Genomic DNA, 121,896 nt, shown 5'->3' with positions numbered 1-121,896 from the left:
CCTGACGTGGACCGATAGGAGGTGGACAGGGGTCGGGCAGGATGAGAAGACACCTGGCCACGTGGGTGCTCTGACATAGTCTCTCTGTTCCATGACAATGGTCTCCAGAACAGTCTGGGAACACTGACTCCTCCACTCTGAACACAGCGGCCAGTGAGGAGCAGAACAGGATTTGGACCACGGGCCGCAGCAGGTCTCTATGAATCATGCAGGACGTCCTTGCAAGGACGCCTGAGGGGAAGGTCTGCAGGGCCCAGCTTAAAAGAACAGGTCTGTGCTTCTCTGAAATCACCAATGAAAATACGCAACTGCAGAAATGCTCCACATTAAAAGCTTTTATTTTGAAAAATAAAATACAAAAGTCATTAAGTTGTAAATGTATACGGTAATTTCCCAACTTCTCAGAAACAATACAATGAATTACTTAAATAATTAAGATATTTAATATTATCCACATCAATACATTTAAACAGGCACAAGTGTTCTACGAAACATTGGACCAAGTACAGACAACCTATCCCAAAATGAAACTGCCCATTTTGCTTACAGAATACCATTTTTAAACCCTCCCCTTGAAAACGAAGTTTGGAATCTGTTAAGAAAAGATGAGGACAAGAGTAGGGCTAACTGAGGGCACTGTCCCCTGGCTCCTTATCCACAGGAGCGGACACCTGCCCTTGGCAGGAGGGGCTGGAGTGCACAGGAGACGGCCGGCCGCCTGGGCTCCGCTGGGCTCCGCAGCTCCCTGGGGCAGACAGACAGAGCATTAGGACTCCCGGGCTCCCTGCCTCCTGCCTCCATCCCTGCTCGGGGCAGGCACTGCAGGACTGCCCCGCGCACCTGCAAGTGACTTCTGTGCAAAGTGCAGAGGCAGCCCTACCCTGGGCACGGCTCAGTGAAGCCACTGAGGGCACCGCATCCAGGGTGCAGCAGTCACCTTGATACCTTGGCCATCTGAACAGGTGCACACTGAGACCCTGCAGAGAAAGTGCCAGAGAGCACGTGCCACACCGAGATGTAGAGGGACCCAAGAAACCAGGGACGGGCATGTCCCAGGATGCGCGGCAGCCCCCAGCTTCCCTGAGGGCTGGGCACCCACAGGCTCAGTCAGCAGGCCAGGGTGGAACACTGCCCTGGGCGCCCCAGGGCAGGGTCAACAGGCAACGCCTTCTCTCATGGACCAGCCAGTGGGTCAAGGAGGCCCCTGTGCATCAGCAGGGCTGGGGTACCACCTGCGGATGCTGAGGCCACCTGGGTGAACAAAATCATCCAGGATGCAGGACAGTGGTTGGACATGCAAGTCTGTATGCAAGGGGGCATGCAAAGGGTGTGCAGAGGACACGGTAGGGACACGCAGCATCTGCACCTTGGAAAAAAGGCAACTGTGATTCTAAAACCTATTAACTCAGTGACACAGCAGCGCTCCATAAATATAACGAACCACAAAGATCTCCCACTCAATCTCTCTTACTTAACTTCAGTTTTCTCATCTACAACAACAGGAATAACACGGGGTAGGAAAGACAGTGGAATGAGAAGAACATCATTACCCAAAGTACAAGTATGAAGACACGGATGGTGTGACTCTACTTTGTGTACCACCAGAGACATGAACAATTGTGCTCTATGTGTGTACTATGAATTGTAATGCATTCTGCTGTCATATATAACAAATTAAAATTAAAAAATAAGAAAACAGGAATAATAACATTTACCTGCCAGAATGCTTTGAGAACTGAAAGAATATATATATATAACTATATATTATGTGAACATAATTAATAGATAACTAAAAACAGAGTGCACTTGTGGGCTTATGCCTGGTTTGAAGAATGCACTCAGTACATGGTTATTACATAAAGTAAAAATAAAAGCAAAAATCAGGCCAGGTGCAGTGGTGCATGTCTGTAATCCCAGCAACTCAGGAGGCTGAGGGAGGAGGATTGTAAATTCAAAGCCAGCCTCAGCAACTTAGCTAAGGCACTTAGCAACTCAGTAAGACCTTGCTCTTATCAAATATAGAAAAAGGGCTGGGGATGTGGCTCAGTGGTTAAGTGCCCTGGGTTCAATATGCAGCACCAAAACCCAACTAACCAAACAGAAATTCAGCAAGCAAACTAAAGAAAAAAAATCATGACCATGTGTTTAGAGACGCTGTCTGGGCTCCAAATGACCTGGGGTGTGAGCACTTGGGAGCAGTTCTGCCAGGAGACCTGGGTTCAGAACCAGCTTCACCACAATCGACCTGAGGATGCACATGCACCCAGTCCCCAGGGGACTGGGAAGGCGTGCTGGCCACTCAACACTCAGCCCTTACAAGCCATCTCAGACAGCATGATACACTAAGTAGAGCAAGGGCCAGGCACAGTGGCCCGCGCCTGCAATCCCAGCTACAGGGGAGGCTGGGGAGGAGGATTGCCAGCCTCAGCAACTTAGCAGTAAGATCCTGTCTCAAATAAATAAATAAATAAATGTGTAAGGGCAATCTTGAAAAACCAAACAGAAGAAAGAAAAAAAATCTCATACACACATACTCGTCCAAGTCCAGCAGAAAGAGCAAGCAGCAGGGGCAGTGGGGAGAGCCTGGTGACAAGTCAAGAGAAGATGCTCTTTAGCTCTGGGCTCCCTCTTGCTCCATGAGATGACCTAATATCTTGCTCCCTCTGAGATCAGTTTCCTCATCAGCAAAAGGTGAGTGGGCTTGTCTGTCTACAGGTTTTCTCCATAGTCATGATGTCAGACCCCTTCATCACCAAGGTAACACCTAACTCTATTTGTGTGTCCCTGAAGATGTGAGGGTGTTAAGTGCTACCAGTGACCTCTTTATCTTACAGGTGGCACTCTTTGTTTTTTTGTTTTTTTGGTGGTGCTGGGATTGAACCCAGGGCCTCATGCATGCTGGGCAAGCACTCTTACCACTGAGCTGTATCTTCAGCCCTTTGTTTTACAGATGAAGAAACTAGGACATAGTGAGGTTAAGTAATTTGCTCAATGCCACACAAGTGACCGAGGAAGGATTCCAACCCAGGCACCTGACTCCAAAGCTGTGCTCTCCACCTGGTGATGTGGCCTTCTGCGACAGTCCAGGGGGACACCCCAGAACCCAGGAGTGAAGCCCAATCCTCACCTCGAGGTGTGAAGGAGGTTCCAGGCCCTGCTACTCCATAGGCTCCGTCTGTTGAGGGAAGAAAAGATGCTTTAAAGTCCTTGAAGTTGGCTGGCCCAGTGTGTCTGTTCCACTGAGACATCGGGCAGGGTCTGCAAGCTCTGAGCCCAGACTTCCCAATAAACACAGTCTACAGCTGCTGTACAACGAAGCCTCTGACTGGCTTCCCGGGTTCCAGAGAGGGAGATTGAACCCTTGATGTCTCCCAAGTGAAGTTTATGTGTGAGCTGAACCACATTAACCACAGGGCTCTGACATGGCTGCAAGTCTTTTGCCCAATTTTTAAAAACCTTTTTATATTGATTTGTAGTAATTATCTATATTCTACAAGTGAGTCCTTTGTTTCAAACATTTTTCCTGCTTAAGACTTATTATTCTTCATGATTTTTAATAAGTACATATTCTCAGAACAGTTCAAATTAACAGTTCAAATTGTCCATCTTTAAATAATCAGTGCTTTAAAAAAAAAAACAACAACAACAACAAAAAAAAAAAAAAAACACTTTTCAGTTGTAGGTGGACACAATACTTTTATTTATTTACTTTTATGTGGTGCTGAGGATGGCACCCAGGGCCTTGCACGGGCAAGGTGAGTGCTCCACCGCTGAGCCACAGCCCCAGACCCATGATCAGTGCTTTTAGGACTTGTTTAAGAAGCCTTTTCCTCTGAAGGTCATGAAGATATTCTCCTGCGTGGTCTTCTAACAACCTCATTATTCTGTCTTTCCCAGTTAGGTCTACAATCTACTGCAAATGACTTTCATGTGCCATGGGCCAGGGCTGTCCCCTTAGTTTCAGTCTCAATTCCCTTTTCTGCGTCCTCCACATTCAACCAAACCAGCCTTGGACCTGACGTCCCTTCAAGACTGCCTCTTGGACCGTTCTCTGGCTTGGATGACTGCAGCTTCTGTGTGAGAGTCCACTTATGACCCACCCAGATTTCTGGGACGGTCAGGCCCACAGCCTTGCACACCTCTATCTGTAAGTTGATCAAAGTTTTTTCAGATAAATCAGGAGTCTCTTGGGAAGATCTTTCTTTTTCCTCAAATGCCTAAGGATGAATTCCAATTTCTCATGTAGTATAGATACCCAGTAAACATCTGCTGAGTAAATGAAATGACTGGATTGATGAATTTCATTAAATATACGAGATTAGGATCTGGGATTATGGGTCAGTGTCACAGCACTTGCCTAGCACGTGTGAGGCACTGGATTTGACCCTTAGCACCACATAAATAAACAAAATACAGTTGTTGTGTCCGTGCACAACTAAAAATATTTTTTTTTAAAATATGCCTTGAAAGAACTCTGAAATTCTCAAGCAACAGGTATCAGGGATTGGTGGCTGTCCTGTGACCTCTCTGGTGTGAGTCGGGCCTTTCTCAGTGGGCAGCCGTCTGCTCCAGGCTTACTTCATGCACACCTCACAAGTCTGCGTGTGGTGGCATCTAGAAGAGCCTGGAACTGAGTTCAGGGCTGAGTCTCACCCCGACCAAGAAGCTGAGCACTGACAGCAGCATCGGGAGATGGCAGGTGGCCGCTGCCCTCCAGCAGTGGCCCTTGTTCCTTCCAACCCCTGCCTGTGGTGACTGGGGAGCCCAGAGGAGCTACTCCTGGCCCGTCAGCCATCATGCTCCCTGTTCCCCGTGTATCAGGAAGCCATGGTGGAAAGCAAGTGGGTGTGAAGTTATCAGGAACAACTCTGGTTTGAAAGGAAAAGTTAACAAGCTTCATACTCTGGCCACTCTTCCTGAGGGCTAACGGCTGGGTCCTGTAGGTGCTAAGCGAGGAAACCGGAGGGCCATGGGGGGAGTGTAGTGAGAACAGAGAGGGTGGCCTGCACTCTGCTTATCTGAAGCAGGGCAGACTCACCACAGCACCCTCCTACTAGGTGGGAAACACTATGTGGCCTTGGTTTCAGCTATCAATAGGAATTTCCCTAGTTTTGGAAGCTACTGAGCTCCTTGAAATCAAGATTGTTAAAACTGCCAGGCACTGATGCCAATCCTCCTACCACCAGCACATATCATGATCTCTTTCCTATTTTTCTCTTTTGTTTTCCTAATTTTGACTTTTTAAATTTCAGGATGTCTTTAGAAAGATTAGTTTGATGCAAGATCCCATCTCTTATACAGCAGGAGGAAGCAGATACAGTGTACAGTACCTGGGGTTTTTCCTTCAGAAAGTCAGGTAGCTGGAATTCTCCTTTGTAGACCTGAGAAAACAGAGCACGTGAGAGTTGAAGGAAGCCACCCTGGCCCATCCCCTCAGGAGGCTGAAGGAAGCCACTCTGGCCCATCCCCTCAGGAGTCTGCAGCACTGACTGTCTTCCCTCTTGGAGGGTTCAGAGCAGCCACAGGGTAGGACCATGGCCAAGCTGCTCCAGGGCTGCCTCAGTGCCCCTGGTGGGCTGGCTGGGCAGGCTCAGCATCCAAGCTTCCAGACACACCAGCTGAGAGGCAGCAGGCCCCAGCAAGGCTCACAGGACCCACCTGCTTAGGAATAAGCTTTTCCTTGCAACTCTGGGGATAATCCAACTTTATGTTCCTCAGTTTACACATTATTCCCACCATGATATGAACACTGAATGATTCTTAAAAGTGATATATACTTTAATTTCATAAAAACTCATTCTAATCAATAAGTATTTTCAATATATAAAAATGTTTCTAGCACAACAAATAGCTAAAAAGTAATTTTAAAAAACACTACCATTCACAATAGCCTCAACCCTGCCCTAGGGTTGAACATAATAATAGATGTGTAAGACCTTTATTTTTTTTTTATATTTATTTATTTATTTTTTAGTTATCGGCGGGCACAACATCTTTGTTTGTATGTGGTGCTGAGGATCGAACCCTGGCCGCACGCATGCCAGGCGAGCGCGCTACCGCTTGAGCCACATCCCCAGCCCCTGTGTAAGACCTTTATATAGCAAACTGTAAAACACTGAGAGAAACTAAAGAGCTACTCAAGTGGCAGGGCACACACTTTCAGGGACAGGAAGGTTCCAACAGTAGTGACATTCACGCCTTCAGTTATTTCCAGGTAGATTCTAGCATGTTTTTTCTTTGAGGGGAAAGAGACATGTTTTTTCTTTGAGACTTCAAGCAGGCAGTGAAAGTCACTGGAAGTGTACAGGCCCCAAGTAGTCAAGGACATCTTAAAGGAAGGACAAAGCAGGAGGGCTTATGGCAACAGATGCCAAGACTTAGTACTCAGCCATGCCCAGGTCACATAAGTCACCCACGCAAGCTAAGCTCACTGAATAGCCATGACCACCGCAGTTAGGTGCGAAGCAGAACCGGGAGCCGGGAGGCCCCTTGTGCAGAGCCGGCGATATGCAAGGGGTGCTGCTGCCACAGTGGTGCCTACAGCCACAGGCAGCAGCACAGACAGGACTGCTGCTGGGCCACCAAGGGTTCAGGCAACTTGGTTGCCTTCTGAATTTAGTTACTAAAGTGCAACATACATGCAGGAAAGTGTACCTTCACCTCCCCTCCAGTGACTGTAATCCACGCAGCCTCACAGGCCGTGCACCTCAGGATGTAGAAAGCCCCCACCCTTGAAGGCCTCCCTCCCCCCGCCCCCCACGAGATCTTCAGGCTGGCTGCACGTGTGGGTTTCAGAAGTAAGGCTTCAACGGAGGGATGAAAAAAAATGTTAAGTCACAAATACAAACAAATCCAAAAGGGGCCACGGAAGCTATCAACTAAAAGCTCAATTAAAAAGTAAGCAGGAGGGGGCTGAGGTTGTGGCTCAGCGGTAGAGCACTCCTCTAGCATGTGCGAGGCCCTGGGTTCAATCCTCAGCACCACATAAAAATAAGTAAGTGAAATAAAGGTATTGTGTCCATCTACAACTAAAAAATAAATATTAAAAAAAGAAAAAAGTAAGCAGGAGGGCTGGAACTGTGGCTCGGCGGTAGTGCACTTGCCTGGCATGTGCGAGGCACTGGGTTTGATTCTCAGCACCACATATAAATAAATAAAATAAAGATCTATCAACAACTAAGGAAAAAAATTAAGCGAGAATGGGCTGGAGTTGTGGCTCAGTGTAGAGCACTTACTGAGCATGTGTGAGATCCTGGGTTTGATCCTCAACACTGCATATAAATAAATAAAAGATTCATTGACAACTAAAAAAGTATATATATAAAAATTTTTAAAAAAGTGGCAATGGCTGGAGCATTATGTTAAGTGAAATAAGTTGAACTCAGAAAGTCAAGGGTGGCACAGAGTTTTCTCTCCTAGGTGGAAGCTAGAGAGGAAAAAGGAAAAACAAAGAACAGGGAATCTCGTGAAAACAGAAGGGAGACCAGTAGGAAAGGGGAACAGGATAGGAGCACTGGGGAGCGAAACTGGCCAAATCACATGGCCACATGTACATGTATGTGTGCCAATGCATGCCAGTGACCCCAGCATTATGCAGAATTATAAATAAAAATGTATGAATTTTTTTAAAGGGGAAGATGCCTGAGGTTTTCTCCTTTCAGCATCACGTAGGGAACAAAGGCTGACACTGGAGAAAGCCCTTTCCTCTGACCAAGAGCTCCTCCCTAGTGCAGGAAGGCAGCGGCCACTCTGCTTGCAGAGCAAAGCCAGGTATGGATTTCCCTGGGGAAAAGAACATGCCTTGGACATTCTGCTCCCACCAGCCCTCAGAGTGCTCTGCTGAAGGCAGGAGGCCAGGGATGCAGACCCCCCCCCCAGGGGCCCACAGTGGGCAGCAGCAGCACGGTCACTGGAGAGCCCCTTGTGTAGCTGCACTCTCACCTGTGGGGCGTGCTACTGCCACAATTCCTCCCTGTACACCCAGCTTGTGGTGGTGTCTGGCTGGAGCTGACAGCTGCCTCCTGTGGCTATATTACATTAATAGGCTCCTGGGTCCAACCTCCAGCTCTGTAGCACAGCAGTGCCCTGTAGACTCCCACATCTAGCTCTGCAGCACAGCAGCGCCCCAAGACTTCAACCTCCAGCTCTGCAGAAGAGCAGCACCCCCTAGATTCCCACCTCCAGCTCTGCAGCACAGAAGCATCTCTAAGACTTAGTTTTATTATTTAGAGCAATTTTCTATTTACAGAAAAATTGAGTACAAAGCAGAGTCCTGATATATTTCCCGCCCTTTCCCCACTTTCCCTATTTTTAACATCTTATGCTACTGCAGTATATTTGTTACAATTAATGGAGCAGTGTGGAAATAATGTTATCAACTAAAGCCCACAGTTTACAACAGGGCTTGCTGTTTATGTTGCCCTACATCTATCTCATCATTTGTTTTTTGTTTGGTACTGGGGACTGAACCCTGAGAGCACTTAACCACTGATCTTTTTACTATTTCCCTAGTTTTGCCCTTTCCAGAGTGTCACAGAGTTGGATTTAGATAGTGTGTAGCTTTTCAGATTGCCTTCTTTCCCTTAGCACTATGCATCTGAAGTTCTTGTCTTTTTGTGACTTGACAGCTCTCTTCCTTCCTGAATACTATTCCAAGCATCTGGATGTACCACTGTTTGAAAAATTTTTATTTATATTTATTTAGTTATAGATGAACATACAATATCTTTATTTATTTTTATGTGGTGCTGAGGATCAAACCCAGTGCTCACACATGCAAGGCAAGTGCTTTACCACTGAGCCCCAGCCCCAGCCCCCACTGTTTGATCATCGATTCCCTGCTTCCAAGCTTTGGTAATTATGAATGAAGCTGTCATAAGCTTCTGTGCCTAGGTTTCATGTGAACATGTGCTTTCAGCTCCTTGGGGTCAACACCAAGGAGTGTGACTGCTGGATCACATGATAAGAGTATTTAGTTTTGCAAGAAACTACCATGTTCACTTCCAAGAGGCTGTACCACTTGCATTCCAGGAGCAACCAACAGTGAGTCCGTCTGCTGCCACATCCAGTGGTACCTGGCACTGCAGCAAGTGCTCTGGATCTGGACCATGTTAACTGGTAGTGGTGCCTCAGGATTGCTTAGTCTGCAATTCCCTATCCGTGTGTGCCCAGCAGACTGTTGTGTGCTTAGCTTCCATCTGGGCATCTCTGGCAGAACTCCTTCTCAGATCTTCTGGTTGTTGTTTAATGGGGCTGTCTTATTATCTCTTGAGGTGTTATTATTATTATTATTATTGTATTGGTAGATGGACACAATGCCTTTGTTTATCTTTATGTAGTGCTAAGAATTGAACCCAGTGCCTCACACGTGCTAGGTGAGTGCTCTCCCACGGAGCCCCAGCCCTAACTATCTCTGAGCCTCAAGAGCTCTGTGTGTATTTTAGATGACAGGCCTTTATCACTGGTGTACTTGCAAAATTGCTTCTCAGTCTGCAGTTTGTCCTTTCATTCTCTTCATCTTGTTTGCTTTTTCTGAAATTAACAAAGATTCTTTAACTTTCATCTATTAGTATGATCATAGTTTAAAATCTATATTTAAAATGAGTTTCTTGTAAACAACATATAAATGGGTTTTGAGTTTTAATCCACCCTGACAGTCTATCTACTGGTGAGTTTAGGCCATTCACTTTTTCAGTGGATGACTATCTTATCATATTTATAATTATTTTCCATTGGTGACTTTTTCTTTCTTCTTCTCTTTTACTGTCTTCTTCAGTTTTACTGGAGCGTTTCATGATTTCATTTTCTCTCCTCGTTAAGCATATTAAGTATGCTGCTCTTCAAAAAATTCTGAGTCTCTGTCCTTGAGTTTGCAATACATATTTTTTTTTTTTAATTTTTTTTAGACGTTGATGGACCTTTATTTTGTTCATTTACTTATATGTGGTGCTGAGAATTGAACCCAGGGCCTCACACATGCTAGGCAAATGCTCTACCACTGAGCCACAACTCCAGCCCTGCAATACATATTTACAACTCATCTTTGTCCATTTCCAAATGACACTGCACTGCCTGCGGGTGGTGAGATCTTCTCACTGCCCAGCACTCCCTGCGCTCACAATACTGCTATCACTCACTCACTGATTCATGAGCTACAATCACCAAATATATGGCTGCTACTACAGTTCTGAATAAGCTGTTGTCTGTCAGATAGCTAAGAAATTTACTCTCATTCCTTCACTAGAGCTCTTCCTCTGTTTAGGTAGCTCTGGTTTCTTACCTACATTACCTTCCTCCTCTCTAAGGAACTTCTTGTGACATGTCTCTCAAGGAGATCTATTAGTGATGACATCCCTCCATTATTCGCCTAAGCAAGCCCTTCTTCAGTTATGAAAGATAACTTTGCTGGATACTGAATTTTGGGTTGATGGATTTTTTGCTTTAGGACTTCAGCTATTTCACCCCATTGCTCTCTCTCTTTTTTAAAAAATATTTATTTTATTTTTACGTGGTGCTGAGAATTGAACCCAGTGCCTCACACATGCTAGGCGAGCGCGCTACCACTTGAGCCACATCCCTAGCCACTCTCTCTTCCTTTTTTTATTTTTTAGGTGGACACAATATCTTTTATTTTTATGTGGTGCTGAGGATCAAACCCAGTGCCTCATGCATGCTAGGCAAACGCTCTACCACTGAGCCACAACCCCAGCCCCCCCCCCCACTTCTCTTTTTGCTTGCATGTATTCTGTGAACTTCTCCTCCTCCTCCTCCTTTTGTTTTTTAAACTTCTAGGTTCTTTCAAGATTGTCTTTCTTTTCTTTCTTTTTTTTTTTTTTGTACTAGGGCTTGAACCCAGAGGTGCTTTACCACTGAGCTACAACCCCAGCCCTATTTATTTTTGAGTCACAGTCTTGCTAAGTTGCTTAGCACCTCACTAAGTTTCTGAGGCTGGCCTCTGACTTGTGATCCTCCCACCTCAGGTTTTTGAGTCACTGGGATTATAGGTGTGCACAGTTGTCTTTGATTGTCTGCAGTTTTTCATATGATATGCTGAGGTCTAAAAATTTTTGGTTATCCTGTTTGGCATCCTCTAAACTATAGGATCTGTGGTTTGATGTCTATCATTAATTTTGGAACTAGGCTGTATTTACTCTACTGAAGGTATCAAATGCTAAAATTTTCTTTAGTGTGCCTGCTTTGTAGCTCTGTTGTTTCAGAGTTTCCCTAGAGACTCCTCCTTAAACTAGGGTGTAGAAATTGCAGGTCTGTCAGCGACTTATTGTTATTATGAGAGCCTGATGGGTGTGCTGTATAATATGTGGGGTGGAGGAGTGTTCTATAACGTGGGATTATAGCACAGGTCTCTTAATGACTCTCTGGCTGGGCCGTGACCTTCACCAGGGCTGCCTGGGCTCCCTACCGCCTCCTCGGGTGAGACAGGAAGGCTCGAGGGGGCTGGAGTTGAGTGTCTATGTCCCTCAGGTCCACTAGGCTCTGATAAAGCCCAAGCCCAGCCTATGGAAGGACCCACCCTCAGGGCAGTCCACTGTTGAGGAGTGCTCTGAGCTTATATCAAAATGTCCACTTTCCCCATCTCCCTGTCAGAAGCACTAGGAGACATTTTCCCAGATCTTTACTCAAAGAAGATGAGGGTCTCCTACAAGTAATTTGTGATTCTCAATATACACCTTTCCCTTGAATTTTGGGGCAGCAGTTTGACCTGTGGCCTCAATTCTGAGTGATATAAGACCTGATTTTCAGTTTGTAAAACTTTTTTTCTCTTTATCCTAGTATTCTACAATTTCATGTGCCTTGAATCTGGGCTTATTTTCTTCTCTCAGTGGTACTGAAGATGTCTGTCCTTTCTTCTTTTCTTTCTTTCTTCTTTTTTTTTTTTGTGTGTGTGGTCCTGGGGATCAGATAATCAGGGTCTCACATATACTAAGCAAGTGCTCGCTGGGCCACTATCCAAGCCCCATGGCCTTCTTTCATTACTTTGATAATTTCTTGCCCACCATTTTTCTGAAACTCTAGTCAGTCAAACAATGGACCATCTGAATTAAGTTTCTAAAAATTCTTACCCTTTCTAAGTCATCTCTTCATCTTTTTTATTCCACTGTCTAGGCAACTGCTCTACCATAAGCTATTTTTGTGGTATCTTCTAAGACATTTCCTCAACTTTATTTTTCCAATTATTTTACTAATTTTAATTTAGCACTCATATTTTTAGTTTCCCAGTTTTTTGGTTCTGTGTTTTTATTTATTTATTTATTTAAATTTCAATTTTTTTGGTGGTGCCGGGGATGGAACCCAGGGCCTTGTGCATATGGGGCAAGCACTCTACTAACTGAGCTATACCCCCAGCCCCGGATCTCTATTTTTTTTTTTGAAAGTAACATCTTGTTCAGTTAAAGTTTTCTTTTGCTCATGCACTCTGTGCTTCCTCTGAGGGCCTCTCTCTCCCCAGGGTGCTCTACTAAGTCTGGAGATCTAGGCTGTGAGGCGCTCAAGCTCACTGGAGCCTACATTTGAGGGAGGGTCGAGTCTATGGCAGGGGTGCTTCATGAGCTGGTGTTTTGCTCAGGATTCTGAGTACCCTGTGGCAGTTCTTTTCTTTGGGGTCATCAAGCCCCCAGAGAAGGTGCCTTATTTCCCATCTGCAGGAGGTGGTTGCAGGTAGGAAGCTTGGTGCCAGCATTCTGGAGCTGGGCAGACACACAGAGCTGGAGGGTGGCAGCTAAGGTGAAGTAGCACCTTGGCTTTCATTCTGGACGCGTACCTCTGTGCATGGTGTTCTGTCGGTCCCCTCCTCTGTATGGTGTGTTGGGGTGCTTGGGTGAGATTTTATTCCCGTGCAAACTTTTGACTCTTCCTACTTTTAGTATCAGACCTCCTCTCTCTCCCCACCAATTTGTAATGCCTGGTGCTTCTAATTCCTGAGAATCTGTGGGGTTGAGGATGAACTGGATTACTTCTTACCTCTTTGCTTGCATGTATCCCCCACCCCATTTTCTTCCAGGTATTTAAGTCTGGCTATCTTCCACTCTGCTAAGTCATTTAACACTCCTACAATAGCTTTCTATTTCCATAGGTCAAGCTGAACAAGGAGGAGTGCTACAGTAATACTCAGTTTTCGGGAACTGTGTTGTTAGTGTACTCAAACAGTACGTCCAGTCTCTGAGGTCCAGGCAAGTGATCTGTGGATGGGGTTCAAGGGTCTGCAGAGGCTGGAGACCACCATACACAGCACTGCTAAGTGGAAGAACACATTGCTCCTAGGAAAGAAATTCCATGTCATGTGAGAGAAAGGACCAGTAAGTAAGGCACATAATTCTCATGATGTTTAGCTTTACTGTTAATTATATGTAAGAGAGGGGAGCTGGTGAAGTGAACTAGGGTTTTTATGTCCCCTTTCTCTGCTCCAAGCGCTCCTATTCTGTGAGTCTGAAGGAATTTCTCTAAGCCTGAATATCCCAGGAACTGCTTTCCTCTTTCTACTCTTTCCTCTTTCTACCAACAGAACACCGTGCACAGAGGTACGCCTCCAGAATGAAAGCCAGGGTGCTACTTCACCTTAGCTGCCACCTTCCAGCTCTGTGTGTCTGCCCAGCTCTCTAGAAGGGCTCCCAGTCTTCTATATAATGAGTTACAGAGGTTACCACAATTCCGTCAATTATCTTGCAGAGCAACACACATAAGAATTAAAATAAATGCATAAAAATATGAGCTCCACATATCTGACACTGATCTTTAGCTTTTACTTTTGCCAATGACAGTAACTTCCACATAACAGGATTTGGCTGGCAACAGATCACTGCCAAAGAAATGACTCAAACAACAAAGTGAGCAGTGTTCCTGTTTGGGGCCTGTGGGCTGAAATCAGGGGTAATTAACTGTACTGAAGGATGGTCTTCAGCTGAAGATGACTTCAGTTCAGAGCTGAAAACCCAAGAGGACGTTTTGCACACTGAGATCCCGTCTTTGGCATCCGTGGCTCTGTGCGTCCAGTGTCTGTGTCCACACAACTAGGGCATGGCAAGGTGGTGCTCCCTCTAGGATGCGGCCACCCCAGGTGGGAAGCCAGCAGCAGAGCCTGCACAGCCTCCAGCTGACATCCACAGGCAGCGAGGACTCGAAGCAGGCTGACGGCACTAGTGTGCTGCACTGCTGATCCCTGAGACACTGCAGCTGCACCAAGGGCCCTGAGCCAGGCGGCCAGCAGAGCTGTGCCTGGACTCCTGGTCACGAAAACTGTGAAGTGACACATCTGTGGTTCTGAGGTGGTCTGCTGTGCTCCAGCAATCAGACAGGGACCTCCAGGTGTCAGGAAGGCAGTCACAGGACAAAGGCAGAGCTAAGGGAGGACTCTGGGGGCAGTGGGTGGCAGCTGGGCTTAAGGAGAACACTGGGACATCTGACTAGAAACTGGGGTGGGGGTCCTTGTCAAGCAGCAGCTCATACTCCAACCACTCTACCTGTGTACACTGGTAAGACGTCAAAGCCTGGCTCACAAAGCAGCTGGCCAGGCCAGGGAGGTTTCCCTGTCATGTGCTGAGGGTGACTTCCCCTAATATGCACAGTGAATGGCAAGAGGAGAAAGGGAGGCCAACAGAGGAGACCAGAGGGAGGGAAATGAGCCAGGCGGTGGAGGCTCAGAACACCCAGGGCCCCTCACAGTGCTGGTGGAGCAGCGAGGCAGTACCCTGTGCCACGTCTGCTGCCTCCTCAGTGCGCTTCCCACATGTGGCCTTGTGGCCTCTCCATGCACCAAGTGACAGGATCATGGCATGTCTCAGATTCCTCGTTCCTGGTGGGGAGTGCTCTGCCAGGCAAGCAAACAGGTCCCACCCAAGGATGAGGAGGTGGGATGTGCAGGCCACTGTGCGGCCCACCACATGCAAGCAGCAGGCAGCAACAGCATGCCTAGACCCCTGCAGCTCATCAACGGTGACTCGGGCAAGCGAAGGGCACACGCGTCTTTAGATCTTAATGGAGCGGGTGACTGGGGGCTTCCCACAGTCTCAGAGACAGAAGTGCAAAAGGACCCTGACACTGCAACTGTCCAGGAACTAAAACATAGCAGTACGACACAAGGCAACACCAGACACCTCCTGTGGGCACTAGGGAGCAACAAGCCAATGGGCCACGCTACAGCAACAATACAGCGGGATCAGGAGAGGTGTGTGCCCCCTGTGCCACGCATCAGTTCCTCATGTGAAAACACGGAGAAGTCGGGAGATCAAAGCTCAGCACATAGACGCTGCCCACGCAAGGCTCACGAGGGGTGGCCTACAGGACACACTGTTTGTGCGTGGGGTGGACTAAGTGGACTCAGGCTGCAGCTCACTGTGTAAGAGGCAGGAATTGGATTAGTTGTAATTCTTGGTTCCTGGCACACTTTCATCCTAACTCCATGCATAGCCTGCTGTTATTTATTTAGTAATATAATTCATTATTTTTAGTAATGTAATGAACATTCCCCCTTGAGGAATTACACTTGCTAGTTTCACAAGCACAGAAAACATGCAACTGCAGCCAGATATTCTAATGCAGGAAGGGATCCAGAGTTTGAAATTTATATCTTTAATCCCTCCAGGCTCTTGTGGCCACTACAGGCTCATGATCTCCAAAACACACATACTGTAAAACAGCTGATAGCATGCTTGTTTACATATTCTAATTTTTCTGGAATTATTTTGGCACCTTTGCAAATCTCAGACTTGGCCCTGAGAAGTGCAACAGTCTCATCCTGTTTGGAAACAATAGGATAAATGTTGTTAATACTTCTTATATCAAGAAGAAAACAAATTATCAGCCCTAAAGCATACGATTCTTTTTTTAAAAAATATTTTTTTAGTAGTCAATGTACCTTTATTATTATTTTTTATTTATATGTGGTGCTGAGAACCGAACCTAGTGCCTCACACATGCTAGGCAAACGCTCTACCACTGAGCTACAACCCCAGCCCTCAGAAGCATAAGATTCTACTCCAAAACATTTTAAAGAAAAAGAAATGTTTCAGTGTGATGACTTTTGGGTGAAGTTGGACAAAATGGCCTGAAATGTGAATTTAACTGGAAATCTACAGCAACTGCAAAACATAAACCTCTCCTTACTGCAGAAAGCAGTATACACTACAGGAAATACAGCATTGAGACTTGGATTTTCTAGGGAAGTCTGGGCATTAGACATATCTAGACACTTCTGAAAAGAAGACATATGAACGGCAACACAGAAACACATACAAAACCGCTCAACATCACTAGCTACCAGGGAAGCTCAAATCAAAACTACCCACACGGCCTCTCCAGAAGGAAGCAACAAGGCTGGGCAAGGGTGTGCAGAAGTGGGCACCCTGCTTGCTGCTGGTGGGAATGTCGCTTTGGAGCACCATTATGGAGAGACATGGAGAGCCCTCAAAGACCGAAGCTTCTGGGCTCCAGGCGAGCTAAGCAAGGCTCTCCTCGGAGCCGCCACTTGACGCAGCACGACTGGGTGCACACCCAGAGGAAAGAGAACCCGCCCGCCTTCACTGCAGCACCCCCCCCCCCCCCAAGAGGCACTGTTGAGCTGCGAGGACGAAACCCGGCTGCGGTCCTGAGTGGAAGAAGGTGGCACAGAGAGGCAAGGACTGAGTGGTCAGGCCCACATCCCCACACTGACGAGAGCCATCGTATGGATGCTCTTGTGGGTCTCCTTTAACCTGCTTCACAGCAGAAAACTTATTACAAGGGCTGGGGCTGGGCTCAGTGGTAGAGCGCTTGCCTAGAACGTGAGAGGCCCTGGGTTTGATCCTCAGCATCACATAAAAATAAATAAGTGAAATAAAGGTTTTGTGTCCATCTACAACTAAAAAATAAATATTAAAAAAAGAAAGAAAACTTGTTACAGCGTGGCTTGAGTCTGTGTTCTGCCCAGCCTCCCTGTGTCCTGATGGGCCTGGCACACTCACCTCTGGAGCTGCCTGCGGGACCTTGCCCACATCTGTGCTTGGGCCTGCACCTGCACAGGGCTCTCACCTTCGTTCCACCACCGCTGCTGCCACCCTGCTGGTCGTCCTCAAGGACCCCACTCAGGCAGTTCTCTCATTTTTTGTTTGATTTTCACTGAATTTGTCTATTCTTCCTCAGCATCTTGTTATGGGTCAGATTCAAAATCTAGGTTTCTGTTTTTTGTTGTTGTTTTAGATATTTCCATAATCAAGAAATATCAAGGGGGGGTGGTTCTCCCCCACCCCATACTGGGGATTGAACTCAGGGGCACTCACCACTGAGCCACACCCCCAGCCCTATTTTATTTAGAGATAGGGTCTCACTGAGTTGCTTAGTGCCTCACTATTGCTGAGGCTGGCTTTGAACTCACGATCCTCCTGTCTCAGCCTCCCAAGCCACTGTGATTATAGGCATGCATCACTGTACCCAGCAAGAAAATGGTTCTTACTCCAGCATTTAAAAACTGAATCCAGATAACTTTTTCTAATTTTAGGTGATTTTAATGAAGGTATAACATATAAAGGAAAATGTGGAAACCATAGATGAATGAGCAATGAAATTTTATAGACTGAAGACAGATGAAGAAACAGAAACTAGCCACGCGTCTCTATCTGGCCTTGATGTGACAAGGCCTCTGCATGTTGCAGACACAGAACCAGAAGCTAGAGGAGGCTGTGGTGGAGAGGAGGCTGAGGTGGAGGGGTTGCTGGAGCCCAGGATTTTTGAGCCCAGCCTGGGCAGCATGGTTAGGGGATGTCTCAACAAGTAAACTGGCAGCACAGTGGACAGACCTCTCTCTCCAGTCACTGGTGCTTTCCTCATGAAAACAAGCCAGGTCTGCACTTCCTGGGCACCAAAAGAAGGCACTGTGCTTCTGTGACTACCCATCCAATGCCCAGAGCCCTGCAGTGACCATCCTGACAGACGAGAGCACTGTGGTATAAGATGTCCCACACCAAACTTCACAGGATGCTGCAGAAGCACTGGCATCTGCTTTTGAAATAAAGCGAAACACAGGAGAGGAAGAGAACTGTCATGCCGGGAGAGTACCCAGCTCTGTGGTGGCTGTTTGAAGGGGCATCAAATGTTAAGACAATGGAATGTGATTTTCTCTAACTACAACCACTAGAATACAAAGCTTGTCACGTCTGAGTGCACAAATAAAAGAAACGAGAAACTAAAGGTAAATCATACCTCAAATCCAGTGGTAGTTGGAACAGTCCTACCATGGCACAGGAACCCAACTGAGACAACAGAGCCAAAAAGGCACCTACCTTGGGGCTGAGCTGTGGCTCAGTGGCAGAATGCTTGCCTAGCACATATGAGGCCCTGGGTTCGATCCTCAGTACCACATGAAAATAAATAAATAAAATAAAGGTATTGTGTCTAACTACAACTAAAAAAATAAATATTAAAAAAAGGGGGACCAGGCTGGGGATGTGGCTCAAGCGGTAACGCGCTCGCCTGGTACACGTGGGGCGCTAGGTTCGATCCTCCGCACCACATAAAAATAAAGATGTTGTGTCCACCGAAAACTGAAAAATAAATATTAAAAAAACTCTCTCTCTCTTAAAAAAAAAAGAAAAAAAAAGGGGGGGGACCTATCAGGAGCCCACTGAGACGTGTCACATCCATGGCCAGGGTGGAGCTGGGAACCAGGACTTGAAAGTGAGACCCCTCTTGACACCTGGTTCTCTTCTTTTGAGGGGCTGGTTTTACTTGAGGAACAGAATGCCTAGTTAAAGTAGCTCAAAAACACAGGAAGTCTAGAGAGGAGGTGGAGGTCAGGCTGAAGCTAGGTTCAAGGCCCTTGATTTCTGTTTTCTTCTTTCGTCATCTCCAGTGTATTACAAAGTGGCTGCAACAGGGCCAGTTCAATGTCTTTTCATAGCAATGTTCAGAAGCAGGAAAAAATGGGTAAACTTTCTTCATACAATTGCTAACAAACACCTCCTCACATAAACATGGCCAGAAGAAACTGGTCCATGGGCATCTGTCTGCAGGGAGTCCTAGGAAATGCAGCTGATGTTTGAGCTTCCTTCCTCTCACACCTGCTGTGCCTCACGCCCTGGGGCCCTGGCCAGGGGGACAATGCTTCTTCTCTTCATTTCACTTCTGAAACCCAGGAAAGGGTCCCAAGACCAGTCTGGGAGGACTCTTAGAGGGCAGGGTCACTGTGCTGGATGAATGACAACTCCCACCACCACCTCTGTCCAAGGCTGGCATGAATCCCCTCCCCACACAATGCCAGGAGGGGTTTCTCACTGAAAGAGACCCATGTGAGATGGCAATGGCAGAAATCAGGCCACTGCTCTTGGAGGACCAAGGCAAATAGCAGCTTCCCCACGGCCAAAAACGAATGAGTTGATCTGGTGGAATGGAGAAGTGGAAAATGGGTGTTGGGCTGACTCAGTGGTAGAGAGCTTGCCAAGCAGGCCCTGGGTTTGATCCCCAGCATCACGAAAACAAGTAACTAACTAAATAAGTAAAAGTGGTCAGTGGAACAAGAGCAGTTCATGGTAAACGAGGCAAAACAGCTTCTTAATTTATTACGTGCAGTCACATGCCCACAAAAGACAGGCTGTGAGTAAACAAGTAACAGCACTGGAAGCGCACAGTGGAAACAGCAGGAAAGAACCCAGGGCTGTGGCCTTGCTTCTGTGTGTCCTGCAGAACAGGGAAAAGAAGTGGGGACTGCACAGTTTCAACCGCTACCTCAGGTCGGAGACGCGGTACCAGGAAGCTTCTAGGAATGCCCTGAACAGACCCCTATAGCATACAGCCACTGGATCAAGAGTTCTGAAAAATAAGCCCAAAGTGTGATCCTACAGGTGGTTCAATACAACACTAATGGAATTCACAGCCATGCAGCCTCTCATATTAAATTAAGCTCAAGATCTCGAGTCTTTAAATTTTGCTGAAAAAAAAAAATTTTTTTTTGCTGAGAATTTTGCACCAGCGAAACCTAGTGCGCTGCTTGGGGTTTTGGAAACAACAGATAGCTCATTCACCAAGCGGTCCTAAGAGTGACTTTCTGAGAAGGTTCAGAACAAGAGGAGATTATGCAAGCGATCAGCTGCCTTGCTGCTGCTGTGCCTCCCAGGCTGTTCAGGAGACCCTGGGGCTGGAGTGTATAGCACCACCCAATCCTATGGATCACTGTCCTTCTGGGCACCTCCCAGAGGTCACTGAGCCCTCTGCTGCTCGGCACAGAAGTCCAGCAGCATGTGACTGCATGTTTGGCCTAGAAGAAGAAATGGCTGGACCTATGGGTATACACTAATTGTACTGGCCCTGTTGTAGCCACTTTGTGACACACTGGAGGTGACAAAAGAGGCAGTAGCTAATGGTTTGGCTGGAAAAGTAAAAAAACTTAAGAAGAACAAGGCTGGAAAACTTGTGACCAAGGGATATGCAGAAGAGTCTGTTGAGGGGCTGGGCAGGGGTTCAGCAGTGGAGCACTTGCCTAGCATGTATGAGGCACTGGGTTTGACCCGCAGCAGCACATAAAGATAAATAAATAAAACAAAGGTATTTTTTTAAAAGTCTGTTGGTAAGGGTTCCTATGTAGGACACAGTGCAGGCAACTCAGCAGGAGGCTCCCAGTGACAAGAGATCACAGGGTCTCTTTTAAAAAAATCGAATGCACTCCAAGGAGCTCTGTTCTGGGCGGAGCGCAGGCCTCAACAGACACTGCTTTCATCAGAACAAGGAGGAAACACTGGATGAACTCCACTGCGTATTTTTCCTTAGAGCCATCAAGGAGCAGGGATGCAAAGAAGTCTAAATGAATCAAATTCCAGAGAAGGACGAGTTCTTCTTAGGAATACTGAGCAAAGTATCTTTCTACCATGAATGGCCAGGCTGGGCACAGGTGGGCAGAGAGGCAAATTTAGAGATAAAAACATTTTGCTTAGACAAAAAGAAATAAGCCAAGCTTTAGCAACAGTGTGAACTGCTACGCAGATTAGAATCTGGAATCTGGAGGAGCTCCAGATGTAAAACTAAATCTCAGGGCCTGACCACTGTATCTGGGGGACTCTGCTGAGTACGGCTGATGGGACCAAAGCTGGACACAGAGGATCTCCCAGTCTGGTGTGGCTTGGGTCCAGGGTCCTGCTGCAGCTGTACTGGAGAGATGAAACAACTTAAGGTCTAATCCAGCTTCCTCCCAGCTGAAATCTTGATGAAAATCAAGAAATGAGACCCTTGCCTATAGCACACAGGAATCTAGGGATTGGACTGAAGGTCAAATCTCCACAATCTCATTTGAATTCAGAGGTAAACTGAAGCTAAGGGTGTTGTTCAGCTCCAGCTCAGCTAACTGCCAGATTCCCTTCCTCACCCTAGCTGCATGAAGGAGGGAAGAACATGCTCTCTGGGGAAAATAAAACAAACAATATTGTTTAGTTCATTTGCTATCTATTTATAACAAAAAGTCCAGCATGAAAGCAAAACTTCTAAGACACGAAGAAGCAAGTAAGTAAAACCCATAACTAAGGGAAAAATCAGCAGAGAGCCATGCATGAAGACTCTAAGACTGTTATCATGACTATGTTAAAGAATGCAGGAAGAAGAAAGAATGAGGGAAGAGAGAGGAAGCTTAAGGACTGGAAAATAATCTGAAATGAAGAAGTCACCAGAGGAGTTGAACAGCAGACTAGACACAGAAGGCAGACCCAGGGAATTCAAAGACAGGTTAATTAAGAACTAATCAAAGCTGATGCCTGACCTGAAACAGAAGAAGCAAGAATCAGTCAAATTGGTACATTATTGTTAAACTGCTGAAAACAAAATACAAAGGGAAAATCTTACAGTATGTGTTTGGCAGCTTTTTGTTGCAGGACAAAACACCTGAGAAAATCCACATGGAGGAGGAAGGACCTGTTCTGCTCATGGTTTCAGAAGTCTTAGTAGTCCAGGGTCAGCTGGCTCCACTGCTTTTAGACCTGCAGCAAGGCAGAAGCATCATGGCAGAGCATGCAGGGGAAAGCTGCTCGGCTCACAGCACCCAGGAAGGGCTGGGGAAAGAGAAGGGGGCCAGGGATGAGATACAATCCCCAAGGACTAACTCCCTTCAACTGGGAACACCTCCCAACAATCCATCCAGCTATCAGCTCATTGATAGATCAACCCCTTGATGAGGTTAGTAATCTCACTCCCAGGAGCCCCAGCTCTGAACACTTGCTGCCCCAGGGACCAAGCCTGCAACACATAAGCCTTTGGGGGACATTCTTATCCCAAGCGAAAGATAGCAGTCAAAGCAAAGCAAAGCAAAGCAAAACAATTCTTCATTCATAAGAATGTCAGCTGACCTCCCATCAAAAACATTGTGGAAGACAATAAAATAACAAATGTTACAAGTAAAATAATACAACCCCCCCCCGCCCCCCCGTCTACATAGAATTCTATGTCCAGCAAAGATGTTCTCAAATAATGAAGAAAAAGGACATTTTCAGCTTTAAAAAAACAAAACCAAAAATCTCCCCAAAGAGTTACTAGCCTTCATACGCTCACTGTGAGTATGCTCAAGGAAGTTATCAGGCCAAAGAGGAAATGTCCCAGGTGAAATCTGCATCTTCAGAAAAGAACAGAGACAAATTGTGGCCCACAAAGCATAAGATACTATCTGGCTTTTTACAGAAAGATTTGCAGCTGTTTTGTTCTACAGCAACCTTAATTAAAACAAGAAATTACAGCTAAAAGAAGGAGATAATATCCAAGAAAAGATAAAAGGAAATAATCTAAAAAAATTTAGATTAACCCAACAGAATTCAGGAAAATAGAACAAAGGAACAAAGACAAATAGTCCCAATTAAAAACAAATAGCAGGGCTGAGGTTGTAGCTCAGTGGTAGAGCGCTCGCCTAGCGTGTGCAAGGCCCTGGGTTCGATCCTCAGCACCACATACAAAAATAAATAAAATAAAGATGATATTGTGTCCAAATAAAAATAAATATTTTAAAAAACAAAACAAATAGCAAGTGGCAGTTCAGGCCCAGCCACATGAGTGATGACATTAAGTGTAAGGGATTCCATACTCCCCTTAAAATGCAGGCTGTGAAACCAATTTAACAATATCAGGGTTACCAATGTATCAGCAACACACCTGAAATACGAAGGCTTACTGGGGAAATAGGCCATTCACCTGCACACAAAGACAATTCCATCTAGCTGTGCCTGTGAGGGAACAAGTCTGAACAGTAAGTTTGATCTGGGACACTGAATCTCACATGAGGCCCCTTAGAAATTCCAGGAAGTTTCACAGAAGCAGCTGGAATGTGAACCTGGGGCCTCCTAATAGGAAACAGGGTCCCCATCACGGTGATAAGAGCCACAGAGTAGATAAGTGGGATTCAGGAGACTACACAATGCAGAAGTCCTAACCTGATGGGCTTCTGGGGCATCTACGAATCCACTGAAACCATAGGTAGAATTCTGTGCAGGATGTGTCTGCATTTTTGAGGTAGGCATTCATAGGTTTCATTAGGTTCTAAAATAAATTCCTAAATCTAAAAAGCTTAAGAACCAATGGAGGAGGGAGAGGCTGAGGAGAACCTAGAGGGCACTATGTAGTAAACTGTGCAGCAACTCTGGAGTTAGACCACGGTGGGAAAGGGCACGGAACATGTTAGCAGCTCACTTCCAGCTTGCCATGTGAGTCACGCAGCCACAAAACACATGACTTTCCATTCAAAACTGGGCAAATTGTCCCTGAAATGAGCTGACTCAGACATCATTACTGTTGGACTCCCCACAACAGTATGAAAACCGTCTTTGTAACCTAGAGACTGAGATTCTGTATTCCTAATCCAAATGTGAGTTTTCTCCTCCCCTCACTCCATAAATCAGGGCCTGTTTCCCCAGCCACCTTCCTTTTCTGGAGCCCACCTCTGACAATCAAGTCTCTTGGCAAGCAGGACTTGCTGAAACCCAGGGCCACCAATGCTGGCTACATTAGCATTTGAGTTGCCACAGGCAGAAGAAAGCTCTGAAGAGCCTAGACTTGAGTGATACAGGTGATGCCTCACTGTAAATGTTGCAGCAAACAGACTTGGAGAGGCGGCAAGCAGCACTCTGGGGCAGGAGGAGAGCTCCAAGCTTTAGTTTATGCGGAGGGGACACCACGAGGAGGACATGGGGGGGTGGGGGAGAGGGGGGGAGGGGACAGAGGAAAACAAACACTCCAAATTCTGAGCCCTGATCTACAGTTTCTCATAATATTTACAGGTTATTTGGCATCATCTTAGACCTATGCTAACATTAGGGCTTTTCCATCTTTTTAAAAAAAATTCCTAACCTATGTGGCTGAGGGCCTTATGCAGAGTCTCTAACATGAAGCATGCTCACAGAAACAGGTAACTCTTCATATAGATACATAGTTGCGAACTTACTAGAGACTAGGGTTTTGATTTGTTTTGTTTTGTTTTTTATAAAAGCCTTAATCCTCAAAAAAAAACCAAAAAAAAAACAGGTAACTCTGTTCACAGGTGTTACACTTCAAGAGGGAGTGGTCAGACTCCTGGGGCAGTAATTTACAATCCAAAAAGTAGGAACCCATGGTTAATTAGACTTCCTGGAAAAAGAAAGAGAGAAAGAGAGGGGAGCAAACCAACCCCTTCCCCAGGCACTGGTTTCTTACCAATTTTTGTAATTCCATTCCACGAGCTATCACATAAGAACATCTATGAAACCCAATTTCAAGACACACAATGGCCTCTGTTGTGCATCATTACAAAGGACTCAAAATGCAATTATAGTTCACATTTTATCTTTTCTTCCTCAAAATTATTGTCAGTTAAGAGACAGGCAAAGACCAAAAAGAAGGAAAGAAAAGCTGTATTGCAGTGTGCTCTGAAACCCTTCCAGTCACCAGTGTGAAACCCATTCTTCAGTCACACGGACTCAAACCAGAGCAGCTTCCTGACCTGCCCCTCAGGAGCACCGAGAGCAGCATCGCCAAGCCAATGGTAGTGGGGAACCCACACTGGCTACTGCTCTGGGAAACCTTTGCAATGCCATGTAGTCATGTATCCTGGTTCATAAAGTCCCCCAGCAGAGGAAAGCTATAAATTACCAGTTACAGAAAGGCAATCAAGACTACGAAGGCAGGATGCTAGACTGATTTCTGCTTCATTTTTAGCAAGCTGTAGTTCACAAAACTTTAAATCACATAAAGCATGTTAAAAGTCAAGAGGCAGTACATGAAAGAATAATATACACACAGCTAATAACTGGAAAATGTTCAATTATGTTAGTCAATGGAACCTATTAAAATTAGCAAAAATCTAAAATAGAATCACCTCTATTATGCTGGTAATCTGAAAATATTTTTTTAAAAATATTTTTTAGTTGTCAATGAATCTTTTTATTTTATTTATTAATATGCAGTGCTGAGGATTGAACCCAGGGTCTCACACATGCCAGGCACCACGCGCTGTACCACTGAGCCACAACTCCAGCTTGAAAGTATTTTTAAAAAAAAATCTTGGGCTGGGGTTGTGGCTCAGCAGTAGAGCACTTGCCTAGCCCATGCGAGGCCCTGGGTTTGATCCTTAGCACCGCGTTAAAATAAATAAATAAAATAAAGGTGTGTGCCCAACTACAACCAAAAAATAAATATTTTTAAAAAATCTTATCAAGATATATTGAGCATCTTAAAAAAATCCCAGATGGTTGGACCTGGCTTACTCCCACTTTTATTAGTCTAAATGTAAATAAAAACCTAAAATTTAGTATTTCAAAGATGTTTGATACAGCATCGTCTGTCAAAGAGAAACACAAGAGAAAAACGATAAGATGGACTAGGGACATTTACTAGGGAGATGTATTCTGTTTGCTCATCTATTCGTTCATTCACTACTATGTTTCAGGAAGAACTGGCAATGGCTCCTGTGATGGTACACTGCATTATGCGTAAAAAAGCAGGCACACGATGGGAAATGTCCATCAGTACTAATAGGAAAAGGTTAGACAGAAACTGCGTGCATAAAGGAAGAAATATAACTTATGATCTTACCTTTGTTTAATAAAATGCAGAGGGCAGGGAATATACTAAAATATTAAGAATTGTATGTATCTAGGTAATATTATAAATAATTTTCATTCTTCTACTATTTTAATTTTATATAGTGAAAAAAATACTTTTTATTATAAATATGTATGCTTTGGGAGGTACTGGGGATTGAGTCAGGGGCACTTTACCACTGAGCCACAACCCCAGCTGTTTTAGTCAGCTATTTCACTGCTGTGACTAAAATATCTGAGCAGAACAACTGTAAGGGAGGAAGAGTTTATTTGCAGGTTCATGGTATCAGAGGTCTTGGTCCATGGCAGGTCGCTCTATATCCTCAGGGCCCAAGGTGAGGCTGACCATCATGGCCGGAGAGCGTGGCAAGAGGGAAGCAGCTCACAATGTGATCAGGAAGCAGAGAGAGAGACTCCACTTTCTAGATACAAAATATCTACCCCACAGCCATGCTCCCAGTGAGCCACCTCCTCCAGCCACACCCATCTGCCTCCAGCCACCAACCAGTTCATCCCATCAGAGGTTAATTCACTGACCCTGTCATTTCTCCCCTGCACCTTCTTACATTGTCTCACACGTGAGCTTTTGGGGGACACCTCACAGCCACACCATATCACCAGCCCTTTTTTATTTTTTGAGAGAGGGTCTTACTAAGTTGCCCAGGTCTGCCTCAAAATTGCAATCTTCCTGCCTTAGTCTCCTGGGTAGTTGGGATTACAGGCATGTTCCACCACTGCCAGCTTGAACTTAAATTTTTATATTAAAAATGTTTATATGTAAGTATAAAAAGGATAAAGATTACTTAAAAATAAGCTTATTTTCATATTCAATGGTTTATAATAGACAGCCCTTCCTACATTGCCACAAATGAAGAACTGAAGGAAGAACTGAAAGTGACTAAGAGCAGGGGATCCACACGCGAATGGCCTCAGGAAACACATTTCACTGTCACCAGGTTTCCAACTAAGAGTACCAAAAGGAAGAGAATAAAGAGATGACCTATCACAAGGCTATGGGGGAGGACACCGACACACACAAAAGGACATGGAAAAAACTCTGGAGGTGGATGGTGACAGGAGCCAGCGTGAAGGGCTCAGTGCTGTGGCACCACACCCTGGAAGATGGCTGAAATGGCACAGTGAGGTCAGGGATGTCCGACAACAGTTGTTGGAAAGAATGCGGAAGATCTGCCTTGAGATGGCAGCAGCATTCACCCAGGCGAGCCCTTTCTGGAAGAGTGCTTGTAAAAACACCAACCTGACCTGTACAAAGAACAGCTAACTGCCCGTGGCAGCAGCCGTCCCTCAGCTGGAAGGCTGGTGCGTCCACCTGTTCAGCCACTTTTCCCACATACTGGGTCCCGAGAGGTGGTACCTCCACTACACAAACACTTAAGAGGAACATATCCACTAGATTTAGAGAAAAAAGGCTTGCAAAGTAAGTCTTAATGATTCTGGTTTTATGCAAAGTTGTGGGAACTAGCTATGGATGAATCTCTCCAATGTGAGTACTACTCCTAGAAGGGGGCGGCACTCATTGAAGAGCTGTCCCCATGGTTCACAGGAACAGCCGCAATTATCTTTAAAATGCAGACTTCTGATAATAAAGCACTCATGCGCAGAATCACTCTAATTTAGAACAATTTTTTGATCATAAAAAAGCTAGAACTAAAATAAGGAAAAAGCCACTTGGAGTCCGACTGCGTGTCCAGTTGCCCTGGGGCACTCACTCACCCTTCTGGTGTTCTCGAGGATCCGGGGGTCCGGCTTCCCGTAGTTGGGTGGGTTGGCGTAAGGGTCATACCCCAATTTGGCAAGCATGGGTGCAATCGCTGCCATATCTTGTAAGACATCTGGAGGGATCTTCCCCACCCATTTTGACAGAGCTCCCACATTGACTGGCTTGATGACTTGGTCTGTAGATCTTTCCACTCTGAAAACAATGCAATAAATACTTGCTTTAAATTTTTAAAATGTTAACTGATGTGATTCTGCAATTTGTATTTGGGGTAAAAATGGGAGTTCATAACTCACTTGAATCAAATGTATGAAAGATGATATGTCATGAGCTTTGTAATGTTTTGAACAACCAATAAAAAAATTTTTTTAAATGTTAAAAAACACTAAATTATTTTTGATGACTTATAACTTAAAACTCTGAATTATTTTTGGTAAAAATTATAATTGGATTATAAAGCAATTGCAAAGGAGGGCACTAATAAGGTTTAAATCTATTTACCAGACTTTTTAAAAAATAATTTAAGGTGGACAGTGATTACTGGCAACCTTAGTTTTCTAGAAGCAGGGAAAAGGGTCAGGCTTTTGAAAACATCTGTATAAACTGTGTTGACACATTGATCACAGCATGGGAGGGTAACAAAGGTAAGTCCTCTCAGAAAAACTGTCAACTTACTTGAAATGCATTAAAAAATGGGACTGATGGACGACTAGAGAGAGGGACAGAGATGGACAGGTATGTAATAAAGCAAACAGTAAAACGTTAACTGTAGAATCTTGCTGGTGGGCATGATTCTTTCAATTTCTTCTGCATGTTTGAAATTTTCTTAATAAAACACTGGGGGGGACCGTGAAGCATAAACCATTAAGAACGCAAAATACCCACTGTTCTATCTTTCTGTTGACTTCCCAAAGACTCCTATTTTCTACAGAAAAAGTGCTGCTTATGATTTTCAGTATCACAGAATTAAGACTACAGGACAATGTGTTCTGAATCTCTACCTGGAGATTACGCCACCTTTGACCAAATGCCTAATGACCTTAAGATATGACATAGGGGCTGGGGATGTGGCTCAAGCGGTAGCACGCTCGCCTGGCATGTGCGGGGCACTGGGTTCAATCCTCAACACCACATAAAAATAAAATAAAGATATTGTGTCCACCTAAAAAAACTAAATAAAGATTTAAGAAAAAAAAAGATATGACATAAATGAAATGACATCTGGGGTCCTACGGAAGTGCTCAGGAGTTTTATACCCTAACGCACAGAAGCCACTCAAATCTAGCAAAGGTAAACATTCTTTTCCTTGAGGTATCTGACTCCTCACTGCAGAGCTCATCACTGGATGAGAGTCTTTCAAAGGCTCCGCTCAGGACAGATGTGCAGCAGGGTGGCTCCTCCCTGGGGGTCTGGCACCACCACTCAAACTTGCCTGCTGCCTCTACACCACATTCTTTCCCCTCAAGTTTTCTCAAGGATTCAACTTACGCACTTTCACCCTGTACACGCCCCGCCCCCCCGCCCCCACAGTATCACCCCTAATCATCATTGCTGGACATTCTTAACCCAGGTAAAGAGTACCTGGTTTTCCAGGACAGATGCAATTGGTAACTGCCCAGCCTCATCATGAGCAGCACTGTGGTAAAGTATACTGTCTTGCCCATGTGGGCTTCCTGTGTCTCAGCAGCAGGCCAGTCCAATGGGTAAGCAAGAACTTGATAAACAACCCCACCAGAGACTGCGATGGGATGAGGAGAGCAGGGCCACTCCCCAGCTACATCCAGTCCACATGCCGTACCCTCCTCATGGAGAGGACCACTTTCTCCTGCCTGCTGCCATGACCTGAGTTCCGATCTACCACTGAAAAAGCCCTCTGCTTGCACATCAATAGTGGTTTCCTTTTGGCTTATCTGCAGGGTTTCTGTTCTCTCAAAAGGGCTCAGGGGTCACTCCAGGTAAACTGGGCTAACTGGACTGCACAAAATAACCACACAAGAGACACAAATACCTTTTTCTTTGGGGTAGCTGTGACGGCTCCTCTGACCTTAAGGGTCCGCTGAAAGAGAGAGAGCGAGAGCATGCGCTGACCCCTTTTATGGAGGAGAAGCTATTCAAATGAGGCAAGGGGTCAGGTTTCAGGGGGCTGAGTCTATCTTCATGATGTCCACTGTCAGCAGGTTGACTGACACCTGGGTAGGCCACACCCAAGGGCACAGTAAGAGAAGGGGACACACACAGGCACTTCCATGGAAGATTCTATCCTAAACAGGGCAAGGGGTTATGTTACAAAGAAACAGGTGAGCATAGCTTCACCCATGGGGCTGTAGCAAGACATACCTATGCACGAGACACAAACCCTGGAACCCAAAAAGAGTGGGGAAAGCTCTAACACATTTCTGTGACTGAGCGCCTCAGCACCCAGCCGGGAAGAGTGATTCAGTCACGTGCAAGGTTGGTCTCCCACATTTATCCATCACCCCACAGGATACAGGAGGGTCTGCGTCTTAGTAATCTCACCATCACCCACACCTAGTACATTAACATATGATGGATGTTCAATAAATCTGTATCAAGTAAATGACTGAAGCTTTTCATAGAAAAAAGCATGTTATAGCAGCTTATACAAATGGGCACAAGAGATTCATGGTAAGACCATGGCTAAGGATGAGTTAGAGAGACACTAAGAGCATCCAGTGCTGACCTCTGTGTGCACATGGGCTTTAGAGAATGGGGGTCATGTCTGCAGAGACTTAAAGAACAAACAAACAAAAATACTTCAGAAGGAAAAGAAAGCTTGTAGGACACAAAGAGTGTCCATCTAAGTCAGGCATGGGGTATATATATCTAATTTAATCCTTACAACCACCCAGGAGAGGGAGGTGACCAATATTTACTTTTCAATGGGTAAGCAAGTGATTTGCCCAGGGTCACCTGCTCTGGGAATAAAGGAGCTGGGTGAGCCCACAGTGTCTGCCTCTCCAGTGTCTCTCACTGCCACCTCCTCATCACCTGCACGCTCACCTCCTGTGCCTTCCTGAAAGCCCTGCCCTCCATCTGATGCAGCACAGATATAGACAGGGCTTGACCGTTCCAGTGCACTGTAGATACAACAGGTACATACAGCGCTGCACTGGAGGTTTGACAATGCACTCACCAAAGCATGTTGTGGGGCATTTACTGAGATCCACGGGTAATTCCTACCATGACTGATGTCAGCTGCTAATATGACCTTGCTCACTGCAGAACTGGGAAGAGATGCACAAAATGGGCCTTAGAACTGGGAAGAGCCAATCTCCATCAGGTAGACCCTTGGATAGCTAGGGCCACAATCTCTTGAGTCCAAACTCTGAATCCAAAAAGCTCCGAAAACATCTTCCTATAATTCGTTTGACAGTAAAATGTAAACAAACCAAAAGGATTAGTCTGTTCCACTGGACACACACACCCTGGGATGTGTTTGCCATGGAGGGCTGGCATGGTAAGTGGATGATGTGTTACACATACCTTTTAAGATCCAAACAATTTCTGAAGTCTGAGATGCATCTGTGAAGGCACCAAGGTCCCACACAGTCTGGTGTGCCTTGACTGGAAGGTGGCTGTACCTAGACGATGGTGGGAAAATCAAGGGTCCTAACTGAGGGCGGGTCTGATTGCATGATGATGATTACCATTCAGCGCTGACAACTGCAAGAAGACTGAAGGAGGAGGCCTGCCGGTTCAGGAAAATGGTAACAATGCTGTGTCTGATTCATTTATATTTTGAAAGAGTCAAGAAACACTTAAGGTTTCCACCAGGCCAAAAGAAATAGAAATTAAATTCCAAAGATTATTTTAAAAACTGATAAGCCTTAGCCACCAAGTGGATATGGCAGTGCAGAGAAGAGGAGGCTCTGATGAGCTTGCTTTCTGGCCTGGAGGCCTGGGTGGACGGTATTGACGGGCATTAGGACAGAGCATGTGGAGGAAAGCACGGGAGTGTTTTTATGTTGCTGCTTCGTTTTGTTTGAGCTATACAGAACAAAGAAAATGACCAGAAAGTTATCAGAAGTCTGGGGGAAACTGGAGTTGCCTGGAATGTAGCAGCACGGGCCCAGCAAACACTACCTGCTACAACTCCACACCAATGCAGCACGGCTCTGCAGATCAGATGTTGAAGCCCAACCTGAGACACACAGGACATCAGAATGAATGATCCTGGAAAGGCTTCTGCTACATAGCACCGAGTCAGGAAAGGTGCCACCGTGAATACCCCCGGGAGGCACATGGCAAGGCCTGCTGCCTGTCATCGGAGCAGCAGAAATGGCAGTGCACATTTCTAAGCATGAATCAAGCCCAGTATGTTCTGAATACCCATCGTGTGTCCGGGTACTAAGGTAATAAGCACACAAAGATGACTGCAGCCCATGGGCCTCCTCTCAAGAAGCTCAGAATCAAAAAGCAGCAGCTCAGAATCCAGTGAGACCACCATGCACACAAGATCAAAGTGCAGCGGCTGGACACAGGGCTGTGGGGACACCTGTGGGGACAGGCCTTCTGCTGCAGTCAGGCAGCCCCCAACAGCTAAGGTGCGACTGGCAAGCCAGGTCCTGGGTCAAACCCAGTTCCATGGCCTGCGTTTATCTGGCCTGCAGGCTGAGGATGACATTTATATTCTAAACAGTTTTTTAAAAAATCAGGTAATATTTCATAACACATGACAATCTCATGGAATTCCAATTTTAACACTTGTAAAATTTCATTACAACACAGCAAGATCTGCCATTTACATATTGTCTATGATGCTCTTCTGAGGCAAGGGCAGAGCTGAGTAGCTGAGGTGAAGACCACACAGTGTGCAAACCTGAAATACTGACTAGCCCACTACAGACAGTTTTGTCCACCCTGATCTAAGGCTGCATCACAAGGGAATTCAGGGTTTCTGTGGGGGGGGGGGGGTGTCTTCCTGGCACAAGGCTCACTACAACTCTCAAAATAAAATAAAAAGGGCTGGGGATGTGGCTCAGTGGTTAAGCAGCCCTGGGTTTAAAATCCTCAAAACCAAAACCAAAACCAAAAACAAAAAAACTTTTAAGAGTGGCTTTTTTGTTCTATATCCGATCTCTGGATTCACCCTGCCTTTCTTCTCACGAGTTCTAGGTACTTAGTTTTCTTTTTTCAAAGCATAGTGAGTAGAGTACAGACCTAGAAATTGGGCCTGTAGAATCCGGCTTTATTACCTAAGAAACATTGATCCTCAGAGATTGGGGATAAAGATCACTAACAGGGACAGTTTCAAAAAATTTTCAAAAGCAGGATAAGCTAACTACCAAGTCTGTCCTGCTGCCAATGCCGTGTACGTGAAATTCTACCACAACAGGCAGCCTGACACTGTCTATGGAAGAGCCTGCTCTACAAGAGATCATGGGAAATTATACAGCTGAAAAGCCAAGAGCACCTGGCCCTTTATAGGCCAGGGTGTCTGCCTTGTTCAGAAGAAAACAGTTATCAGAGGAGAAGGGTCCTGGTTTCAGACAGCATAATTTGCTTCTCTAGACAATGATCTGCAAACAGAGCTCATCAGATCTCCCCAGCTCCTTCAGCCCTTCCAGAAATGAACCAACCCTCAGGCTTCAAGTGCCCTAGAGATGAACTAGTTAGGATTCTGGCACCCTCCACCTTCCTGGAGCCTCATATCACTGTGAGTGACTGGTGTACTTCAGAACCAGGGCCCCATCCAGCACGGCTAGGCATCTGACTCAGCAGGTCCCCCACTGCAGGTGTCCAGGCTCTGCTGCTCTCCTGCAAGGATCAGGGCCAGTGCCACAGCCTAGAACAGCCATGGTGACCACATCCTCCATAACTGAACATGACAGCCAGGTTCTCTGCCGAGCCACAGGTGTGAGTCAAACCACATAGAAACCACCACAGGAAACCACGTCCTCTGCACTAAAGCATCCACAGGGATGGAAAAGCAACAGGAATGAGAAGGAATGCCCGAGGCACGACGAGCCCAGCCCAGCAACGCTCAGGAGGAAGGCTCTCCAAAGTCTCCTCTGCAGAGCTCCCACCTTGGAAAACGCTCAGACTCTGTCCCAGGAAACAGGACTTTAAAATGTGATGGCACTTCCACTTTATAAGAACGTGTTACACATGTACTGCATGTGCACACAGACTGCTGACAGGGCAGTGGCTATGTGTGCCTTGTTTCCTAACCTCTTAGGTTTCAAGTCACCCACTGACCAGTTTTTGCTTCTGCTGCCTATGAATCTGCTGTCAAATTCAAAAAGTCGTAATGCAGACCAGCACCACGGAACGTTCCCGTTTCCTTTCGGCAACTCCCCAGTTCCTGTTCCTACCTTGAATCTTTCTCTGTTCTGAGTTGCCCTTGGTGCACGGCATGAGGCACCAGTCTGATTTCATCCTGTGCATCTAGGAATCCAGGTTTGCCAGTGACAGTTATTCAAGAGACTGTCCTGTCCCCAGTGTGGCTCTTGGCACCTGTGCTGAAGATCCACTGACATAATGCAAGGTCTACATCTGGATGCCTGCCCCATCCTGCTGGTAGTGTGTCTGTTTTTATGCCAGCCTATTCTGTCCTGGCCACCTGAGCTTTGCAGAACATGCTGATATTAGTTGGTGCTCATGATTGCTGTCTTTATTTAGTCTTTTGTGGTTCCACATGTGTTTTTGGACTGCTTTTGAGTTTTTGTTGGTGTGTTCATTTTTGTACTGGAGATTGAACCCAGGGGTGCTCTACCACCGAGCCACATCCCCAGCCCCTGTTATTTTTCATTTGAGACAGGGTCTCACTAAGTTGCCAAATCTGTGTAGTCTTCCTGTCCCAGCCCTGCCCAGCAGGGGGAGCACTGGGACTACAGGCATGTGCCACCAACATCCAGCTTCCAGTGCAATTCAACCTTGCACGTGACTGGGTCACACTCCCTGGCTGGGTGCTGAGGTGCTCACTCACAGAAATGTGGCAGAGCTTTCCCCACCCTTCTTGGGTTCGAGGGTCGGTGTCTCGTGCATGGGTGTGTCTTGCTACAGCCCCATGGGTGAAGCTATGCTCACCTGTTCCTTTGTAATATAACCCCTTGTCCTGTTTAGGATAGAATCTTCCATGGAAGTGCCTTATGTGTGTCCCCTTCTCTTACTGTGCCCTTGGGTGTGGCCTACCCAGGTGTCAGTCAACCTGCTGACAGTGGACATCATGAAGATAGACTCAGCCCCCTGAAATCTGACCCCTTGCCTCATTTGAATAGCTTCTCCTCCATAAAAGGGGTCAGCGCGTGCTCTCGCTCTCTCTCTTTCTGGGGACCCTTAAGGCCAGAGGAGCCATCATAGCTACCCCAAAGAAAAAGGTATTTGTGTCTCTTGTGTGGTTATTTTGTGCAGCCCAGTTAGCCTAGTTCAACTGGAGTGACCCCTGAGCCTTTTAGGCATGAGAACAGAAACCCGGCAATTGGCGCCCAACGTGGGGCAAAAGGTCTGAGTCTTTAAGCCCCGCCCCCCAGACAAAAGCGACAAATGCTGGCTCCTAAGGGAACTCCAATTTAAATATTAAAGAAAGTTAGTGAGTTTGGTAATTCTCTCCAAGTTAAGTATGCTTAGGATTGCAGAGTATTGTGGGCTGAATTGTAGAAAGTAAGGAAAATCTGTGACATTAAAATTTTTAATATTGGGGTATAATCTAGAGACTCTAAATAAAAATAGTTATTAAGATGATTAGTGGGCTGTGTTGTTGAGTTAAGTCCTCTCCATGGAAAGAGCACTTTTGTGGATTTTTAGAAATTGTTTTTTTAAATCTTTATAAAAGATTTTTTGGGGGCTGGGATTGTGGCTCAGCGGTAGAGTGCTTGCCTAGTGCGGCGGGACCTGGGTTCAATCCTCAGCACCACAAAAAAATAAAGGCATTGTGTTATATCCAGCTATACCTAAAAAATAAATATAAAAAAATGCTTAAAAAATTTTTTTTGGCCTTTATGTTTTACATGTTTGTGATACGAGAGTGACAAAAGGGAGAGAAAATGTTGTGATGTTTACCTGGAAAGAAATAAGTTTCAATTTTCTATTGTTTTTGTCAATACTCAGAAAGTTTGTACTGACCTCTTTGCTACATGATTGTCCTATGAATCAGAATGGCTGTAACTCAGCCACTGGGGACAAGAGACTTTAGCCGCTGCTGCTTGCTGCAGCTCGCTAAGGGGTCCTAGCCCCAGCGGCCAGCAGTGCCTTTAACCCTTAAATGACTTGACCTGAATGCCAAACACAGACTAAGATCTGATGGTAATGCTGGCATCTGCTGCTAAAAAACTTTTGGAGCACCTACGTGCCACAGAAAAAAGTGCAGGATGCCAGAGTACACAAGCTGCAAATGCAGGTCACAGACACAAAGCAAGCTGCTACCGCCAAAAGATCTTGGCGGTGGGTGGGGGATACAAACAAAACCAAATAAAATGCAATTGGTTAGGAAAATTCTTGGGGAACTTTTGCTCTGACAACGGGCAGTGGACTCCATGTTGTTTGCGTCACCATGGTAACCATGAGATGCCAGTCTGGAGGAGCGGGCTTCCTGGTCCCACCTCCCACATTTTCACGGGCTTCGGATTGGTTCTTCCACAGTCACTCAGACAGGACTTCTGGTCCCGCCTTCCAGCTGCTAACTTGTACTTACTGTTTCAGATTGTTACCAGAGCTGCTCAGAGCCTGTATTTTAAAGAATGCTTTTACCTGTAAATGCTAACGAAAGACATCTTTTTCCGACAAAATTTAATTCCACAGTTTTCTACATTGCAGCCTTAACTTTAAGTTAGTTCTGAGTTAAATAACCTGAGTTTTTTTATAGTTGTGTTAATAAATAATGTTCTATTGATAAGAGATATCAAACATGCTTGTTTGTATTTAACTTTAATTTTGGAGGTTATGGGGATACATTTGCTCGCCACAGGAACAAAGCCGGCAATGTTCCTGTGATGAACAAAAAATCCTTATTCTCATTCCTGACTATAAAAAATAAATATGTATACACAAGGATCTTATTTCAGTCACATCAAGTGACATCACATAAAAGAGTGTACTCCTAGGTAAAAATAAATGGATCCAAATATTTTAAGAACCACGTGGTTACATAAAGTTAATACAATTATAAATTATGTCCTTATTTTTAATATATATTTTTCTGGGTATTCAGATAACCTATATTTGTTAATCTATAAAATAATTAGCACATGTCTAATTGTTTAGTTAATATATATTTGCCTAATTGTTTTTCTTCAATAGAAAACCCATAATTTATATGTTTTATATGCACATTTATCAGGTACTCTGCCTTTCAGATATAGATATTTGAGATAAATGTATTTACTATAAATTTGCATTAAAAAATACAATCTTCAAGTAATTTCTAATTCTCAAGTTATTGTACTAACTCATATAAGATGATAAACAAATATAATTCTGTCTACAAAATATCTAAGGATTTTAACTATATTTTCATTGATATTTCTTATCAAAGTACAATAATTTGTTTATAAATTTTAAAGTTTTCAAAAATTGTTCCAATGTATAACTAGAAAAAAATTCTAAAACAAAAAGATGCTTCAACAAAGAGAAAGCACACATTGGTTCCTAAAAACAAAACAAAGCAAAAAAATCATCTTTAGGTAAAATAAGGTCTTTATATTCTAAATTTTAATGATAAAAATATTTTCCTAAATAAAAAGATTTTTATATTATTATCTAAACAGATGATATAAAAAGTTAAAACAATTAAAAAAGAGAGTTATATGTACTGAACTGACTATAATTTAGTTATATGTACTGAACTGACAGTTAATTTTAACTGATTAATTCAAGGATATTTCAGGCTATTTTCCTAATTTGACTAAACTGATTTGAGCTAAGATTTTGTCCATATTTTGACATGATAAAACCTATTAAAATGTTAAGTTTATTTCTTTAAAGAAAGGTCTTTATTGTCAAATGATTCTTGGTGTTTAAAACAAAGATTAATTTTGGTAAATAAATTCACATAGTTGATTAAACACTAAGTATATTAAACTGCTAACTTAGACCCAAATTTTGACAATTGTCCTTTAAGACTAAATTTGATTGATTCTAATACACTAAGATACTGTTAATTTTTACATATTTTGTTTGTTAAATAATTGTAAATTAAAAAAAAATTATAGGACTGAGGTTCTCCAAATTAAAGTCGATTGTTAATTTTGAACAATAAAGGTTACAAACTTTAAAAATTCATTGATATTATGTAAGTTCTCTGACTGGACCTATTAACTATAAAAATATTTAAGATTTATATAATGCTCCCTACACTAAAAGATAATCTTTTTATTTATTTATTTATTTTTTTTTTAGTTTTGGGCGGACACAACATCTTTGTATGTGGTGCTGAGGATCGAACCCGGGCCTCACGTATGCCAGGCGAGTGCGCTACTGCTTGAGCCACATCCCCAGCCCCTAAAAGATAATCTTAATCATACTTTTTAAAAGGCAATTAAGAGATACCTATTTAAAAGATAATATTCTAAAATATAGAGATATTTTGAAACCTTCCCTCAAAAAGAGATTGAGGGTTCTTTCTAAATTGTTAGGATGGATCAACAGGTCTATATTAAAAAATTATAATAATCAATAAAAGGTAAATCTATTCTTATCATTTAAATACCTGTATTATTATCTATAACTTAAACTAATGATACTATGACTTATGCCAAACCTTTACTCAATTTTATTAAGTAAAAAAAAAGGGGGGATTACAGGACCCCAGAGATGCACACTAGATTTTACAAATATTTTAAAGTGTTTTCTTAAATTGTAATATTGAGAGTCTTAATGTTACTGAACATGATTCAGTGAATTAAATCTGATATCAAAGGAGAGTTTAAACCCGTCATCATGATAATGACTGAGAAACCTGGCACAGGAAGATCGATTTCCAGCTACAGAGTTTACAGCCATGCAGCTTCACGAGCTTGTCAGGTAAGTAAAAATTATGAAAAGACTTTTATGGACCCATTTTCCAGGTCCACCTTTAATGTGTCTTGCAGTGTGGACTGGAAAGTCCACCCATGAAACTAGATTAATTGTCCTGACTGTAATGGTCAGTTTACCTATATATTGATTCTGTGGTAAACAGACTGTCTGGAAGTATCTTTTGAGAAAAAGACAGTGATTGTTCCACATCCATATGGATGGTGGCTATGGACCAGATGTAAGTAACACCAACTAAGGGCCAGTTCTGTATGAGGGATCTGCCTTGAGTCTTAGCATCTTCATCTATCTGTGTCTCTTGGCTTTGTCACAATATTACTGTTTGTCTGTGGCCTTTCTCCTTCCTTCCTGAACGCAGCCTCACCAACCCAGTGCTGTGAGCTGGACCTTCCACGGAGAAGAAACCCGAGTTTGCTGATCCTAAGGTAAATGCTGGTGTAGAGGCCACAGGGGCATTATCTACCAAGGAGACAGAGAGCCCTCTCGGGGACAATGCCTTGCACACTCCACATCACCCTGTTTGGCCCCGGAGGATGGCTGCTTAGTCAATGATTCCTCAAGGGAGGAAAAACCTAAGACAGGCACAGTCACAGAGGGGCCATCAGGAGAAAACTTGGGGCCAACAGAGGTGAGGCACAGAATCTCACCCCGCCACCTGTGCAAAGTCTTAATTCTTCTCCCCTTCTGAGAGAGGTCTCCTGCCCCATGGCTGTTTTACTCCCCACGTCCAGCTCTGATCAGAACCCAAGTGACAGAGACCTAGTCAACAGCGACTGCGTGCTCACACAACAGGAAACAACTGCAGCTACAGGAATGGGCCAGTCTGGAGGCTTTTCTCTTTCTTGGTTCTTCCACTTTTTTTCCTATGCTTTTCCCTTTTTCCTTCTTCTCTCATCATGGTTCTCCTTTGGAAACAAATTTAATAAAAGGGGAGGACATGTTGGAATAGCCTTCAGTTGCAACAGCTACGAACATTTAGTGTTTCCTCACAGTGTGGTTACCTTAGGCAGAAGATGATTGGCTTATGGATATTATCTTGCTTATGTATGATTGACGGGCACGCCCCACTCAAACCCTATAACAGTTGTGTGCATTCCAAAAAGAAACCGAGCTACTGGACGTCGACTTGAGGTTTGTCACCAGCCAGTTATCACCAGCTCCTGTGACTGAGGTAGCCGAACAACTAACTGACCACACCAGTGACAGGAACATATGCGAGACAGCAGATGAGAAACCCAAGCCAGCCAATTATGCTGGACTTAGTGACATTTACATACATGGACAATTGTTGGAAATATTATTAAAATAGATTTTTCCAAGAGTATTTATATTACTAACAGACCTAATTAACTCCTTAAATATGAGAGTTAAGAGAAAGGATGATAAATATCCTGTAGCCTGTAAGAATACAACTTATTGTATTATTAGTTATTGCCAGCTAATATTTCAGAGCTATAATATGCTGAATCAGGCTTTGAAACAGGTGTATGTCAATTAACCAGACCTAGGCAAACTCCTGGTCTCATAATCCCTAAAGTGACTACTTTAAATATTATTCCTTGCTTATTCAATTACAGCCTTTGTAGCTATGTCTTAAAACTTAAAATGTATGGATTTTCTTAATGCTTGACTTAAATTACTTCCAAAATCCTTCATGGTCAGATAAGTGCTGATGGAAGGATGAGAACTAAGTAACGATGCTCTAGAAGACAATGTAATAAATAATGTGAGTGAGCTCTTTGCTCTATGGTTTATGGAGAGGCAAATAAATAATGCGTGAGCCCTTTGCTCTATGATTTATGGAGAGGCAAATAAATAATGCAAGTGAGCCCTTTTCTCTATGGTTTATGGAGAGGCCTAAATGCCATGGCAATGAAAATGTCTATATTACTATGGCCAAACACATACCTCCCAATAAAATTGGGAAAAGATTAAATCTTCTGATGAGTGTTTGGCGAAATAATAATAATAACCTGGATCTTCCAAGTTGATTGTATTATGAAGATGATATGTTTTCTACTAATTCTTTTTGTGTTTCAATAGCAGATTGTGATGACCTTGGACCAAGAGTCAAGTGACTGAAAGATAAAATTTCCCAGTTACATTTCAAAAAAAAATATACTAAGAAAGGGGGAATATGTGGGAGACCAACCTTGCACGTGACTGGGTCACACTCCCTGGCTGGGTGCTGAGGTGCTCACTCACAGAAATGTGGCAGAGCTTTCCCCACCCTTCTTGGGTTCGAGGGTCGGTGTCTCGTGCATGGGTATGTCTTGCTACAGCCCCATGGGTGAAGCTATGCTCACCTGTTCCTTTGTAATATAACCCTTTGCCCTGTTTGGGATAGAATCTTCCATGGAAGTGCCTTGTGTGTGTCCCCTTCTCTTACTGTGCCCTTGGGTGTGGCCTACCCAGGTGTCAGTCAACCTGCTGACAGTGGACATCATGAAGATAGACTCAGCCCCCTGAAATCTGACCCCTTGCCTCATTTGAATAGCTTCTCCTCCATAAAAGGGGTCAGCGCGTGCTCTCGCTCTCTTTCTGCGGACCCTTAAGGTCAGAGGAGCCGTCACAACTACCCCAAAGAAAAAGGTATTTGTGTCTCTTGTGTGGTTATTTTGCGCAGCCCAGTTAGCCCAGTTCAACTGGAGTGACCCCTGAGCCTTTTAGTCTCGAGAACAGAAACCCGGCACCCAGGGGCGCTCAATCACTGAGTCAAATCCCCAGCCCTATTTTGTATAGACAAATGACTGAGTTGCTTAGGGCCTTTCTTTTGCTGTGGTTGCCTTTGAACTCGGGAGATTCCCCTGCCTCAGCCTGAGCCACTGGGATTACAGGAATGCACCCCCATGCTCGGTTCATTGGAATTTTCATAGGCATTATGTTGAATTTGCAGATCAGTTTTAGTCATATGGACATTTTAACTATTATTTTTTCCGATTAATGAACATCAGATATTTCTATTTATCTGTCTTCTTCAATTTCTTTCATCAGTGCTCTCTAGTTTCTAATGTATAAATATTTTAACTCCTTTGTTAAAACTATTCCTAAGTTTTGGGATTCTGTCTTAAACTTTCATCTTAAAAAATGATAGTTTCCTTCATTTACTTTTTGGATACGTTGTTAGTACATAGAAACGTGTCTGATTTTTTGTATGCTAATTTTATATCCTAAAACGTCACTAAATTCATTTACTAGTTTTAACAGTTTTTTCCTGGAGGGTAGGGTTTTCTATGCTTAGCAGCATACTGTCAGCAGACACACTTCAATGTCTTCCTTCCCAATCTGGATGCCTTCCATCTCCTTCTCTTGCCCAGTTCCTCTGAATAGGACTGTGTTAGATAGAAAGTGGTGAGCACTAGTGCTTGTCTGTTCCTGGAGGTGGAGGAAGGCTGGGCTCTCCATCCCTGAACATGACGTTGGGTGGCCTGTTTCCCAGGCCTTGCTATGCCAAGTGCACTTCTGCTCTCATCCTGCAAGGCTGCTGGGCCTTCTTAAACCCTCTCTGCGTCAGCTGCATGATCTGTGGCTCTTGCCCATCATCCTGCTACTGGGGCACATTATGCTGATCCTCATGTTGACGGACCCATGCACCCCAGAGAGAAGTTCCACTTGACCATGATGTAGAATGTTCCTAAAATTCAGTTTGCTAATATTTTGTTGAGGGCTTTTATACCTATATTCAATAGGCATATTGTCCTGTAATTTTCTTTTCTTATACAACATTAATACTTTATCTCAGGGAGGAAAATAAGGATCAATCTGTTTAGCACACACATGGAAGGAAGTAGGCCAAGAATTTTACATCCAGCAAAAATGACTTTTAACTATAAGTGGCACAGAACAGGGGCTGAGATTGTGGCTCAGCAGTAGAGTGCTGGCCTAGCATGTGCGAGGCCTTGGGTTTAATCCTCAGCACCACATAAAAATAAATACAAAAAATAAAAGTATTGTGTCCAATTACAACTAAAAAAAAAAGAACAGGGAGTGGGACACAGAACAGATCTTATAAAAATCACAAACTCAGAGAAGATTGTTACCATGGATTCTAAACCCTATTAGAGTACATGCCAACAAATTTTTTCTGTACAAGACTAGACAGCAAATATTTTAAGCTTTGCAATCCACAGAATCTATCTCATATTCTCCTTTTAAATTTTTTACAACCCTTACAAAATCTGTAAAAACCTAGGGATGAGCAGATAAAGAAACTGTGGCACACACATACAGTGGAATGCTGCTCAGTGCACGAACACGGAAGACTTGGTAGACACCTTGCTAAAAGTAAAATAAGACAGATACAGAGGAAAAACACTACATGATTTGACTATACACATTATCTTTAAAAAGCTGAACACAAAGAAACATAGTAGGATGATGGATCCAGGGCAGGGAGGGGAGGAGCCTGGGAGATGCAGGTCTAGGGCACCGTCTTGCTCACACAGGATGAGCGGGTGGGTCCTGAGATGAGGTGCACAGCACGAGGACCAGACTTAATGGTGCTGCACTGCACATGGGGTACTGAAGTGTCAGGACGGTGGGTTTTAGATGGTCTTACCACAAAAAATGAGGCTTTGTGAGATGAGGGTATATTAATTTTCTTGACTGAAATAATCATTTCACTATGTATAATTGTAATAAAACATGTTTAGTGTGTTAACACACTAAAATTTTTAAATATATAATAAATTCTTATTTGTAATATAAAATAAATTCTTATTTGTAATAAATGTACACAAACACAGGTGGCAGACGATAGTTTGCCAACCAGTGTGCTAGAAAGTGAGCTCAGACAACCAAGATGATGGGGGTGCCGTGAAAAAGGACTAAGCTAATGTTAAATACATAGCGGTATTCATCTGCTTTCTGCTACTGTACAAAATAACTGAGGCTGAGCAGTAGTCTGTTTTCTCTTATTGTGTCAAAATAACTGAAGCTGGATAACATTAAAAAAAAAGAGGTTTGTTTAGCTCACAGTTCTGGAGGTTTAAGAACTGTGATTCAGGCACCAGCTGGCCTCTGGTGAGAACCTGATGGCATCATAGTGGTGAGAGCCAATCTGAAAGCAGGGGTCACATCACCAGACAGAAAGCCAGAGAGGCTGGGAGAGGCCAGTCTTGCCCTTGTAGAACAGCCCTCTAAAGGAACCAACTCAGGGATCCCAAGAAAATGACCCAAGTCCCTTCCAAGGACACAGCCCAATGCCTTGTGAGCCCCTGGGGGACAAGCCACATCCAAGCTGCAGCAGTAACTCTCCATAAAGACCAAGACTAAGGGAGTTAGAAGAATTGATAGGCTTGTGGGCTGTACAGACTGATGTTAAAAACCCAGGAGGCAGGAGGCAGCACATACAGAAGTGTCTTTCTGTGCATGTTCTCACCACTCTCAATGATGGCTGCAACAAGTGGCCAGTTGCACTCAGTTAGGTCTGTCTTCCTGTGCCCTTCCAGCAGAGCCTTAATGTGAAGGTGGTGATAAAGATCCAACGCTCAACGATGCTTCTGACTTGAAGGCCTCAGTATGAACTGAAGAGGCATGTTCATGTGCACACATACCCACACCCAGCTGTGCCCACGGAGTGGATTTAAAAGGAAAATATGAGATAGATTCTGTGGATTGCCAGTGGAGCTCACTGGCCTCACTTCTGTCCAGACAGTGGTACTGAAGTATCATCATCCATTAAAAGAAACGAGGGCATTTGGAAGAACTAAACAGCAAGGTGCTTTCAGATACCACTAGGGTCATGGCAGAAGTACTCAGGAACCAACCAGGACAGGCTGCGAGTGGCCAGATGATAAAACTTGGTAAAACTAACCAGAGGGCTGGGGATTTAGCTCAGTTGGTAGAGTGCTTGCCTCGTATGCACAAGGCCCTGGGTTCATCCCCAGCACCACATGAACACATACAAAATTAGAAATCTATCAAATTGGTCTCTTGGGAAAGTGATAAATAACTAATACATTATCTTGAAAACTGGCAAATTAAGAAGTATTTATCACATCTTTCCTATATGAACTGTTACACTGGGTAACAACATAGTAGGTATAAGGATGCATCTCTTCAGAAAAATTTTCCATTATCTGCACAAGGAAAGAGAATTAGAATATCAAAATTTTGCAAGATCCAAGAAACTGATGAATCTGGTACCAAGGATCAACGGCTGCTAAAAAATCACAAGAAGATAGACAACCACGTGTAATGGATAACATTGCCCAATCAGATCCTTGTCTGACAGCCTCTGGATTCAACTGCCAATCAGTATGAAGAACCTGTTGGACAGTCAGCAGTTCATTTGCAAAATTGCAATCAATAAGACTTAACTTATGAATAACATTACTGGCTATTTGGCCTGAATTCTTAAAAAATAAAATATATGCTAAAGAAAGGAACAGAGAGTCAGGCATAGTGTTGCACCCTTGTAATCCCAGCAACTTGAGAGGCTGAGGCAAGAGGATTGCAAGGTTGAGGTCAGTTTGGGCAGTGTAGCAAGACCCTGTGGGTTGAGCACTTGCCTAGTATAAGCAATGCCCTGGGTTCAGTCACCAGCACTGGTGGGAGGAAATTTGGAAACTTGGGGATTCAAAGATACAAATTTATAAGACATGCCAAATTGTTTTTAATGGGTAAGACTAAACTAGAGCATCTAGGGATGCACATTTGGGTGATAAAATGATAGAGACATATAAATGGTTTCTAAGAGAGCCAGGACAGAGCACAGGGGATTTAGTTGGGGACAGGTTCATGGGAAGGCTTCCACATTAGCCAGTCCAATTCTGTCTTGACATGGGTGGGAGTGACAAGGGCATCTGCTTCAACAAGATTCATTAAGCTATTAAAGTAGTCCATCCTTACAGGGATAGACAAGGCAGAAGGTAAGCCAACAAGCCACAGTCAATCCATAAGACCTTCACCTCCATTCACTATTCCAGTCCCACCAGGCTGTCTCTGCAGTTCCTTGACTAGGCCAGACTGGTCCCCTATCCCCGCCATCATCTTCACAGTGACCTTCTTCTGTCCAGAGCACTCTTACCTGGATACCCACTTGGGTAACCCTCACCTGCTAGAGACTCTCAGCAGACCCCACCTTCTCAAGGAAGGAGAGTAGGTAGGAACAACCCAAGCCTCCCAATTCCCTGGGTACTAACCCTTTATTCCCCTTGATTTCTTTTTTCATTAAATCCCCCAATGTATTATATGTTTGTCACACTATGTGGTTTGTTTTCTTGTCTCCTCCGGGGAGGACAAGAATTTCTAGTAACGAACTATAGAAATGATCCCTGAAAGTATAGTCTTGAGGACAAGAATTTCTGTCTGTTCTTCTCTCCTGCCATCCAAAGTCCCTCAAGGTCAAGCAATCCTATTCCCACCCTCCTGGCAACTTCCTAATGACTGTTCTTTCTTTCTCTCTCTCTCTTTAAATATTTTAGTTGTAGATGGACACAACACTCTCATTTTATTTATTTATTTGTGTCTACGTGGTACCCCTCTATTTCTTACTTCATCGTGGCCACTACCATTGGACTAGCCAGACGTTTCACTGTCTTCTCCTGTAATGGGAAGATTCCCAGATGCTAATGGAAATTCCACGAAGCATGGGGCTTCTTCTGTCCGCTTAGTGAACTGCTTTCACCCCACAGGGAGAACACCGCCAGCATGTGATGGAGTGCTCAATAAAAATGTGCTGCGTGAACAAAGAGTCTGAATCAAAGTTAAGTTTCTGTTTCTCCTGAAGAGCTTTTAGCAGGAGTGACACCTGAATTTTAACCAAGAGTCCTTCTAGCACTGAATTATATGATCATGCAGTTTTCTTTCTTTTTTCCCAAGAGGGGATCCAAGCTGGCCTGGAGCACACAATCCTGCCTCAGCCTCCCAAGGAGCTGGGATCACAAGCATGAGCCATGTGCCCGGAAGGATCATCTAGTTTTCTCTTTTAGTTTGTTGACAGATTTTTCTAATAGTAAATCATTCTTTCTTTTCTAAAATAAAAGTTGTTTGGTCAAAATAGCTTATGATCTTTGATACACCGCTGAATCTTATCTACTAGTATTTTACTTATGATTTTGCCACCTAAAATGCATAAGAAAATTGATCTGCAGTTTTCTTTACTGTAATTTCTATTGGGTTCTGCCATTAAATCATGGCTTCATAAACAGCTGGCGGGTTTCCATCTTTTTCTATGATCCAAAATAGTTTAAGTAACCCTGGGATAATGTATTATTTAAAGGTTAGAGATAATTCACTTGTGAATAATCAATCTATTCATTTTAAACATTATCTCTTCACCTTTTAATCTCTTTGATGCTAATCAACCTATTTAAATTCTCCATCTATTTTGCAATATTAGTTTTTGCCTCTAGACACTCAAATTTATTACAAATATACTTCATGTAGTATTTTCAATTCTTTTACATTTCTTTTATCTATGAGTATCTTTCCTTATCTTTTATATGTTCAGTCTCTATCTTTTTTTAAATATATTTTTTTAGTTGTAGATGGATACATTATGTAATAAAATAAATATTTTATTTATTTATTTTTATGTGGTGCCTTATACATGCTAGCTGAGCCCTCTACCAAGGAGCCACACCCAGCCCCCAGTCTCTATCAATATTGCAAAGGGTTTACTTTTTTTGCTGTTATCAGAATCAATTCTGTTTTATCCTTTCTATTTGTCTCCATTTTATCAATATCAGCTTTTAAACACTGACTTCAGGACCCAATACCTCAAACCCTTTGTCTGAGGTATCCTGCCACTATCTTGAATTCTCTGATTTGTATCTACTTCTTCTTTGTTCTCTGCCACTGATGAAGACAGACATGGTCTTGAGCCAGGGCCAGGGAGACTTGATGACTAAGCCTGGGACAAGTCTCCTTAGGAAGGCCACAGGGACCTCAGGACAGCGCACAGCAGGGTTCCCATCCCCAGGTCCAGAGGAAACTGCTCCTCATCAGCCCCTCCCATCTGGCCTGCCACTCTCATGGGGACACCTGCCACAGTGTAAGTCCCCTGAAGACTACAGCCTGTGTCCTATTCACCATTTCAGGTGCCTAGAATGGTACAAGGTACCCAACAAGGGCTCACACACATCTACTGAATAACAGGGGGAACCAGGGAGGTTTGCTCCTGACTGCTCAGAAAATCAGCACCCTGGGTTAGATTAATGAAGGCAAAGTCAAGGGGAAAAAGTCTCTCTTCCTTTGCTTACCACCCCCCCAATCCCCATTTCCTGGTCTCTGACTTTGTTCTTCAGTGCTGGGATAAAAGCAGTGGTGGTGTGGTTTGTCTCTGGTGGCTTTATTTTCTCAGTGTAACAATATCTTGGTGGGTGGCCAGTCCTGCATTTTTCGCAAAGAACAAATCTGATTTCTTTTTTTATGGCCTACAAGTAGCTGTAAAAATACTGGTATTTCATTTCTCAGAAGTTCCCTACACTCCTGCTTTGGTCTTGTGACATGAAATGACAGACCCAATCTTGTTAAACACTGTCAGTAATTACCCTAAGCCCGTTCTGGATTTCAAGAGTAAGAAATGTGACCAAATATTTAAAGTATGGTTAAAACCCAATAGGTGGTCAATAGACTCATTATTAGACTTAGGATTATGTACTTATCTCAAAATTGAATTAGTTCACATGTTTGTAATTTAATTAAGGCTTTCAGTAGTTATAAATATTGAAAATATAATTGAGTCTTCTTTAACCATCATGAATTTTATATTACATATCCCTGATTTGAACAACACTGACAGAGCCATCAAGATTTTTTAAAAGATTTTAAATGATCTTTCTCAATATGGAGAACACACATGATAAAGAAAAGTTACTTTTTAAACAGTGTTAACTCAAACTTTTTGGTATATACAGCCACATAACCACCACTCAAACGCAGAGAAGGTTCCAGCCCAGTAGTCTCCTTTGTATAACCTGCCCGTCAAGACTATCTAGAGTTAATTATTCTACCACAAAGAATGCTTAACCTGTTTTTAAGCGTCACAAAGTGGAAATTGTGGTGCACGCTGGCTTTTCATACTCTGTATCTATGAGACTGAACCAGGCTCACACATTGTGGAGCTTCTCCTTTTATTGCTCAGTAACATCTCACTGTGTTAATACTTTTTTTTTTTTTTTTTGTACTGGGGATTGAACCTGGGGTGCGTGACCACTGAGACATACCCCAGCCCTTTTTATTTTTTATTTTGAGACAGGGCCTCACCAAGTTGCTGAGGCTGACCTTGAACTTGGAATCCTTCTGCCTCAGCCTCCCTAGCAGCTGGGATTACGGCAGCGTGCACCATCATGTCCAGTGGCTATCTCAGGTTTTATTTATACACTCCCACATTGCTAGGTACTTGGGTTCATTTCCAGCTTTTGGCTGTCACGATGCACAGTGCTGCCACAGATCAATGTGATTTTTAAAGTGTGAACCAGCTTCACGCTGGGAAGACGTGGTGAGTGGGCCTGCTGCGCCGTAGGCAGTGTGCTTAGTTGCTGGGAGGTGTTACCTAGCAGCACACATCCCACCCAGCCTTGCCAGCACTGGGCTTCCATTCCTTTAATATGGACCCTTCCAGTGCACACACAGGGGCATCTGACTGCGGACTTAACCTGCATTCCATGTTAACTAATAATATTAAACCTACTTTTTGAAAAAAATAATTATAATGGTGAGAAGACCTAGCCTCACTAATTTATTCAAAGACTACATGTGGTGTGAGGAGGGAGCAGTTTCCTGAGGCGGAGAGAGCAGTGCGCTCTACCCTGCTGCTCCAGGCCTCAGGAGTCAGCGCCAGCCCTGTCCTCTGTCCTCCTGTCTGGATTGAGTCAGCACCTGATGCCCCTCCATGTCAGCCACCAGGACCCCCTTAGTGTTTGTTCGAGGCCGCTCTCGTAAGCCCTCAATTTGGTTTCTCCTTCTTTCCTGAAAAGGAGTTGGCCAGACCCAGAAGGTCTAGCTGAGTTCCTGCAACAGTGTGAGCATTGTCCCGCTGCCCTCTGGACCATGGTCTCTGGTGACAGGTCAGCTGTAGGTTTTTGAAGAACTCCTATATGTGGTGCTGCTTTTCTCTGGCTATTTTAAAGATTCTCTTCCAACAGCTTCACCAAGAGGCCTGTGGGAGCATTGCTTTGGTTCTATTGCATGAGGAGTTCATTGAGCTTCATGGCTGTGCAGATAGACATTTAATCAAATTTGGGTTCTGCACTGTTTCTTCAAGCATTTCCCCTCTCCGGCTCCCCCAAGTTGCTGAGGCTGACCTTGAACTTGGAACTTCCCTGATGTGCATGCTGGGGTACTGGAGGGTGGCTCACAGATCTCTTGGGCTGTTCATTTTTCTTAATTATTTTTTTCTGCTGCTCAGACTGGATAAAGCTAACTGACGTTATCTTCAAATTAACCTATTCTTTCTTCATCCTCCTCAGTCTCCTGTGGAATGAATCTTCCATCTGGTTTAACTGTCTATGACTTCGGAACCTCTATCATGTTCAGTTTCATAAACATTGTCTGTGGCAAGATATGGTTCTCCTACTTTCTCTTAGTTCTTTAGACATGGTTAGCTCTCTGAAGAACTGATCAGAATAGTAGATCTAAAGTCCTTCTCTAAGGGGCTGGGATTGTGGCTCAGTGGTAGAGCGCTTGCCTAGCATGCGTGAGGCACTGGATTCCATCCTCAGCACCACATAAAAATAAATAAATAAAATAAAGGTACTATGTTCATCTACAACCAAAAAAATTTAAAATAAAATCCTTCTCTAAGCAGGTTCAGTCTCTGGACTTCTTCAAGGACAATCTTTACTGGTGACTTTTCTTTTTCTCTCGTTTCCTTCCATGCCTAATAGTTTTCTGTTGTAAACGGGGCATATTAGATACCATGAAGAAGCACCTCTGGGAACCAGACTCTCTCCCCTCTCCATCTATTGCTGCTCAGTGAAGCAGTTTGTCTGTCTACAGACTCTTCGATACTCAGTCTGTTGTGTGTGGGGACTTAAGTCTCTGTTCTGCTAGATCGAGGCCAGCTAATGGCTGGTCAGATTTCCTCAAATGTCTGAATTTGAAAAAACTCAGTCTTTCCACAAGGGCTGTGGAGGTCTGGGGTAAGTTCCAGTGACACTGGCTGGCCCTGCCTCTGTGAAGCCTGGAGATGGGCCTGAAGCCTTCCTTGAGCACGCATGCCGTCCTGCCCAGGCACAGGGCGGGACTACAGCGATCCCGGCCAGCGCTGTGCTCCCAGACAATGCCACTAGGCTTTTCAGTTAGCCTACTCTGGCCAACTGTCACCTACACCTCAGGCAGCAAGGACAGAATCGTTTCTGTATAAAGGTTTGAACTGCAGCCCTCCACTCCCAGCAGGTCAGTCTGGGCCAGGAGAGTCAGGAGAAATAAGGACATGGACTTGAACCAGCCTTTGCAGAGCTGCCAGTGCGGCACTGGAGTTCTCTGAGAATCAGGTCTGCCTTCTCCCTGCAGCATCAGCAGTGCAGTACTGTCTGCTCCCATGGCCACAGGTAAGGGGCTGGGGAAGCAACAGTGCCTCCGTACTCACTGCTCTCACTGAGACTCAGCATTCACTTGGTTAATTGCTTCAAGACTTCTGCAGTTCTGAAAAAGTGATTTCGAACAGTTTTTGCCAGTTCTTTCCTGCATCATTTTTATTGATGGCACTCCCAAATTGCAAAACTTTTTAAACCACTTGAAAATCCCTCTCTCCCAGCTCCCCAGGAAACCAATTAATCAAACATTTGCTGAAAATTTATAATTCTGTGAGGCTAAAGAAATACTGTGACGAAATATTTTCCCCAAGCACTGTGATGAACCCAACAGCACTGGATTCCAGATTAAATTGTTAATAACTGTGACTGGTGTGGGGTCCAGAAACTGCATTTTAAAAAATTATATTACTTTTTTAAAAAAATTTAAGCTGCTAATGGACCATTTATTTATTTATTTTGTGGTGCTGAGGCTCGAACCCAGGGCTTTGCACATGCTAGGCAAGTATTCTACTGCTGAGCTACAACCCCAGCCCCAAAGGCTGCATTTTTAAAAATAAATTAGAAAATATTATATTGTAAGTCAAAAATAAGTGACCATTCAACTTGCCCTGAAAAAAATGTTCCACTGTGGAAGAGTTTACATAAACTTTTATAGTCACAGAACAAAAGACAGTCACAAATCGTCATATTTGCCAAGTACACTCGTGGGCACATAAGGCAGGCAGGCAGGTTACAACAGAGTGGGAAATCTCCCTAGGCCCAGAGGTCACTCTTCGCTTTAGGGTGGGTGGAGGCTAAAGATCTGCTAAGCTAAGTGATACATTCTGAGAAATTTGCCTATTAATCATGGAAATGTTAGATCAGTTACAAAAGTTAAGGCAAATGGCCACTAAAGGGTTTAAGCCCAAAATATTTTTTTTTTTTTTTTGGTGGGGAAAGGTACTGTGAGGTAAACCCAGGGCACTCTGCCACTGAGCTAAATCCCCAGCCCTTGTTATATTTTATTTAGAGAAAGCGTCTCCCCGAGTTGTTCAGCATCTCACTGAGTTGCTGAGGCTGGCTTTGTACCCTCCATCCTCCTGCCTCAGTCTCCTGAGCCACTGGGATGACAGGTGTGCGCCACCATGTCTGGCTCTTTTCATTTTTTATTTTGAGCAGGTCCTTGTTAAGTCGCCCAGTCCGGCCTGGAACTTGTCATCCTCCTGCTTTAGCCTCCTGAGTTGCTGGGATGGCAGGTGTGGGCCATGGCACCTGGCTGACGGCCTCCCCACGGTCACTATGTGTACTCAGCCCAGGGGGCCACTGCAGGGTCCTCAGCACAGACACACGGAGGCTGCAGTTTTAACATGTGCCTGGGATGGTCCTGACGCAGGCAACTGCTTAGAGCAAAGACGCTGGGGTCTTCTCCTGCCTACACCAGGGCTGTGCGCTGGGGAGCAGCACAAGTAGGCCAGAGGCGGGGGCAGAAACCTGGGCATGTGGGGCAGGAGAGGGACCACAGCTGAGAGACAGAAGGCCCAGCTTTGGGACGGGGAGAAGAGGGCAGGGGGAGCCTGCCTTCCCCCGTGCACAGACTCGATCCACTCCTGAATCCTGCCACCACCAGAAGAGCCTTGAACCCACGCAGATGCCCTCTCTGCAGAGACCTTCCCTGAGCCCTGAACTGGCGCCTCACTCCTTTTCCCTTTACCCCATTTAACAAAGATCACGGGTCTTCCAAGACCTCCTGACTTGTGCTTCCTCCACAGAGAAATGTCATACTGGCCATCACCCGCTAAGGACAATGCCTGAGGAAAAGGAGAGCCTGCCCTGGTGGAAGTTACTGGTCCTCCCTGATGACCAGATGCAACCACGTGCTTCTGGTAGGACAGGGAACATGACACTTAGAAACACCCTGAAGAACACTCTGCTCCTGCCAAGGCCTGCCCTCAGAAGCCACCAGCATGGCTCAGCGGCAGAGTACATGTCCAGCAGGCAGGAGGCCTGGGGTCCAGCCCACACCACAAATCAACAAGCAACCTGAAAGAAGAAGGCTGCCTACCAACTGCAGCTTTATCAGAGCCTCACCAAGTTAGGGGATGGGAGCGCCTCAAGTCCAGCAGCATCTGTCCCTGAAGGGGGAGGTGCTGGAGAGCTGTCTGTGGAGCACCCAGCTCACCAGGAGGCTGAGCCTCCTCACAGCCTAGAGGCCCGGCTCACCAGGAGGCTGAGCCCCCTCACAGGACTGCAGACTCTCCTCTCCCCAGTACATCAGCTCTGGCTTTCAGGAGAAAACCACAAGGCCTTTCAGGCCTTAGAACACAATTCCTTGCATCCTATCAGATCATAGTGGGATGAAATTATAAATCAATAGCAAGAAAAATTACAGAAACACTTGGAGACTGAACAACACACCTTTGAATTATGATTGGGTAATAGAAGAAATTGGAGAAAGTGAAAAATTCTTATGAGACTAGTGAGCCGGCACACCAGACACTCTGGGACACTTCGAAGGCCATTGGAGGAGGAGTCACAGCGGTGATTCCTGCACAGAAAAGCTAGAAAGATCCCAAACAGACAAGATGCCTCTCAAGGCCCTGGAGAAAAATGAACCAATTCCAAAGCCAGCAAAAGGAGGGTTTTGGAATAATTAATATCAGAGCCAAAAATCAATGAAATTGAGAATAAAAAACAAGACAAGGATCAATGAAATAGATTTGGTTCTTTGAAAAGATAAACATGACTGATAAGCCAAAAGAAAGAGAGATAAGACCAAATTAATAAAATTAGAGATGCAAAAGAAGGAAAATAAGGGCTGAGATTGTGGCTCAGCAGTAGAGCACTCGCCTTGCACGGTCGGGACCCGGGTTGGATCCTCATAAAAATAAAGGCATTGTGTTGTGTCCATCTACACCTAAAATAAATAAATAAATATATATATATATAGAGAGAGAGAGAGAGAAGGAAAATAATCACAAACATTACTGGTATCCAGAGATCATTAGTGCCTGTTTTGAAAATTTACATTCCAATAAATTGGAAAATCTAGAAGAAATGAACAAATTTCTAGACATATATGACCTACCAAAATCAAACCAAAAGGACACAGAAGCCCTACACAGGCCAGTAACAGGCAGTGAAACTGAAGCAGGAATAAAAAGCTCCAGCAAAGAAAAACCCACGGCAGACGGATGCCCAGGGAGATCCCTGGACCTCTAAGGAGGACTAATGCCACTCCTCCTCAAACTATCCCATGGAACAGTTCCGTCTGTGAAGGCAGTCACTCTGATACCAAAACCAGACAAGAGGTCCCGGGCTGGGGCTCAGTGGCGGAGTGCTTGCTAGAATGTGCGAGGCACTGTTGGATCCTCAACGCCACAGAAAAATAAAAAACAAAGGTGTTGTGTCCATCTGCAACTTAACCAACCAACCAACCAACCAAACAGATAAGGGCATGTCAGGAAAAGAAAACCACAGACCAATATCCCTGGAGGACATGGATGCACAACATACAGACGGTGACAAGCCCATGAAGAGCTACTCTATATCACACGTCATCAGGGAAATGTAAATTAAAACAAGGAGAAACCACCACACACCTATAAAAATAGCCAAAATCCAAACACCAACAAGACCAAATGCTGACCAGGACCTGGGGGCAAAGGCTTTACCACAGTGAGTGGGAAACACACAATACAGCTGCTCCTGGAGATGGCGAGGCAGCTACTTACTAAACATACCCTTACCACAGGATCCGCCAGTTGTCTTCCTTGGAATTGACACACATACACCCTGAATGGATATTTAACAATTTATTCATAACTGCCAAATTTCAGAAGCATCCAAGATGTCCTTCAGTGGAGGAATGGATAAATAAAATTGAAATGCATAAAGAGATGGAATATCATACAATGCCCCCAAAGAAAAAAAACCCACCAGGCCATGAAAAGACAAAGAGGAATCTTAAGTGCATATTACTAAGTGAAAAGGCCAAGCTAAAATGCTACACACCATGAGAGTCTGACTCTACAACGCTCTGGAAAACCTACGGCTATAATAAAAACAGTGGTCACCAGAGATCAGGAGGAGAGGGTGAGCAGGTGAGCATATGGGGAGAGGGTGAGCAGGTGAGCACAGTGGGGAGAGGGTGAGCAGGTGAGCACAGTGGGGAGAGGGTGAGCAGGGGAGCACGGAGGGGAGAGGGTGAGCAGGGGAGCACAGTGGGGAGAGGGTGAGCAGGGGAGCACGGAGGGGAGAGGGTGAGCAGGGGAGCACGGAGGGGAGAGGGTGAGCAGGGGAGCACGGAGGGGAGAGGGTGAGCAGGGGAGCACGGAGGGGAGAGGGTGAGCAGGGGAGCACGGAGGGGAGAGGGTGAGCAGGTGAGCACGGAGGGGAGAGGGTGAGCAGGGGAGCACGGAGGGGAGAGGGTGATCAGGTGAGCACGGAGGGGAGAGGGTGAGCAGGGGAGCACGGAGGGGAGAGGGTGAGCAGGTGAGCACGGAGCGAAGAGGGTGAACAGGTGAGCACAGGGGGGAGAGGGTGAGCAGATAAGCACAGAGGGGAGAGGGTGAGCAGATGAGCACAGAGGGGAGAGGGCAATCTGGTGAGCACACAGGGGTTTTAGCTAGTTAAAACTCTCTGCAATTGTGGATACATGTCCGCACACACCTGACAACACCCACGGAATGCACAATACCACACGTGAACCCTAAGGTAAACTACGAACTTCAGGGATGATGGCGGTACATCACAGGCTCACTGATTTTAAGAAGTGCACCTGTCTGGTCTGAGTTTTGATATCAGGGTAGGCTCTGCAGGTCTGAGGCAGGAACTTACTTTCTGCTGAATTTTGCTGTAAACCCAATCCTGCTCTATAAAACAAAGCCCAGAGTGGCTGCACCGATCTGCAGCCCCACCAGCAATGTATAAGTATCCGCTTTTCCCCACGTCCTTGCCAACACTCATTGTTACTTGATTCTGCAAACTGGTGCAGTCACTCTGGAAAACAGTATAGAGATTCCTCAGAAAACTTGGAATGGAACCACCATTTGACTGAATCATTCAACCAGTGGGTTTATACCCAAAGGACTTAAAATCAGCATATTACACTGACACAGCCACATCAATGTCTATGGCAGATCAATTCAAAATAGCTAAGCTATGGCACCAACCAAGGTGCCTTTTAACAGATGAATGGATAGAAAGTTGTGGGGCTGGGGTTGTGGCTCAGTGGTAGAGCACTTGCCTAGCATGAGTGAGGTACTGGGTTCGTTCCTCAGCACCTTGTAAAAATAAACACATAAATAAAGGTATTATGTCCATCTACAAAAAAATTTTTTTAAAAAGAAAGTGTGGCATATATACACAATGGAATATTACTTAGCCATAAAAAGAATGACTTTATGGCATTTGCTGAAAAATGGATGAATCTGGAGACTATTATGCTAAGCAAAATAAGCCAATCCCAAAGAACCAAAGTTTGAAAGTTCTCTGTGAATTTTGCCATCGGTGAGGGCACAAGAAGGTACCATCTATGAAGCAGAAAGCAGGCCCTCCCTAGACACTCAACAGCCAGTGCCTGATCTTAGACTTCCCAGCCTCCAAAACTGGGAAGTCAATCCCCCACTGTGCATACTCAGTTTATGTTACTTGGCAAATTGCAGTTTGAATAACTAAGATATACCCTCATATTCTTGTGCCTATTAAGATTGCTTTTTAGAAACCACTATAGTCCCAAGGTCTTTAATTTTTATCATTTTATAAATTTTATAAAACATTATAATCTATTTTTCTTTTGAAAATAAAATTGAAGCTTTGCTATTAAATCCAAGCAAAATTAAATATTGTTAAATCCAAGCAAAATTAAATTTTGCATCAACCAGAGCTACTTTGTTTTAAATACTTTTTATACCAAGATTCCTTATGATATTTCATTTGACCTGCTGAAAACAGAAGTTTGAAAGCAAATGATCTATGGGAAAAAATTCAAGATCTTTAGCACAGAGGTTAAGGCCCCCCAAAGCTGGACTCCATCAATTTAAGTCTTATTTCCCTCTGCTTCCTGCCTGGAAATGAACTCTCCTCTTTTTCCTCAAAACACCACATCATTTCTCATCTTCATTAATCTGGCCATACTGTAATCTCCCAATTAGAATTGTTTGGCTTAGTTTGTACCAATATTTTAAAATTCATTTTAACCTATGAGAAACGAGTGCCGCATTCTGGGCCCCAGTGGGACTGTGCTTGGGTGGCTCCCCTGCAGAGCACTATCAGGCACAGCTAGGCGCAGCTGTTCCTCAGGTAGGTCTGGACCGAGGCACAGAAGTCCCCAACTCACTTCTTCCTTTGGAACATGGCAGACCAGAGTTAGACACAGGCAGCCGCCAGGAGTAACATCTCCAGCACAGCTTTTTGACTAAGGGAAACACATCCTGGAAGTCAGGAAGGAGCTACAGCACCTGAGCCCGGTCAATGAAGGAGCGCAACATTCCCCAAGTCGAAGCCAGATGCTCTTCTTTCATCTATTGAACTCTCCTTCCTTTAGGTAACTCCTCTCAATTGGGCCTAGGGCAGTGTTTTGGCCCCCAGGGGCACATTGGGCTGTGTGATTGGGGCAAGGCAGTGTGAGCTACTAGCACCTGTTCAGTGGAAGCCAAACCAGGGGTGCTGCTACACAGGGCTGTACAGGACAGCACAAGACAGAGTCGCCTGGCCCGATCTCGGAGATGCTAGGCAAGGGCAGGCTTTCTTTGCTCCAGGCTGGATTCCTAGTTTTTTCTCTGCCTTTCATCCTAGAAGCAATAGGGTGTCAGTTATCCTGTCCTTGATCCGTCTCTTGTTCTTACCACTGCTCTATCTTTTCAGTCTAAACTTATTTGGCTTAAATTTTGCTGTATCCTTTTCTGCTCCAAGAGCAGACAGCCACTCTTCTCTGAACTGTAGCTGTGATTCCTATACTTGTTCTATTGTATTGTTCTTCTTTTCTAGTTTTGCCCTTTGACCTATTTATCCCAGGTCATTTTCTACTACCATAATGAGCTGAACAGCAGAAACACTTCCATACTCCAGGAACTTCCTGAGTTTCCTGATGGAAACAATTAACCACAAGGCATAAGAAGAGGGCACTGTCAATAGACCAAAACTTACTTCTATTTCCTGCATAAATGAATTCAACAAAGCAGTAGGATATAAAATTAACACCCATAAGTCAAATGCATTCCTATATATCAGTGAGGAAACAATGGAAAGAGATATTAGGAAAACTATCCCATTCACAACAGCCAAATAAAATATTTGAGAATCAATCTAACAAGACAGGTGGAAAGGCTTCTACAATGAAAACTACAGAACTCTAAAGAAAGAAATTGAAGAAGACCTCAAAGATGCAAAGACCTCACATGTTCTTGAATAGGCAGAATTAACATTGTCAAAATGGCCATACAACCAAAAGTGCTATACAGATTTAATGCAATTCTTACTGAGGTTTCCAATTTCGTTCTTCATAGAAATAGAAAAAGCAGGGATGGGGTTGTGGCTTACGGGTTGAGCACTTGCCTAGCACATGGGAGGCCCTGGGTTCTATCCTCAGCACCATATAAAAATAAATAAATAAAGACATCATGTCCAACCAAAAAATAAATATTAAAAAAAATAGAGGGCTGGGGATGTGGCTCAAGCGGTAGCGCGCTCGCCTGGCATGCGTGCGGCCCGGGTTCGATCCTCAGCACCACATACAAACAAAGATGTTGTGTCCGCCGAAAACTAAAAAATAAATATTAAAAAATTCTCTCTCTAAAAATAAATAAATAAATAAAAACCCCAAACATCCACCACCCCACCCTTGCCCTCCTTGTCCCAATCGCCCACTTTACTTTAAAAAAAAAAAAAAAAAAAAAATAGAAAAAGCAGCCATGAAAATCATTTGGAAAAATAAGAGGCCCAGAATAGCCAAAGCAATCCTCAGTGAGAAAAGTGAAGCAGGAGGCCTCACAATACCAGACCTTAAAGTATACTATAAAGCTATAGTAATAAAAACAGCACAGTACTGGCACCAAAACAGACATGAAAAAGTAGGCCCCGCTCTCCATCCTGTTAACTTAGGAACCAACTTCTTCAACAAGACTCTTAAAAGCACAAAAAGTAAAATCAAGAATCAATAAATGGGGTGGTATCAAATTAAAAAGCTTTACAGCAAAAGAAACAATCAAGAACGTGAAGAGAGAGCCTACAGAATGGGAGAAAATCTTTGCCACCTATTCCTCAAGAACTCAAAAAACTTAACACCAAAATAATAATAATAATAATAACAACAACCACCCAATCAATAAATGGGTAAAGGAACTGAAAAGGCACTTCACATAAGAAGAAATAGTCAACAGATGGATGAAAAAATATTCAACATCTCTAGCAATTAGAGAAATGCAAATTAAAACTAAACTGAGATTTCATCTCTCACTCCAGTCAGAATGGCAATTATCAATAATACAAATAACAACAAATGTTGGCAAAGATGTGGGGGAAAGGTACATTCATACATTGCTGATGGGAATGCAAGTTGGTGCAACCACTCTGCAAAGCAGTATGGAGATTTCTCAAAAAACTTGGAATGGAACCAACATTTGACCCAGTTATCCCACTCCTTGGTATATACCCAAAGGACTTAAAAATCAGCATACTATAGTGGACATCAATGTCCATAGCAGCTCAATTCACAATAGCTAAGCTATGGAACAAACCTAGGTGCTCTTCAACAGATGTACGAATAAAGAAAATGTGATATATACATACAATTCGATATTACTCAGCCATAAAGAAGAATGGAATTATGGTGTTTGCTGGTAAATGGATAGATCTAGAGACTATCATGGTAATTGAAAAAAGCCAGTCCCCAAAAACCAAAGGCTGAATGTTCTCTCTGATATGCAGATGATTACTCTCAATGGGGGTTAGGGGGAATGGAGTTTCCCCAGATTGGGGGCGGGGGCAGGAATGAGAATGGGAAAGATAGTAGAATGAATTGGACATAACTTTTCTATGTTCATATATGAATATACAACCAGTGTAACTCCACATCCTATACAACCACAAGTATGGGAAGTTATGCTCCATGTTTACATGATATGCCAAAATACATTTTACTGTCATGTATAACTAAAGAGAACAAGTAAAAAAATTAAAAAAAAAAAAAAAAAGACTCAGGGCTGGGTTGTAGCTCAGTGGTAAAGTGCTTGCCTAGCATGTGTGAAGCACATTAAGAAAATAAAGTTATTGTGACCATCTACAACTAAAAAAAAAAAAAAAAAAGATAGACCTGTAAACTGTGCACAGTGGCACACGCCTATAATCTCAGCGGCTCGGGAGGCTGAGGCAGGAGCCAGCCTCAGTAAAATCAAGGTGCTAAGCAACTCAGTGAGACCCCCGTCTCTAAATAAAATACAAAATAGGGCTGGGGATGAGGCTCAGTGGTCAAGTGCCCCCCCCCCGCCCCCCCCCAGTGCTGGGACCCAAGCCAGGCTTCACGTGACAGGCAAGTGCTTCACCACTGGGCTTCATCCCCACCTCCTCTGTCTCTGAGACTGGAACTGACCAGAGAAGGAAGAGGCACCACCCTGACTGGAAACAGTGGGGCATCTCCACGCCAGCCCCAGCAGAGGCAAGGCTAACCTTCACAGTTGACAAGCGAAGGCAGGCAGAGCTGTGAGCTTGTTCCACATCAATGTCTTCAACAGCCAGGACCTAGGTTCCTGGGCTACCTGGTGACATCTGCAAACCTTCAGGCTTCCCAAATATTTTTAAGTACCGTCATACTACATAACATTATAACAAGTATTAAGAAACTGATTTTAGGGACTGGGGATGTGGCTCAGGGGGTAGCGTGCTCATCTGGCATGCGTGAGGCACTGGGTTCAATCCTCAGCACCATATAAAAATAAAATAAAGATATCGTGCCCACCTAAAGCTAAAAAATAAATTTAAAAAAAAAGAAACTGATTTTAAACAATTTTTCCAAAAGAAAGCAATGTTTGTACACAGGAATAGGCACACAGGATGACTGACTCTGAGGTATAAATCGACATAACAATGAACACCAAATATTTACAACTTGGTCCTAAAGAAATAACTGCTTCTGCCCTATCCCTGAATTTGTGGTTTTTCGAGAATAGGGACTCAGTCTTAAAAGAGGAAGTATGTGATAATTTAGACTCAACTAAAGGTTTGCTCTTGTGCTTTATATTGGAATTCTGGGTAAGATTATTTCAAAAAGAGGTTCATATGCCATTTTTAAATTTTGTTTTTAAATTTACAAAAAACACATGTACCCTATCAGAAAGTTTAAAATTAAAAGGTTCAAGTGCTGGCAAAGATGAGAGACAATTACAGTATAAACACCAACAAATAATACAGTTTAGAAAATCTTAAGGAAGTATATATTTTATAGCATGTGTGTGTGTGCGCGCGCGCACATGCGCACGTGCAAGTGTGCGTATGTGTCTACAAGCACATAAGTATGATCCAATAATTCTCATTGGTATATACTCAAAAAGAAAGAAATACACTCAAAAAGAATGCTCATGTTCCACAAAACTAACGTACAAGTATGTTCTTGGCAACTTTATCCACAATGGCCCCAAACCAGAAACAACTCAAAGTGTCTGTCCATGGAAGAACGGATCAACTGTGGCACACTTCACAGGAATAACAATGGAGCAACCACTGCTATTTACAACTGCATGAATGAATTTCAAACACAACACTGAATAAGAGAAGCCAACCACAAAAAATATGCACAACTGCATGTAAATAAAGTTTAAAAACAAGCAAGACAACCTGTGGAGACTGGGGTGGCACAGGGGCAGCTCTGGGTGGAGGAGCACTGACAGGAAGGAGCAGGCACAGCCTCCTGGATGCTGCTGGGGTTCCCTATTCCTTGGTGTGGGTGGTGAGTATAGGCGTGCACATGAACTAAGCGCTCACCCAGCCGAACACTGAGCATCTCACACAGACACCTGCAACGTGGCCAAGGTTCTGTGACAAAGCCCAGAGCTCGGCTGGGTCTCCAAACAACAGACTAGATGCCAAGGCTTGTTCCCTGATGAAATTCACTGACTTAAAGGTTCTATGGATGGAGCACAGCAGGTACACATGCAGAACGGTCTCTCTCTTCCTATCCCCAGGATTTAACTTCACATATCTCTTCAGTCCCCACTAGGAGAGTCTGGAGATGTTGTCAGCTTCTTTGCACTGACAAGCAGAACTAGCACCAGAGTCTCCCGGCCAGGGCACACCACAGCCCTTGGTATCAGCAGGGGACGGACTCCAGAACCCTGCAGATGCAAACTGTGTAGATGCTCAAGAGCCTCACACAAATGGAGCAGCATCTGCACACAACCTGCTCACACCCTCCCTTATAGCTAACATCACCTCTAGATCACTTTTGAGACCTACAACAGGGCCAATGCTGTATAGACAGCTGTCATGCTGCATGTGTAGGAATGATGACGAGGGGAGTATGTACATCTTCAGTGCAATTTCTTGCAAATACTTTTGATGCATGATTGGCTGAATCCAGAGGCAGAACCCCAGCTGTACTTATCTAGGAATACAGGTCATTAAAAATCAACTACAGATTATTATCTGGAAAGAACAATAAAGTGCAGTGACAGTGACTAGGACTGTAATTTTCTTTCAATCAATACAAATGATCTAGAGTTGCAGTGATGGTAATGGCTGATAATGTGTAAACCACCAGTAACTGAGAGCGAGGCGCCGGCAGGCAGACATTCCTCGGAGACGGTCTGCATGGAAAGGCAGTGCTTACTAGACAAGTCACAGTCGTGGGAAAGTGAGGAGACACGCTCAGCGGAAGGAGCGGCTCACACTGCACACTGCTTTCTCTTTTTTACAGAGATATACATTACTTTGATAAATTAAAAAAGACCAAAAAATAAAAAATAAAATTTTACACAAATTCTCTTCAATAAGGAGGCACCACCTGAATTTAACAGTGCTTTCCACTGTCATCTCCTCATTCTCCGCACACAGTTACTGCTCAGGCCACACACCAACTGGTCCACTGCAGCCACCCCTTCATGGAAAGGAGGCAGAGTGCAAGACTCAGCAAGAGGCTTAGTCACTGTTCTAAGCGCTGGCTACTAAGGACCTCTGTGTGGATGAAGCTTTCCAACCATGGCGGCTCTCGCCTCCTGGAAACAGCCAGAAGGGGATCGACGCCTGAAGGGGCGCTGCCTGTGGCAAGGTGCTAGAAAACAGCAGAACTCAGTGGATCTGGCACATTCTGAATGACAGCTTTGCATCTCAATATGAGCATGTCCCCTTAACCTTTCCATGACCTTGTCTTATCCGTAAAAGGTCGTAGTACCTTCATTATTGCTATAACTAAAATTTTAAAATGCTTGACATTCCCTAAGTGCTTGCTGACACAGTAGGTGCATTCCCTGTATTACCCTAACTCTACCCAGAAGCCAAACTGCCACTTACAAGCACACCTAGAAGTCAGAAGTCACAAGCCAGTAACACTGAACCCGGACTCTGAGGCTGAGGTCAGTGGAAAGGCCCTTCTTTGCCTGTTAGCTGGTTGGCATCCAGCACACAGACACAAAGGACCATGATATTATAAGCGCACAGAGATTACATGGACAGAAGGGTATCTAATAAGCTGACAGAACTAATGAAAAGAAAACTCCGCATCCAAGCTACCCCTGTTCCAGAAAGGTCTAAACTTTATGTATAAAAAAACTACATCCATGCCCACACATGTACCCACACACACACACACACACACATGTGCAACCCATACCCACATGTGCACATACTCTCACACGCACACACACCCACGCACACTCACACCCATATGTGCACACACTCACATGCTCACACACCCCCCACACATGCTCACACCCACATCCACGCACGCACACACCCACAAACATGCACACATGCACACACATCTGTGTACAACCCTCCTACAAACACACGCACATATGCACACACACACACCCACGCGCACACACACCCACAAACACGCACACTCCCACATCCGTGCACACACACCCACGCACACACACCCACAAACTCATCAGGGGGACACGGGGTGAGAAGGAAGAGTGTGCCCTGGACTCACTTTGACAGCGACACTCCCCCGGCCTTCCCGATCATCTCCTCATGGTGCAGCACTGAGTAGTTCCATGGGACGTGGAGAAACTTCAACAGGGTCCTCATCCACCGCTCAGGATGGAGGACGAGCTGCTCGTAGTGGACCAACATGCACTTTTTGTAACCGACCTCCATGCACTGGTTGTACATCGTCTCTATGGCACGATTCCACTTGGCCAAACAGTCCCTGTAGCTGTTCAGGTCAAACCCAGCTATAGTAACTTTCCGAGAAATCATTGAATGCACTGATGCCCGGCCATCTCGAACCATCAGGAGAAATTTGGCATTGGGGAACAATCTGGCAAGGTAAGTTAAGGATTTCAGGGCAAAGGGATCTTTGTTACATAAGTACGGGGCTGGCTCCCCATGCTTCACGATGATTTCTAGTAAGAAGGCTTGCATGGCAGAGTCCAGCACTTCATCAGTGACACCAGCCTCATCCAAGCGGATCTTCTCTTTACTGGACCGCGACCACATCTGCTTCAGGGCCAGGATCCGAGGAATGACCCTGGTCTCCTCTCCACAGCGAATGTCAGGGTGTGCGTCCAGCATGGCCCTCATGAGTGTGGTCCCACTCCGAGGCACACCGCCAATGAATATCAAAGGCATATCTTTGTGATAGGCAAAGGTTTTATTGGCTTTAGAGTCCAGGCTGGTTCGCACGGTGGCTTTTGTGCTCTCCAATTTGGCTGGCTGGCTACGTTCCTCTATTCGGTGGTGGCATTCCATGGCATGCTGGCCCAAGTAAAATACTGTCACAGAACTGATCACCAGGCACGCCAATAGTAAATTCTGCTTCAGTTTTCCAACCATCTTGATGTGGTTATCTTGTTATTAAACAAATACTTTGCTCAAAATGATTTTCAAAAAAAGTTCAGGCCATGGAGATTGTACTTCAGAAAGATGATTAATATCTGGTAAGACAAGGAAAAAGTTTATTTATCATCACATTATTTGATTGTTTACAAACAGTCTCCAGCTACCAACCACTGAGTTCTACGTGTGAAGAAGCCGAAGCAGCCCTGGCATTCTCAGAACACAGTAAAGACAAAAGTGAGCAGGAACTCCTCGCTGGGCTTCACTCAGTGGTCCAGCACTTGCCCAGCATGCATGAGGCCCTTTTTTGATCCTCAAAACAACATGCGTGAATAAATAAATTATCAGAAACAGCTTTTCTTAATGGAACAGGTCTGACATGCCAGCAGTAAATTCTGCTTCAGAACGCCTACATAGCAGGCATCGGATGGGAGAAAAAATAAAAGCGTCTGCACCAAGGAGTCAAGCAAGTATTGAAGACACCCAAGCATGCCTGGCATCTGACCCAAGGCTGACCACTTGCACTCAGGTTTGTTTCATCCCCAAATAATCACCATCTCCACATTCCAGTATGATGAGAAACTACTACAAAAGAAGTATGAATGTAGCTTCCAAATCCTCAGCAGAGATTCAGTGTTCATTCAGGCATTGCAAACCAGAAGTTCACGTCTGACCAGGACAGACCGTGAGAAGGAGGGCAGTGTAGGAGCTTTGCTCTCAGAAGACAAAGTCTTCAAACAGATACGCAAACAGTGACAATAAAATGTGATCAGCACTCAAAGAAATGCACAGAGGGGGCTGGGGATGTGGCTCAAGCGGTAGCGCGCTCGCCTGGCATGCGTGCGGCCCGGGTTCGATCCTCAGCACCACATACAAACAAAGATGTTGTGTCCGCCAAAAACTAAAAATAAATAATTCTCTCTCTCTCTCTCTCTAAAAAAAAAGAAAGAAAGAAATGCACAGAGGGATAAGGCAGCAATAGGAAAAGGGGCACATAGGCCAACTGAAAAGGCTGTGCAGGCTCAGGAACTGCAGGCAGAGCCCGAGGGCTTGACAGGACACAACCCCTTAAGGAGAGCTAGTGTTCACATGCTTGCTGGCACACAGGCCTGTGACTGAGCCCTGGAGGAAGAGGGGAGGTTTGGACGCAGGGCACTCCAAAGCTGCAGGTGCCTCGTGGTCAAATATGTAAACAGCTGGAACTGCAGGTCCAGTGGGAGCAAGGGTCCACCCTGAGAAGCAGACAGCAATCAGACCACACTCGCACTAAGACAAGGACCTGCATCTTCAGAGGACAGCATGATGTTAGTTCCACGTGTCAACCTGGCCAGGCCATGGTGAGCATCTGTTTGGTCAAACACCAACACAAATGTTGTTGGAAGAATTTTCAGATGTGACTAACATTTAAATTGACAGATTCTGAGTCAAGTAGGTCACTCTCCACAACACAGGAGGGCCTTAACTGTTAAAGGCTTTAAGAGACAAATTTTTCCAAAAAAGTAGAAAATCCCAAAACAGCACAGAACCACTGCCGGAGCTTCCAGACTGCTATACCTGTCAGACTGCCCTGCGGATTGCAGACCTGCCAGCCCCATGACAGCATCAGCCGATTCCTTAAAATCCATCTCTTCTGGGCTGGGGATGTGGTGCAGAGGTAGAGCACTTGCCTATCATGCATGAGGCACTGGGTTCAATCCTCAGCACCACACAAAAATAAAATATTGTGTCTACCTATAAATAGAAACAAAATACCTAAAACAAACAAACAAAAAACCGTCTATTCTGTCCGTGTCTGCATCCCCCCACAGATTCTCTTAGTTCTGCTTCTCTGACCCTGACTAATACAGTAAGTGTAACTGGGGAAATGACTTCGCTAGAAAAAGAATACACTCTGAGGGGAACATTTCCAGCAATTCTTCTACCCAAACCAAGGGAAAAGCTGGATGAGACTTATCCAGAAACAAAACAAAAACAAAAAAATCCCCATAAACAAAAAACAAAACATTTGGTGCTCTGGAAATCAATCAAAGGGTACAACAACCTAAAAAACATTTATGTTTGAACTGAGAATGCTGGGTAAAGCTCCTTGCTGCTCAGTAGACACAGAGGCTCTGCAGAGCAGGGCAGGCAAGGCAAGCCAGGAGGAGCGGCCGCTTTACTGCTGGAGTGGGTGCCGCATTCGGGGTGGTAAGTAACACATGCTCAGGTGCACCGACACATAAATGGTGGACCAGGTGGTCGGTGAGCAAGAGTTTGGTGCTGTGGCAGGCTGAGGCTCAGCCACAGTCAGGGCAGGTGGGTCAACCCAAGTCTGCGTGTGGACATCAAGGGAGACATGAAAGGACGCTGCCGAAGCACAAACCAGAGCCATGTGCACGGCTGCTCCTGACCCACACGCTGCTACTGACAGGGGACCAAAGCCTGGCTGCTGGAGATGCTCGGGTCCACATCCATTCTTATTTCCTTTAAAAACTGCAGCTTCTGGGGTGGGGTTGTGGCTCAGTGGCAGAGCACTTGCCTAGCATGTGTGAAGCACTGGGTTTGATCCTCAGCACCACATAAATACAAATAAATAAATAAATAAATGGTCCATTGGCAGCAACAACAACAAAAAAAATTAAAGTAATATAATTCTTTAAAATGCAGCTTCTGGACCCCACACCAGTGTCACAGTTTTAACAATTTAATTTGGAATCCAGTGCTGTTGGATTCATCATAGTGCTTGGGGGAAATATTTCGTGATAGTATTTCTTTAGCCTCACAGCATTATAAATTTTCAGCAAATGTTTGATAAATTGGTTCAAGCCCATGGAGCCACATGGAAAGCAGGCGACACCAGAAAGCCACACATGGAGATGAAAGCAATCACACAGTGTGTGTATGTGTGTGTGTCCATTACACACCTTACTTAACAGCTGTTTACATATAAACAACTGCAAAAGTGTATCTGTGTGTACATGAGCAGTAACTTTGCATGCATCTATACAAACATCCACACGAGGCAGATTTACAGACAGAGTGCAGAAGCAAGGACTTAACTGCAAACAGGCACGAAGGGACACTTTGTAAGAACAGGAATATTCTAAAAGCAGGATATTATCACAGTTACACAACTCTATGAAACCTAAAAATCATGGAACTGTACTCTCACAATGGATGAGTTTTGTGGTATATAAACCTGCATCTCAATACAGCTGTCTTTTAAAAAAAGAACACATTAATAGAAAAACATTTTAACACTCTCAGTAGCACACATCAACCAAGATCTGGTTTTTGTTTATGCAAGTATTCAAACCATCTGAGAGATGTCCATGCACATATTATTGTGCCAAGCATAAAGCTTCAACAAAGAACCACAAATAGGTGGAGATTAAAAGACTGGCTTAATTAAGAAAAAACTGCAAAGGAGGAAGCATTAATTAAGATAAGCACTGAAATGTCTACACAGAAAACTTCCATGACATGGAAATACAATTAAAGTGCTTTCCCAGTGTTCAATTTAAAACGAAATATATGGGAAGAAAAGAAAATGGCAAAAAAAAGAGATAATACACAAAAAAGAGAATTAAAATTCAACACTATAATAATAACATTTTGGTTGAAAAAACTAAAACTACATTACAAGTTCAAAAATAAAACATTCCTGAACTACAAAAAGACAACTGTCTCTAGAGGCAAGGAAGGGTCTACATTTCAAGCAAAACAAACGACAACAAACGCCATCAGGACCTATCCTACCAAGTTTAAGCGTGTAGGAAAAAATTATGCAGGCTCCCAAACAGAAAACAAGGACCAAGCTGTCCCTCCTCTTCCGATTCTCTCTTTCACACACACACATGCACACATAGCACATGCACGCACACAGCACATGCATACATGCACATGCACCCACTCATGCACATGGCACACACACTGCACACGCATGCACACACATACATGCACGCACATATGCAGATGTACACACATGCACATATGCACACACGGCATGCAGATGCACACACACACGCACACACACGCCCACATATACATGGCACACACACACACAGAGCATACATGTCTATTTTTCAAAAGCGATCAATCAAGGGGCTGGGGCAGTGGCTCAATGGTTGAGCGCTTGCCTAGCCTGTGTGAGGCACTGGGTTCGATTCTCAGCACCATATATAAATAAATGAATAAAATAAAAGTCCATACATCTAAAAAAAATTTTTTTTTTTTTTAAAAAGTGATCAATCAATAGGAAAGTATTCTTAAGGTGGCACTGAGGCTGAGACTCACAGGCTGAACGGGGTGGGAAAGTTAAAGGAGAGCACAAATTCAGAAATTTTGTATGAATCTGTTTCAAAATGCAAATTTAAGGAAGGAAACGAAGCAAAAAATAAATGCTGGTAAAGATGTGGGGGAAAAGGTACACTTGAACTTTACTGGTGGGACTAAAGACTAGTTTAACCACACAACGGAAAGTAGTATGGAGATTCCTCAAAAAACTAGGGATGGAACCACCACATGAACCAATTACCCTACTCCTTAGGTTTTTCCCCAAAAGACTTAAAATCAGCATAATATAGCAATTCAGCCACCTCAATATTTACAGGAGCACAATTCACAGTAGCTAAATTACGGAATCAACCCAGGTGTTCACCAATAGATGAATGGATTAAGAAACTATGGCATACATACACAATGGAATTTTACTCAGTCATAAAGAAGAATCAAATCATGGCATCTGCCACTAAGTGGAGAACATCATTCTAAGTGAAAACAGCCAAACTCAGAAATTCAAAGGTCGAAGGTTTTCCGTTATATGCAGAAGCTAGAGTAAAATAAAAGAAAGGGGAAGGGAAGAAGAGGGTATCATAATGGAAAGATCGTAATGCAGAAGGAGATCTAGAAGCAGAGTGAAGAGACAGGAAGAGGAAGCCTCGCAGATGTATTTTAAAAATCACATTATGTACCACAGGGAATGTCACCTTTGGCATAAGTAAAAAGGACCAGGCAAATGTAAAAAAAGGAAGCCTGGCAGAGAGGAGGAAGAAGAATGGGGAGGGTGAAAAGATGAGGGGAAAGGAGAATCAAGAGCCGCAACCAAATTCCAGGCGCGTGTGAGTTTGCCAACTATTGTGCATAACTATCAAGCTCTCTTAAAAATCCCTATGTTTAAAGCAATAAGTTTTCTTAAGTTTTGATCTGCTCTTAGTAAAATTTTACAAGAACTGGCCTAGGAAACAAAATTTGTTTTTTTTAATCAAGATAACTATGAGTGGGTTTTTTTTTCCCGGTCTTTATTAGGTTTCTGATTGCTAGGAAAACTGAAAACTTAAAAAAATTAAGGTTTATTTGAACATCTGTTTTTTAATCTTCTGAATTGTCACTTTAAACTCTGGCTAAATATGATTTATAACTCTGAACACACATCTATTATTTTACAATACATGTGATATATGGTATTAATTTTACGTCAATATTCTAAAGCTATTATATAATCTTTTTAAAGTTTTTTTTGTAGTTGTAGATGGACAGCATATCTTTATTATATTTATTTTTATGTGATGCTGAGGATCGAACCCAGTGCCTCACACGTGCAAGGCAAGCGCTTTGCCACTGAGCTATACCCCCAGCCCTTATTATATAATCTTTAGAAGTCTGATGGTCCTGGCATTAGTCATGACTGTAATCTTAAAATGCTGTGCATGAAATAACTGAATTGTCTTGTCAATTGCTAAGCGCTGGTCAAAATTGTAGCTACAACTCTTCCAACTCTGTATCACCCAGTTATTTTTTAAAAATATAGATGGACATAATATCTTTATTTATTCATTTATTTTTATGTGGTGCTAAGGATGGAACCCAGTGCCTCACAAATGTGAGACAAGCACTCTACCACTGAGCTACAGCCCCAGCCCTATCACCCAGTTTTGATTCTTCTCTAAAGCATTTACCAGATTCATGGAACAGCCTCTAACAAGTACTCTTAAATACAGCTTTCTGATAAAAATTTAAATTACTATACAAATTGGTTTTCCTTTGATTCTCTTCAGTTAAAAATTGGTTCAAAACCACTACACAACTGAATTTGTTTTGTTCTTATTGGTTCTGCTTTATGTTTTCCTTTAAAACTCTGTAACTAGTGTCTTTTAAAAATTATGCAGAAGTACCGCTTCTAACAAAATCATCTTTCCCAGTGGTGTGAAATGGAAGCCACTGCCTACAAGAATAAAATTAAACTTAACGGAATCCAGGCAAGCTTGGCCTACAAGCCACTCCTCCTCAACTCCGCTGTTCAAATGTAGCTAAAAGGGTTGTGACACTGACTCCCAATTGTCAATCACTGTCCTCTAACATGGGACCAGATTAGACCAACAAATGGGACAACAAGGGACAAACAGGATTAGCATTATCTTCAGGGAAACTCTCACAAAGACAAGAGGGAATATAAAAGATCAGAATCAAGAGGGAGTTGCTTGGGTCAGTCCCACCAAAAGGTATATAAAACCAGGAGGTAATGAAAGGAGCCTGATAAGAACCATCACAAAAGGCTCTGCCAGAACTGTTTGTCTGAGCCTCATCTAACAGACCTGCTACTGGAAAATTCAGACCTTGAGATGTACACATATGGAAATAGTTTTATGGACCAAGAACAACACAAATCTGAGTATGTGATGGTAACCCAGGAAAAAAGGAGATGAAAAACAAAAGCCTTTCAACATTAGGCACCTCCACAGTGAAGACAGAGTTCACAGCTCTGAAAAGGGATCTCTATTCAGGTCAAGACAAGAAAATGACTGCTGCACTGAGCCCAGGTATGGTTTTCTCCAGTGGCCCATGCCTGTGGAACCACTTAGAAGAGAAAGGAGCCCCTAAGCAAGGGGTCCAATTGGATACTCTCTGGCTTGACTTCCCTTGTGTTCTCACAGTTCACATGGTTCTTTTACTTTTAGGCTTAAGTACCTGGCATAAGGTGATACTTAACATCTGTTTGGACTGCCAGGCAGCAGGACCGACATCCAACACATCCTACTGTTTTATGTAAACTCCTGTGATACTGGGGAAACACAGGCTCTTACAGACAGCTTGGCCCAGGATGTTCAGAACATGGTGCCAGACATCGCCTGGTTTCTGTCTCCGGGGCCCCTGGACAGCTACCCTACTTTTTTGGCCATGCATTCTCAACTGTCTGGTTTCATCTGTAGCTGAAGATTGAAAGCCACGAAATCACAAATGGTAGTCACTCCAGGTTATAAACAGGCCTACAACTAGGCACTAACTAGACCTACTTAAGTTAACAAGAGGGACATTTCACTGCTCTATCAGGCCCCTTAATTATACCCAAATTCAGCTGGAAGAAGTTATAGAGGATAAATGGACTTTTGCCCATCAGCACCCCCTAAAAAGGAGAAGCAAAAGGAAAAAAAGGGGAACTCATTAACCAACGTCACTGCCATATCACCTCACTGAACTTGCCTGAATAACCTCTAATTCTGCTCATCCCCAAGGACAGAGGGTTTAAAGACTAACAGCCCCTTAGGACAGACCAGCCAAAACCAGTGGGGTCCAGGGTGGCCTCCTGAACCACCTCTAATAGACCTTACCCCCTCAGGAGGAGCAATGAATAAAGACAAGGGGGGAACTATGGCCCAGAAACACCAAGCAAACCCTCCAGCATCACCTGTTCTTAACTGACTTACAAAGCAGTGACCACAGAGCTGGGCAACAGATCAGCAGCTTCCCACTAGCTTTGCTACAGGTAACACCTCTGATGTGTGGGTTATGTCGACAGCAGTTGTCTAGGTTTCAGGGACCTGAAAGTCAATTTTGCTGAAAACCCCAACTCTTCACTTGGGCCTGCAATGTCCCATGGGTGACCAGAATGAAAGGAAAGGCTTGGTATTCCTGTCTTCATGTTGTGTCTGCTTTGTTGTATTAACTTCAGGGTCAGATTCTACTCAGGCCTTTACGCTTGAGAAACGTTTTGTCCACAACTATAATATAGGGATAGCTTGACCTGGACTGGCATGATCTCCCCCACCCCTCCCTTAAGGCTAACCATGCCTCCCTCCTCCCAGGCACCATGAGTGGAGGCACTAGACCAGAGAGGAGTGAAAAGAGATGGCACCCAAGTCCTGGGAGGAGCTCCGCCTGTTCCCAGAAGAGATAGGGACATTCCTTTTCTATACCTCTCTCTTCCACATAGCTCTTCTCTTCTATCTGTACCCCTCAACCCACTGGAGTGGACAAGCTGGTTTGCAAGAAAGCTGTTCTCTATTCTTCGAACACTGAAAAAAGCCTTTCTTTCTCCCCACCACTCGAATCTCAGACATGGGGTTTTTTATGGGATAAGCCTCCAAATGTGGGTTTGGTAACAATACGTGTCAAACAGATGAATTAAAAGATATATGTGTGTGTATATATATTGTACATATTATATACACAATGGAGCATTATTCAGCCATAAAAAATAAAATCATGTCATCTCATGGATGGGACTAGGGATCATCGTGTCAGTAAAATAAGCCAGACATGAACAAATATCACATTTTCTCTCATTTGTGGAATCTTGAACTTAAAATAATTCTTAAAAGACAATCAGAAAAGGGCACTAAGAGAAGAGCAAGGATAGCAGGGAGGTAGGATGACATATGAGTATGTGGAAATGTCACAATGAGACCTGGTAACTTGTACAACTAATATGAGTTAATAATCATATATATATTTTTTAAATGAACAGTGAAGGCCATGGAGAAAGCTGATGAAAGAGAAACAACAAGCAAAGCAAACAAGCAGAATGGAAATTTTCTCAAGTCCTAAAGGCACTGGAGGGATTATGGATTAAAAATCAATGGACATTTTCTTTAAAACATCAAAACTGAAAAAAGAATGCATTACTCTAAATTATACTTTGATAAATATTCTTGTATATACAAAGAACTTTCATACACAATTATTTTCTTAAAATTTTAGAAAAGGAACTGCTGGGTCAAGGAGGGTGGGAATATAGAAATTTTAAAGCACTCAATACATATTTGAGTCATCTTCCTCATCCAAATCTGACACCCCCCCCCCCAAAAAAAATGCTATTGGTTTTGCCTTCAAAATACATCAGAATTTGGTGTCTTCCACCAGGACCACAAATAGGTATCCTCCACTCTACTCCTATCCCTTACAGCCTATTCTCAACTCCACAGCCAGAGGGATCCCTTTAAAACATAAGGATTATGTCAGTCATCAGCTCAAAGCCTGGGGTGGGGGGCTCTTTCTTGAAAATAGTCTTTAAAAGGATTATTTATTTAAAGACATGCAACACTAAATCTGTGTTGTTTCTCCACCTGTCAAGAAATCCCTAGGGCCAGGGATATGACCGAGTACTCAGTATGGGAAAGAAAGGAAGGATGGGAGGGAGAGAGAGAGGAAGGGAATAAGAAATCCCTATCTACCTATCTATAGGCATCTACAAAGCAGGACTGACTGAGATCAGGTTGATAGGTCATCACCCAAGCTGGCAGTTTCTTGTTCACAGTGAAGTAACTGAGGATGCACTCCTAACCTTGGAAGTTTTCATAGGGTTCAGATAAGGGCAATTCCATCGTTTCTAAGGAATAATATAGGGAAAAGAAAATCCTGTCATGTTTCCAGCCCACGTGCAGTTGTCAAGTGACACAATCAAGTCTTTATTTCTGTGGCATTAATTAAACAAATACTGTTTCCCCTATAATATTAGGGGGTGTGTTCTATATCCCTTTCAAAAGGCTTTGTAAGGGATACCGAAAAGGAACAGAGGAGGACTCTGCTTTCCTCAAAACATTCCCGTTACTTACACTAAGTTCATGGAGCCTGATTGTCTTGCTTTGGACAATTCTTGGACTTGGAGAATCACAGAAGCATGTGGCACCAGTGCTAAAAGAGGCCTCACGTCATCCAGGGTCAGTGCTCTCATTTACAGATGTACAAGCTGAGACCCAACAAGTTTTCCCTCACCTCTTTTCTAAATCTTACCTGTTTGTCAAAGGTCACTTTTTATTTTATCTCATGTATTTTACTTACTCCAATCAATGCATAAAAACCTAACTTGAGCAATAAACATGCCACGTAGGTGACTCTGTCCTACAGATGGGACACAGGCCATGACAGGTCTAGGTGCCTGAAACACAGAAACCTGGTCTACCTCCACCAGGCACGATGAGCAGACACCAGCAGTGTGCACACCGAGCTCCTAGAGGCAGCAGTGCCAACGGGGCTGCAAAGCTTCTCCCTCCAGGTGACACTGCAGAGCTGCTCACACTGTCCTACTGGCTCTTCTCAGACTCTTGAAAAGCAGCTTTTTTTCCTTTTCCTTTGAGCAGTACTAAGGATTGAACCCAGGTCCTCACAAATGCTAGGCATGCACAGAGCCACGTCCAACCCCCTTTTAATTTTTATTTTGAGACAGAGTCCAAGTTGCTGAGGCTGGCCTACAACAACCTCTTTAGTCACTGGGATTACAGCCATGCACCACCACGTCCATGATTTAAGAAGCCCTTTGATTCAAGAAGAAAGTCAAACCTTTACTCATTCAACCACTGTGTGCATGTAAGTGTCTCTCACTGTATTTCCAGACAAGCAGTACCAATCGTTTCCCTCCTGGAATATTCACAGAGCTGAGGCTGAGCTAGAGAAGAACAACAGAATGTTTGGTTTCATTTCTATTTTTAGGGGAAAGAAAAAGGATTTGAAATCATAATAAACAATCTGAGAAATCACTATTAATAGGACTGCTCTTTCCCAGGAGGCCACATGAAATAGACACCCAAAAACAATGCTTTAGAGGAGAGTGCTGACATTATATTTCTATACTTAGATCATTACAAATATTTTCCTTTTTCTATTCATTCATTCACTGCAGTACTGGAGATTGAACCCAAGGTCTCACAAATACTAAGCAAGAACTCCACCACTGAATTACACCTCCAGATCCCAATCTTTGTAATTAAAAAAAAAAAAAAATTTACTTTTTAGTTATAGGTGGACACAATGTCTATATTTTGCTTTATGTGGTACTGAGGATTGAACTCAGTGCCCCAGCATGTTAGGCAAGCACTCTACCACTAAGCTACAACCCCAGCCCCCTGATCTTAATAATTTTTATAAAGTAGATTGCAACTGTAAAATACCATTGGGCCAGGTGTGGTGGTACAAACTTGTAATTACAGCTATTGAGGAAGCTGAGATAGGAGGATCATAAATTTGAGGCCAGGGGCAACTTTGCAAGATCCTATCCTAAAATAAAAAGTAAAAAATAAAAAGGGCTGGGAAATAGCTCACCCTTGGGATCAATCCCCAGTAATGAGAAAAAGAGAGAGAGAGAGAGAAAGAGAGAACACTAGCACTGGTAAACAAATACAGGGATACAGAGGTCAGTGGTCAGCAAGACCCAATACCCCCTACACATCTTGGCCCAGACACATGGACTCATGAGCATACTTACTTCACCCTGCTGGCTGCCTATTCCAGGTACAAAAAGATGCTGGGGAAATGTCCCCAAAAAAGACAAATTAATGCAGTGGCCCACAGCCATTCTTTCCTGGTTGATGATTAGCTACTTCCCACAGCAATCGTGAGCTTCTTGTGCCTATCATGATGCCAATCAATATGGCATCAGCTTTGGCTTTGTCTAAAGTCCAGTCTGTTGCTGGTTTGTCCATCTACTTCTAGCTTGTAAATAAAAGTAAAAATAACTGCATCACAACTCAACTGAGCCTGCCCGTGAGTACCCACAGGTTAATTTGGAGTGACAACTATGCCATTCAGCAGACACCAAACCTGAGACAAATGAACCCATATTGCAAGGTCTCTCCATAGTCTGCTCAGGATCACAGCACCAACACGGGGCACTTTTCCCCAGCACTCTAGAGGCTGGGGCTGGAGCCGAGAAGTGGTAAATGGCAAGAAGAACACGATCTACACACTGACACTCTCTGAAAATCATCTGGACTCATCTTCCTAGAGGAAAAGAACCCGTCAATAAAGTTCACTGGGCAAGGAAGACCTGGTGGAATACTACTTCTAGGGGGACCTAATGTCTAGGAAACAAATAGGGCACAGGATGAACTCAATATAAGAGTTTTAGAAGTTCAAGTTAAATGAAATAATATCTGGATTGCTTCAACATGATCAGAGGGCAGGAGTGAGGGGGAGGTTCTGTGAGGCGAGACTGCCGAGTCAACTTGGAAGCTAGATGACAAAAGCTGAAGTGCTCAACAGCACCATCTGTTTGTGGAAACATTTGAATTTTTTCATAATAAATAGTTAAAATACAACAAAACAAGACGTTTAAGTTACTAAGTTCTAACCTTCCTAAGCCTGTAAATAAGATCATGGTTGGCCACTCTGTTCCTCTTGTAGATTCTCCAAGCTCACATTTATCATTTGTTTTAAACTGTCCATGACAAAGAATACAAAGAACGCTAACTACTCAAATTATAATCTCCTTCAGTAACTTAAATTTATGCCATTTCTCTACCAACTTCCTTTGAGAATCAAAAGCAACTAGAAAAGGGAAAAAAGATGGCATTGAATTAATTTAAAAGAAACCTACTAGAGTAAGACCTGAGTTCTGGGCTGGATGCAGGTTTTTCTTAGTCACAGGCACACTACATAAAGTGCCGAGCAGCATCCTTGCTACAGCTGGATCTGGACTGTCCTCCAGGTCTCCTGTGTGAAGGCTTGGTCTCAGGGCAGCATGTTCAGAGGTGGGGCCTTCGGAAAGTGACTGATCATGAGAGCTTGGACCCCACCAGTGGATTAATCCACTGACAGCTGAGGAACTACAGGGGCGAGGGTGGAAACTGCTTGAGGTGGGACACGGCTGGAAGAAGCAGGTCACTGGGGGTGTGCACTGGAAGGGTATTTCTTGTTGCCAGCCCCTCGCTGACCCTCTGCTCCCCAGATGCCTGAACTGAACAGCCTTCCTCTGTCACCCTTTCACCGTGATATATTCTGCTTTGAAGCCAACTGACCATGTACTAAAATCTCATGAACCAAAATAATTCTTTCCTCCTTTAAAAAGTTGTTTTTCTCAGGTATTTGTCACAGTGACAAAAAGCTGACAAATATAGTTCTCGCACCCATAAAATAGGTGAGATGATAATCAAACTCTTTTACAAGTAATTAGATCATAAATCATGAGAGGAAGAAGACAGACTAGGGGAGGTTACAAAAGGAAAACCTGCAAGTCCTTTTTCACTGCATGACAATGATGTGGGTCACATGAGAAGGACCTGTAAAGGATGGAGCTATGGCTCCTTCTCCTTCTCCTGGTCACCCAGCACTTGCACAAGTGGCCTGCCCTCTTCAGGACCACTGCACCCACACCAGGTGCCTGGCCGGCCTCTGCTGCTCCAGTGCCACACCCCTTCCACACACGTCTCCCCAGGGCTCCAGTCCTGCTCCCTCTTCCTGCCCCCTGCCGCGCCTTCCCTTTCGCTGCCGTCAGTTGCTCCCTCTTCTGTAACCTACAGTCACTTGGTAACAACATCTTCGTGGCACATTCACCCACCTTACTAGTTTACTCCACAGACTACAAGACCCTTTAAAGCACCAATTAAAACCCTTTCCTCACCTATGCAGTGGATATCTGCATTCTGGATAAAATATAAAGCAAGGAAATTACAGATGAATAACCAGTGAAACCTTTTCCTAAACCTCCCTGAAATACGTACACAGTCATCTGAAACAAAGCAAATGCTCAACAAATAAATACTGAAAATGAAACAAGGAACTACAAAAGTAAGCAGAAGCAAAGTAATCTAGAAGCAATGAAACCATTTTGCAATTCCAATCATTATCCCAACAGAATTTGTTTTGAATCAACAAAATAATCATAAAATTCATAGCAGGGAGAAATAGTTTCTCTAAGTATTTGAAAAAAAGTCCAAAAGATAATAAGGTTTTTACAAAAATATTTTAACTGTGGAGATGCTAACAGTAATCAGTGAAAAAAAATTCAAAATCCAGAAAAACATGCAATTATATATACAAAGTCACAATGCTTCAAAAGCAAATACCACAAAACAGTGACAAAAGATTATTTATGGTACCACATTCCCTCACCACACACCCATTGTACCCTGCTTTATCTACAGCCAACCTCCTTCTTGTCTGACCACCCTCAAATCCATCAGCAATCAAGATTGCTTATCCCAAATCTCAGACCTGACCAGAGGCAAAGGAACAACTCTACCTGCAAGTTCTATGGTAAGTCAACCTCAACCAACCCTACAATGCAGATCCCTTCCTACAAGTCTCTCCTGCTCTTCTCTTTCCTCCACTGTCAATGAACCACTTCCTCTTGAATTCCCAAGCTAAGAGCCTGAACCCTCTGCACAGTCAACTAGTAGAGCTGCACTCCCCCTGCCTCCTCAGTCCTCCCTGCTTTCCCTACCAGCATGGCATTAATCCTCATCTTCCTGCCTTCTCAAAGAGTGACTCCCAACTGCTCTCCCTAACTGAGTCTGACTTCCCTGTTTCAGAAGTGAACTGAGTTCATTTATGATCTTTCAAAAATGCAAATAAATTTGGCCATCTCCCTGCTTAAAAGCCTTCAATAGCTTTCTACTTCTCCCAGAAAAAAACAACAAAAAATCCTCACTCTAACCTGTAAGACTTTTCAGGATCCAGCCTCTTCTTCCCACTCTTACCTGATGCTCCCTCACCAACCTGAAGCTTCCCTGACCTGCCCGCACCTCCACACTCACCACAACTCTGCCATCTCTGCCACCACTTCTGGGAAGCCCTGCTAACACCTCTCCCCCCGCATATGACACAGGAGTCTTTCTTCCTTTTCAGGAATGTACAACACCAGGATATATAATCACAAAAGCATGGAACACAACCTGCTCCATCCAGTCAGCAGCCCTCGCCCCACTCCCCTCCCTTCACTCCACTCATCCCTCTTCAATCCTCTTCATTTATAGTTTTTCTTTGTTTTTTTTTTTTGGGGGGGGGTAACTAGGGATTGAACCCAGGAGTGCTTTACACTGAGCTACATCCCCAACCCCTTTTTTATTTGGAGACAGGGTTTCATTATGTTGCCTTAAACTTGAGATCCTCCTTCCTCAGTCTCCCAAGCCACTGGGATTACAGGTGTGCACTACCAAGCCCAGCTTCATGCTACTTCTTACATTTTATGGTTAATTTACCTGTTTTTTCCAGTAAACTGTGACCTCTGGATTAAAAGTGGGAACCTTTAAATGATTGTTGTAATGCACTCTATCAGTCAATTTCATCTGCCTCTACCAATTCAGATGTCCAATGATAAATGAATCAGAATCTTATTTTTTTTGCAATCACTTAGCCTTGCTGTAAGAAACATAAGTAAAAGAGCCCTGCTGGGGATGTGGCTCAAGTGGTAGCGTGCTCACCTGGCATGCGTGCGGCCTGGGTTCGATTCTCAGCACCACATACAAACAAAGATGTTGTGCCCGCAGAAAACTAAAATAAATAAATAAATAAACAAAATTCTTTAAAAAAAAAAGTAAAAGAGCCCTTCTGTCCTAGAGTAACTTTACCTATAAGGAAAAGGCGATAAACAACTCAAAGAGGATAAACAACTTGCTAACTGGTTTGATTCTTAGGAAACTATTGGCCATGCAGGAGCCCATGTCTGACTCTACACAGTGATGATCCCCAGATCAGGCTTGGGGTGAACGTAAAGCCAGGTGTGTTAACACTCAGGGTACAAATGAGGTAAACTTGAGACCACCTATTAGCATACGGGTTAAAAATGTCAGCTTTTGAACAATATTTTCTCTATAATAACCACCTAATTAGAATGATTTACTCCCATAAATAAGCAGCATGCATATCTGCATACTTTCTGTAAGTCTCTGACCACTTCATGTGGATAAGACCAAGAATGAGGGCGAGATCTGGTCTTAAGAGATAAAGGTCTAGGCTGGGGATGTAGCTCAGTTGGTAGTGCTTACCTCACAAGCACAAGGCCCTGGGTTCGATCCCCAGCACCACTAAAAAGTAAAAATTGAAAAAATAAATAAGTTTTAAAAAAGAGAGAGATAAAGGACTAGCTGGGCATGGTGGCCTTCACCTGTAATCCCAGAGGCTGAGGCAGGAAGACCGTGAGTTCATAGTCAGCCTCAGTAAAGTGAGGTTCTAAGCAACTCACTGAGACCCTATCTCTAAATTTTTGTATTTACAAAATAGGGCTGGGGGGGCTGGGGTTGTGGCTCAGTGGTAGAGCACTTGCCTAGCACGTGTGAGGCGCTGGATTCCATCCTCAGCACCAAATAAGTAAATAAATAAATGTATTGTGTCTAACTACAACTAAAAAGAAAATATTAAAAATAAATAAATAAATCGAAATAGGGCTGGGGATGTGGCTTGGTGGCCATGTGCCCCTGAGTTCAATCCCTGGTACCAAAAAAGAAAAAGAGATAAAGGTCTAAGCGGAAGACAAGTGGCTCTGTACTTTGTGTTTTTATCAGTGTGGTTTCACTGGAGCCCACTCACTCCTAGGTAAAGAGGTTCCCACTTCTGTTGTGGGAGATTAAACCTCTGACCCAAAATTACTCATAGCTTAACTTCTATGACCTTTTCTATAAAAAACTGGACAGGAAGTCTTTCATCAGAAACCACTATTATAGGGGGCTGGGGCTGGGGCTCAGTGGTAGATCACTTACCTAGCACGTGTGAGGTACTGGGTTCGATTCTCTGCACCACGTTAAAAAATAAAAAAATAAAGATACCATGTCCGTGTACAACTAAAAGAAAAAAAAAAAAAAGAAACCACTCTATAGTAATTTCTATGGGAAAAATCTAATTGCCTTACTATTTTATCTTCTTGCACATTACTGAGGATTTAGCATATAATCATATATTGTCATTTAACTTTTCTAAGGTGGAAACTTCCTTCGGTTCAATAATGAACTGAGTGAAATCCCTGGCAACAGTACCTGAGTGTGGAATGTTCTCCTATGCAGCCTTACTCCACATTTCAGTTGAGCACTTACCAAGCATGCAGACAAGTATGATTCATCATCTGACTTCAAAAAACCAGCAGGGAGAGAAAACACGCTATGCACACATGCCATGATAGAATAAAAAGGTCAAACAAAAGGGATGCACAAAGACACAGGGGGGGTCTCCAGGAAGGGGCACGGCCACAGATCAGAATGAGTCTATGAGAATGAGCAGTAGTTCCACCACAGGGGCAGTGTTTTGAGCAAAGAAAATAGTATAACAGGGGCTGGGGCTGGGGCTCAGGGTAGAGCGCTCACCTCGCATGTGTGAGGCACTGGGTTTAATCCTCAGCACCTCGAACAAATAAATAAAATAAAGGAACAATTAAAAAAAAAAAAACAGTGTAACAAGAACTCTCAAAGTGGAAGAGAACAGCACACACTGAGGAAATATTAACTAAAACTAATAAGTAATAGCTTACTCTGAATGTAGGAAGTAAGAGAACAAAACAGAAACAAGCAGAATCACAGACCTCAGAGCTGTGACCCTTCAAGGATAAACAGGCTAAAATGCTGTGTGTGAAGCCCCTCAGCCACACACAGGTTAAGTAAAGCGGAAGGCACTTCCAGGATGGCAAAGGAAGGACTTCCACAAGTCACTCCTCCATATAGCAACAAGGACACTGGCAAAAACGGTCAAGACCAACTTTGTCAGAACTCTGAAAATTGAAGGCTTACAGGAATCCAAGGAATGTTTATACAAGAAAAGCGGCTGACTCTTAGTGAGCAGAGCGAGTTTGTGGCATTTTAATTTGCCTTAGACTCCTCTCCTCAGCTCTGAAGAAGCCTTGAAAACTTTCCAGCAGCCTTGCAAACACCTTAGGAACACCACAGCCCAGTGGCCACGCATGGTGGCAGAACAGCTCAAGAGCACTCCATAAAAAGCATTCCCAAGACCTGTCACTATCTAACCTACCCAGCCGCTCTCCAGAAGACTGCACTCCAGGCTTTGACCATCTGACGGGCTCAGAGCTCCCTAGATGGCAACAGTCCTATTCCCAGGGCATTTGTTAAAAACAACCAGAGACAACTGTTCAGCTTCACAGCTCAGGCAGCAGCAGCAGTAACAAATGGAGCAAACGATGTAAATTAAAAATAAAAAAAATTATTTTTAAATTAACAGGAGAATTTGGGGAAAAAGATGTTCAGACAGTGGAGAAAACCCCAACATATTCCTGAGAATCTAGAAGGCATACGTGTCCCCAGGAGAGACTTGGGAAGGCCCTGTCTTGCCACTGGCTGACATCCACGTTCTGAACCAGCAAGAAATGAAGGCTGAGCCAGTACAGTAAGGGAGCCACACCACACATGCACACTCAGCAAAGGTCGCATGACCTGCTGTCTCCAGATACATAAGGGAATTTGCCCTACTTCAGTGGGCCACTTGGCTAATAAAGCAGAGACTTCAATAGTTACACAGGAAAAAAACACAGATTTTATAGAATTTGTCCCAGAAAGTCACAAAACAAAGAGCAAAAACAAATCCTGAGAGGGTGAGTGTTTAATTTCCAAAGTACCCATATTTTATACTATTTAAAATACTTGCTTTTCAACAACAACAAAAAAATGATTAGACCAATAAAGTGATAGGAAAGTACAGGGGAGTGGGGAGAGGAAGGCAATACATAGAATCTATCCCCGAGAAGCTCAAACCCTGCGTTTACTGGACAAAGACTTCATTGTAAATATATTCAAAGAACTAAATGAGACCACATACAATGAATTAAAGGAAATTACATGGGTGATTTTTCACTAAAGAAACAGAAATTATTTTTTTAAACAAAACTGAAAGAACTAGAAGAGAAAAATTCACTAAAGGGTCTTAACGACAGACTTAGGCTAGGAGGAGGAAGAGGCAGGAAACAAAGACCAATTATCCACACTGAAGAAGAGAAAGAAAAAGAATGAAGAAAAACTAATACACCACACATGCCAATGCATGCAGAAAGGAAGTTTCAGAAGAGGAGAAGGAAACAACAAGAGTTGTGGAAGTAATGGCTGAAAACATCCCAAATGCAACATAAGCACTCATCTCCACATATTAAGTAGGAAAGACAAAGTGATCTACACTTAGACACACAATAATAAAACTGTGAGGAGCAAGAGAAATGAAACTCGCGCATACAAAATTCCTAATAAGATACACAGCTGACTGCTCATCCACAATCAGAGTGGTCAGAAGGTAGTGTCATGGTATGTTCCCAGTGAAGAAAGGACCCTCAACCAAGAACCATATGTCCAATGAGACTGTCCTTTGAAAATAAAGGGATCAGACATTCCAAGTAAACAAAAACTGAGATTTGTCACAAGGAGAGCTGCCTATGAGAAATAACAAAAGGTGTCTTCAGGGCTAAAATGAAAAAGCACTAAACAGTAATTCAAATCCACATTAAGAAATAAGCAGCACCAAGGTAACTACACAGAAAAACACCAAAGATAGTAAAGTATATTTTTGTTTATAATTCTTCTGAGCTGAATTAAAAGAAATCTGTATAAAGCAATAGTTACAGAACTGTTGAAGAGTTTATAATGTAGAAGGTGTAATTTCAAAGAGAAAGTGGGAAGAAATGAGCAGGGCTCTATTAAAGCCAACTTTTTGTACACTATTGAAATTAAGTTGGTATTACTCCAAACTATATTGTTTTAGATTATCAGTTCTAATCACCAGTAAAATTGAAAAGTACAGTCAAGGGCCACATAAAATCACTCTGGTCAACAGCAGGCCACAAGGACGACAGTGGCCCCATGAGATTATAATGCAGCTGAAAGATCCCATCACTAGTGACACCACAGTCATCACAGCATATGGTTCAATGCACTGCCCATGCGTGTGACGTGAGGCATCTGTAAAGAGACCTACCGTATTGCCAGTCATGTGAAAGTATGGCATATACAATTATGTACAGTACACAAAATTCAATAACAACTACATTAACTGCACATGTATTTACTGCACTTTGATTTGTCCTCGTACTTACTTAAAAATATAAGGTGCCTCAGAACAGTGTTCACTATTACACCAACACAGCCTCCTGCATGCCATGCTTGCCATGTCTCTTGATCACGACACCAGGCTACATTGAGTGACTGTCCTATTATGTCCTGGTCTGTGTAAATACACTGTGATATGTGCACAAGGACAAAATCACCTAAAGAAGCATTTCTCAGACTATATCTTTGTCACGGAGCATGATGGCACGTGCCTGTAACCCCAGTGACACAGGAGGCTGAGGTAGGAGGATTGCAAATTCAAGACCAGCCTCAGCAAGTTAGTGAGGCCCTAAGAACTTAGCAAGACCCTGTCTCAAAATAATACATTTTTTAAAAGGGTTGGGGACATGGCTCAGTGGTTAAACAACCCTGGGTTAAATCCCCAGTACCAAAAAAAAAAAAAAGTTCTTTGTCTCTAAGTAATACATGACTGCAAGTAAAAGAAATGATAACTAAACCATATACAGAAAATTAATTAATACAAACAATAGTAATGGAAAAAGAAAAGCAAAAAAGAACATACAACTAGACCTAACAAACATCTATAATAAAACAAATAGTAAAACAGTAGATGCAAATCCTAATATACTAGTAATTACATTAAATGTAAATGGATTAAAAACTTTTAACAGGCAGTGATTGAGAATGGACCAAAAACGAAAAATGAAAAACATGATCCAAATGTATGTTTTCTACAAGACACACTTTAGACTCAAAGACCAAACCAGACAGGCTGAAAGCCACGGAGAGGCAAAGGTATGTCATGCAAACCGCAACCAAGAGATCCTGGACTGTCTATAACACACTGGATATGATACACTTGAAAACAAAATTGTCACTAGAGACAAAAAAGGTACATCTTAGAAGAGGTGAATCTAATAACTGACAAAACCGCAAAATAATCATAAATACGCATGCAACTAACATTAGAGCCCTAAAATGCACTGTGAAAACTGACAGAATTGAAATGAGAAATAAAGAATTCAGCATTAATAGTCAGAGACTTCAATATTCCACTTCAATAACTAGACAAAATATTACTGAGAAATGGAAGAGATGAATAGCTACAAAGCAACTAAACCTAACATCTATAAAACCCTCCAGGCAACAAGTGCAGCCTGTGCATTACTTGTAAATGTATGTGAAACATTCTCTAGGATAAATCCTGTGTGAAGGCATAGAATGAGTCTATTATGGTTTGGATACCAGGTGTCCCCCAAAAGCTCATATGTGAGCAGTGCAAGAAGGCTTAGAGGTGAAATAATTGGGTTATGAGAGCCTTGACCCAATCAGTGAATTAATCCCCTAACAGGAAGTGACTGAGTGGTAACTGAAGGCAGGTAGGATGTGGCTGGAGGTGGGCGTGCAGGGGGCACCCTTTAGGGGTAGAAAGTCTGTATCTGGTGAGTAGAGTCTCTCTGCTCTGTGGTGGATGTCCTGAGCTGCTCTCCTCCACAACACTCTCTTCCATGATATCCTGCCTCAAGCCCCAAGGAATAGAGCAAGCCGTCGACAGGACTGAAACTTTGAGCCCCCAAATAAACTTTTCCTCCTCTAAAATTACTATTCTCAGGTCTTTCAGTGACAGCAACAAAAAGCCAACTACAACAAATTCTTAATGTATTTAAATGACAGAAATCATACAAAGTATTATTTTATGAAAATTAGAAAACATTACCCAAAAAAGTTTGGAAAATTCACAAATATGGATTAAACATCACTCTTCCAAAATAACCATTGAGCCTAGAAGACATCATAAGAAAGTTACAAAACACTCTGAAATGACAATATAAAACTTATAGGATGCAACAAAAGCAGGGCTATGAGGGAAATCTATAGTGGTAAATACTTATACTAAAAAAGATCACAAACCAACAACATGATTATTCCCCCTAGGAAACCTGAAAAAGAAGAAACCAAACCAAAGCCAGAAGGAAGGAAATAATAAATACTAAAGTAAAATTAATGAAACACAGAATATAACATGAGAACATCAACAAAACAAAAGTTGGTTCTTTGAAAGGATCAGGAATATTGACAATCCTTTAGCAAGACTGATGGCAATGAGAGAGAAGACTCAAATTACTAAAACCTGTAACAAATAAAAGGCAGACAAAACTGTTATGGTTTGGATGTGTAGTGACCCCCAAAACCTCACATGTGAGACAATCCAAGAAGGTTCAGAGGAGAAATGATTGGGTTGTGAGAGCCTTGATCCATCAGTGATTTAACCCCTGACAGGGTTACCTAGGTGGTAATGAAGTGACACGTGTAGCTGGAGGAGGTGGGAACTGGGGCATGGCTTTGGGTATATTTGTGGAGTCCCTATGCTTTCTGATTGCGGAAGCTGCTTCCCTCTGCCACAATCTGTTGCCATGTTGTTCCAGTCTCACCTCCAGCCCTGAGGAAAGGAGCTGTCTGTGGATTAAGACCTCTGAAACTGTGAGCCCCCAAATAAACTCTTCCTCCTTTACAGTTGTGCCGGTCAGGTCATTTAGTCACAGCAGTGAAAAAGCTGACTAAAACACTAACGATCTTAACAGAAATAAAAATGGTGAAAAACAATTGTAATTCAATAAGTGACATAACCTAGATGAAATGGACAAATTCCTAAAAGACACAAACTACCGAAATCAAGTCACAAAGAAATTTTAAAAAATATGAATATACCTATAAGAAGAAAAAGAATTAGGTAATCAAAAGCTTCCCACGGCTGGGCATAGTGGCACACACCTGTAATCCCAGCAACTTGAGAGGCCGAGGCAGGAGGATTTTGAGTTCAAAGCCAGCCTCAGCAACTTAGTGAGACCCTGAACCAAATCAAAGCCAATACCTGGTGCCAAACAAACAAACAAACAAACAAAAAACCTTCCCACAAAGAAAAGCCCAGAAAGGAAGGCTCCACTGCTGAATTCCCAATGGTAAGGAATTAACACTAATTCTTTTTTAATATTTTTTTTAGTTGTTGATAGACCTTTATTTTATTCATTTATTTATATGTGGCACTGAGGATCCACCCAAGTGCCTCACACATGTCAGGCAAGTCTACTGCTGAGCCACAACCCCAGCACCCCCAACACAAATTCTTAACAAGCTCTTCTAGACCTGCAGGGACATATCCAATTAAGCTGCTCATGACTAGATGACTTGTTTTTTGTTTTTTTATTTTTCCTGTAATACAAATGTTAACTTTAAAAAAAAAAAAAGCTATTTTAAAAAAACTTTTTTTTTTTTTTTTTTTTTTTTAAAAAGAGCTCTGCTAAAATACATTAGAGGGGGACTGGGATTGTGGCTCAGCGGTAGAATGCTTGCCTAGCATGGGCAGGACCTGGGTTCAGTCCTCAGCAACACATAAAAATAAAAGGCACTGTGTTGTGTCTATCTACACCTAAAAAACAAATATTAAAAAAAAAAAAATACAGAAGAGGAAGAAACACTTCTGAACTCATTATATGAGGACTGTTTTACCCTGATTTCAAAACTAAACACTACAAAAACTAAACTACATGCTGGGTGCAGTGACGCATGCCTGCAATTCCAGTGGCTCAGGAGGCTGAGGCAGGAAGATTGCAAGTTCAAAGTCAGCCTCAGCAAAAGCGAGGCACTAAACAACTCAGTGAGACCCTGTCCCTAAATAAATGACAAATTTATTTAGAGGATGTGGCTCAGTGGTCGAGTGCTCCTGAGTTCAATCCCCAGTACCAAAATAAACTACAGACCGGTATTTTTTTTAATATTTATTTTTTAGTTGTAGTGTACCTTTATTTATTTCCATGTGGTGCTGAGGATTAAACCCAGGGCCTTACATGTGCTAGGTGAGTGCTCTACTGCTGAGCCATGATCCCAGCGCCCCCCAGACCAATATTTATAAAAAATAAATGAAAAATCCTCAATTAAATATCAGCAAACTGACCTAACAACATATATAAAGATTACATATCATGAGGGTGTTTTATCCTGAAAATGCAAGGTTGGTCCAACGTAAGAAAACCAACAAAATACACATTGACAGAAAACACATGATCCTACCTACAGGCACAGAAAAGGCACTTGACAAAATTCAACACACCCTTTCATAATAAACATGGAGTAAACTAGAAACAGAAGAAAACCTCATCAGCCTAGTAAAATGGACATTTAAGAAAGTGCACAAGCTGGGTGTAGTGGTTCACGTCTGTAATCCCAACAGCTTGGAAGGCTGAGGCAGGAGGACCCCAAGTTCAAAGCCAGCCTCAGCAACTTAGCAAGGCCCTAAGCCTTAGGGAGACCTGTCTCAAAATAAAAAGGGGGGGGGGGGGGGCAGGGGATGTGGCTCAGTAGTTAAGTGCCTCTGGGTTCAATCCTTGGTACCAAAAAAAAAAAAAAGTACATAGTAATTTCACACTTAATGACCTCCCTGAACAAGAGAAAATATCCATTCACAACTCTGCTATTCAACATTGCATAGGAGGTTCTAGCCAGGGCAAAAAGGCATGAAAAATAAATTAAAAGGCACTCAGTTTGGAATGAAGAAGTATGATCAAAGGGGCTGCAGTTGTGACTCATTGGGAGAGCATTTGCCTGGCAAATGTGTGGCTCTGGGTTCAATTCTCAGCCCCACATAAAAATAAATAAATAAAGGTATTGTGCCCATCTATAACTACAAAGAAATTTTTAAAAAGTACAGAGATTGCATAGTCTTATATATGTATATATTATAATTGAATATGAATATATTACAATATAAAGACAACGAAATCTTAATATGGGAACAGTTCTCCAGAGAAAATAAACAAATGGCCAAAAAACACATGAAAATTTGCTCAAACATTACCATCTGGGATATTCAAATCAAAACTACAATAAGATTCAGCTTCACACCCACAAGGATGGCTAGAATCAAAATGCCAGATAGTAATAAGCTTTGGTGAGGAGTGGAGAATATGGACCCTCATGCACTGTTAGTGGAAATGTGAAATAGTCCAGTCACGCTGACCTGCAGTCCCTCCCAGTGTAAACCTTTGGGTTCTAGAGCCATCCCCCTGACTCAACAATGAGGCTACTGCAGAAAGCACAACCACAGAAAGACTTGGGCATGTGCATTCACAGCAGCGCTCTCCACAGCAGAGTGGAAAAAAAACAAATACCCAGCAACTGATTAATGGATAAACAAAATGCAGCCTATCCACAAACTGTTCTGTTATTCGCTGATAAATACTTCTGCTCTTCTGGTTCTTTTCCTATTCTTTTCCGGCACTGATGTTCTGATGTTCTTCCCTTGTAAACATGAGGCTTGTTCCTGACTCTTTGCACTATTCTTTCTGCTTGAAAAACTCTTCTAGCTGATCCATCACTGTATGGCTCGCTCTTTCGTGTCTTTCTGATCTTCAACCATGTGTCACCTCTCAAAACAAGTCTCCCCGTCGTCTATCCAAACTATTTAGCCAATCACTTATCAACTGTTCTATTTTTTTCTCTGAGAGGGAGGATGAAGGTTTGGCTCAGTGGTAGAGATGTGACTAGCATTAGGGAGGTCCTGGATCTGATCTTCAGCACCAAGGAGAAAAAGTGTCTATTTTTATCAGAGGGCTTTCCTGCAATGCTTTTCTCTTACATATGAGCAGGTAACTTTTCCTTTTCACCACTGTCTCATCAATCATAGTGCCTAAATAGACTTCTTGATTTAGGGAGAAAGAAATGAAATACTGATATATGCTACACTAGGGAAGAAAGCTGTAGACATTATGCTGAGTGAAAGAAGCCAGTAACAAAAGACAACACATTGTATGATTCCATTAATGACATATCCAGAATAGTTATTTTTCTTTTTTTTTCTCCTGTGTGTGTGTGTGTGTGTGTGTTGCTGGGGATTGAACCCAGGGCCTTGGGCACACAAGGCAAGCACTCTACCAACTGAGCTATATCCCCAGCCTTAGTTATTTCTATTCTATAATATAAATCTAAAGAGACATAAAATAGATTAGTGATTTCCTAAGGACAGAAGAGATGGGTGGGAGCATTGAAGATGATGGTTAAGAAGTGTATGGTATATTTGCCAGGCGCAGTGGCACATGCCTATAATCAATCCCAGCAGCTCAGGAGGCTGAGGCAGGAGGATCGCCAAGTCAAAACCAGCCTCAGCAAAGGCAAGGCACTAAGCAAGTCAGTGAGACCCTGACTCTAAATAAAATACAATAAGGCTGGAGATGTGGCTCAGTGGTTAAGTATCCCTGGGTCCAATTCCCAGGGAAGGAGGGAGGGAAGGAAGGAAGGAAGGAAGGAAGGAAGGAAGGAAGGAAGGAAGGAAGGAAAAAGAAATGAGGGGCTGGGTTGTGGTTCAGTGGCAGAGCACTTGCCAAGCACTTGTGAGACACTGAGTTCCTCAGCACCACATAAAAATAAATAAATAGGGCTGGAGTTGTGGCTCAGCGGTAGAGCATTTGCCTAGCACGTGCAAGGCCCTGGGTTTGATCCTCAACACCACATATAAATAAATAAATAGAATAAAGATACTGTGTCCAACTACAACTAAAAAATAAATATTTTTTAAAAATAAATAAAATGAATGAATAAAGGTATTGTGTCCATCTACAACTAAAAATAAAATAAAATAAAAACGAGCAGCACGATCAGATCACTCTTTAAAAATGGAACAAGTCCTAAGAGTAGTGTGAAGGATGAACCAGAGTTCAGAACCCAGCAGCTAACTGCTCAGGAAGCATATAACCAAGACCTGAACTAATCTCTGCCAATGAGAGAACGATGTAAGGTAGCAGCAAGAGGAAGTAGGGCAGACATAACCCTCGGAGTATGGTGGATGGCCATGAGATTCCAAGGTGAAGGCCTTAAACAGGAGGAAAGCTTCGGTGTGTGCTTAAGAGGCCCATGGGTAGAGTTAAGGAAGGAAAAGATGACGATGTATGAAGAACCAATCATCCATGTATGGCGATCCAGTCGAGGGATGAAAACTGGGCCCTGAACTTCAAGGAAAATGGGGACTGCACAAATATCTTTTAAAACCTTAAACACAAGTGCAATTTAAAGCCACAAATGTGTGATCTCACAAGGAAGCCAGAGAAAACAGAAATGGGCAAAAATGAAACACTAGCCATGAGGTAGGAGAATCACAAGTTCAAAGCCAGCCTCAGCAAAATCGAGGCACTGAGCAACTCAGTGAGACCTGTCTCTAAATAAAATACAAAATAGGGCTGGGGATGGGGCTCACTGGTCGAGTGCCCCTGAGTTCAATCCCCAGTACCAAAAAAAAAAAGAGAGAGAGGAGGAGGAGGAAGAGAAGGGAGGAGGAAGAGGAGGAAGGAAGAGGAAGAGGTGGTGGAGGAGGAGGAGGAGGAGGAAGGAGGAGGAGGAAGGAGGAGGAGGAAGAGAAGGAGGAGGAAGAAGAAAGAGGAGAAAGAGGAGGAGGGAGGAGAAAGAGGAGGAGGGAGGAGAAAGAGGAGGAGGGAGGAGGGGAAGGAGGAGAAGGAGGAAGGAAGAGGAGGAGGAGGAGGAAGGAGGAGGAGGAGGAGGAAGAAGGAGGAGGAGGAGGAGGAAGAAGGAGGAGGAGGAGAAGGAAGGAAGAGGAGGTAGGAGGAGGAAGGAGGAGGAGGAAGGAGGAGGAGGAGGATGAAGGAGGAAGAAGGAGGAGTTGGAGGAAGGAAGAGGAAGAGGAAGAAGAGGAGGAGGAGGAAGAAGAAGAAGAGGAGGAGGAGGAGGAGAAGGAGGAGGAGGAGAAGGAAGGAAGAGGAGGAGGAGGAAGGAGGAGGAGGAAGAGGAGGAGGAGGACGAAGAAAGGAAGAAGACAAAAAGAGGGAAGCAGCAAGGGAAGGTTTGTTTTGTTTTGGAAGGTGGAAACCTGAGCATGCATACATGCTGAGAAAAAGGACTACATGGGCAAAGACCAAAGATGTCAGCCTTGAAGAAAAAAGAACAGAATGAGATGAGTACAGGTACCGACAGATCCTTGAGAGGCCAGACCAATGCCCACTATCTCTTCCATGAAGCAGAAGGTCAAACAAGCAGTAAGAAAGCAAGGGTGAGAGAAGAGTAGCAATGCAGGCTTTAGTACATCAGAGGGACCCAAGAGGTGATTCAAAGGATCTCCAGTGCAAGTGAAGTTGGATTGGGAAGTTTAGAACGGCACCTAGAGCACTGTTACATGATTTTCTCCAGTCTACCCTGGGGAGCCCAGAAGCAGGAAAAGTTGATTCAGGCTTGACACCATCACAGCAAATATGGTGAGAACAGCACAAGGCCCAAAACAATGCTTTGATAATTTTAAAGTCAAATTTATTTTGCTCTTTTGAAAAACTGTTATTCTCCGACAGACAGTATTGCGAAAGTAGGAGAGAGACACGTGGAAGGTTCCTCTTAACCCTTACAGAACTTGTGACAACTTTCACTCTTAAGCCTATCTGATCCCTTCAGCAGCTGATTCCAAGCCTGAGTTCATCTGGCTTTTTAAAAATGTGTTTCAATTGTTATACATGACAGTAGAATGCATTTTGACACTTCATACATAAATTGAGTATAACTTCTCATTCATCTGGTTGTTCATCTAGTTACATAGGTCATACATGCACACAGGGTACTGATGTCTGATTCATTCTATTACCATTCCTCCTCTGGCTTTTAAAGGGTGAAAATTCACTGCAGCTCCCTGAATTAGCCAACTAATAAATAAACAAGTCAACAGGATTACAGAAAAATACTGCTTCAGCCAGGAGGTAGGGGCTCTTTCTTCCCTAAAACAAAGGTTTGCTAAACTGTTTAGATGAGAGGGGAGGATGGGATTATATCACAAAGCTCCCTGAACAGCAATCTAAAATTTTTTTTACAAAGGCAATTAACATAAAACAATATAAGCCACAAAGATAGCAGAACTGAGTTTGTTTTGAATAAATGCAGTATGTAGTTGACAGTGAAATCCCTTCATTCATCCTTCCATCTCCCATACCTCTTTTATGGTAGAAGAGTCAAAAATCCCTCTGGTTACTGGATTTCTGGCACCATCCGGAGAGCACAAAAAGGCCTAGAAAGAGGCAGAGGCTGATGGTGTTAACATTCATCGTGTGCCAAACTCACTGTGTGGCAGGCCCAGAGCTGGGCACCTTACATATTCTGGGTGCAGGTAATTTAATGACGAATAGCCTGCTGAGTCTATGGATCTGGCATGCTGAGAAGAGTAGGAAAGTGACCCAAGATTTAAGTGGAAAGGAAGGAAGAAGTTAGAAACGTGGATGATAAGTTGGAAAAGGAAGGCATCTGGGAGCCAAAAGGCAAGACCCAGGGACACCTTGTGGGGGACCGGCAAATGAAATGCACCCCCCCACACACTAGGTCGCGGGGAGACTGAAATGCAAAGGCGTAAGATATAAAGGCTAGGCATGGAGTGGGAGCCACTGAAACACGAAGGGGACAGAAGGCACACATGAAGGCTAGGGATGGGGCTCTGGGTGAGGACGGCTGAAACGCAGGGGCAGGCAGGAAGGCTAGGATGGGGCGTGTGAAACGCTCGGGGAGCACAGGTAGCAGGCGGAAAGTCTAGGGAAGAGGCTGACTCAAATGCAAAGGGAGCTCGGTGCTGGGATGACTGAAAGGCTGAAGGAGCTTCGCGGGAAGGCTAGGGTGGGGGTGGGACGACTGAAATGCAAGGGGGCGCGGCAGGAAGGCCGGGACGGACGGGAGCAGGGCGGCGGCGGCAGCGAAGCCCGGCGAGGGGCGCGCAAACGCTGCTCCCTGCGGGGCGCGGACGCGAGAAGCCCCGAAGGGATGCGGGGCTGGGACGCCGCGGCGCTTGGGGAGGGCAGGGGAAGAGAAGGAGGGGAAAAGGGCAGGCAGGGAGGGCAGCGCAGGTCGGGGCAGGCCGGGGCAGGCCGGGGCGCGGCGGGTGGCGGGCGGCGGGCGGCAGCAACAGCCCCCTTACCTGCGACCAGCGAGGAGCCGCCGCGCCGCCGCGCCGGCATGCTGAGCCCAGACACCTCCCCCACCGCCTTAGGTGGGCGCCATCGCGTCGGCCCGGGAGCCCGCCCTCGCCGCCGAGCGCCGCCGCTGCCCCCGCCAGCCCGGGACGGCCCCGGGAGACGCGCCGCCGCGACCCGCACCGCGGCCGCCTCAGCAGCGACTCCAGAGGTCGTAGCCCCAGCGCGCGCCGGGAGGCAGCGGCCTCTCACGCGCGCCGCGATTGGCTGCCGGGGGCCCGGCCGCGCTCCGTGTGGGCCTCTCTGATTCGCTGGCTCTGGAGGACCACCCTCGGAGGCGGGGCTTGGGTCAGAACGCCAAGGGGCGGGGTCCCACGTCCTGCGCGTGCGCGCCCGAGGGCCACCGCCGCCACCGCCGCCACCTGCCAGCGGCCTGTCACCCGATCGGCAGCACGCGTGGCCAACCGCAGGGCAGTAGCCCTGCTCGCCCACGTGCAGGCCCAAATGTCCCCGGCTGCAGGACGCGGGGCTGAACAAGAGGTACTCCGCACCTCCTCCGCCCGCAGCTCCCGCAAGAGTCAGATTCGCCGCGTTCCGCTCCCACAGACTGTCAACGAGTAACTTCTGTCCCGACCACCGAGTGGGAAAGAGGAAAAAGGCGAAGAGAAGGGAGGGGTTGAGGAGAGGGTCCAGGTTTCACCGCGCAAAGTCAGTCATCGACGGTGGCAGCTCCTTTGCACGCCCATAGCGGGTCCTGGCGTAGCGACTGTTTCAGCTCTGCCCACGTGGATTGCAGAATGCTGGGCTCAGGAGCCAACAGCCTATCCAGAATTCTGCCCTACCATCTCGGAACCAGGTTTTGAAATCTTAAAGAGCTGCTGTAATGATCAGGAAGCCCACAGTAAAACTTGTACATTAAGTTCACAGCAGCATCAATCGTGTAGCCAAAATAAAAGATAAAAATGACCCAGATAAAAATGACCCAGATATCCATCAACTGATCAGTGGGTAGACAAAATGGGGTCCAGTCATACAATGGAATAGTATCAGCCATAAAAATATATGAATAGCTGATACATGCTACAAAACAGATGAATCTTGAACGCATTAGGACTGGGCACAGCTGGTCCCAAAGGACCACGTGTTACATGATTCCATTTATATGGCTTACTGGATGCCTTGGGTGGAAGGGATTGGAAGAAGATGGGTAGGACCACTAATGTATTGGGTTTCTTTTGGAACCAATGAAAATATTCTAAAATGTGGTGATGGCGGTACAATTTGTGAATATACTAAAAGTCACTGAATTGTTGGCTTTAAATAGATAAATGATTTGTATGTAAAGTATAGCTTAAAAAGCTGCAATTTTTAGGGCTGGGGTTGTAGTTCAATGGTAGAGCACTTGCCTAGCATGGGTAAGGCATTGGGTTAGATCCTCAGCATCATATAAAAATAAATAAATGTATTAAAAATTCAATAACAGTATAAAAAGCTGCAATTTTTAAAGAAGAATAGAATGAAATGGCAAATCTCAAAAAGCTCCTGTCTATAGAGCCTCCCTAAGATACAGGGCTTGTGTACCTAACCTTTTTTCCTTAGTTCAATTTGCAAAGTCTTGTAAGCAATTTGACCTGAGGAAACTTAAAAGAAATACCCACCCTGATATTTTTCTTTGGAAAATTAAAATGAAATGAAGACGATGATCTTATTCCATTGGAGGTGGGTAGAGCCTGCTTCTTCCAAACAGCATCCACAGCCCCTGCAGTCCCAAGGACAGGGAGGAAATGGGCAAGTCTCACTGCCATCCCAGCAAGAGCTTGGAAGCCTCCCCTCTGGGCTAGCCACTACACCTAGTGCCTCAGGGCCTCATCTCCAGGGAGGAAGTCCTTCGGGGCTAGGCGAGCACTCCTCACTACAGCAGTACACCCGCTGGAAGGACAGTGTGCGGCATACCTAGGAATGCACAGGCTTTAAGAGGACTGCAGTGGCAGAGGCATATTTGGTCTGGGGCTTGTTGGCCTTGCTCTGCTTTGGGGAAAGTTGACAATAGAGCAGACCTCCCTGTATGGCATTCGCATTCCAGGGTCTGGCATGGTGAGGGGACAGAAGTGGGGGCACAGGGGCTCAGATTTGGGGATCTGAGGAAGAGAACCATGCCTGGTCCTCCTTTCTGTTTTCTTTTTTCCCTTTTTTGCAGACGCAGTGATCAAACCCAGGGCCTCATGCATGCTGAACAGGTGCTCTAGCCCTGAGCTTTAACCCCAGCCCAAGGCCCTCCTCCCTTATCTCCTAACTCAACCCAAAGGAGCTGGAAGTAAGAAGGCAGGGTCAAAGGACTTGGAAAAAGGAAAGGACGGATTGCCTTTGTGATGCAGCTGCAGGAGCAGAGCAGAGCTGTTTCCCAGGGTGCAGACATGGCCCTGGGGAAACTGGAGATGTGGGACAACAGGGATTTCCAAGGGGAAGAACAGAAGTCATTACAACCGCAGATGGTTACCGCAGATGGGCCTGGCACGGGTGGACAGGTGGATGGAAGAGTCGTGAGAGAGCTCAGAGCTGCAGGTGTCTGTGAAGGCCACCAGGGCAAAGCAGAGAGGTTCACAGGGAAGAGAACAGAGGGTACTTGGGTCACTCAGGGTCCTGTCAGGAAGGGCAGGGGACACTGGGTGAGGGCATCAGAGTCAGGGTCCTTGACAGGGAGTTGAGGGTTAAACTTTCACTGGAATTAAAGTGACCCAAAATGCCAGGCTAATTTGGGATAAGATGAAACACTTACCTGCAGACGGCATCGAAGAGCCAAGGCACTTCAGGAGACACCTCACCAATCTCTTGAAGCCCGTGGGATAGAGGAATTTGAGACAAAAAGAAAATGGTGATATAATTTAAAGGAAAGGGGGAAAAATGAGCATGTCTCCTCACTTTCCCCACCCCTAGGTCTCAGAAAACTGGCCAGGTCAGGCCCCTCAGCCACATCATCATTTTAAAACGAAAACCCAGCCCAGCCTATTAGCAGGCATTTTCCAAATGGCTACAAAATTCCTGCACCTTCCAAAAATACCTCTTCATGCAACTCCTGCCAGAGAGGGAGGTTGTATACCCAGGCTGCACCGACCAGTTGGACTTCCTGACTCCAGGAGCTGCCACCACACACTCTGCAGACCCCGGCACAGGAGGCTCCACTGTTCCCAAGTAGATCCTGCCAGCTGGGAGCAAAGCACCTCAGTTTTGCTTCTGATGGAGACGGAGACTTCCAAGAGAGGCTGCCAACTCCAGCTGTGTGTACCAACTACCCAGTTTGGTCAGGTAGACAGTGCCAGGCTTCTGCTCTGTGCATGAAGCAGGATAGTGACAGAGAGGCAGCAACTGGGGCTGCAGAGAAGCTTGTGATATTCTGTTTGTTCAATTTATATTCATCAAGCTCTGTTACACTTCAATTAAAAAAAGAAAGGCTCCCAGATAAACTCTGCTTCCCACCAGACTTTAGAACTGCTGACTTGGGGTGCAAGATGAGGGGCTTAGCTCACCCTCAAGAGAGAGGCTGGTGCCATGGAGGTGGGCTGGTGTAGCCCTGGGGTCTGTCTCCCTACTAGTAGTCAAGTCTCTGACCCTCAGGAGACAGAATCTCCAGGGTGGAGAGCAGGAGGGACATCAGGTAGCAGCCCACCAGCCCTTCTCTGCCCTAGATGCCAACCAGTGACACCAGGGCAGCCCCAGCTCCGCCCTCACAGGTTGCAAGTTGGCTATCTCCACCCTGAGCCACCCTCAGAGTCAATGGTTGCCCTGGAAGAGAGCACTCACTGAAAGCTATTGTTCACAGTTACGCTTCGCTACAGGGAAAGGATACAGATGAAAATCGACCAAAGGGCTGGGGATGCAGCTCCGTGGTACAGTGTTTACCTAGCATGTGTGAGGCCCTGGGTTTGATTCCCAACACTGCATTAAAAATAATAATAATATGCCAGGCGCGGTGATGCATGCCTAGAATCCCAACGGCTCAGGAGTTGAGAGTTCAATCCTCCTGCCTCAGCCAGCCACAGCAACAGCAAGGCACTAAAGCAACTCAGTGAGACCCTATCTCTAAATAAAATACAAAATTGGGCTGCGATGTGGCTCAGTTCAATCCTTGGTGCCCCCCCACCAAAAAAAAGAGATCTGTTATTTAGCTGGGCCAACTTATGGAGACCCTGTCTAAAAATTTAAAAAATAAAATAAAGGATTAGGGATATAGCTCATTGGTAAAGGAACCTGGGTTCAATCCCCAGTTTAAAAAAATTAATTCACTTTGGTATATATCTCGGTAATCTATACACAAAAAGCCCTATCATTTTTAAAAACCCTAAATTAAACAGAAAACAATAAAAATACAATTAACTCCAGTACATCTATTCTTCACCAAGCATCCAGCTGTTGGATTACCAGTTACTGACATTTGCCACATTTGCTCAACATTGATAGGTAGGTAGACAGATAGTCCTCATTGTTGTTACCATTTTGAGCCATTTGAGATTGCAGACACTGTATTGTATCTCCTCCACAATAGCATTCTTCACCTAAAGATGCGCATATTTTCCTACCCAATGATCAAATGAAGGAGAATTAACATGGATTGATATTATCCTCTAATACATGGTGCATGCTCAGACTTCCCTGACTGACCAACATGTCCTTTATAGCAGTGTTTCCCTTCCAGTGCACCTGGCTGCCATGTGACTTTGGTGTCTTTAATCTGGACCACTTCCTCACTAGCTCCTCTGCAAGCACACTAGTTACTTGCTGCAGAAACGATGCCACACTTCTCAGTGCCCTGTGTCAGGAGGGACACGGATTAGTTTGTCTCATTATTGGGACGTGTCCATCCTTTGGTTAAGGTGGAATCTACTACGTTTCTCCACTGTAAGTTACCATTCTTTCCTTTGTAATTTGAATCTGTGGAGATACCCTGTTGCCTGTCTGATGATGAGTCCCGCCAGGCCCTGTTGTACTTGCCAGTCACTCAAGGAAAGTGGAGCTGGCCAGCACCCAGGCTATGAGGGGCCGCAGACTGCCCAGCCAGGCTGGGCAGGGAAGAAAGAGCAACAGGACAGAAATCTGCATCAGGCAGGGCAGGCAGTTCAAAGGCCAGGCTGAGCTGGGCTTCCTGAGGGGTGGGTATAAGGCACCCCACTCCAGGCCCCCGCTAGGCTGCCTCGGCAGAGACCCCCTTCACCAGGATGGTGCCCTGGATAGGAGCCAGATTATAGGATGCAGGAAGATCTCCACTTCTGTCCTCTCCTCTTGGGCCCCTGGTGATCCCTGGGGAGGGGGATGCCCAAGAGACAGTACAGAGTATTTCCAGGGCTCAGAACTCTGCAAGGTTCCAGACCTCGGCTCCAGTCCTGGCCCTCCTGGCCAGTCTTCTCCACAGGCCCCTGCCTGGCTGCTCTGCTTCCTGTAAATGTTGCTGTGCTGTTGAACACAGTCCTGGGCTGGCATTCCAGGTGCAAGGTGGAGGTGGGCGAAGCCTGCAGGATACATGCTCCTCCCTGGGCCAAGTGGCCATGAGCTGTGTGTGCTCCACAGAAGGAACACTGGTTTCCTGGGCTGCCATTACCACAAACGGGGCTGTCACCAGGACAGGGGTCCTGTGGAGGTCCCCCAAAGGCAGGTGGACCTTAACTCAGGCCAGGAGGGTCCTTGATGTGGTCACAAAAAGGAATTTGAGGATGGGCCAAAGCAAAGCAGACTGATTTTATCTATCTATCTATCTCTCTCTCTATCTATCTATTGTAGTTGGACACAATACCTTTATTTCACTTATTTATTTTTATGTGGTGCTGAGGATAGAACCCAGGATCTCGCACATGTGAGGTGAGCACTCTACTGCTGAGCCACAACCCCAGCCCAAGACTGAATTTATTGAGAGCAAAAAAGAAGTACATTTATAATTAAAACGAACAAATTTAAAAAAAAAAAAGTGTAGGGCTGGGGTTGTGGCTGAGTGGCATAGCCCTCACCTAGCATGCATGAGGCACTGGGTTTGATCCTCAGCACCACATAAAAATAAAACAAAGACATTGTGTCCACCTAAAACTAAAAAATAAATATTAAGAAAAAAAAGTGTTCACTGAGGGACAGGGTGAGAAGACGCACCAGCTGCATCTGCACAAGGTGCACTGTACATGCAGGGCTGTCAGCTAAGAGGGCACGGCCGCTCTCTTTTGTGCTAGCAGCTGGGTGACAGACCCTCCCCAGGGTCTCTGGGTGTGCTCCGCCTTGTGAATGCAGTACTTCTGCAGGCACCTGCGGACTTAACAGTGCTGCTGGTGGTCAGAGGACAGGAGAGTGGTTGTGGGTTAGGACTGCCGTCCCGCCACTCTGATGCTGTCTCTCATGTTTCCTTTCCGCCTACCCACGCCTGCTGTGGCACCTCAGGGTGGCTCATGATGAAATCCAGAGCAAGCAGTGTGCTCCTTGAGGCTCCCTGGGGCCCTTTCTCTCTTCTGCCTGGTGCTGGGTGGGGCCATTGTCCACTGTCTGCCCCTGGGATCACATGGCCTCAGCCTCTTCACTCTTATAAGGAACCTTGTCACTGGGCCTTGCGAAGGATCCTGGGGACACCTGGACAATCCAGGATCATCTCACCACATGATCCTCAACCTAATCACACCTGCAAGAAACCTTTTCCACATAAGGTCACATTCACACACGCTGGGGTTAGGGTGTCTTTGGAGGACACCACTCAACCCACCAAGGAAAGTACCAACATGCCCCTTTCCATCCTGCATGAGGGTTAATTTCCCACCTGTTTTCCTAACATTTACTGAATTGATGGTTTGAAGTTATTTAAAGCAGTCCCTTGTGACTGTGAATAGTTCATTCCTTACACACACACACACACACACACACACACACACCACATACACCTAAATGCATAGAGATTTACACATTGTACACATGTGCAACACATACATTGTACACACATACAGATGTGCACATAGGTTGTCTTCATTCATTCTACACATCTTATTCTGAGTGCCTCCTGTGTGCTGGATGCACTGATAACAGTCAGCTGTTATCTGTTACCACACCTTGCTGACATTCTCGTAACATATTTACACGCACACAATAACCATAATATGGATGCAGAATCATGCAAGGCTGTTACATTCTCAGTGCTCCAAGAAGGCCTAGATTCAGCACATTTAGACCACAGATAGCCAGGGAAGATTAAGGCCTTGCTGTCTGTGGCCTATTGGTTTAAAAAAAAATCAATCAACAGCAAAGTAGCTTTTTTTCCCCTTCAGTTTGAGATCAGTCTCTATTTATTAACTAACCAGATTAGAAAAATACCCTGGTAGACACTTAGTTATTCTTCTAATAAGCCTGTCTTTCTGGTATTCCCTTTTGCCAGCATCTCAAACTTCTACAAGATGCGTGGAGAAGATGGCCTGAAGGGCCAAGGGAAGTCATTTGCTTCTTTGAAGCTTTGCCCAGCAGTGTAGATCTGGATAAGATCCTCTCATACAGACAATGCCATTTTCACCAAGAAACAGAACAACAGAAATGTGAGCTTCTGGACTAGATAAAGGACATTAGGTAAAAGCTAGGAAGTCTGTACCAAGGCTAGGGATGTGGCTCAATGGTAGTGCTTGCCTAGCATGCATGAGGCCCTGGTTCAACTCCTAGCACCACACACACAAAAACAAAGTCCGCATTGAGAGGGATGTTAGGTAGTAATAGTGCAGTGATGTTGGGTTACTAATTGTAACAAACGTACCACACAAATGCAAGACATTGATAATGGGGAAATCGATTCTAAGGGTAAATGGGAATTCTTTGTACTGTCTTGACAATTCCTCTGTAAATCTAAAACTGTCCTAAAAATTGACTCTTGTTTTTAAGAGAGGATTCCAGACTTCCTGAGCACAGACTCCAAATAGGATTTAGACCCACAATTGTTTTCCTTCCTTCCAGATCTTCAGTCCTGAGTGCCCTTGGAGCTCCAGCTGCCTTTGATCATCCTTTCCTAATGGCCATCCTTATGGACTTTGGGCTTGCTTGGCAGCACCATAAATGCACGAGCCCATCTTCTGTAAATGAGTCTATAGATGCATGTGCAGAGAGGGATCTCCATGTGCTTATATGCACCTCTACACACACAGTCATGTGCTGTGAGAGGCTTTGGTCAATGGCAGACTGCTACATAAACTGGCTCCATACAACAATTCTGCCTAGTCACTTCACAACCATCTCAGTTCACTTAAGTATTGTCCATGGTGCATACACAAGGATGGAATTGCCCAGTGGCACAGTATGTGGCCCTGTTGTTAAGCTATGCATGACTGTGTGTGTGTGTGTGTGTGTGTGTGTGTGTGTGTATGTAATCTATATCTTCTAATGGTTCTATTTCTCTGGTTCAACCCTAATACAACTAATATTTTAAATATTGTTAGAAATTCAAATTTTAAAAAATCAAACTACATATTTAAATACATTTCAAATATAAGAGTTTAAAATCAGAAAATATCAATATTAGTTATACATTGTAATTCTACTATAAATTATTAGCCAATAACCTCAAATGAAAATTTGGTATTTCCTTTAGGGCTAGGTGCCGCAGTCCGGCTGCAGCAAACTAGCCGGGGGGGTGGGGGGGGGTGACGAATAACTTGTGTACGTTGATACAGCAGGAGTAGGAGCCGTTTATTGCAGGACAGGAGCAGTATTTATACATTCCACACAGCTTATCTAATTAACATAAACTAGATACATCAGTCAACCAATAAGGAATCTCCACACTTAATGGCTTGTTTTTGTTACTTCTCAAACCACTCCCTCTGGCATTTTGCCAGCCACCATCCAGACTTGTTTACGAACTCTAACATTCCCCTGGCAAAATGCCAGGTGTTATTTTGACTTATTTACAGACTCTAACATTTCCCCCTTTTGTTTAATTTAAATAACGACCATAGTGGTTTTTACAGAAACACCATAAATAACCTGCTACAAACAGAAAGGGAGGATACAAAATGCCACAATACCAAGCCAATTGATGGCTCCATGCAAGAAGCCCTTGGAAAAATTATACCAGCAATGACACCATTTGCAAAGATACTGAGTTACAATTTGTTATAGATTACAGTTTGTTGTCTCAGTCCAGGTAAAGCAGTGTCTCAATAGATTAACTCACAGTCCAGGTAAATCACAGTCCAGGTAAGTTCTGCAGGCAGCTAGCTTGATTTCACAGTCCACGTAAGTTCTGCAGGCAGCTAGCTTAAATCACAGTCCAGGTAAGTTCTGCAGGCAGCTAGCTTAAATCACAGTCCAGGTAAGTTCTGCAGGCAGCTAGCCTAAGCTGCAGTAGCAGAAACAGCAACAGCTCCGAAGTCTCGTCCTTTTCTCAGCCGAAGTCTCGTCCAGTTTTCAGCAACACTGGAAATTCTTTCACCTTGGTCTTTACTGGCACTGGGACGAAGGCAGGAACTCCGGATGGCTAAAGAAAATCCTGTAGCATTTCACTAAGAAAACAACCTTCTGAACAATTTAGTACATTATCTCAAGGTTTTTTTTACATTTGAAATAAGCCTTAATAGTGCTCGTTACTCATCAGCTTCCAGGTGTGGGAGAACCATTGTAGCTTAGTTATTGGCATTGAAAATGACCAAACATCAGGGATGCCAGTAGCGTCTTTTGCTGGCTGTAGCGTCCTGGGCAGCCCCAGATGGCCCTGGGGAGAGTCCCAGTCTCAAACTGCTTCCGGGCACAGGTTTGGATTTGGGCTTTCCCTGTGGCGTCCCGATCCCCGGGCGGGGGGCGGGGAAGAGCCGATTGCTGCCGCTTGGAAAGCCCTTGTTGCGCCATGACCAGCTCGCACACGTGGCAGCTGCCACGTGGATTCACGCACCCTCCGGTAACGAAAAGTATTCAGTAATAGCCTTTTGCTGCAACTTTTTTCCTGATAATCCTTCTTAACTTTCTTTTTCTTTCTGACTAGAGTTCCTGGGCTTCCATCAACACATGCCCTAATTGCTCTTGGTTACACTGGGGTGCCTCTTTCCCTTATCAATTTACTTAACACCCCTACCATATTTTCATCACAAAGACAATACAATACACTGAGACAAAACAAGATACAAACATACTGTATCAATCTTCTCCCTCTTCTTAAAATGGCCATTTTTCCTCTCGCCCTATCTGTCTAGGGACGAGCAGATTTGCTCCCGTCCTATCTATGGACGGGCAGCTTTTTTTCGTCACTTACCCCCGAGTGTCCCGGGGCTCCTGGTACGGGCCACCATCTGCCGCAGTCCGGCTGCAGCAGCTAGGGGTGTAGAGCCTTTGTCTTACATGAATGAGGCATATTAGAGTTTGATCCCCAGCACTGTGAAAAAAAATAAATGCCTTTAAAAATACTCAACTTGGGGCTGGGGTTGTGGCTCAGTGGTAGAGTGCTCACCTAGCATGGGCGAGGCCCTGAGTTTGATCCCCAACACCACATAAAAATAAATAAATAAATAAATAGTGTCCAACTACAACTAAAAAATAAATATTTTTAAAAAATACTCAACTTGGTACAATAGACAAATATTGAAAATTAACTGTGAAACACTGAACATGAAACAACACTGTCTCTTCTTTTCCTTGTTTTTACAGCCATTTTAAAATCCAAAGATCATCAGGATGTGAGATTGAGTTTGTGAAAATATTTCCAGCTGCTGAAACACACTTTTCCTGACCTTTCATGAGTTGGGGGAAGTATTTCTCTTCCAGCGTCCACTTGTGGGTAGTCCCATTCCTTGTAATTGGGATTTGCTCTCCCGCTCCTAGGGGAGGCTGTGGGTGCAGTCTTCCTGCTGGTGGAGAGCTCGTGAGGAGCTGTGTGTCCGCGGGAGACCGCCTTCCGTTTCATGGCATACAGATGAGGATGCTGATCAGTTCCTTGCATCAGTTTCAAGTCTCTCATGCTTGTTATCTGCTTCTCCAGAAAGTCTCTAAACCACAGTAACAACTATTATTACATCAGAAGCTTTGCTTTGTCATCTTCTATACCTCTTGAAGAAGGTATAGAAAAGTATAGACATGCAGAAGTATGACAAATTATTTTTAAATTAAATAATATATCTTTATTCAATTTAAAAAATATAATGCATTGCAAAACTCCATGAATAGATGAATGGTGTCAACACAAAACCTCTGGAAGAAGGTATAGAAAAGTGTAGACATGCGGAAGTATGACAAATTATTTTTAAATTAAATAATATATCTTTATTCAATTTAAAAAATATGATGCATTGCAAAACTCCATGAATAGATGAATGGTGTCAACACAAAATAATTCCAATTTCAGATTCTTTAGAACCAAAGCAATGGTGTGACACCAACCAATACCCATGTTTCCTGATGTAAGGGAGCAGAGCAGGCAGGAGGCTGGAACACCAGGAGGCTGAAATCCAGGGAGGGGACAGGTAGGTGCTCCTGAATGAGTCACACAACTGCCCTGTGTTAGCTGGTTTTGCATCATTGTGACCGAGATGCCTGACAACTTGGAGGAGGAAATTTATTTTGGTTCACATTTCAGAGGTCTCAGTCCATGTTGAGCCAGCTCCATAGCTCTGGGCCCAAAGTGAGGTGGCACATCGTGGAGATGGCCGCAGAGAGGAACAGCTCAGGACATGGCCACAAGGAAGCAGAGAGGGAGCTCTGCCCACCAAAATGTAAACCCCAAAGGCACGTCCCCAGTCACCTATCTGCCTATAGTCACCACCCAGTGTGGTGGCCCTTTCAAATTATTAATCCATCCAATGCAGGATTAATTCATTCTTGCATCATCTCGCAGATGAGCTTTGGAGGACACCTCATATCCAAACCACAACATCCCCTAAAACAGGCCTGAAGCTGATGAATGACTTTCCTTGCTTTGTCAGCAAATTAATGTTTTTTTTCCTTAGAGTTGCTGTCTGGCCAAATGGGCATCATTGAGTAAAGACTATGTGTAGCATTCTGATAGTTTCTTTCTTTCTTTTCTTCTTCTTCTTCTTTTTCAATCACATCTTGAGTAAGTCTGAAGTAGATTATCTCAGACAAAAGCTACCAGAACAGGCCAGTTTCTTAATTATTCTTGGCCTTTTGCATTTTCATATAAATTTGGAATCAGTTTATCTATTAAGAAAAGGTTGAGAGTTTTGGGGCAAATTAGTCATTACAATCTTGAGTGTTTCAGTCCATGAATGTGGCATGTTTGTCCAGAGTCACGCACAGGTTAAGGCATGATGAAGAAGACATCAAAACTGTGGGTCGTGGACTCAGTGCACACCCCTGGCACCCACTCGGCCATTAGCAGCCGCCCCTGCTTCCTGTTTCTGGCTTCCAGGCTGCCAGGTTGCCACACACATCCCCTTCTCCTCTGCCCACAAGCAGTCAATTCAAGAGGAGTCTCTGCTCCAAGTCGATCCAGAGAGCACCCTTTTACAGATTTTTGGACTAAAGGCTTTTGAAAGAGAGGCAAATCAAGCTGTCTTTGGTGACTAAGGAGGTAACATGGGAAGTTTAGAAGCACTATAAGCCCCGTAAAATATCTACCATCTCTATTATCTAGTATAGACATTGAAGAAAGAGTTATATTGCAAATGTTACACCTGTTTACAAATTTGGGGACATAATAAGAACTTACACTCCTGCTAAAGTTTAGTGCCCAAGGCCCTTCCACTAAATCAAGTGGACTGGAGGGTTGGGGTAAATGCCTTGCTGAGAAAAAGAGTTACTCAGAAAAGCAGAGAGGGGACACAAAAGGACAGAGAAACAAGGCAGAGAGGGTGGTGGCATTTGAGTCTGACTCCATACAGTTTCTAAGGCCCAGCTGTATTTTTTGTTTGCTTGTTTGTTTTGGTATTAGGGATTGAACCTAGGGGCCTTTTACCATTGAGCTAAATCCCCAGCCCTTTTTTTTTTTAATTTGTTTTTGTAATTATAGATGAACAGTATGCCTTTATTTTATTTGTTTATTTTTATGTGGTGCTGAGGATCGAACCCAGTGCCTCACACGTGCAACGTAAGTGCTCTGCCACTGAGCTACAACCCCAGCCCCCAGCTGTATTCTTGCTCATGTAGTTCAGAGACAGTCCACTGTTTCTGACAGCAATCCATCTTTAGGATTAAGCTAGTTTAAATTGGGGTTCTGTTGCTTGAAACGAGTCCAAACTAAAGCATTTGGTTAAAATGCATAAAGTTAAAGGAGGGCCTGCAATAGATTTCAGGAGCCCTAGCCTGGAGCCTGGCACCTGGCTTTCAGGGACTGCACTCCACTCGCTCCGGTGCTCCTACAACTTGCCTTCTCCCACACAGGCCAGCAGCTAGAACACGCTCCTGTTCCCTCACCCTTCAGGAATTGTACTGCCTGTTTGAGGCAGATCATCAGCGTGTCCTCCCTCACCCTCTTTTTGTGCAGAATCTGTCTAATATAAATATTTATTTTTGTTTGGAGGCCACACTTGGGTATTTAATTATCATCTGTGTCATCAAGATTACCCACACAGGACTGGGAATATAGTACAGTGGTTGCTTGCTTGCCTAGCATGTGTGAGGTCCTGGGTTCAATCCCCATTACCACACACACACACACACACACAAAAAAAAAAAAAAAGAATAAATAAAAAGGTGTCCAATTATCAGGAAATACTGACCATTAAACTTTAAAAAAAGAAAAAATTAGCCTCACAATCATGTAAGGTGTTTATAGGCCAATCAGCAAGTGCTAGCTCTGTCTAAATGTCAAGCGCTCCCATGGTTATGGCAGTACCATCCCCACAGCCTCACTGTGGAACCAGCCCAGGAGTCGCTGTGGGCATGGATACGAAAACATGGTGCACACACACAATGGAGTTGCACCCAGCCATAAAGAAGAATGAAATTATGTCATTTGCAGGAAAATGGATGGAATCTGAGAACATTATGTTAAGCAAAATAAACCAAATTCAGAAGGCCAAGAGTCACTATGTTTTATCTCATATGCGGAAGCTGGATAGGAAGAACACAAGAAAGTGCCGGAGGGATCTCATGAAAATCCAAGGAAGATCAGTGGAGGAAAGAGACGGGGGTCGGGGGGAATACTGGGGAGTGATATTGACCAGATTGTATTGTTATATTGTGTGCAGGTGCAAATATATAACAACAAATCTCACCATTATGTATTATTATTATTCACCAATAAAAATATGGAGTAAAAAAATAAAGAACTCCCCCAAATCAGACGCAAGTACCAAGTGAGACTTTAAGAGAAATTCTGAAAGTCTGCACAACTACTGCCTGTCTAAATAGAGACCCTCCCACGCATAGAGTAGAGGTCTGCAGCAGAGACAGGAGGCTGAGATTGTGTACTCTGAAGACTTTGAAGCCCCTGTGGTGCGGGGAGGGCGAGTCCCACGTAAACACAGTCTGCATCTTCTCTGAGCGCATCTCCCGCAGCCTGCACTTCCATACATTCATGTACCTGGCCGGGGGAACAGGTGCTCTTTCAAAGGCCACTGAGGAGCCTTTATTTCCCAGCCAACCCGGGTGGGCTCAGGCTGACCGTGGGGTGCTATGCAGCAGCCAGTCCTGCAAAAGCAGCTCTGGTTGCCATCAACCTCAGCACGGCTGTCGGTGTCCTTATTTCAGTATTTAACGGCACAGAAAGTGCACAGTGGAGGCACTGGCCAGTGGGAATAAGCAAAGTTCTCTGAGTTGAGCACAGATGAGATGAAGGTCGGGTATCCGGGCTAATCAGCACATCTTCCTCACAGAAACCAGGCAGGGGTATGTTTGCGGGAGAGGAGTTCAACCTGGGCAGGCAGTAGAGGACCTTCCTTGTTCAGGGCTTGAGTGCCATGTGGCCTGCTGCTGCAGCCCCATGGAATAGAAGGAGAGTCAGGCCAGTCCTCTGCTCTCGGCCGTCTGTGTTGCCCCTGACAACTCCAGGAAGGGCCTGGCCACTAAGGAGTGTAAGTTCTTACTACGTCCGCAAATTTCTAAAGAGTTGTCACACGTGCAGTATAACTGTCTCTTCAATGTCTGTACCAGATGGTAGAGATGGTCGTACTTTACCGGGCTTATAGAGCCCTTCAGCCAATGGCTTCTGGGTCAGACTCCCTGGGAGAAAAAAGAAGCAGACCTCAAGAACGGAGGGTAAGAACTCCAGAACTTCTGAACTGACATGTTAAATAGCTCAGGAATGTGCTCTCCGTTGGGGCCTCGCCATGCGAGGACACATTTTAGTCATTAATGCTGATGCAGGCCAGACTGCTTTCCAAGAAACCCTGCCCTCTCACTTTTTCCAGCCACTCTTGTCCTCAGCAGGCGTGGAAGGAAGGTCATGCCTGGGCTTCGAGGCAGCATTCCAGCAGGGTGTGTGCGTACAGGGTGAAATGACAGAGGAAGCAGCTTTCTGGGGACTCCCACAAGAAAGGGGACTCCACAACTGGCTACTTCCGAGAGAGACCACACTTCTCCAGGTGTGAGGACCGTAGAGAAGAATTCACCTCCAGGGTCCAAATATGACCCCATTTCCCCTGTGCTTCTGAAATATGGCCAAAGCTCACCTCCTTTCCAAAACTGTCTCCAGAGATTTCTCACTTTAAAAAATTGAGCTGATATGTGTCAGCTAAGTGCATAGCCCCATCAGATCAAGCAGTTATAACTGGGAGCACATCACCAGAAGAGATTCTCAAAATTCACAGATCATAAACTCCTATTCTGAACCCATCACATCAGAAGATCTGGAACGAGCCCATGTTGCTTGAGAAAAGGCTTGCAGATTCTAATGTAGCCCCAAGTTAAATGATTGTGCAAAAAGACACGGTACCAATAATGCCAGGCTGTGGACTTGGGTTTTTCTTTTATTTTTTTAATATTTTTTAGTTGCCAATGGATTTTTAACTTTGTTTATTTATACGTGGTGCTAAGGATCGAACCCAGGGCCTCACACGTTAGGCAAGTGCTCTACAACTGAGCCACAACCCCAGCCCCAGTTTTTTCTTTTTAATGTTTGAAAAATGTGAGTTCACAGATGAGTGCGGTGGCACATGCCTGTAACCACCTCAGGAGGCTGAGGCAGGGGGAACCACAAGCACAGGATCAGCTTCAGCAACTTAGCAAAACCCTGTCTCAAAATAAAAAAACAAACAGGGCTACAAATGTGGTTCAGTAGTAGAGCATCCTTGGGTTTAGTCTCGAGTACCACACACACATACACAAAGAGATCTACGTAACCAAGTCACCCAGACCCAGCACAGCAGGGCCCCTTTCCCAGTGCTGGACCTGCACACCTCACTTCAGTGGACACACAGGCCAAGTCTGGCTAAAACACAGGCTCTGGTTTGGCAGAGCCAAAGTGAGGCTCTATGATTTGCATTTCTGATAGTTCCCAAATAATGCCTGTGGGAGGCCAGGGATGCTGCTAAACCTCTGGCAGTGCCCAGGATGCCCCTTCCGCACAGAGTTGTCTACTCAACTAATTATGACCTTGAGAAACCCAGGACCAGATCAAGTGTAGAATTTGCAAGATTTCAGAACAGCAGTTACTTTGCTCTTATTTCCTTGTCCCTTCAAGGCTGTAGAAGATTGGGCTCCTGGATTTTATTTTATTTTTTTAATTTTTTTTTTTTTTGTACCGGGGATTGAACCCAGGTATGCTTAACAACTGAGCCACATCCCAAGCCCTTTTTATATTTTATTTTGAGACAGGGTCTTGCTAAGTTGCTTTGTGCCTCATTAACTTTCTGAGGCTGACTTTGAAATTGCAATTCTCCTGCGTTAGCCTCCCAAGTCACTGGGATTACAGGTGTGCACCCCCATCCCTGGCCAAGGACCTTGGGGGACATTCCAGATCTAACCATAACAATAATTATTCTTTCTTTATAAATCCAACACAGCTTATTTAGGTGCTATGTGGAGACCCAAGAGTAAACAAGATTCCTGTCCTCATGGAGCTTAAATCTTAGTATAAAAAATAGCAAATATACATCTACTTGTATTTTAATTGCTTCGGCGAGGCTCTGTGAAGTGCCACAAGGGAGAAGGCTGAGGGCTGAAAGAGCACCTGAGGACTTGGGGATGCTGGTCTGGGTGTCCAGACTCCAAACTGGTCAGAAGCAGCCAGCTCCGTGCTCCACTGTCAAAGTGTCCAGGGCTCCCACTGAGACGTCAGGAGATCCTGGCTACCCTTCCCCTCTCCACATCCTGCTCCAAACCAAAGAAATCTCCCATGCACACAGCTCAAGCCCAGCTTCAGTTAGAAACCCTTCCAAAGCTCTTGAGAAGCCAAAGCCCAACACACAGATGCTTAGAGCAAAGCCTCTTTGAGGAGACACAGAAGGCACTGGATGTGATTGTATCCCTCTCTCCACAGCTCTCAGAATCCAGGAGTGTGGGCATGGGGTGGGGAGAGGGACAGAGACAGAGAGGCAAGGACTCGGATTTTATTGCCTTTCCCAATTTTGCTGTTCTGGAAAACTCAGCCCAGGGAAAGCAACCAGCCTCCTAGCTGTAAATCAGTCTCATGGGGTTCATCCCTCCCACATCCCTGCTCTCTCCCTCTCCGGTTCCTTGCTTCCTTCCTTCCTTCCAAATTTTATTTTTTCCAATGATGAAAAAACATACTTATTACAAACATTTTAGAACACACAACAAAGAATTAAAGTGGGAAGAAAATTACTGAAGACAACCACTAATAACATTTTGGTAGTTCTTTCTGGCCTTAATAGCACACAGTTTTAAAAAATCTTATAAACAAGAACATTCTTGAGAATCCTACAGTAAGGGCTGTCAGTGTGTTCGCATGTCCTCCTATCCCAGCCATTGAGTCAGGCCCTCCCGCATTGCCTCTGGGGTTTGAGTTGCCCCCAAACCAACGGCTGGGGAGCTCCCACAAGGCAGTGCCCCAAACCATCCTGAGACAGGGCTTTGGGATTCCAAAGAAAGAAGCACCACAGAGTTATTTATGTATTTAGCCCTTTCTTTTTGGAACAGGGGATCAAACCCAGGGCTTCACGTTCGTGAGGCAAGCACTTTGCACAGAGTTTATTGAGAGATCTTACAGAATGCTCGCAATCATCTTCACAACATTTACAGGATGGAACTTCTTCCAAGGTATAGCAGGGTATGGAGCATGAGGGTTTAAAGAATTTGGCTCAGAGCTAGGGCTTGTGTTTTGGGCAACAACTTAGATACATTTATCAGCACCTGGCTCAGGCCCTGGTTTGGGTTCAAGCTTACTGGAAAACGCTGCAGCTGGCTGGGTAACACAATTATCAAGGCTCTTGGTCAGGATGCATGAAGAAAGTGGGGAACTGGGCAGCCCTGCTGACATCCCGACATGCTTTGTGTCATTAGCAAATGTGTGTCAAGGAGAGGGTTGAAAAGTGCTTGCCCTTTGGGGCTAATTCTCCTGTTACTCTTCAAAACTGCAAAACTGCTCTGAGAAGCAGTTGCAGCTAACCTTTTTGAGGAGAAGAGACCATGTGGAATAAATAAACTGTCCTGAATAAGGCCCCCCCTAAGCCTATCAGCCTACCAATCACCAGATGTGTAAGGATGTCATCCCTGACTACCAGCCCAGCCACCACACATCCAGACTCACTGTTATGGTCTATACTTGAGTTGTCCTCCAGAAGCTCATATGTGGACAATGCAAGAAGGTTCAGGGGTGAAATGATTGGGTTGTGAGAGCCTTGACCTAATCAGTGCATTAATCCCGATAGGGATTAACTGGGTAATAACCACAGGCAGTTGGGGTGTGGCTGAAGGAGGTGGGTCATTGGGAGTGTGCCTTTGGGGTTTATGTTTTGTCCCTGGTGAGTGGAGATCTCTCTGCTTCCTGGTGCCAAGTCCTGAGCTGCTTTCCTCCAACACGCTCTTCCACCATGAAGTTCTGCCTCACTTTGGGCCCAGAGTAAGAGAGTTGGCCATCTATGGACTGAGACCTCTGAAACCATGGGCCCCAAAATAAACTTTTCCTCCTCTAATTGTTCTTGCTAGGTCTTTTGGTCCTAGCAGTGAAAAAGCTGATAAAAACACCCACAAAGCAAGGGAAATAGCAAATGCTTATAATGTTAAGCCATTCAATTAGGAGTAGTTTGTTACACAGCAAAAGCTGACTGGTATAATCATTTATATAAACCCTCTAATCTGTTAGTTGCACCTGATGTTTTAACATATGCACTTTGTTGTACGATCACAACTCCTTCTAGACATTGCTTTCTGATGGTTACAAGGTAGTTCCTTGAAGGGTGTGCATGGCTCACAAAATCATGTCCTGCTGCTTGACACTTAGATGGTTTTTCATTTTGACACTCATAATATTGGTGGAATTGATATCTTTGTACATAAAAGTTTTTCTCTTTATTTTATGTTTCTGAAGATAGAACCTCAAGAAGAGAGTCACAGAGTCAAGTGACAGGCACTTCCTTTCTGCTTTTTTTAGCAGTGCCAGGGACTGAACCCAGGCTTCTGCACGCTAGGCAAGCACTGTACCACTGAGCTGCACCACGGCCCTGAGCGGTATTGCACCTTACTAAACTACTTGCCATAGAAACTTGAGCCAGTATTAAAAAGACCTCAGAGAATACAATGCCTCACTGAACCGCAGGGACCAGGATTTTTCCATTCTTGTTTCATGTATCTACAACTCAACCCTCAATGTTTTCCCTGGAGCATTTTTAAAAAAATATTTTTTAGTTGCCAATGGATTTTTACCTTTATTTGTCTATTCATATGTGATGCTGAGGATAGAACCCAGGGCCTCACATATGCTAGGCAAGCGCTCTTCCACCGAGCCACAACCCCAGCCCTCTCTAGAGCATTTTAATCTATAATTTAAACTGTATTTCTAGCTGACAAGGATTTGAAATAAAATGAAACTCTGACACAATTCCTCTACCACACCTAGTGCCAGTAATGATTGTGCGTTAATCTTACGATTTGTTCGTTGGTCCTGGGGAGTGAGCCCAGGGATGCATCACCACTGGACCACATCCCAGACCTTTTCATTTTAAAATTGTGGAGAGACAGGGTCTCCCTAACCCTGTCCCTAAATTGCCCAGGTTAGCCTTGAATTTGCCATCTTCTTCCTGCTCAGCCTCCCAAGTTTCTGGGACTACAGAGGTGCTGTGCCTTAGTACCTTTAATCCTTGGTACATGTGAGTCTTCCTCATTATAAATTACACTGACCTCTTCAAATCGGGATCTCAAGAAGGCCGTGGCTGACAGAGTCCTTACTTGCTGGCTTTGTAAATTTCCTGCAAACTGGATTTCCCTGACTACCTCTTTATGCTGTCATTTAACATGTCTCTTTAGGCTCCCCATTTCTGTTATCCCAGATGAAGGTGTGACTGAACTCCTGTCTAACTTTTGGCAAGAATGCTTCATTGGTAGCTGGGTGCATTGACACACATCTGTAATCCCAGTGGCTCAGGAGGCTGAGGCAGGAGGATCATGAATTCAAAGCCAGCCTCAGCAATAGAGAGGTGCTAAGAAACTCAGTGAGATGCTGTCTCTAAATAAAATACAAAATAGGGCTGGGGATGTGGCTCAGTGGTCAAGTGCCCCTAAGTATAATCCCCAGAAAAAAAAAAAAACTTCATTGATGATGGTGTGATTCCACTACTTCATAACAAAGGCCTCAAAATGTCTGGTTGCCCCTTGGTGCGATGCTTACATTGATGGGGTTCAGCAGTTCTGTCCATTATTATGAAGCTCCCATCAGTTTTCAGCTCAATGCTCAACAACTGTCCATAATCACTGCCTGAGTTCATTATTTCAGTGGTGATCTTTATAATCTTACACTTTCTGAAAAAAGGACATTTTGGATATCCTGAGAAAAGGTAAGAACGAGGTTTAATTCTTTCCTTCCTTTGAATTGGCACCCTAGAAGCTGACTCTTGTTTCTTGCTCAAAAGCATGCTTAGATCACAGCATTCTTGCTATGTTCCAACCCATTGCAGTCATCATTCTTGAGTGCCCCAATTGTGCCCTGTTTTGCCCTAAAATGGGATGTTTTATATTGGCATATCTATTTTATCAATTTATTTTACTATGACCTCTGTGTACCGAGCCACCTCTGTCTCACTCCCAGGTCATTGGCCTGTCACCGGCCTCCCCTAAGTGGGCTGTCTGGCTGTGTCCTCCAGTGCCCTTAGCAGTGTCTACAACCCACTGTGTGAACTTCTAACATGGCCAAGGCTCCAGCCCTGTGTCTGCTGCATTCACTCCATATTCCTAAGTGGGTTGCCCGCCTGGATTTCAAGTAAGTTCTCCGTCTTACAAAAGCAAAGTCACTCATTTTTGTTTATCAGTTATTCTAATACTATTAAACTTGAAGAGTTCTATTTCATCATGAGATTTGACATTTTCCTCTAGTATTGAATGGTTTTAAGAAATCAGTTTGAGGGCTGGGGACAGAGCTCAGTGGTAGAACGCTTGCCTAGCACACACAAGGCCCCTGTTCAATCACCAGTGCCACACATTATACAAATATTGAAAACATAAAGGTGACTATTAATTTTTATGTAAGGTGTGAGACATTATCTAAATCCATCTTCCCAAAAGCAACATGTACACATGAATGTGGGAAGCCATCCTGACACGTGACTGGGCGGCTCCCGTTAAGGGTCTGAGGCTTCTGGCTGTGTAGGAATTTTCCCGGCCCTTTCCTGATGAGAGAACCCGTCCGTGTGGGGGTGTGATTGACCACTGACCCCGGGGGCCCAATCACTGACCCTGACCTTGGAGTGCAGTCCCCCCTCAACCTTCATTGGATGGAATTATCCCCTGAATTTCTTGTTCCCCAATAAAAGGCTACTCCCTGGCGTGTTCACTCTCTCTCTCTCCTGCTAGCCCTGAGTAATCCTTGCTGCCCTGCTGGGCGGTTAGAGGTCGGAGCCAGAGAGGGGAGCCGTCTCGGACCTGGCAATAGAAATAAGGTAACTGAGTCTGTGTGTTTTATTTCGATCTCTTCTAACTAACTTTATGCCTAGAACCTCATTAATGAAACCATTGCGCAGGCCGTGTGGTAGAATTGGCGCCCACGAGGGGGGCATTCTAGATTAGTTAGATTGAGTGGGAGCGCGCTATAAAGATAAGGATAAAGATAAAGATAAAGGAAGAGGTGACAATTTGGGTCACAAAAGTACCTGGAGCTATTGAAGGAAAGAGACGTTAAATTAATTAAAATGGGAAATTCAACTTCTACGGATAAGGAAATGTATCTGACTATTTTAGACAGTATAATTAATCAGAAAGGAAAACAGATAAAGAAAGCTCAGTTATTACAATTCTTAAAGATTGTAGGTGAATATTGTCCTTGGTTTTGTGAACAAGAGTCTCCAAATTTATCTACTTGGGAGAAATTAGGAAGAAAGTTACAAAAGGTTTATTTTTCTAATGAACTACCTGGAGGCATAGAAAGTATTCAGAAAACTTGGACAGCTCTAGAAATTTGTCTTTTTGAATATATGGGTCAAAGTTCGTGGCCCCCTGAAGACCTGTTAAAAGGCTTGCAAAGAACTATTAAGTCTATTCAAATGGAAAATTCTCCTGAGGCTAAGTTAATTCCTTTTCCCTTAGGCCGTTTAAAAACAAAGACACTAGGGGCCAAACCGAAGATTAGGAATGTGACCTTAAACTTGCAAGACCAGACTAGCCCGCAGGGAGATTCTAGGGGCGAATATCATAGAGAAAAAAAAGAAGAAAGCCCTCCGGAAGAGGTAGAGGATCTTCCCACAGAGGAAAATCCGGAAGAGATTCCTAGAGGGGCTCAGAGTTCTTCTCCGCCACGTGGTTTAGAAACCCAAATTCAAAATGACGATAGTACAGAGTCTGACCATGATTTGCAATCTAAGGAAGTTAATCAGAGGTATTTTCCTGGAGATGATAAGGAGACCCTTCAGGAAGAGTATCTGTTTACAAACCAGTCTCCACGACAAAGATTAGTAAATGCTCCAAGCCAAAATTTTTACTAGGGGCCCTGAGTACTTCCCCGATCCCTAAGACAGCCGAAAAAATCACCTGGCTCACAGAGGAGCCTATATGGATTTCTCAGTGGCCCATCTCAGGGGAAAAGCTTAAAATAATTCATAGGTTAGTTGAGGAACAACTTCAGGCTGGTCATATTGAACCAACGCTTAGTCCTTGGAACACACCTATTTTTGTTATTAAAAAAAAGTCAGGTAATTGGAAATTGCTACAGGACTTAAGGGCGATAAATCATGCAATTCGACCTATGGGATCATTACAGCCGGGACTTCCCTCCCCCACAGCCATCCCTTTAGACTATAGCTTGATGGTAATAGATTTAAAAGACTGTTTTTTCTCTATAAGGTTACATCCTGGAGATTGTGAGAGATTTGCCTTCACTGTCCCAGCAATTAATTTTAAGGAACCTGTTAAAAGATATTGCTGGAAAGTACTCCCCCAGGGAATGCGTAATAGTCCTACCCTGTGCCAAAAATATGTAGATCAGGCGATAGATCCCATAAGAAATAGCTTTCCTGATGCGTATATTATTCATTTTATGGATGATATATTATTGGCTCATGCTAATCCAGAGGTACTTTCAGAAATTTTTATTCAGTTAGAGACTTCACTTACAACAATGGGTTTATACATAGCCCCTCAAAAAATTCAAAAGGTGCCTCCTTTTCAATATCTAGGTCAGATAATTCAAGGACGTACAATCCGTCCTCAAAATCTTCAGATAAGAGTAAGGGAGTTACATACCCTTAATGATTTTCAAAAGCTTTTAGGAGATATAAATTGGCTGAGGCCATCCCTAAAACTAACTACTTCTGAGTTAAGTCCCTTATTTCAGATATTACAAGGAAATCCCTCTCCAACCTCTCCACGTCAGCTAACCTTAGAGGCTAGAATGGCTTTAAGGAGAGTTAAACATGCAATTAAAAATGCACAGCTTACTAGAATTGATCCTAAAGAAATAGTGTATTTATTAATATTTCCAACTGAACATACCCCAACAGGAGCCATATGGCAAAGATTAGGAGTTATTGAGTGGATTTATTTATCCCACTCTCCTCAAAAGACATTAATCCCTTTTCATGATTCTATAGCTCAATTAGTAATTAAAGGTAGAACTAGGATTTTACAATTAATTGGATCTGAGCCTGATATCATAATTATTCCATTTTCTATTCAACAGACTAATTGGCTTTTTCAAACTTCTAGTTCATGGCAGATAGCTTTTGCTGATTTTCCTGGCCAGATAGATAGCCATTATCCTCGTGATAAGATTATACAATTTACATCATTAACGTCACTTATTTTTCCAAAGATTGTACGTGCACATCCTATAGATGAAGCTTTATCAGTGTTCACGGATGGTTCTAACTCAGGTAAAGCAGGTTTTTATAGTCGTGTTCACACAGAGGTAATACAAACTTCTTATACTTCTGCCCAAAGAGCAGAGCTTCAAGCTCTGATTTGTGCCTTAAATTACTTTTCAAATGAGCCTATTAATATTTATTCTGACAGCTTATATGCAGTCGGAGTTACTAAAAATATTGAAACTTCAGTTATTGGGTATACTTCATCACAAGAGTTATTTCATAATTTACAAAAGACAGTGCTAATGCGAAAGTACCCATGTTTCATAGGGCACATACGAGCTCATACTAATCTTCCGGGACCCTTAGTTTCTGGTAATGACAAGATTGATAAATTAGTAGCTTTTTGTCAACAGATGTCTTCATATGACTGTGCACTAGCTTCCCATTCCTTGCATCATCAAAATGCTTCTAACTTACGTAAAAAATTTAATATTACTAGAGAACAAGCTCGTCAGATTGTAAGCCAATGCCCTAAGTGTGTTATTCACACTCCATCTCTGCCATCAGGGGTAAATCCCCGTGGATTAAAACCAAATCAAATATGGCAAATGGATGTAACTCATATTCCTCAATTTGGTAAACAATGTTATGTACATGTCATAGTGGACACTTATTCTAGATTTATTTTTGCCACAGCACGTACTAAGGAAAATACTCAACATGTAATTTCTCATTGCTTAGCAGCTTTTTCTGTTTTAGGGTGCCCTATGCAGATTAAAACAGATAATGCTCCAGCTTATGTAAGCTCTTCTTTTCAACAATTTTGCCAAGAGTTTAAAATTAATCATAAAACAAAAATTCCTTATAACCCTCAAGGCCAAGCCATTGTGGAACGAGCTCATTTATCTATTAAGCTTCAATTACAAAAATTAAAGGGGGGGAATAGGTTTATGACTCCCCAAAATAGCCTTAATCATGCCTTGTTTGTTTTAAATTTTTTAAACTGTGACGCAGAAGGTCACACTGCTGCTGAGAGACAAATGTCTCCCTCAGTAACAGGCCCTTTAGGCAAAATTTTGTGGAAAGATTTACAGACTGGTCAGTGGAAGGGTCCAGACCCAGTGATAATGTGGGGTAGAGGTCATGCTTGTATTTTCCCAGAAGGCGCTTTTCGTCCTATTTGGGTGCCTGAACGTGCTATCAGACATGGAAGAGATAGAACCCAGATTCAAGCGACTGAGGATCGACCCGGAGGAGCCCCTATCCAGAAGGAGGAGATATCGGAAAAGGATGAAGAAAGACCAGATTGACCCAGCCGAAAAGCTGATTTCATGGGAAGACTTGAAGAAGCTAACAACCCAGGCTTCCCGAATACTTCGACACCTAGGAGAGAACAGGACCCCAGTGATGATGGTAGCAACAGTAATTGCCCTGTTGGGCTGTCAGGTAAAGGGGGATCAAGTAGACACTTACTGGACATATTTCCCAGATCCACCCCTGGTACACCCAGCTGTGTGGACTGGAGAATCTATTCCAGTATTTACTAATGACTCATTCATGATGGGAGGATTTACAGATACTCATATTACTCCCAATCATGTGACTAGATTTAATTATTCTGGCTACAGTGCCCAATTACCTTTGTGTTGGTCACATGATAAACATGCTGGCTGTCTAAAAGTATCATTCGAAGAAAAGACAGCGATTGGTAGACATAGACTGACAAATAATTCTATTTATGGAGACTTAAGACCTTATACTAGATCAGTAATTAAGATGGGACTTTCCCATAACAAGCCAGTCATTTCTGCAAAACCTCCACGGATGCCCCACTGTCCAAACAGTTCTACAATTGAGATTGGCACCTTTCCTAGATGGATGGATTGTGTAAATACCTTTCCTGTACAACATAAGGTGTCTAAAGATAGTGGGTATATTTTAGACTGGTCTCCAAAAATTGATAAAAGACAATTACGAAGAAATTCTGCTATGACATCTGCAGGATTTGTTAGTAATATTTTGACTTACAGTAAAGGAGGTGTTCAGAAAGATGTTTGGCGTTTAATTGCTGCCTCAGAATTCTTACATTTTACAGACAAACCTTTACCAAAATTTGTTGGCAAGAACTGTAAAGAGGGATCTTGCTATGGCTTACGAGCCTGTGTCCAATCTCCTTATGTTTTAATTATTGGAAATGTAAAAGTTAAATGGATAGATGACAGATATATTGTTACTTGTAATAAATGTAACCTAACCAATTGTATTACTAGGTATAATGGAGGAAAAGGAGTGCTGATACTTCATCAGCCCTCTTTTGTTTTATTACCTGCTAATATTTCAGAGCCATGGTATGCTGATACTGGTTTACAAGTCTTGCAGCAAATTCATGCCCAGTTAGCAAGACCAAAACGTGCTATTGGAGTTATAATTGTTGGTGTTTTGGCGCTAGTCTCCTTTATTGCCTCAACTGTCTCTGCGTCTCTGACATTGTCTCAGAATATTCAGCATGCAAAATTTC

At 44.0% G+C, this 121,896-nt stretch overlaps 1 protein-coding gene and 1 pseudogene across 5 annotated transcripts; both read right to left on the bottom strand.

Moving 5' to 3' along the window:
* Positions 1-317: 317 nt before the first annotated feature.
* Tpst1 (tyrosylprotein sulfotransferase 1) lies at positions 318-95,276 on the bottom strand. Of its 5 annotated transcripts, XM_071605396.1 has the most exons (10): positions 95,097-95,276; positions 94,128-94,202; positions 81,866-81,946; positions 81,155-81,193; positions 80,591-80,660; positions 64,354-65,299; positions 27,753-27,951; positions 5,331-5,381; positions 3,128-3,175; positions 318-745 (listed from the first exon to the last, which is right to left on the bottom strand). In XM_071605396.1, exons 6-9 carry the CDS (start codon positions 65,196-65,198, stop codon positions 3,158-3,160), a joined length of 1,113 nt encoding a protein of 370 aa, XP_071461497.1. In that variant the 5' UTR covers positions 65,199-65,299; positions 80,591-80,660; positions 81,155-81,193; positions 81,866-81,946; positions 94,128-94,202; positions 95,097-95,276; the 3' UTR covers positions 318-745; positions 3,128-3,157. The 5 variants fall into 5 exon arrangements, with proteins under 5 accessions (XP_071461497.1, XP_071461495.1, XP_071461498.1 ...); XM_071605394.1 differs by lacking the exon at positions 81,155-81,193; XM_071605397.1 differs by lacking the exons at positions 80,591-80,660; positions 81,155-81,193.
* On the bottom strand, positions 45,952-46,041 carry LOC114103173 (small nucleolar RNA U3; annotated as a pseudogene).
* Positions 95,277-121,896: the final 26,620 nt, after the last annotated feature.

The sequence above is a fragment of the Marmota flaviventris genome, chromosome 19, assembly GCF_047511675.1.
Source record: "Marmota flaviventris isolate mMarFla1 chromosome 19, mMarFla1.hap1, whole genome shotgun sequence".
NCBI lineage: Eukaryota > Metazoa > Chordata > Mammalia > Rodentia > Sciuridae > Marmota > Marmota flaviventris.
The sequence above is the reverse complement of the archived record's forward strand: the minus strand, read 5'-3'. Positions and strand labels throughout refer to the sequence as shown.

Excerpts from the sequence above, each read along its gene's own strand:
- Tpst1 (XM_071605396.1), bottom strand. The coding sequence starts at position 65,198 with ATGGTTGGAAAACTGAAGCAGAATTTACTATTGGCGTGCCTGGTGATC. Across the intron at positions 27,952-64,353 it reads GGGGGAGTGTCGCTGTCAAA|AGTGGAAAGATCTACAGACC; the intron begins GTGAGTCCAGGG and ends CATTGTTTTCAG. Across the intron at positions 5,382-27,752 it reads TCCTCGAGAACACCAGAAGG|GTCTACAAAGGAGAATTCCA; the intron begins GTGAGTGAGTGC and ends CTGTTTTCTCAG.